This window comes from Dermacentor andersoni, chromosome 11 (assembly GCF_023375885.2).
Source record: "Dermacentor andersoni chromosome 11, qqDerAnde1_hic_scaffold, whole genome shotgun sequence".
Taxonomy (NCBI): Eukaryota; Metazoa; Arthropoda; class Arachnida; order Ixodida; family Ixodidae; genus Dermacentor; species Dermacentor andersoni.
The window spans coordinates 48,497,066-48,641,244 of NC_092824.1; positions in this window are offsets into that span (position 1 = coordinate 48,497,066).

Below are 144,179 nucleotides of genomic sequence, written 5' to 3' on the forward strand. Positions count from 1 at the left end.
TACCAAAATGATGCACTGAAACACCACACACATCATGATTAAATAAATGCCTATTTCCAGAAAGTGTGGAGGCATATTTTACTCAAACATTTGAGAGAGAGAGAGACATAAAAAATGTTTGAACGCTACCTACGTATTTTTCAGGGTATGCCTTTAGCAGTGCTGTGCTGCCGAGCGGTAAAAAATACCAGAAATTTGCAAATTAGTATTATATTCCAATTCCGTATGCACTGCATCAATTTTTTCGAATTTAGACTTATCATTTGCAATTTACGGAAATACCCTGTCGTTTTATATCTATGTTACAGGGAAATCAATCAGGTCTGAGTTTTTTTTTTTTCACGTTTAGCGGTTTTCAATAATATTTGTGAAAACACTTCACCATCTAAAGAAAACGTTGACTACTACATTAACTACATTTTAACTTTTCTAAGGCAGCAAGCCTCATTGGAATAGCCGGAGTGGTTGCTCAGAAAAACGACTTTTCTATCCACACGTATTTATCTAGTGAGAGTCCCGAGCCATTGCTCCCTCCTAATTGTGCTGTTCCTGTCGTATGTCTGTCTGCATGCAACTCTCCAAAACATTCTTCCCTCGACAATGTGCTTTCTCCCGAACTGCTGAATACATTTCGTCATACCCTGCGAACGGTGTCGTTCATAAGCATAACCAGCATAGGACAATAAAGTTGCGAACTGTGCGCACTATAACTATAAATATATCATGAAATCCCAAATTCCTTAGGATGAAAGTAGATGAATTGCCAGCACTGAGTTTAATTTCATAACATTTATTTAAGCGTGCAACCAAAACGTCCCGTTGGTCCAACATGCACACTCTACATACAGAAGTTTCATTTCAAGTCATACGCGAGGCTTACCAATCACGAAACACCTGATATAAACCCAAGAACACTTTGCGCTAATATTCAAGACGCATTAAAAACAGGGTATCGTTTGAATTTTACATTTACAGTCGCCCATGTTACCCTAGAGAGCGCACGGATTTGCACGTTGTTTACGACCTAGGCAGCGCAACTGTTTAGACGATTTTCGCTGTACCACATTCGCAAGTATCAGGGATCCAGTTTAGCGATACTGCAAATTTGCGCGGCAAAAATACATTTGCTGGAATCTCTATGTGGAACTGTGTACTCTAGTTTGCGAGGTCGTTTCTAGCAGAAGTTCTGCCCTCAGAATTTATGAATAATCAACCATAGCCTTCAATGCCACTCATCGATCCTGAAAAGCAAGCAATCTTTATTACGACTGCCTGATCAAGTGTGGCTTAAACATTGATTTGGAATATGAATGAATATGAAAGATTGCGTAATGCAACGTTATGCTCGAAGGTAGTCCCAAATGGCACGCTGCCGACACAGTGATCTGGTAGTTAGTTCGAGGTTGTCCTACATATATATATATATATATATATATATATATATATATATATATATATATATATAAAGTACGGCAACATCACACAAGTTCTCCAATTTCTTAACAGTTTCCATAGAGCAACTTATTCATGTGCAAAAACCAAAGAAGAAACAGACAAGGTGAACTAAAATTCCCGAGAAGAGTACATTCTAATTCTGAACTATTCAACCCACTCGAACAAAATAAGAGGTATCATAACCCTTGGGCCAGACAATTGCGGATAAAGTGTTCCAAAATGCATTAAATTCCAAGTAAATTATAGGCGGGTAAGTTGGACATGGTGAGTGTGAGAGCGCCAGTCTGTTCATGCTGGTATTCCGAACTTCACATGACCTAATATGTCATGTTGAGAAAGTTGGCTATGTCATAAATGATAGTCCCATCGCGTTTATTCATTCCACACTTTGATTCATAGTTGTCGTTTATATACTTAGCATCATTGAATAACTTTTTAAATTCCTAATTACTTTGTTAGTACACTATTCTACGATCTCACGGCCCCGACAATCAACCATTAAGTACCCGCTGACTCCTTGTTAAGTTCCTCGTGTTGGGCGCCATTACTGTGTCAGGAAATAGCAGACAAAGAAAAATGAAATGACGTTGGGAGAATCGTGCTGTCGCAAAAAATGAGTTGAGAGCTGGAGCAATCAAGAAATCAATCTCCTTTTTGTTTTGTCATGTGTAAACGTGCTACAACTTGCCCAAGTTTTCCTTTCCTCCTACCGCACACACCTTTAACTTATTTGACACAAGACCACACCCTTACTGTCAGCTCTATCCCCAAAATATAAACACGGGGACGCATTCAAGGACGACATCACGTGGTCGCCCTGTATAAACAATAAATGTACGCAAGATTCGAGGGTTCCGTAATTACTTGCAACCATAATATAAGCGACAAACAATAATCTATCCCCAAACCTTGCTCATAACGATGCTCCTATTTCTACATAATGTGAACTTTCTGTCACATATACTTGTTCTTTTAGTGATGCTGGGCAAGAATGAAGGTAATGGAGGTAGAAAGTTCTAAAACACTTGCTAATCACCTTAAAGGCTGCACTTTCTACAAACGCAGTAAACTTCTGCTTCACAATAGCAAATGTGATGTACATAATTTTGATTTATTGGATCTCGATGACACTCGTAGTTTTCTCAGGATAGAGGGGCTGAATTTGGCATTGTTCGTAGAAGGCATTTAAAATAATGCAGACCGCTTGCAGCGGTAATACAACGCTCTAATTACCTCAAACACTTTAAAATTTCCCGTCCACATAACCGATAAGGTTCCTCTGACTTCTACGAAATAGACTCAGCCTCACTTCTTCACATACTAAAGCACGGGCGCCTCGTTTATTGCATAAAAAAAGGTTGAAAGCAAAAGTTCGGTAAACATTTCTAATGCACAGACTTGTCTCAGAAGCGTTAAAATTCTCGTACACATTATACATACCATGTCCTCAATTTTCACCAGATACAATAGAATGTCGGTAAGTGGAAATCGTTTAAAGAAATATAGCCGTTGAAGAGTAATACGAGCTTATAGAAGGTTGCTGTTAATTTAGGGAACTCATAAGAAAGGTTCCTTACACAGGAGCACGTTTTTCTTCATCTTCAGGCAAAGGGAACAACATCTACGACCGAAAACGAAGATTCGCATTGGATCCCTGTGGCATCGCAGTACGCATCACTGTTAGTGGCTTTCCCGCCATTCTTTCTGAGGCTTTCCCGATAGTTTATCACATTCTTGCCCAAAGTGTGAAAGGTACATTTCCTGTCTCTTTCGTGGTGCTATGCTTATTTTGTGACCTTGCAGTGGTAGAAGTTGGCGCTGTGGTTACTTTCGGCTCCCAATGTAAATGAGTTGCGAGTTTCCTTAGCAATTCCCATAGCGGCGATGAAACGCCCGCACAATTCCCTTAAGCAAACGCTGCAGTTATAGAGGGTTCCCAAATTGGTTGCTTTAAGAAAACAGGTACTCTTTGTTTAAAAATTGCTCTCTTTATTTCTTTTCTTAATAAGATTATGTGCTAACTGTTGTAGTCACCGGCTCCGTACACGCAGAAACGGCTCCGTGCAGTTGAACGCATACGCTGGCCGCGCTGTATCTCGGATGTAATCTGTCACGGGGGCGTAGTTTATAGGCGAGCCGAGATGGCGGTTCGGTACATGTGCGCGGTTGTCTCGCGTGCCTAGGCATGGAGATCGCCTAATCTCATTTGTCGCAAGGGGGTTGAAGCGAGATGCAGTCCCCAGCCTCTTCCTTCTGACATGTACGTTCCTTATCATTTCATTTCGTTATCCTAAAAACCACATTCAGGGTATTGCATCAGGTGTGGTTAACATGTATACGCAAGAAAAGGCAGGTGTTACGGTCAAATACAAGTTAGAACAGTTTCCAGAAATTCAGAGTGGCATGTGATGGCAGCGACATTGAAGCGTACGTCGTTGCAGTATTTTGCAGCCCGAGGAAATGTTGAAGCTCTAAAAGTGGCACTTCGTGTTCGAGGACGAGAAACTTGGAGTTGATGGCTGGTGTGCTGTGGCATGCATGAAGATGATGGCGTGATGTAAGGTGACCGGCTTGGCGAGCTGCAAAAAATTTGTGGTAATCAGAGAACGTGCGTTACGTTGACGAAAAGCAAGCGATGTTAATCTATATTCTGCCTTTAGGAGTGAAATTCTGACGTTATATAAATATAAACAATGGACGAATCTACTCACCCGATTCTGAACTGATTGGAGTTCATTGACGGTATATGTTTGGTGAGGGTTCCAGACAGTGGCGGTATATTGCAGATGTGGTCCGACAAACGATTTTTATGCGAGTAGTTTAACGTGTTGTGGAGCCTGACGAAGGTGACGTTTCATGAATTCAAGGGTCTTCTCCGCAAACAATAGTACATTAGTGCGATGCGCATTCCAGGTGAAGTCGTGATACAGGGTTATGCCCATAAAGTTTACTACAACATACTAGAGAGAACTCTAGCGCTCACGTTATTACCCACCATGGGAATGATGGGAAGTACATGGATTTGTATGGTCTTCGTGCTTGTGGATTCAGATGTTCTTGTGGCTTTCTATAATTAAGGCTTTTTATGCCTTCATTGTCGTAAATTTCACAGCAATCTATCCTCTTCGAAGTGCAGAAGACACTCAGAACACCCACAATCACAACGACTGAGCTCGTCTAGGTGGCGAATTCGAAACACGCTAGGCGCCTCAAGACACCGGCATGCCCGCGATAAATTGAAAAGGGTGCTTCACGTCGCTTGCCGATGCATGCGTCTGTGGCCGAATGGCTTCAATGTAAGGCGCCTCTGTGCTAGAGGTCCTATGAATCCTGTCGTCGGGCAATTTTTCACAATGTTTAATAATTTATTATGCAGCACACTGTGTGAAATGACGAGTTTTCAAAGTCGCAAAGCCGTTTGAAGCCAGAAGGAAGAAGCTTAGGCAAATTCATCTGCCTCCCATAATTTCCATGCTGGTAAACCGCTCGCATTACAGGTCCCACGGGCACTAACGCCAGAGTTCCCGCACGTAATTATTGTATGAGATTGTACGGTTATGCCTAATCACCTATATGACACAACGGATTCCAATTGGACGCCTGCGCTTGCGTAAGTAGAATAATAAGGATTACGAGTGCGGGAAATTGAAATAAATTTGCGTTTGTTAGGGCTCAGTGCTACTTGCCAATGGTCGCACCTGTTTCGCAAGTTAGTAAAATAATTCTGAAGAGATGCTTGCTCATGGATGTTTGTCCCAGTACGATAAACCACAGAATCGTCGGCGAACCTGTCAACAACACAAGGTATCATGCAGCGTAAGATCGCAAATGTATATTACGAAAAGATGCGGTCCCAAGACTAAGCCTCTAGGGACGTCTGAACTGATAACGGGGGATTTGGAATAGATGCTACCGACAAGGACGAACGGGGGGAATGATTAGTAAGGAATTCCTTTATCCATTGTAGTAGGTGAGGATCTCAATTCAATTTGGGCATTTCCATTGTAATAGGTTGTGAGGCACTGAGTCAAAAGCTTTTGACTAGTCTAAATAGATGGCATCGGTTTAAACGTTATCAAAATTAAAGTGCATAACATGAAAGGCGGTAGCTAGTTGTTTTTCACATTAAAGCCCCTTACGAAAACCATGTTGAGAAACTCGAAAGAAGTTTACCGAGTCTAAAAAGTTCATGATATGCGAGTATATGACATTTTCCGTGATTGGGCAAGGGACACTACTTAATGAAATGGGGCGGTAATATAATGGGGAGTCCTTGTTATCTGCTTTTATTAGTGGGAACATTTTTCGCACTTTGCAACCATGCAGTAAGGCACATGCAGAATATGACTGCGAGAGCAACAGAGTGAAACATGCCAGAGATATAGGCTTAGTATGCACTAGGATCTTTGAGTTAAGTTAGTCTACACCAGAATGTGTACATATTTTCGTTTTTTTTTCTTCGCTGATTGACACTATACTATCTATCGAAAGCACAATGCGTGGGGTAGGCGATATTATGTTAATAGGTAGCGAAATGTTTATAGTTGTAGTGTCTTTCGTAAACACAGCAAAAAATGCGGTATTGGAATATCAGTGCACTCGGCGTCTGTGGTGTTGTCACCTGCTGCATTCGTCACGCTTATAGCATGACGTTCTGAAGCATTTAAAATGCACCTGAATTATCGAGGATTTCCAGCAAGTGCTGGGGTAGGTGACTTTATAAAAAAATTTTTTTATCAGGGCAAACGCCACTCAGGCAGGCGTTCTCCGCCACGTAGTAGTTCTCATCAGTGTGAGCGTTCTTCACGTTTGCGTTTGCCGGCACGACATTGTGCTTGCTAATATAGTAAATCAATAATTACTACAACTTATGCGGCCAATAAAGCTGCGAACGATATCTGTGTAATTGTTTAATATTTCCTCATAACAATGAAATACTTCGCCTTGTCTAGGAAACTTCGACTTTTTTTCACAAATATTGCTATTTAAACACGCACAATGGAATTCGCATGCACAGAGGCTATAGTATTACCTCTCGTTTCAGGAATCGTAATTTCGGCGGTTATATTAGTTGTGCAAGGAGAAAGTACTGAATTCCGTAGCCCCTGTTTATGAAACACGTTTAAAACGCTCCATTGCTGCTTAAGTACATAATTTATTGTAGTTCACTGCGACGTTTTCACTCATTTAGTTCTTTACCCACAACATATGCCCCTTACTTTCAAGGGAAGTAATCAAAGTGGTTTTGTTTAGTTCACTAATGAATATGGTAACTCGTACGATCCGTGCATAAAAAAGAAAATAGAGAAAATACGCGGCCCCAGTATTCTTTCCCAATCTGAAGACATAAACAAACGTTAAATTTTCACCATGTCGTTCAAATGAGACGCGCCCTATTTTTGCGACATGTAAACTCGAAGTGACGTAGATACTTTTCAAGATACTGGGAAAATGGCTGATAAACACCGGATAACAAGCTAGAGAACATTTTCATTCAATTTTTGTAATGACTGAAACTGACACTCTTGCAATATTGTTAGTGCATCACGCTAGAACTGGAACTGTGGGGTTTAGGTACTGAAAGCGCGATTTGATTATGAGGCACGCGATAATCGTGGATTGTGGAGTAACTTTAACCATTTGGGGTAATTACCGTGAATAAAAATAATTACGAGTGCACGAGTGCTTTATTTATTTTCTTTCAGTTCGCTCCCCTCGAAATTTGACTGCTGTGGCTGCAGCTGAATGGGTGACCTTGAGCTTAGCAGTGCAACGCGTTAGCCACTAAGCTACTGCGGTGATTATCACACTAGCAAGTCGGAAATGCTTAACCATAGAGTTAATATAACCAACTAGAGAGGAGAACCTCCTCATGGCGCCCATGCATTGGAAGTGGCAACTGCAAGGGCGCCGCCATGTTTCTTCTCTGTGCAGGCGCACAGGCACACACGATGAGATGGGATTCACACGAGACGCGCAATCAACGCGATACTATGCCTCCCTCTGTATGCTATAGCAATGTAGTTGAAGCGCCCGTAAACGCATTATTTCAGGAGCCGTAAACAGATCGACACTGAAAACACGTGGAATGGTTCGCGACAGCTATCTAAATGGCATGGAACAAACCTGCACCAGCCACAGGTGGACCAACTGCTTCCACCCTGGGATGATATAAAGATTACGGAACCGAGACCCATACTCACGAACATCAAAGGCGAAAGCAGGGAACACCGACAACAAAGAGCATTATAGACGCGCAAGAAAATCACCAAGGAGCAAAAATGTACGCTGACGCTGCCTTACAATACTATGAATGTTGCGGAAAAATGTATTCTGTTAACGCTGACTATACAGAAAACGGGAAAGCACGCGTTGTGACCCACAACGACTATGCTCACAGGAAGGCCACCGAACTTGAACTACAAGCCATCGAACAAGCCATTAAACTCTGCGACGGGCACACAGAAGCCCCTGTTCACATGTGCACTGATAGTCAAGAGGTTCTCAAGCAGCTGAACACCTGATCCTTCAGCACTGCCATAGCGCACCGCATAAAACAAGCCCGTCGCCACCAGCGGCATATTAACGTGTTGGCTTCCTCATATATTCAACACCAGGTAGCAGCATGAGAGGAGCGAGGAATAGGGCAGCCCATGATACTGCAGGTGAGGAAATTAGAGAGGACTGCCTTCGCAGTATTGAAGTGAGCCCACCATAGCTGGAACATGCTTATAGCTTTCCGTCATCCGTGATTGTGCCAGACCTCAACTGAACCACGATAGTAAGGCTCTACTGTGCTAGTCCACTTCTAGCATGATTCCTCCCATTCGCGCTCGCCTTGGCAGAGGAGCCCGGGTTCTCTTCCTGAAGGCAAGAGATAAAGCATTCATAGCACCGGATGTTCTGAGCAAGTGGAGAGGAACACAGGTGAAATGCCCCAAAGCCTTGCAATCAACATCGACATGAAACATCTGATCTGTTGTTGTCCTGCTATAGCCAGCTTCAGTGACAAGCACAACCGACCTCCAAGGGTGGAGTCGTACGAAGGCGTGGTCTCTCCGCAAGAAGACGCCAACACAAGAATTACCGCGGTGATGTCTTTCGATAAGGAGGCCCACATGCTTCCTTTCACCAGATCCCTTACCCTCCTCCCATCTTAGGCAGCAGGCCATCCTTTTATTATTTCATCATCGATCAGTCGTAAATATCAATCAATTGTAAATACTACGTGACAATTCTATAAATGAGAATCTAATCTTTCATAAAAATAGACGCTTTTTACACATTCTCCACACGTACCTGTTGTAATTCAATGTTCGTTTAATAGTGCTTTGAATTTTTGGAGCCTTACAATATCGAATCGTTGAAACAAAGCGGTGCCTTCGCGGTTGCGGCTTTTTAGTCCAGCTGTTCCTATAATGCGTTTAGCAGTGAAAACTACTACGGAGTCATGTCTTAGTGCTTAATCAGCTACATAGCAGATTAGCCAATGAGTATTGCAAAAAAAAAAAAAAAAAAAAGAATACTAGCATTCTGCAACTGCAGAGAGCAAACTTGAAAATAAGAACGTCTGCTGCCGATATTTTTTTCTTAGTAGTATTTGATCGGCTTCTGCAAATGCCCAGTTACCTTTAGTAAATTAAGAGAAAATTATGAACGATCCTTGACTCTCTACGAAGGTTTTTTTACACAGCAAGGGTGGAGCTTTCGTTAGGCTATTGGCTCCATCGACGTCCACCTGGTGAATCGTGCAAGTTGATATCACTTATTGTTCAGTTCAAAACATGTACACAAATTTATCCATATGTACGGGAAGTGAGATGCGGCTGCTTATAGCATTTTATTCGCACTGCTTTCAGAAGTAAATGTTTAAATTAAAGAATGGTGTCGCGAAGCTATCCATAAATGAACAGGACGTCAACTATCTGTGCTACGGCTGTGTCCTAACACCGATCCTTGCCTCCTTTTTAGTTTGTTTTTTATCAAGAAACAGCGTTAGGATGCACAGCGAATTTTTCTGACACTTAGTGGAAAAAAGTAAAGCTTGCGCAGACATACGTATGTTTGTAAACTTGCTCAAACTGACTTGAACTAATAAATTATTGAGTTTTCTAGCAACAATATTCAGCAAATAATCTAACAGAAAGTAAGCAGGTCTGTTCTTTCACGCTCACCAAAGTACACGGTAGCTGAAATCTGCAAAGTATTCAATATGCGGCTTCTGCTGCAAGTGAATAAAGTAGAGATAGAACATTGGTGTTATTTGGCGCCATAATATTATAGCTACGTTCCTCTATATTCTAAATTTTCAAGCCAAAAGAAATAAATTTTTTTTGAGACAACGCTGTGCAGATAATATATTTTCTTGCGGAAATGTGGTGGTGGAGCGGGCTATGGCAATATGTCCCACGTGCTCCCCCACCAAGTCGGAAATTCTTGTTCTTCACTCCCCGAAGAGTCGCACAGACCCAACTCCAACCCCCAGCATCCGTATCCACATGAGGACGTACTCCATTCCAGAGGTCACACAGCTACGAGTGCTTGGCATGGTCATGCAGAACAACGGCAGGCATACGGCGACCTTGAACAAACTCACCACCACAGTACATCACACTCTGCGCCTGATTAGGCGGATAGCCAATAGGCTCAATGGGATGAGAGAGCACGACTTGAGAAAGTTAGTGCAGGCCTTTATCATAAGCAGAGTCGTATACTCGCTCCCACAACTATATCTCAACCGGGCGGAAACAGAAAAAGTGGATGCCCTTATACGTCAAGCGTATAAGACAGCACTTAACCTCCCCAGGCACACGCCAAACGAGCGCCTCCTTCGCATGGGGGTACATAACACATTTGATGAGCTCACGGAAGCCCACCGCACAGCCCAAATTGAGAAGCTGTCCTCTACCACCACAGGTCGGCACATCCTGGACAAACTAGGACTAATCCCGACTTCCAAGGCCCATCACACATGTCCTTTACCATCGGACATACAAAACTGCATCACTATTCTCCCCCTGCCTAAAAACATGCACCCCGTGCATCACGAGGCACGCAGGCAAACCAGGCCAAAAGCCGTCTACAAACAACACCAACACGACTACCTCACTGTGTGTTGACGCCGCTAGCTACCCACAGAAACCAGCCTATGCCGTAAGTGCAGTGTCACATCAACTTGGTTACATCACAGCTGCCACAATACAGGCGCGCACGTCCATAGAGGCGGAGGAGGCTGCCATAGCGCTGGCCATCTCAACCACCGCTGCCGAGGTTATCCTTAGCGACTCCGAAACTGCAATCCGCAACTACTCGAAAGGCCGAGTTCATGAACCGGCACTGAAAATTCTCAATCATCAGACCCCCCTCAGACCAATTAAGCTCATCTGGGTGCCCGCGCAATCAGGCCATCCAGGCATTGAGATGGCCCAATCTATCGCCCGAGTAGCCGTCAACCGAGCCACGCCGTCCGATGACCTGAATAACGCCAGAGACCGATTGGTCGAATATAACGAGATCACCCTCCACTACCGCGAAACGCGGTTGAGATATCCTCCCCCAGATAAATCCTTAACAAAATTCCAACAAAGTGCACGGCGCCAGCTTCAGGCACAAACTTTTCTTTCTCCAGCTTTTCTCGCCCTGGTTCATCCAGGCCTATATTGACAGGAATATACGCTCTGCGGCGCGCCTAGAGCCAACTTCCATCACATAATGTTCTTATGCCTTGAGCTCCAGCCACCCTCTGAGTGGTAACTTACCGAGGTCGAGGGAGGGGAGACCGCGGTGTCTAGCTCCCTAGCTCCCAGGTGACGAAATACGGCTGGTGGACTGGGCTCAGAGGGTCGCCGAGGGCCACAAACTCCCGGAAACCCTACGCGCTCCTGAGCGCCCTCACAAGTAAAGTTGTAAAAAGGCTCAAGTAATAAATGTTTACCACCACCACCACCCACCACCACGCTCCGACGCGCCAGGCGTCTGACAAGGCTCGCCCGCGCGCACATAGCGTCGGGCAATAAAAGCGCGTTTAGCGGCGCCCGAGCCATCAGTCCGACAGCAACGAGACGAAGATACCGAGGTGAGGGAGCGGGAGGCCGAAGCAATCCAGCACCTTTACCAGATGCCGGAAAGGGTGGCTTGATGAGTTGGCAGCTGCGCAGGCACCGGAGCGTCCAGTCAAAGCCGTTTCCCTTGCGCCGGGGTGGCAAAGGGTAGAAAAGGGTTTCGCGCAGGCTACGCCGGTTTCCTTTCCGATAAGTTAATTCTCGAAAATTGGATGGCAGGGCCACGCGTTGTGCGTTCTCCCGAGTATCTGGCAGCGTTCGACGAGCAGCGGCGACAGCTCGCCTGTGAAAGGGCTCCCATCGGCGCGCTGGTGCACCCGTTTAGGTGTGACGTAGCGTGAACGCGCGCACACGCTACGTCACGATGTGAGAACAACAGCGTCTATAGTTCGACCAGTAATTCGACGCACTGTCGCGGCCAACGCAACCAGACGCGACCACCGCGCTCCGACGCGCCCGGCGTCTGACGAGGCTCGCCCGCGCGCACATAGCGTCGGGCTATAAAAGCGCGTTTAGCGGCGCCCGAGCCAAGTCTGACAGCAACGAGACGAAGATACCGAGGTGAGGGAGCGGGAGGCCGAAGCAATCCGGCACCGTTACCTGTCGGTTACTAAACCGTGACCAAGGTCATGTGCACGCGGTGCAAGCTTCGCTTACCCTCATTTTCCGGCAGAGAAAATGTTCTTAACGTTGGTTTTCAGAAAATCTAACTCAGTGCATGTAACTGATGACTGAAAAAAGTAACTGAATTGCCGTGAGCGTTACCTAGTAAACAAAATAATCGTTAAATTACACAATTAACCAAAGCGCAATTGTTTGGAAGTAATTGATTTGATGTGATTGACTATGTACAAGTCTAACTCAAAGTGCCCGATATCGGAGGTCGGCCCACGAAAGAAGTTTGAAACAAACATACCCCATATGGATAAGTGGCGGTAGCCGCCAAGAAGGCCTCCGCTTGAAAAATAAAAAAAGAATTGCCAATGCGAACTACTACATGTGTTTCTAGTCGGAATGTAAGAAAGTTAGCATTTCGATTTACCTTTCAAGTGGTGTAGTGCGTAAAATTAAAACGCTGCATTCCATTTTGACACGTAGTTTCGGAATCAATAATAGAACTGTAGATGTCGTATTTACTTATAGAGCATATAACTAGTGAAATCACACATATCGTATGTCGTGCGTCGGAAGTCTGCCATTTTGTCGGTCTGATATGTCTTATTTTAGCAAAATCATTGCATTTATTCTCAACCCATGAATGCTTCGCGCAGCGAAACTATTATGCTGCTATGAGCATTTAGCGAGGTCCCAGAGAAACAAACTGAGCTGCGCAGACACACACAGCATCACATGAGTTGGAACCTTGTTTTGTATTTTGCATTTGTTGCATTGCGTCTCAAAGTTTACTTTGTTCGTAACCCTGTGTTAATAGTTTGCTTGTGCTTTCGTTGTAACAACTAAACCCCCCTTACTGAATGGTCTTTGGGCCTCTAAGCAATTTTTATGTAAATAAACAAATAAATAATTAGGACGGCAAATTGGCCAGTGTAGGACATAGTAGAAACAGTCACCGAATATAGTTTGGAATTTGGCGGCGCCCTGTGACAGGTGCAACACGTCAGCGTACACTTTTGCTCCAACGTCAACGCACTCTCATTTTCATTCCCTTGTATCATTTCATTGCCTGGATGACATTGGCTTGCATTTGCATTATTTTCTCGCTTCGGGACGGTAAGACGAAATGTTAGTAACCGGATCCAACGGTTGACATTTCACTTACTACGACATAGTGGCAAGCACCACTCGCCAGGGACAAGAGCATCGCATTTTGTTGTTATGGACAGCACAATACGAGTACAGCCAGCACATTCCCAAATCGTGATGAATTCACAAAACGGACTTGTTCACCAAGGGATTGCCGCAAAATGTCACTTTTTGTTCCATCCGTACGACACGCTATTCCTGAATTGCCTAGGATGGGCTCAGTCGTCACTCAATGTCTAGAACTGGTGTGGAAGGCAGATTTAATTATGTATGATAGGAGCCTTCTAAGCAGGTATGCCAGGCATAAATTGCACAATCAACATTATACTTTACATTTCAGTCATACCACACATGGTTAGCAGTCACCTCCCCCCTCTTCCGCTTCGGTATTAGCCTAAAACACGCATAAACTACGCTGCGTTCAAATGGCGTCCACTTAACAATATCCAAACAAAACTGCAGGCGCTGGCTTTGGCACGACGTGGAGTTCTTGAAGACTATGAAGTTGTATGATGGCCTCTTCTTATGCAGAAAACAGTGATTGTCGCAAGGGGGTTATAGTGAAATTCGCCAAGGCGGGAAAGAAGGAAGCCAACTTTACTGAAAGGAAAACAAGATCACGAAAAATGAACAAAAGATGAAGCCGTGAGACATACCTGAACAAGAACATTACCATGGGTGCGAAATGAAAAAGCACGAATGCCCACACTGAACTGTCGGGAAGGCAGATTTCATTTTAAATGATAGGCGGTTATTTAACAGACACCTATATCTAGCGCCTAGAGTATACTTATGTGTCTGGTATCACTGCAAACCTTTCAGCAAAGTAATTTACTGCGCTAAATAATCCTCAGACATCATTTACATTATTCTACCTCAATTACAGCACTCTTGGCAGATGCAAAGGCTTTTTCCACAGGAATAATTGCCGCGTCGAAGTAGTGGGTTAGCTAATAGTGGTGGTAAACTTCATAAAAATGATATGCAATACTAGAAGGACTTAAAATATTTGCCGGGCAAGTCTGCGTTGCTAATCTCAGACCTGCAGCACCAACTCTGTGCCATCCAGTTAGCCGAGGAAGCCGCCAAGGGCCAACAACCATGGCCAGAACCTAGGCGGGGTCAAGTCCACCCCACCATATCACCTGGCACTGATTCAAGTTATTTGAATAAATGAAAATCTACGCAAAACTAACTGTTATACTCAGAAATTAAAACCTGGGTGATTGTGAAACAGATCTAAGCGGCCAATCAAACACGAGACTGCTACTTTATTCAGACAGTTTAATGCCGATTAAGTAGAAATATTCAGTTACTGATGTTCAATTAGAAAAGAAAGACATACACACAGAAACTACCCCTATATTTCGCGCATGTGCGCAACAAGCAGCTTTCTCCTTCGCTGAGCTCAATGGGACGGTAAAAGAGCACTATGTTTATTCACATCTGCACGAAATGCAGAAATGAATAGCTACGGGTTGCCATTGAAGACTGCTAACTTGTCTTGGATTGCCTTCACTCAGTGAGAGGAAATTCTCACTGCATTGCTCTGTGGTTCCCGGATATTAGGTATAACTAGCTGAAGCTCGGCACGGCTGGGCTGACGGACTAATGTCTACTAGAATACTTTACATTGTATTCTAGTACACTGCATAGGGGTGTAGAATACTTTCTTTAGTACTGTAGTACACTGTGCAAGGGTCTACATTCTAGGCCGACCCAGTTTGCCTGTGGGCTCTCTGCAAAGCGCAAGTAAACTCACAGCCAGACAGACCGGACTCCGGCCGTGGTAAAGTTTCACCGATTTCGCTCCGGTTGCATCGCATACCTGCATGGCTTGCCGCCGGATTTACACCGTGGGCTCCATGTCGTGTTCCCCTTACTGACATATGCAGCATGCGCTTCCCGCTGAAAGCATTGTGAGGAAGGCTTTCGTTCGTCTACTTCGACGCGACCGATGTAGACACGCACGAAATGCCTCGAACGTGGTGCAGCGCCGAAAATAAGTGCCCGAGAATATCGCCCATGAATGCAGCATGCTCTTGCTTTTAGAGCTCCATTGCATATTTAGTTGGTATAGGGATTGCGAGAAAGCATTTGGCATGCAGATCTTACATGGTTAAATCATTGTGGCCGTCAAAGATAGCTTCAGTAACTACGTCAAGTGCAGTTTACGCACGTAGTGCGAGTTGGCTGGATTGCCTGCTGCGGCGCGTTGCACGTATGCGATCTGACAGCTTGGAGAGGAAAGTTGCGTTCGTGCTTCCTCTGCGCAGCGTTGTGAACTGCACCGTCATCTCTCGGGTTCGAGTACGCGTTCGAGAACACGACGTACACGGAACGCGTCGGCATTCTTGCAACAGCTCAAATCACCTGCGGAACGAGAAAGCATGCCAAGAGAAACACCCGTCACCTTCCAAATGATGAGATAGCGACATACCTGGGCGCCCAGGCGCTACTGAGAGATCAGCAGTCCCGTACGGTGCTGCAACTATCGCCATACTCACCGCGGCGACCGCATTTCGACGTGGCAGAAATGCAAAAAGATCCATCATTCGTGCATTGCGGGCACGTTGAAAAACCCTAGGTGGTCAAAATTATTCAGGGATCCATGAATACGGCGTGCGTCATAATGAGATGCTGGGGTTGGCACCTAAAAACTCAAAACCTAAATTCATTTACCTTCCGTCATATGGGCAACTCTAGCGCTTATCGCCAGGTAGTTATATCAGTCGCTATTTAAAGGCTTCTAATACGAAAATTAGACTATTACCAACCCCACAGCTTTCCGTACATTACATTGATAGCACGCGCAAAGGATTGATAGACAATTTAGCGCAAGTGACATTTCATTGCAGTTGCACTTTAGCCATTTCCCTACTTTGCTCATAGCTGTGAATTTTTGTCCAGTAAACGCCCACTACGTAAATATTATTTTAAGCAAGAATATCATTAACTGGCAATGCCTTATTCACGCGCCTAGTCCTCGCACGTTCAACGTCGCGACACAACCACCACCCGTAAGATTACCTGGAAATTGAAGAAAATAGAGGGAGAGAAAAAGTTAGAACGGAGGAAGAAAAGGCAGGAAGGCTAACCAGACTGAGTCCAGTTTGCTACCTTACACGTCCGGAATGGGGAAGGGGAATGAAAGACAGAGAAAGAGAAAACATGAGTCTATATTGCACTTTCACATGCACTAAGTTAGGTGCAGTATGTCTACAGTAGGGCACTCAAGTCTGTTGTCTTCAGCTAGTAAAGAAGCACTCGAATGGCTTTATGGGCTAATGAACTGTGAAACTGGGCTCCCAAGATCTTCGCTTCTGTGAATGTCCTAACGTCCCGTTTATTCAAGGCACACGAGTCTGGTGTTGGTCATCAAAGCGAGAACAATGAAAATAAAGAGAGAAGTGAAACCTGTTATTGCATATCGTCCGATTCACACCTCCTGGTTAGTTGACTTTGTGGCTTACTCTGGTGGACTATGGTTTACTGGACTTCGACAAGGAATAATATCAATTTATATAGTGGGAAACCAAGTACCAATGGCAACATTACCATCATTTTGGTAGCACTAACAAGAGAACTGAATATCTCATCGCTCACTGCTCACTGTTTTGATGCAGCTCATTGGCTTACAGCTAGGGAAGGAAAGACACCGTCCATAATCCTCAAATTTACTTCCAGAGCACAATTCCGCACATGGTTTTGCAAGCGTAGAGTCTTGATAAAGAAAAGCATTGCCGTCCTCTAGAATTTGATGACCGAAACAAGGAGACTACTCAGGCACGCAAAGGAACTTACGGAGGGTAAATTATTCAAGTTCTTGTGGAGAAATGATGGAATGGTCTTCGTGAAGAACACGGAAAGATGTGGCGTGAAGAATATTGTTAGCAAGGCTGATCTGTTGCAACTGATTTAGGCTTGCCCATTGTGCTGAATTCATTGTTGGAATAGGTAGAATGAAAGTAACACTTAAACGACACCTGTGCCGTGCCATTTCTTGAGCTTGTACATTATAATATCAGGAACATTAGAAGCACTGGGCACTTGGCGACGTATTGGAATACTTAGGCATCCTCGTAATGGCACAAATAAGGATAACACAGTCGGAATCTGTAAAGCATGTTCGCAAAGGCTTTCTCTCACATTCAATCCACAGTAACGTGTGTAAGGGCCCAGACATTTATGTTTTTGATAGGAACCAGTGGATACGGAAATTAATACATTAAGATCACTTAAGAGGAAATCGTTGCGTTTATATTATTCAAGCATAAGCCCACTTTGCTGGTATTTGCAATGTACAGGGTCTTAAATCATATTTAAATTGACTTTATTTGAATTTCGATTCGTCGCCAGTCATGCTTGTCATAACATGATTACCACGGCTCACACAAACATTATTGTTGTTGGAAAACCTGCACATAAAAGTACATGATAGCTTGCCGAAGACATCTGCGCCTATAAAGTCATTATACATTGCTAACTTCTTTACATACGTCTTTGAACAAACGCGGATAAAAATAAAACAGCGTTCTTTTTAAAACAGCGTTACAGAGGTTACACGATTCAAAATTTCTCTATTCTACCAGCGGTTATTGCAATGAGCTGTAGGTGTTGTTTAACGCAATTCCACTTATCAAACCCGCGCGTTATTACATAATAAGAGCGCAAGACAAAAGCCACGATTTCTTTATCCTAAAAAACATTTCAATGGATTCATTTGGATGGATTTATTTTCAATGGATGTTCACAAACAGCACAAATTGCGAATGGGTGAAAGATCTGAGTAATAAGGTCAGTAAGCTAACATTAGGTTAGGAAACTAGAAAAAATAAAAATAAACCAATTGCTTAATGAACGTGTTATTGCAAAGAGTGAAGAAATTGCTTTACACTTGCATGATATTCTTCTGCGGGAAATTTGATATCACAGGTTCCCAATAAGGTTTTTTTAACGTAAAGAACAATAGAACCACACGAAGAATGTAACTATTACGTATGCATAAAAAATATATATGATTGTGCTTGGGATTTTTTAAGATTGGATTAGAACTTTATATATTGTAAAAGACGTAATGTTTTAGAAATTAGAAAGTATATCGCTTTGCGAAGTCCTAATCGTGTTTTTAATGCAAAGATTTTCCATACCATTTTAAGGTATTCTTCATAGAGAATACATACAGTGCTTCAACGTCATTTAGATATCATGTACTTCAAAGATCGTTTCTGGGACAGCTATATTTGCCATGTACGTCTATCGCATTGCTAACACACAATTGAATGCGGCAATATTTGAATATGCTGTTTACACTGCCCCACTTATATTTTATGAATCCCATTCCAGAGCCGAAAAAGTACTTCAAAAAGAAGCGAAACCAATTGGTTGCTTGGTAAATTGCTTATCAAGTGTATTCAAGCGAAGAAAAGAAGAACTCCCATAATGTGTTTTACAATTCCCCAAAGGACTGCTACCTGGAAGTGACTATTAATTTACATAGTTGTTGGTGCTTAGTGTTGGTGCATATCTCTACCGCTAACAGCTCTGTTATGTGACTTGGACATTATTTTGGCAACCGCATCATGCTGAATGTGTACACTGACTGCGTAAAAGAAACGGTTATGAACGGCAGCAGACCAGTTATGTAGGTTTGAATTTATTACCCTGCTCAAGTTGTGTAGGTTAGTTTTTTAAGTCTCTACGCCAGTATCTGCTCGGATATGGTATTTCAGTCTGCAGTTCATGGCGCACAAACGAAACTAGATCTTGTGGATAAGCCATTTAATAAAATATATTGAGCTTACCGTAAGCTGCTGCTTATGATTGGCAAGGCAATAGTGCAAGAAATAATAGTGCAGTTGAATTCATTTAGACGCTTTCTATCTATAGAAATGACAGCAAGTTGTTATCACTTGACCTATTAACCGAAAGCGTTAATAGGTCACTGTATAAGGTACTATATATATATATATGTGCGTGCGTGTGTGTGTGTGTGTGTGTGTGTGTGTGTGTGTTTGTGTGTTTGTGTGTTTGTGTGTGTGTGTTTGTGTGTGTGTGTTTGTGTGTGTGTGTTTGTGTGTGCGTGTGTGTGTGTGTGTCGCATCCCAACAAGCGTTAGCCAAGCCGTACAACGAAAAGAAAAGAGGGTAGAATGTACGGTGCAAAACCCGATTTTAAGACGCACGGTGTTGGGTCCTAAGAACTCTGCCAACTCTATACCGTACGTTGTAAAATTATATCTAGAACCGTCTTCTTTAAATGTTCTTCATTTATTGAAAAGCTCGGCTGACCATTCGCTGCGGCACACGGTCTACGAACTATGGTAAAAGCTAAAATAACTAATTGGATAACATTCCCAAAATGAGGCCTAACAACACATTATATGGTGGGTGCGTTCTCGTTACCGTATTCGTTATGAGTAGTGTTGTTTTCGAACTGTTCGTGTGATTACATTTCCACAAGTGTCTTATGAGATATTGTTGGTTTTTATGCATTTGTATAATTTTGTATTTTTATGAGATCCTCGAAAAAATAACCGGGCAGCACTCAAGCGAAAAGATAAATCAAGATTGTTCTTTTTCCGTCACCAACGCAGTACATTATTTTTGAATGGTGTTCCTTTGAAGCTGTTGCTATGCGCATATCATATATTGTACTACTGTCTTGTAAGTAACGAACACGGCCGGCCGCAAGAGCCTTGCGCTTATACGGCATCAATTGGTACAATGTCCCCTGAGAAGCTCAAATACAAGTGTATGTATGTATGTGTGTGCATGCATGTGTGTGTGCGCGTGTGTGTGTGTGTGTGTGAGGAGGTGGTACGGCGGAGATGGGAGAGGAGTATGGAAGCGGGCAACCATAGCTGTGTGTTGTCCTTTGCGGGGTGTAGCGCATACTCTGGCCGTGCCTTGTATATTGCAGGTGTAATCCTGCGTCTACATCTATAGGCGAGCCGCGATGGCTTGTCGCTTCACGCGCACTGTCCTCCCGCGTGCCTAGTGTTTGATATCGCGTAATGTCACGTGTCCGACAGGCGTTGAAGCGAGAGGCAGCCCCAAGCGTTCCTGAGGCCAGCATTTGTCATCATGCTGGCGTTGTACATGTTTGCCATCGCGGTCATGACATCCTGCTTGATAGTTTTAGTAATAAGGGAGTGTTTACTTCGACTTATGCTGCCTATATAACTACGAACACGTTACTACGTGTAGTTGTCTAATACTTTGCTATCACAGTGAAATTGTTCGCCTTTTCGGCCAAAATGCGACGCTTTCTTTTTTTACAAAACGCTGCCATTTAGGTAGGCTACTTAAGTTAGCGAATGCAAGGGCTACCCCTGGTTTTTAAGTAAAATTCGTGTCGGCAGCGGTAATAGTTGTCCCAGGAAAGCGTACTAAATACTTGCTTTCCCCGTCCGTGACGCACACCTCAAATGTTCTCGCGCTACTCAAATACATAAATTATTACAAAAACTTTGTTTACCACAAACGCATTTTACTTCGCCTACGCATTACCCACAATATACCCCGTAGTTTCATGCAATCTAATCAAAGGGCCTTGTTTAGTTCAGCAATTATTATGGGTGATGGTACAAACTGGGCATAACAAATAAAAATTGGGGGAATGCGTGAGGCCAGTTTTATTTGCAAATATAATCATGGCTACAAACATTATAATTTTCACTATGGATTAAAATTATCATGAGCCCCATTTTGTTACAAGGAAACGCGAAGTGACGTAGCAATTTCCTTAGACACAGGAAAACGTGGCTGAGAAATGCCGTGTAGCGAGTTCGAACGCTTGCTCAAGAAATATTTATAGTGACTGAAATTGGCGCCTCTGAAGATTCGCTCACCCATCACGCTAGAAATTCAATTATGGGGTTTTACATACCGAAAGACCACTTTGATAATTAGGTACGATACAATGGGGGATTCTCCAGTATCTTTATCAATTTGGGGGTATTCAACGTGGACCTAAATCCAACTACAGGAGTGATTTATTTTTGTCCCTTCAGTCCCACCAAAATTTGGCCGCCGTGGCGGCGATATAATGGACGACCTTGAGCTCAGTGGTGGGACGCCTGAGGCACTAAACTACCTCGGCGGCTTTCACTAGAAAGTCTGCGAGGTTTAGCGATTGAGTAAATACAACCAACTCCATGGGAAAAACTCCATTATGTCCATGCTGTGAAATCGCCAACTGCAACGGCGCGGCCATGTTCCTTCTCTGCGCCGGTGTGCAGGGGCCAACGACCAGATGCAACTCAGACGAGACGCGCAATAAATGCCATACGGAGTCTTCTCCAGTATGGTGATGCGATTAGGTTCAGGCGCCTAAAAACGCATCCTTAAATGATCCCTAAAAATTAGCTAAAATTGTTATAAATGGCCGTCCGTATCATGCTAAAAAAGATACGGAATGACCTTTACACATTTGTCATACATACGTACTACTTTAAAAGCTAACTTTCCCATCATTTTTTGAATATTTTTAGCCGAAAACAAAGTTGAGGTTGAAACTTTGCCGCGCCTATGCGGTTGCGCTCGCACATATTTGCTGCAATTTGTTTAGCGGTCAAATCAATACTATGTCGTACGTTAGTGCTCCATCAAGCTCCATTTTAGACAGTTAATAGTACTTTACAAACAAAAAACTGAGGACTAGCGCTTTTTAATTGCAGAAAACAAAATGTCTATATAAAGACGTATGTTGCGGATATATACAGTACATTTTATTTGATGTTTGTTTGTATTTGCTCAGTACCCTTTGGGAAGTGCAAAGGAATTGATTTTAAGATCCCAGGGACCCCATGCAGTTTCTGTAACATAGCAAGAGCACGCTTATCATGAAACTTTGGCTCGAGCAGCACTGTGCAAACAATCTCACGCATGTTCAAACTCGGTGACACCGAGTTTCTTCGCCGCTGGTCTACGCGGTACATAACCGTCTCCCGAGGCAAAGTCTTTCTACAGCCAGAATAAGGCTCCATGCTGTTGCCTGATACTGTATCTGTATGTGCCCCGAGTACCTTTCATAAATTCGAGGCCGACAATAATGCTTTTGCGTGGATGCAGTAATGAGTTTTGTTGTTGTTGTAGTGTGTGGCAAAGCCAGTGTCAAGCAGACATCATTTATTATTTCATTTGTTAACCTGTTTTGTTTACATCAAGTATGATATATAACATGTGATGTACCTTATATTGTACTTTTCGTTCATACCACAGTTGTAAGCGGGCCTGCGGCCGAATAAATTTCCTTGTCAGCGAAAACTTGCACGAAAAGTTTGGTACATAGGAACGTAACTTTACGCAACATCACTTTCAATACGCGCTTATTGACAGCGCAAAACCGGAAGAACTGATTGGCGGCATCAGCGCTGCCTGGACGACAGAATAGTCAAATACCACCTCTCACGCGAAAGCATGCACGAAAGGTTTGGCACACAGGAACGTAACTTTACGCAACATCACTTTCAATACGCGCTTTTTGGCTGAGCAAAACCGGATGAACTGATTGGTGCGTTTAGCGCTGCTGCACGCAAGCGCGATAGTATGACGGTAAGTGATTGTCCGTGCATACATGCCCGGTACGGGATGCAACCGGATGAACTGATTGGCTGCTTTATCACTGCTTCCCACAAATAGGATAGCTGCGCCGTGAGCAATCGTGCCAGAATATGTCCCCACCACGGAAAGCCGGCTGCTTCTGCTTAAACTCTTTGACTTGCACTACTTCCAAAAGCAAAGCATTCAATTACAGAGTGGGTTCCGGAAACTTATGGATTAATGAATGGGACTTGAACTACCTATGCTATGGCTGTCTCCTGGCAACTAACCCAGAATGATTTCTAGTGTCTTTAAGACAATAATTACCGTAGGGCGGACTAAGCATTGTGGCGAAACGGCGGGCCGAGTTCCCATGATACACAATCATCTTGAAAGATCATTTGATAGAGTTGTCCATGATGTCATATTGTTGCTATTAGAAGAAGTTTACGCCGGTGGAGTGATAACAGATGGAGTAAGAATGTTGTGCGAAGATTACACTCCGGACTTTATAATTATTCGGGAATTAAGCGCGAGTACAAACGTTGGGGCAGCATTAAAACTAAGATGGTGTTTGTCACCTCTTTTGTTTGCCCTTTATTTTCACCTACTTTGTTCAAGAGCAGTCAAAAGTCCATCTATTTGTGGATTAATCTATTCAGGAATAGTGACTATGGTCGTGGCTTATGCTCATGACCTAGTAAAATTTTTATAGATAGAGACTGCATAATACTATGAAAAAGGTTGTTCCTTCTAGTCTGCAACTGGAAGTGCTGCCAGCTGTACTAGTTGCCTAGGTCTGTGGCAAAGCAGCTGGCCAGGGAAACCCGAGTATTTCGATAACATGAACTGGAGCGCTATCCATAGAAAATACCTTGTGGTGCCAGTGCAGAGTATTCAATGAAAGAAACCAAAACAGTTGAAGATCAGACAGAGAAGTGGGGGCGAGCATAATTTTTTGTTGTTGCTTTAATGCTTGTGTATATATATATGTATATATATATGTATAAGTAAGTGATGTGCAAGGATACATACCATGTCTCTGGCGTGTGGTGTATGGTAAGCGATGATGGCATTTCTACTGCGGTTACGAAATGCTTTAACGTGATCAAGCTAGGTCTATCATGAATGTGGTAAAACGTGGTTTACTTTTGACGCAGTGTGGAATACTACGCGGAAATTACTGGGGCAGGTTGGCCGATCGGGAACATATTCCACTCTAACAGAGCGCCTCAAATAGCAAGCTGCAACGACGAATCAAGACGAGACACATGGGAGGGAAGTATGCGAGATACGTTTAGAAGAAACTAAATTATGCGTGCGATTCTGACCCAATCGATAGAGCATCGGGCTGCACAGACCGACGGGAAAGATTCCTTTTTCCACCACAGGTAACACGTTGTTATTTCACGGTAAAGCTGTTATCCTCTAGTCGGTTGGGATTTTGCGAGTTCGCGTGCGTCACATTTGCTCACACAATAATGTGGGCCGATTCCGAAAGCTGTGCAGAGTAGCGAGAAGCACACATTCTGCTGCTTCTCCAAGCGACATCACATGACGTGATCAGGTCACATCGTCACTTGATGATGATGCCATCGCGTGACGTCACTTTATGATTGTTGCAGGCTTCGTGGTAGCTACAGTAATTGTTAGCTAGCAAACTAGACAGCGTCGTTAATCACCATACTGTTTTTATAGAATTCTCTTCCTAACAAAATCATAGCAACATAATCATTCCGTAGTCTAAACAAAAATTTGTTGCCCGCGTTATCACTTGCTTCAATGTGCTTCTCACAAAAAGAAACATGGGGCGCTATAACGTAAAACGATTCCAAACTTTTCTATTCCAATTCTGCAATCAGCCCCATGCGATTAGACAAAACATTTTTTGGAACACACCCACACCACCTCTTCATCACGCGACGTCACGAAAGCCGCGATAGCTCCCCACCTGATATGAAGCACACACAAGATTATGAGTGGTTTCACCAAACAAAAGAAAAACAGTTTTTTCTGATTCGACGCCTTTTCAACATTAGCCCTCGGCAATTGGTCAAAAGTTTTCGGGCCGCACCCACTTCACCTGCCTGTCACGGAACGTCACAAACCGCAATAACTCGCCGCATCAAAGTGACGTGTACGTGGTAAAGATGCATTAATATGCCGAAAAGAACTGAATTTTCATCTGAATAGCCGCAGGCTGCCCAGTTCCTCAAGGAATAAACGATGGCTGCCACCGATCGCTAATGCACCGGCCACTCGTACCTGCCTGTTATCATGGGTTTATTTGCATATAACCAAGCTTCTTGCGTGGCCGTGTAAAGTTTTCGAGCACTTTCGGCAGGTTTACGACCTCGTTCTGCCAACTCTCCTTTGCGGAGGATCTATTTTAGCGTAATTCTTAAGCTTCCGTTGCATGCAACAGCGATTGTCGAAGAGCCACCGCAAGCTAAGTAAAGGAAAGCGGACCAATCGCATACGCCGTCCCCACCCTCTTCATCCGGTTATCGATTTTCAGTGCAGTCGCTCGGTCCCATCGAATCCCTCTCCACTTGAGCGTGCCAATTAGATAAAACAAGCCGCTCAGTGTAGGCAATGTTATTCGTTTTTCAAGAAAACAAAAGTAACCTCCTATGAACGAGGAGAGCGTTTGATTGGTCTGTTTAGACAACCCCGCGGGTGACCGCCCGATGCTTGCGTCGGCGGTTACGCAAATCTGACATCAGGAGATTGGAATAAAAACTTATTGGAATAGTTTTACGTTATAGGGCCCATGGAGTAGCAAATCAAACACTGTCGTTAACTGCGTCTGTGCCTTGATTCCCTTTGTAACAACATAATCATAGGAACATAGTCACTCTCCACTAACAACAAAAGGTTGCTGCCCGCGTTATCCCTAGCTTCACTTCACTTCACTTCACTTTATTTCCTTAAAGACCCCACAAGGGGGTGTTACATAAGGGGTGGGTTGTACAGAGGTGTTACAAATGCCACAGGTATTTAACAAGACAGGTATATGGATACACTTTGAATAAAACGTGATGGACAGGTGATTGAAACAATGTCGTGGGCAAGGCCATTCCATTCTGAAGCTGCGCGGCAAAAAAATGATGCAGAAAAAGTAGTGGTGCCAGGACGGGGTCGGGTGACTTGAAATGGATGGCCCGTGCGGGGGGATGTGCGAGCGGCGGGAGCGATGTAAGGTGGATGGCTGAAAGAACTGTGATAAAACTTGTGGTAAAGTGATAGTGTGGCGATCCTGCGGCGAGACGAAAGAGTGGGCAGACCAGAGTCATTCTTAAGGGATGACACGCTGATATCATATGAATAAGAAGAATGAATGAAGCGAGCAGCACGATTTTGCACTGCTTCGATAGCATTAATCAAATAAACTTGGTGAGCGCTCCAGATTGGTGATGCGTACTCAAGTTTGGGCCGAATTAGCGATTGGTAAGCCAAAAGTCTTATGTGGTAGGGTGAGTGACGCAGATGACGTTTTAGAAATCCTAACAATCGGTTAGCCGATGAAATGATATTCGTGACATGGGTGCGCCAGGAAAGATCAGGGGTTAGTGTTACACCAAGGTATTTATAGGATTCACTTGTTTCAACTGGTATGTTAGCGATTTTATAGGGAAATTGGAGCGGGTTTTTGCCGCAGTGGAAGGAAACTAATTTACAGTTGTTAGGATTAAGGGTCATTAGCCAGCGGTTACACCAGTCGAACACTTTATTAAGATCATTTTGTAGGGCTGTTTCGTCAGATATGTTAGTTATTTTGCGGTAGATAACACAGTCGTCAGCGAACATGCGGATGTTACATGATAAATTATTAGGCAAGTCGTTGATATATATTAGAAATAAAAGTGGGCCGAGGACAGATCCCTGCGGCACGCCGGGCGTTACAGGGAGCGAGTCAGACTTGACATTGTTCAGGGAGGCAAACTGAGAGCGGTTAGTCAGAAATTGGGCGATCCAGTTTAGAACGTCGTGTGGCAGATTTAGTTGAGAGAGCTTCATTAGTAGACGCTTGTGTGGTACTTTATCAAAAGCCTTGGTGAAGTCAAGAAAAATAGCATCTGTTTGTAGGTTAGTGTCGAGGTTAGCATTCAGGTGGTGAAGAAAAAGGGCTAGTTGGGATTCGCATGAGAGGCCTTTTCGAAATCCGTGTTGAGAGCGATTAAAAAAGCTGTTAGAATCAAGGAAATGCATGACCTGAGAGTATATGATATTTTCCATGAGTTTGCAGCACACACTGGTTAGAGATATGGGGCGGTAATTTAACGGACAGTCTCTGTTGCCTGCTTTGTGAACTGGAATGACCTTCCCACACTTCCAGTCGTAAGGGAGAATTCCCGAGGAGAGTGACTGGGAAAACAGTAACAGTAAAAATTCGGCAGATATCTGCTTAGTGTTTTTTAAGAGCTTGGAATTTATTTCGTCCGTACCAGTAGAAGATGACAATTTAATTTTTTCTATTAAGGACAGGATACCAGAGAAACTAATGCTTATGGGTGGCATTTCTGGTAGACTAGCGGAAAACAGTTCTGTTTCAGTAGGGTGAGGTTCATTTGTAAAGACAGACGAAAAGGCTACATTAAATATATTGGCACTTTCTGAACAACTTGCTTCTTGACCAGATTGATTAGTAAGGATAACAGGAGGGGTGTCATGTGGGCTTAGAATTTGCCAGAAACGTTTGGGTGAATCAGCAAGGATTTTTGGCAGGTCAGTGTTAAAGAATGAGTATTTAGCGTTGCGCACTTCTGTTAAGTATGCTTTTTCTGCAATGTTGTATTTGTCCCGTGCGCAAACACTGTTTCTAGTCTTGGCGACACGAAAAAGACGTTTCTTCTTGTTTTCAAGCGATTTTAATGACTTCGTAAAACAAGGTTTTTGGCGGGTGGGACGGAAAGTTACCTTAGAGATGAAGTCATCAGCTAATCGGTTCATTTTGTTTTTGAAGAGTGACCAGTTTTCGTTAATAGGTCGTTCCCAAAAACCATCTTGAAACGATGGAAAAAAGGCATTAAGTTCACTAATGATGGCCCCATAGTTCCCCTTGTCATATAGTCGAATTGTTTTCCTGCAAGCTTGGCGTATTTCGGGAACAAAGGCAAAATTAGCATGAATTACTTTGTGGTCACTTATTTCTTTTAGAAATGTTATAGAAGACAGGCTCCCTGGATCTGTTGTTAAGATTATGTCAAGAATATTGGCGGTATCGGAAGTGACTCGTGCAGGTTGTGATATCAGCTGAGTAAGATTAAAGTTTAGGCAAACGTCAGGAAATTCGTTAGCTTCTTTCGCATTGGGTGCTGGCGAGGTTAGGGTCATCCAATCGATATTCGGAAAGTCTCCAAAGAGAACGACGCGACAATTAGGGTATTTAGTCGAAAGTTTGGTTAAAATATTAATAAGTTCGCGTGAAAAATCAGGAGTGTGTCTAGGAGACCTGTAGCAAACTCCTAAGAGCACGACTGTGGTGCGGAACGACAGATTAACCATAATATTTCAAGGTCGGAGGATATTTTGATAACAGAACACGAAAGCTATTTGTTTGCAGCAATGAGGTCGCCCCCGCCGCGTATGCCGAGACGATCCTTTCTAAAAAGATTAAAGTTGGGCAAGTCGTATAAAACTTCGCCATCGGTGACGTCAGAGGTCAACCACGTTTCAGTTAGAATAAGTAAATTGCTACTGGATGAAGATACAAGGCTTGACACGTGGTGGCGTTTAGAAAGAAAGCTGCGAATGTTTGTGAAAATAATCGAAAAAGAGAGATTAGCTTTGTGACCAGGAGCGGAACCATTTAATGATTTGGGGTGGGGAGGGGGTAGCTATGATTTTTCTTCGACAGTTTCGGTTGCATCGTCGAAAACGTAGCGTTTGGAGCCCATAAATAATGTGTTATATCGTAAAAGAAAAGGACCAGATTTTTCTTTAGCAAAAGCGAGAAGGTGCTTCCGTGCGTTCCGAACGTGAGGCGAGAAATCTTCCCCAATGCTAAAACGTGTATTTTTGAGTTGAGAACCATTAGAGAGAACAGTTTCCTTGGTTTTAAAAGAGGTTAATTTTACAATTATGGGGCGGCACCGGTCTCGCAAGTGGCGACCAAGACGGTGGGCACGCTCTATTTCCTTAGATTCAATGGCTACATTGAAATGGTCCCTGCAAAACGCAGTGACTAGCTCCTCAGACTGAGCGTTGGTCTCGGATGGCGAGTCGTCCGCTATGCCGTAAAACAACAAGTTGTTTCGTCGGGAGCGGTTTTCCATGTCGTCAGGCCGAGTCTCCAATACCGAGACCTGTCGAGTCGTCTGAGAGGTGGTGGTTGCAACGGTGTCTAATTCCGTTCGGAGCGTTTGAAGCTGGTGGTAGTGCGATTCTAAACTGTCAATTCTTTTGCCTAGTTCGCAAATGGTTTTATCGGTGCTTCAATGTGCTTCCCACAATAACAAGTATAGAGTAGCCAACTGAATAGCGTCACTAACTCCCTCGCTGCCGTTTCTGCTATCTCCCTTTCTCTCTTCCGCATAGCAAATAATTGTAGAGCGGCAAGTAAATGCGAGTCAACATAGACGTCTTCCATCTGAAACGCAGCCGTTACTATGGAAAATACTTTTACTGCACGACAAGCTGTTTCTCAAGGTCTTTTTTCGTTTTTCTATACTGAACCGCCTTAAACGTAGTAGTATGTTTGTTATAGTAATTGCGCTAGTATGGTTGTAACAAAATGTTGTTCGAGGCAGACGTAGTAGAGTTAGTGTTGAACAAATGCGATTTATTCAAGGAATCAGCTGCTATGGTACAGTTTATAGTGAAAGCAAGAATTCCCAAGTGATATTTGAACAAATTTCACATTCATAATACTCCATAGTGTTGAAGTAAGGAAGATGCACTGGTGGATGGTGGGATGAATGTCATGATACCAATGGCGTGACATTGAAGGCGAAGGAATTGACGTGTGTGTGCTGTATTGGTATTTGCCCATGACGTAAGACAGCTCGTAAAATGACGCTGAATGAACGTGTAGTGCATCTCAAACAAAATAGGTAAATTAAAGGATGGCAGTACTTTAATAATATTCACATACCATGGCCTATCCTACATTTTATATCTGAAATGTGAAGTGAATACTTGAGATTTCCATCACGAAGAACACCAAGAAATGTGCACTGAGGAGTGCAAAGGAGGCGGCAGAAGTTGATACTCATTATGAATAGATGAAAGCGGGTTGTAGTTCGAGTGGAACAAACTGTGTTTTATTAGGGTTAATTTTTGTGCCAATAGCGTTGAACTGGTCGTGAATATTCCTGAGTTCAATGGTCAGCTTGCTATTTAATGTATCGATGCGCCTGCCACTTGCAGCTGTAGTTGTATGAGCTGCATACAAGTACAGCTGACTGTATGTTAAGTTTGCAGTCATTTGGTTATTATAACTTCTATATATATTGTTATTAGACTGGGTGAGGGAACAAACGCGAGTCAATGACATCTTAGTTGACATCGCGAAAAAGAAACGGGCATGGGCAGGCCATTTGATGAGGAAGGAAGATAACCGATAGTTATTAAAGGTTACGGACTGGATTCCAAGGGAAGGGAAGCGTAGCAGGGGGCGGCAGAAAGTTAGGTGGGCGGATGAGATTAAGAAGTTTCCAGGGACGACATGGCCACAATTAATACATGACCGGGGTAGTTGGAGAAGTATGGGAGAGGCCTTTGTCCTGCAGTGGGTGTAACCATACTGATTATTATTATTATTATTATTATTATTATTATTATTATTATAGATACGAAGACAAGGGGACCGAGTATTATACCTTGAGAAAAGCTTTTTCGGTCAAATCGTCCGCCTCGAAATGCGGCAGCTCTGACCGGGACCCGATCCCGCAACGTCGTGCTTGAAATGTGGCGGTAGAAACATGCCGTTATTTTGAGGCGAAGCAACGTTTTTTCACGACATTCGTTCATGCGTAATTCTTAAATTCTTAAATTAGATCTATTGTAGTTTACGTCCAAACCGCATAGGGAAGCACTAATATAGTCAAATTTATCGTTCAAGAATATCATGCAATATTATTGCAATTGGTCGATCATCATATTTTTGTAGCTTACTACATGAAAAAAAAATTGGTTGAATTACTGAGATCTTCAGCCGTTCTGGATTTTGACTGTTTGGAAACATACTTTGAACATAAACATACGCACATTTTGCAGAATAAAAAAATTGGGCTTCATGTTTCGTGCTCTTTTTATGTGATAACCTTCGGCTTTGCTGAGTGGAATTGCTTTAATAAACTTCCAAAGGTCGCTTTCCGTAGCATATCACTGAAAAGAGGAGTTTAAATTGCGCAACCTGTTTAATGTACCAGTGTGTTCAATGCTGCTGGTTGCTTCATCTTTAGAATAAAAAACAGAAACAGCGCGACACTGGACAAGCTGTTTCAGCAGTCTTCGGTGACGCTACGTTTACATTCAAGTTTTTGTGGAGCTCAAATTGAATCGTCTTCGTGAGGAAGACGATCCCATTATTGCTTCAGAAAAACTTGAATGACTTTGCCTCTAATTTGTTTGCTTGCCAAAGTGGTCTTCTCTATGCAGTCGGGAAATTCCCATTGAGGAAAATGTTTTGCTTTATCAAGATATCGCACTTGCTAAATCATGTGCCCCATTGAGTTCTGAAAGTAGGTTTGGTAATTATGGGCGGTGTCCTTCCTTCCCTAGCTTCAAACCTATGTGCTGCATCAATACAATCTGCCCTCAGCGAAGTGATATCGAGCTTATTCTAAATCTGAGTCTAAATACACGGGTGTTCTCGTATTTCGCCCCCTCACCGAAGAAGTAACGGGACAGGATTCAGGCTAAAAAAATTAATCAACGTTGTTCTTTCCCAGTCACTAACACAGGAAAATATTTATGTTGAGTGTTCGTTTGAAGCTACTTCTCTATGCATAATATATATTGTACTTTTTTCTATTATGTATCTAACTATCATTTCATGGCTGCTGCTCACAAGCGCCCTGCGCTTATGCGGACACGAAATGAGCAATATATTGTGAGCAGCTCAAATAAAGGTGAGTGTATGTGCGTATGTATGTATGTATGTATGTATGTATGTATGTATGTATGTATGTATGTATGTATGTATGTATGTATGTATGTATGTATGTATGTATGTATGTATGTATGTATGTATGTATGTATGTATGTATGTATGTATGTATGTATGTATGTGCGTGCGTGCGTGCGTGCGTGCGTGCGTGCGTGCGTGCGTGCGGAGATGGTACGGTGGGGATAGGAGAGGAGTGTGGAGGCGGGTGACCATGGCTACGCATGGTTCTTTGCGGAGTGTAGCGCATACGCTGACCGCGCTCTGTATCTTGGATGTATACTTCGGGGAGCACATATGCAGGCGAGCCGCAAAGGCTTGTGGCTTCGGTTGCACTGTTTTCCCGCGTGCCTATTGTTACATATAACGTAATGTCACGTGGCGTACAACCGATGAAGCGAGAGCCAGCCCCAAGAGTTTGATTCCAGATGCCGACGTTCTTCATCACACCAACTTTGTCCATGTTCGCCTTGGCTGACGTGACATCGTGCTTGCGAACTTCAATAATAAGTGAACGCTGATTGCAACGCATGCTGTCGATACATCTACAAACCTTACTATGTGCAGCTGTCTAATACATTGCTGTCACAATAAAATTCTTCTTCTTTTCGGCGAAAGTGCGGCGTTGTTTTTACAATCACTGCTTATTAAGCACGCACAGTTAAATGAGCTTACATAAGGGCTATTGTATTCAACCAACAAGCTTTATCTCGGTGACTGTGGTATTTGTTCAAGAACTGAGCACTAAATTCTGTAGTTCCACATTCTTGAAGCACGCTTAAAACGCGGCGGCACTACTCGAATACCTAGAGAGAGAGAGAGAGAAAGGAAGAAGGCAGGGAGGTTAACCAGACTGAGTCCAGTTTGCTACCCTACACATGGGGAGGGGAATGGGGAATGCCTGAGTCTATACTCAGGCACTCAAGTCTGTTGTCTTCAGGTAGTGAAAAAGTGGTCGAACTGCTTTCTGGGCTAATGAAATGTGAGGCCAGGCTCCCAATTACTTCGCTTCCGTAAATGGCCTGTCATTCAGTCTATTCAAGAAATACTGGAGAGTCTCACGTTTATTATCGAAGTGAAAACAGTGGCACAGAAGATGACTGATGGTGTCTTCACACTTGCCCTTAGCGCACAGTAGTGAATCCGCTATTCCAATACGATAGCTGTAGGTGTTGGTGAACGCTACTCCTACCACAGCCGACACAGCAGTGTTGCGTCACGTTGTGAAACGTTCGCTGGTACTTTCAGTTGCAGTGATGGGTCGAGGCTGTATAAAGGACACATTGAGTTCTTTGGTGTATGCCACTAACTTAACGTAATGGTACGAGCGAGGCTGCGAAGCTCTGTTGCAGCGTTGATCTTGCAGCGTTGACTATCGATAAAGGTATAAGGAGTGTCGGTGATTCAGCCTAGGCACATCGGGCAGCGTCATCGGCGAGGTGATTACCAACGACGCCACACTGTCCTGGCAGCCACTGAAATATGATATCATGTCCTCGTTCAGAAGCGCAATATCAGGTTTAGTTGATTTATGACACAAGCTTTTCATAATTGCCACGTCGTAAACTTCGCAAGCACTGGAGGGCTGCTTTCGAATAAAAAAATATTGTCCATTTGTTGGGCGGTTCTTTTTCAATGTATTCGACAGCAGCGCGAAGAGCGGCCAGTTCCGAACCTGTAGATGTCGTTACGTGTGAAGTCTTAAACTTGATGGCGAACGATTGAGATGGGAGAACAATGGCACCCGTAGAATTTTCCGAGGCGTAACCATCCGTGTAAACATGGATTCGGTTAGCGTATCAACAATGCAAAAGTTCCAATGTGATCTGCTTGAGAGCCGTGGTGGTCAGGCTAGCTTTCTTCACTATTCCTTGAACAGCAAGGAAAACAGGAGGCTTTTTCAAGCACCACATAGGGGATGGCATTCTTGTTGCGGATGAGTGCCTCAAAGACAAAGAGTGCCGGTTAGCCGCAATCGATCTGGAGAACGCTGCCTTGGGTCTTTTCTCAGGCATGCGAGCGAGATGGTGGTTAGGGACTCTGGATATAGGGTGAACAGGCGCCTGGAGTGCGTAGATAGCTATATAGGTCATTATTGTCTGGTCTCTCGCGGTGGTAATTGTTGCCACGGTTGAAGCATTTTGAGGTAGCCCCAGACATGTTCGAACAGCTTGGCCTTGAATGCTCTGTAGGACATGGAAGTTGGTTTTGTTAGCATTGGACAGTGCTCGTGAGCTATATCGCATGTATCCTAGGAAGAGTGTCCTGTACAGTAGAAGCATAGATGCCACGGTTGTGCCCCACGTTTTATCGGCAAGAAACCTTAGTATATGGGAGATAGAAGTAAGCCTCTTCTTCAAGTATGAGAAGTGGGGGCTCCGTGAAACGTCTCTGTCGATAATAACGCCTAGGAATCAGTGAATGTTTGCGTAGAATATTGGTTGGTGGTCAATAGAAATGGGGTACCAGGTCACGGGCTTGTGGGTATAAGCGACAAAGGCGCATTTTTCGGTCGAAATGCTGAGGCCTTAAGCACGCCGGTACGATGATGTTAGGGTCACTGCTTTTTGGAGCCGTGCACGCACCTGGACCGATGTAACTGCCGAGGCCCATTTGCATATGTCGTCAGCATATGTGAAAGGGTTACTGTATGTGGTAGAACGTCGGCAAGTCCAAGGATTGCAAGGTTGAACAAAGTGGGACTAAGAACCCCACCCTGAAGGACGCCATGGCAGGTGTAATGGTCAGTGGTTCGGCCATCTGCACTGTGCACAAAGAAGGATCTTTTGAATGGACAGCTCCGAATCCACCAAAACATGCGTCCTCCAGTTCCATTATTTACATCATTACATTATCATAGGCGCTTTTGACATCGAGGAAAAGTGCAACCGATATACGCTTGTGGTGTTTGTCTTGTACAGACGTGACGAGGTCGATGACGTTGTCAATAGAGGAACGGCCTCGTCTAAACCCAGCCATGGCCTCGGAATATACGTTGTGGAGCTCAAGATACCACTCTAGGCGGGTAAGAATCATTCTTTCCATGATCTTCCCAACACAGCTGGACAGCGCAATGGGTCGGTAGGACGCTAGGTCAAGTGGCGACTTTCCAGGCTTCAGGAGTGGTATCAAGCGGTTGGACTTCTACCGCTCAGGAACGACTCCGTCATTCCATGACTGGTTATAACATTCCAGATGTCTGCTTCGGCCATCTTCACCTAGGTCGCATAAAGCAGCGTATGTGATGCCGCCCGGTCCTGGCGACGATGAGCGCCTGCATGTGGCCAGAGCAGCGTCCAATTCATCAAATGGCAAGGACTCATTCAATTCTGGGAAGCGTGTCCCAGGAACCTCACCCAGAATTTCCATAATGATGGTGACCACACTGCCCTTAATCTTCACGCAGAAATCTTCGGCTGTATCGACCTTTGAGCGGCCTTGATGGAGGGCTAGGGCTGAGAGTGGGTGTTGTTGCTGTGGAGACGAGCCAAGGCCGCGCACCGTTCCCCATATGATAGACAGTGGCTTGCGGGGGTCAAGTGGCTCGCAGAACGTCTTTCACCGTTGTTCCTCCAGCCTGTCCATACGACGCTGAATTTTCCTTCTGTATGCGTCAAGCGACTCTAAGGTCATGAATTGACTTGGTGCGCCTGTATCGCCTCTCGGCCCTTCTGCGAATCGTTCGAAGTCGCTCAAGTTCCATGTCCAAATCCATACGTTTTTAGTGGATGTAAATTTCTACTTAGACGATTCCAGTACACTTGTAATAAGGTTCTCAACGGTAAATCCTTCTTTGCATGCCTCTTCCACCTTTGTCGTATATGTTCACAACCTTATATATACTTGTCGGGAAGTAGAAAAGGAGGAGCTTCCAAATCCAGTGATTCTTAAGTAGGTGGGAATATGGTCACTGCTATGAGTCTCGATGCCAAAGAACCATCGAACATTTTGACCAAGTTGCTGTGGCACAAAAGTCAAATCTAAGCAACTGCTATAGTTCGAACCACGCAAGTACATCGGACTGCCATCGTTCATAATGCTGAGATCATGGTCGGAAGCAAATTCCATAAGTTTCCGGCCCTTCGAATCTATTCTGGAGGTTTCTCGAGCCAAGTGATGAGCATTAAAGTTTCCCCTGATAATCCAGGGTCCTGAAGTCGCCGTCAGGATGTCTCGCAGTTGGTCGCCGTCGAACCGACTATATGGGGAGATGTAGGTGCCGATAAGGGTAAAAGGCCACTTTATTCTTTGTAATGCGGAGACACACGTATTGGTTTCCATCATGAGGCTGCACCGAGGAGGGAATGTAAGTTAGTTCGGTGAGGATGTAAACAATTACTTTGCTGGATTACCCGCACGTCCACGCCATAAAGGCTTCGTATCCAGAGAGTCTTGGCGCTTTTGACACGTTTGGTTCACATATTATCACTACACGAAATCGATTCGTAAAAACGTATTGGCGGAAACATGAAATCGGTGATTTAAGTCCTAAGGCATTCCACTAGAAAATCGTCGCTACGCACTTGAGCACGGAGTGAAGGCAGTGGAAGAGCTATTGTGCTTACGCAAGATTTCCAAGCACTGGGCTCAAGGCATCCAACACTTGCACGGCGCTTCGAGCTGTGGGCGTATTCGAGTTGCCCACAAACATGCGAATCGCATTTATCAAAGACTTGAGCATAGTTACAATTCGGAGATCAAGCTCTTTCAGCTCATCTGTATGAGGGGTGTAGCATTGTGGTGCCTCTCCTTGTTGGGGTTTTTTCCACAGGGCTTATCCTTGGCAGTGGTGGCCACTCCTCATCCACGGCATTCTTTTCAGCTGCTCCGTTATCTATACGCGGTTTAAACACATTATGCACTGGGATTGGAGCAGATTCACCAGCAAGAGGCTTTTCGGGACGCGTATACTTTGTGCGGAGAGCAGAATTCCTTGATGAGCGTCTGCGACGAGAACGACGTCGCCTGACGTCAGCAGCTGTTTCACGATGAGTCGACTGGTCTCTCACCCTTTTCTTCAAGATGGAGAGCTTTCGCTTAACTCTAGGACATTCCTTTGATGAGGCACCATGGGGCCCTTGACAGTTCGGACACTTATTAGTTTTTGCCTGGCAGTTGCCTGCAGAGTTTTGTGCTGCACAGCGGACATATAGCAGACTTTCCACAGACGGCGCTCACGTGACGACTTTCTCGCAGTTTCTGCACTGAAGCGGCTTGGGAACAAAGGCCCGGACAGCATGTCGGAAATCACCCACATTCACATGCGATGGAAGGCAGTCACCTTTAAAGACAATTTTCACGCCTCTGAAATTTTCGAGGTGGGCCACCTACAGTATGTGAGTCCCATGATTGGCAGCCTTTATCAAAAGTGGTAAATCCTTGCCTGAGATGGCCGCATCAATGTCATATATAACGCCTGTAGTAGCCTATTTTCCCATCGGGAAGCTGGTACGGACGTTCGTGCCACCGAGGACAGTGACAGCTCGCAGAGAATCTAACGCCGACGCTTGGGCGACGTCTACCGCGACAACATTCTTCCGAGGGTTGACTCGGATGTCCTCAATGCCATTTGGCAATAGCCTCTCGAGTTTCGCCGGTGCAACTTACCTGTTCAGGAACCTCATGTTATCGGAGGGTAGCACAGATAAGAAAATGATGGTGTACTTCGGCGAACTCTGCGGAGTCCTCATAGTAGATTTGTCCACAGAGGCCCTAAGCATCCGCCACTTTGCTTTCTGACTCAGGACAGTCACTCAGTCATCGTCGGAGCTGTCGTCGCTCTCGGTCAAGTATATCAGGGGAGCCTCATTGTCGCTCGAGAGGCTGTTGCGCTTCCTTGAGACTGCCGATGCGGGCGCCGCTTCATCACGTGGGAGTGCGGTTGGGTCCACTTCCATTCCCGTTGAGCAGGGAACAGTGTTCAACGGAAGAAAGCGAGAATTACCAGAAAATACTGGTGACGGAGAACAGCCTTTGTAGTAAACTCGAATACCTAATTTACTACCAAGGCTGTGGTTAACTCAGACGCTTTTTACTTCGTCTACGCTTTACCCTCAAGATGCACCTTTGAGCAATGTAATCAAAGTACCTTGTTTATTCCCCAAATTGGTGATGCTACAAACCGTGCAAACAATATATAAAAGGGACAATGCGTGGGCCCACTTTTCTTTGCTAATGTAAGCATGGCTGCAAAAGTTATAATTCTTGCTATGCATTAACAATAATATCAGCACCATTTTCGTTACATGCAAACTGGAATGTCGTAGCAATTTCCCAAGACGCTGAGAAACGCGGCTGCTAAATGCGTATAACTAGACCGATCACTTTCTCGCGCAATTTTTATAGCGATTGGAACTTGCGCTTTTGAAGCTTCGCTCGTTCCTCGTGTTGAGCAATTTATTATGGGCGTGTGCCTGCAGAAATGCTAGAATGAATAAATCTGGATAAACAATTAACAATTTCGAAGTGTTTAACGTGCACCTAAATCCATTTACTCAAGTGCTTCCTTTTTCTTTTTCACCCCTGTCAAAAATGGCGCGCCGTGGCTGCAATTGACTGGACGACTTTGAGCTGAGCAATGGAACGCCTTAGGCACTGAGCTATCGCGGTGGGTATCACACTAGCAAGTCTGCGAGGTTTAGCCACTTAGTTAATAGAGAGTTTTAGAAAAGGGGCCCCGAATGTTTTGGGGCGCCAAAGAAATAGCGTCAAAGCCACGGCGCATGCGCGAGAACAAGCTGCGTTTGGGTTTTGCGTTGTGCGCGCCATTTCACTGACTTGGTGGGAGCCCCAAAAGTTGCCCCAAAAGTTGCCCCAAAAGATTTCCGGAAACAAACATAGCGGCACCCATCGAAGCGACTGCTCTCACCTAGCAACAAACTGGGTTCGATTCATGGTAACGCGTTAAGATTGCAAGCTAGGAGAAGTGACCGTGCTTATCGCTTTCTCTCAACTAGCGTGCGTTATGAAGATTGATTCATTAGACCCCGCCGATTCCGAATTCCATTGTGGATTTCATGTTTCGTAGGCCTAACACGGATAAGCGTGGCTGGTGAAGGCACGTAAACTTGGTTTACTCAAAACTAAGAGCAACTAATTGTTTGCTGCTTAAACAATAACCTCGAAATTGTAAATAAACGTGAATACGCACAAGTCCATATAACTATCCCTGTAATAAAATGGTACATTTTATTTATTTATTCCTAATAGCTTTTCTTTGACGCCGTGGTGGCGCTGTCAGCGCAAGACGCTATCCACAAACTCAGAGCCCTATCCTAAACCTCTTCGCTCCTCCGTGCCCCAACGCTAACACCCGCAAAGCTCTTGTGGTGCCCCAATCTATTGGGGCCCCTATTCTAAATCTCTCTAATATAACCAACTCTAGGGGAAAACTCCCTAGAGTCGGTTATATTAGAGAGTCAATATGTCAATATGACAACAGATCAATCTTCTGGCGGCACGCATCCCGCAGCCAATACCTATCGAGTGGATCCCACGCGACCTTCTAAGCTTCCAAAGCCATGTGGATTCTGCGACTTGTCTAGCGACCTCTCCATCGTCACTGCCTCAGCTCTTTCACCTAGGTGATGCCACCCTCCTTTTAACAAGAAAGGATACCTCCGTGTGCGGTAAACCTCCCCCGCGGTCTTGCCCCTGCAGATAAGGTCGCGCTTCGGAGGATCCGGGTCGGGGTTGCCTTTACTCCTGCCGTGACTCAGAAGTGGCCGCACTTTCGTCCGTTATATCCTCGCCCTGAGTGTCCAGTCTGCAAGTCGCGAAATGCTGAATACGACATCCACCACCTGCGCTGGGTTTGCCCTGCACTGAAACCGACGATGCTCCCGTACCTCGCAGCAGCGGAACTTTCGCCGCATAATCCGAGCGATTACACTGCTTGGACGCAGGGACCACATTAGCGATCCCTCCCGGACTTCATTAGATCAGCAAATCTTTTTTCATTCATTTAATCATCCTTATTCACCCCCATGCCATACCCATGTATGCCCTGAGGCATCTACCACCACATTAAAAAGAAAATCCCCATACCACCCATTCAGTGACATCGGCGACTGCAAGGACCGTGCCATGTTGTTACTTCGCACCGGCGCGCAGGCGCAGACGACAAGATGCAATTCAGACGAGACGCGCAGTCAGCGCCATACAGGAGAGGAGGAGGGGACAAAGGGGAGGAAAGACGAGGAAGTTAGCCAATGTAAGTACCGGCTGGCTACCCTGTGCTGGGGAAAACGGTAAAGGGAATAAAAGGAGAAAGAAGAAGAGGGAAAAAATGTGGAAACCAGAAAAATCCTACAGTAACGCGATACTACGCGCTACAACATTCAAAGGCGGTCGCACAATTCGCATGTCCTTAAAAACTTCAGCAAAGCCCTTAAGGGCTTGAGTGCCGAAGCCCGTCTGGACCAGTGTCCTAGAGCTTTTTCCTCTGTAAAGGGGCGATTGTCCAGTCTTTTAAGCGCGGTTACGAGCACTTTTCTTGGCACTTTGTAACGGGGACAGTAACAAAGGAGATGCTCAATCGTCTCCTCGCTGCCGCAGGTGTCACAAGTAGGGCTGTCGGCCATTCTAATGCGGAATGAATATGAGTTCGTGAATGCCACGCCGAGCCACAGGCGGCACAGAAGTGTTGCTTGCGCTCGTGGTAACCCTGGTGATAGGCGGAGTAGCAGATGTGGATCCAATCTGTAGAGACGTGCGTTCGTGAATTCACTGGTGTTCCACAGATTCTGCGTAAGCTCGCGGGCGAGGGAGCGAAGACTTGTGGCTGCGTCTGTTCTTGACAGCGGTATGGGTATAATCTGGGCACCATCATGGGCCGACCGGGCAGCGTCATCCGCACTGTCATTTCCCGAAACTCCGCAGTGACCCGGTATCCACTGGTAGATGATGTTGTGTCCCTTCTTGATTGCGTGATGGTGGAGTAGTCGGATGTCTGCAACTAGTTGCACAGAGTGTTTCACACTATGATGGTGCGTTCGAGTGAGGCCTGCAAACGCATCCTTTAACGCAACTTTAAGATAATCTAAAGCTTTAAGAAATGGGCATCCCATCTTTTATAAAAGATATAACAAATGAGCTTCAGACATTTTTCATACGTACGCGCTTGTGTGATAGCTTTTGATGCATATTTTAAATATATTTAGCCTGACAGAAATGAGAGCTAGCAACTTGGCGGCGGCTTTGCGGTTGCCTGTTTCTTTTTAAATAGATATACTTTGATGCATTTAAACGTAAAATCATTACGACGCCGTAACCTTTGCGCGCTATCGAACTATGCGTCGATAACGAAACATACATTGCCAACATAAAAGAGGACTAGCATTTTTTTATCGCAGAAAAAAAATGCCTACATAAAAACATACGATGCGGATATTTTACGGAAGTATAATTTATTCCCCGTTTCCGTTTGTCGAATACCCTTAGCGATATCAAGAGACACTTACGCGGGGCTCCCAACGCACCCATGTAGTTTGTTTAACATATCAGGAGTGCGCTTTTCGTTAGGCTTCTGGCTCCATTGACAGTCGCAATAGCTCAATGTGCATAAATATTAAGCAAACACTGGATTCACCCATTCCTCAATATGACTATCAGCGTGTGCTGAATGACTGTTCAAAACCTTATGAAATGGTTGGCTGGTTAGCTCTGCTTCACGTGCAGTAGCATTGCAGTAAGTGATTGTACGTAATTGCGTGCCCACTTCAGGAAGCAACCGGATGAACTGATTGGCTGCTTTACCACTGCCCCACACAAATGCGATACTTTCGCTCGGAGTGATCGTCCCAGAATAAGTCGCGAATACAGGAGGCCGGATGCTTCTGCTTTATACACTTTCAGTTGAACTACTCACAAAAGCAAATCATTCAACTACAGAGATTGTGCCGCAAAGCATCGATTATTGAATCAGGCGTCAACAACATATGCTATGGCAGGCTCCTAGAAACGTACCCAGCCTGATCTATAGTTTGTCTCTTAAGACGGAAAATGCGTTAGGACGAGCAAAGCAATGTGACGAAAAGGAGGGCTGAGTTGTATTGATTGAAATTGATTCAATAAAATCTTTTAATATAGTTGACCATTATGTCGTATTCTTGCTATTATAGCATGCTGAGGCAGGTGCAGTGATAATAGATGCATTAATAATGCTGTAGACAAATTTTACTACATTGTTTATATATACTTTTGAAATTAGGCGGCAGTATAAAAGTTGAGTCATCAGAAAAAGAAACATGGTGTTAGTCGCCTCTTTTGTTTGTTCTGTATTTAGAGCCACTTTGCACGAAACCAATCAAAAGTCAATGTATTCGTGGATTTAGATATTATTACGATATCATCGTGCGATGCTCGAGAGACGAGCCGCCGCAAGAACGACTATGAAGTTGGTCGGTGCCCTTGGCGCGAGCGAGTGTCAGCCTGGCTGCCAGGCTCCCCCCGTCCTCACCACGGAACTCCGAAGTAGTCGGCACACTGAGCTTGTCACCATGCCTCCCGGTGACGAGCCCGCCTGTGCAACGGCTTCTGCTTGTCCGGCTGCTCCAATCGTCACGAGGCCACCTGTTCGCCAGCTTTCTCCACGACGCCTCCCGATCCGCCAGCAACCACCATTGTGATGATTCAGGCCGTCTTCAGAAAGGAATTTGAAAACATGGGTTTGAACACCGTGTGTTCCACCTCTCGACCCAGCGTTCCCCAGTTCTCTAGCGGCCCTCCTCATTCCCGGCAGTCCTTTACCGCCACATCTCGCCGCAACCCGTCCGAAAGCCGTACTCCTGATGACAGGCCGATCTGCTTCTACTGCTGTCGCATCGGCCACGTCGCCCGTCACTGCCGCAACCGATGGCCACCACCTGCTCAGACTTACGCCGCCACTTAACCCCACACCTTTGGACCTTCTGTTCTCTATTCCACCCGCCATTAACCCACTGCCGCTCATACCACTGCTCCGGCCCTTCGCTACAGCCACGCGCCCTCACCTCGACGCCATCAGTCTCGTTCGCCCCAACCCCGCCGCTTCTCTTCGCCGCCCATCGCCTCCCGGACCCAGCCGGAAAACTAGGCATGCACTGCAGCTTCTGGAGGTGAAGCTGCGTTGTCGATCGTGCCCTGAAATCCTCTGCACACGTTACCTACCAACAGAAACCTTCTTGACGTTGACGTTGACGGCTATCCTGTCACGGCACTCATCGATACAGGAGCCAGGTTTGGGCACGCGCTAGTTGGTATTCCATGGTATCAATCGTCACTTACAGCGCATTGGTTGTTGCTTTGTAGGGAGCGCTTTTGTCTCGGTGTCCCTTGATATATGTGTATGTTTCTCACAATAAAAATCAGTTGGAAGTCAGCGCTTGTCATCGTCGTCCTTTTTTGTCCCTCGTCATTGTATGCGCTGCAAGTGACGATTGATACAGGAGCACATCTTTCTATCATTAGTCCTGCCTTCCGACGTCGACTGAACAAGCTCCTCACCCCAGCGTCGGCACGCGTCGTCCGCGTTGCGGATGGCGGTACTGTGCCTATCATCGGCATGTGTACGGCACGTGTTAGCATCGCGGGCCGCCACACTCCTGTCCTCTTCACCGTAATTGCTCATTGCCCCCGCGACCTCATTCTCGGCCTCGATTTTCTGTCAGCACATTCTGCTCTTATTGACTGCTCTTCCAGTACCCTTCGCCTAGAGTTGCCGATGCTCGCAGAACCTTCTGACGCACCCCGGTGCCGCTTACGCCCCACCATCTTTCTTCGCCTGCCGCCAAAGTCAATAGCCTAGATTGAACTGTTGTCTTATCCATCAGTTCCTGATGGCGAGTACCAAGTCGCTTCGCTGCCCGACATTCCAATATAGTATGACGTCACCCTGCCTCACAGTATACTTACTATTACTGCGAACCGCACTCGCATGCCTGTCTGTAACTTTTGATTGGCAAAGCAAATTCTACCGCAAGGTATTTGCCTTGCCACCATTGATTGTCTCGGCGTTCAATGCGTGGCAGCGTTATCGACCGATGGTTCACGCAAACTTAGCGTGCCCCTCGCGCCAGCCTCGGGCGCCGATCCCAACATAGAGAAAATGGTTGCGACGGACCTGTCCTCTACGCAGGCTGAAGACCTTTGCGAAGTATTATCGTCCTGCCGCGATATTTTCGACTTCGACGATCGTCCTTTAGGCCAGACGCTCGCGCTCAAGCATCGAATTCTTACTGGCGATGCTGCGCCTATTCGCCGAAGACCGTATCGGGTTTCTGCGTCGGAACGCCGAGTTATACAAAATGAAGTGAACAAAATGCTAGATAAAGGTGAAGGAATAGTTGCGCTCCGAGGGTGAAAGGAGCCTGCTGGCGCAAGCGATAACACTGTCGTTGCCACGCTGGCGTTGGGCCAGTACTGCGCCGATTCTGTGACCGCTGGCATCAGCACGGACTTCGGTAGGTGCACAAAGATCGAAATGAGCCAGAACGGGAGGCGTTGTGAGAAGGTCGATTAGATGTGAGAATGCAGAAGCCTCGTTATCGCCCCACTGGAAAGGGGCGTCTTTTTTTAAAAGCTTGGTTGGTGGTCGTGCTATGGCGGCGAAATTTTTCCCGAAATGGCGGAAGTACGAACAAAGACCGCTAAAGCTGCGCACATCCTTGACACACTTCGGAACAGGGAAGTGCGTAACAGCATGGATCTTGCCTGGGTCCGAGTGCACTCCGTTCGCGTTCCGTTCAAAAGTGCCAAGAGTGTTACATAGACCAAACAGCATCACTTTCGATTGATAAAGACCGTCTGGTGTTACAAACGCAGTCTTCTCGCGGTCGAGATCGTCCACGGCAACCTGCCAGTAGCCGGAGCAAAGGTCAATAGAGGAGAAGTAGCGAGCACCGTGGAGGCAGTCAAGGGCATCATCAATCCGAGGTAGGGGATACACGTCCTTATTGGTAACCCTATTGAGGTGTCGATAATACACGCAAAAGCGCCATGAGCCGTCCTTCTTTTTACCACTACAACAGGTGACGCCCATGGATTGCATGACGGTTAAATAATGTTCTTAGCAAGCATTTTGCGAACTTCTGCGTGAGTAACTTGACGCTCAGTCAGTGACAGTCGATAAAGGCGGCGATAAATAGGAGGGGCATCGCCGGTATTAATGCGATGTTTAACAGCTCTAGTTTGGGCCAAAGGACGATCGTTAAAGTAAAAAATATCGCGGTAGTAAAACAGAACGCGGTAGAGCTCACGAGCGTGCTCGGACGGCATGTCGGACGCAATCATTTTCTGTAAGTCGGCGATGCTATAACTACGATTTTAATGAAAGGAAAGAAAATTTCCATATAAAGGCAAACGATGCGGATATTTTTATATAAATTTCTTGACTATCGTTTCCATTTGCTCAGCGTGCTTCGAGAACTCGAGAGATATATCGCGAAGAAACGCCGGAGATTTATGGAGATTCTGTAACATAGCATAAGTGCGCTTTCCATTGGCTTTCTGGCTCCATTGGCATTGACGTTCACCGATATCATGACAACATTACATACCACAGTTGTAAGCGTGCCTACGGGTCAATAAATTTCCTTGTCAGACAACATTGATCATATGCGAAAGCTTGTACGGAAAAATTTAGCAAACAGGGGCGTCATCGCTTTACGCACCAACACTTTTAGTGCGCGCTTTTTGACTGAGCAAAGACGAACTGATTGGCAGTTCGTTGTCGTGACCAACCTCAAATACCACATGGCAAAGAAGCCAGCAGGCAAAGGCGGCAGTATCGTAATCTGGCCTATAGAAGAGTACAAGAATGAGACCTCCAAACAAGTGAGCAACCACACGCAGACAAGAAAACTGGAATCTGACCCAACTTCGTACTGCAGTAGTCTTCTGCAAAGTAGGATAGCGGAGCTCGTATTCAGGGACCTAATCACGCAGTCTAAATATCGCTCCATGAGGCCCAAGAACAAAGAAGCAGGCCGCCTTTAGCTCCTTCCTAAAATACTTTTTACCGTAGCAGAAATCCCAGGTCAGCCTCTCGTGTCGAAAAACAACACACCTACCTATTGAGTATATAAATTCTCTAGTCCCCTCCTGTGAAAAATCCCCACCACACTTCTATCTTTTGTTCAAGACGCGCCCCACTTCCTTGATATTATTGAAGACATTAACACCAGCCAAATCCTTTGTGACCGCGCTATTCTAGTCACTTTAGATGTTCCTGCCCTTCACACTCAAATAACCATGAATGTAGGAATTGAAATCGAATCGAAATCCCTCACAGTCCCCAAACGCATGCTCGTGAAGTTTACCTGTCACGCCTTAGGTTTCTTCTCTCGCTAAATTATTTCGATTTTGATTCCATTCCCTAGCTGTAAACTTTGGACACCAGCATGGGAAGACTATTTGCTCCCACATGTGCCAACATTTTCATGGGACAGCTTTAATCAAATCTTACAAAATCGTAGCCTATAATATTTCAAACCTATCTACGTTACATTGACAACGTATCTATAATTTGAGAACACGGTACAAGCAAATTAACAAACCTAATTAGCCATTTCAGCCGCTTTCACGTGAGTATTAAATTCACTTCTCACCAGTGTCACAGTGAATCAAACTCATGGGAACAGCGGTCAACATATGAAAGGGAAAACTGAGAAGACACTTTGCGGGAAGCGTAAAGACAGCCAGCAACATTTAGGCTACAACAGTCATCACCCGCGACACCGCAAGCAAGGAATTTTTCTCGGACGAGTGAAAGGAATAAGGAGAATCAGTAACGAAGACAAACGTCATATCCACCACCTAAATGTCCATGAAGCAACGCAAGCAGAAAGAAACTATCGAAAACTTGTCTCGACAGAATTTATGACGACGCCACAAGATTGGAGAGGCAGTCGGAGTCTGTTAAAAAACAGGCTACACTCTAATTTACGAGACCCCCAGCCTTTAGAACAAAATATTGTGATGCCCGATAAACCATGAACATCCCGCAAAAAAATTACACAATATTATAAAGTACCGAGCGTCTCAGAAAATCGTTCTCGCTAGTATCAAGGGTTATCTATCGGCACAACAGAAATTTTAAAAGCATGTTAATGCACACAAAACTCAGCCAACATCATTACCCCGGAATGAAGCGTGTTGTCGCCCCAGGTGTAACACCTGCAGGCACCTTCAAAGCGACATTAAAAGTAAAAGCACCGAAACTGGTTACACACACGAAGTAAAAACGAGCTTTACTTGCACTAGTTCTGGTATTTCGTATGCCTCACAAGCTCAAAAGAAGCCACACGAGCATGGTGCACCGGATTCGCCTTGGTGTCGCATTTGCCAACCGTTATGGAGATATGACAGGTGCCAATGATACTAGCCGAAACTGTGAATGCTGTGAGGTGCCAGAAACACTTGAACATATAATTTGTGTTTGTCCCGCCTACGCGCAAGAACGACAGCAACTTGTCTCTTCCATTGCAAAGATCCATGAGAGACCGCTATCGGAGGAGTTTCTTTCAAGTCCTTGGCCTAATGCAAACAGCGCGGCCCTGGTAACAAGACACGCTATAGCTTTTCTCCAAGCCACTGGGCTGGACGCACGGCTTTAGAGAGGCCACAACTCTGTGAATTTGTATATACGAATAATCTTCATTATACCATCATCATTCATCAGCAATTTCCCTCCCCGTCCCTCTTCCCCAGTGTAGAGTAGCAGGCCAGAGCAAGTTAAAGCTCAGGCCGACCTCTCTGCCTTTCTCTAGATAAATTTCTCACTATATATGTTTTTCTGTTCCTTTTGTCAGAAACAACATATTGGTGAAGCTGGACAATCAATGATCGTCCGGTTAAACGGACATCCCGCGGACACAGATAAAAAGGTTCCCAAAGCTGTCGCGACCACTTCTAACAATCAGGTCATAACTTTGATTAACTCAAACTCTACATCCTACAGTAAAATTTCCGTTCTGCGTGACACAGAAAATACTTAAAATCATACCTAATCCTTAAGTTCAAAGTATTTATCTATTCTTATTTATTTCAATACCGTAATAAAATCATAGAGTACAACATGGTTACAGATAGCAAGGCAAATAACAAATTATAGTAGGTACAATATGGAGCATTTACAAAGAAAAGCAGAAGAGCACTTCAGATGTCATCTCACGATCAAGAGGTATACCATAAAAAATGTTGATTTCATGCATATTGATGGAACTAGGATTACTGAATGTTGACTCAATCCAGATGCCTCAGCAGCTCGTTCTAAATATATGACACGTCAGTAAGATTAACTGTTTGTTACGTCAGATCATTTCACTCTTATACTGACATGTCAAATGCCGAGTTATAATGGTTCAGTATTCTTGCGAGAATTGGCTGTACTTTGAGGCGACGATCTCTGCGTCAAGAGATATGATGCGCCGGCAGAATATTCCTTGATGCAAAATCAGTATTCCTGTAGCACAAAGAGTGACACAATGACAAAATATATATCCTGCTTCGTGTGTCAAGATTCGAGAGTAAAGTCTTCGCTTCAATTCCGTTGCACTTGGATAAGTTAAAAATGCTAATAAAATAAACCTGGCTGTCCTGTTCTGCACAGATTCAAGTTGACTTGCAAGATCACGCTATTTGGGTGCTATACTACGGAAACATATTCTAATGTTGACCTAATTAGTGCTGAGCAGGCATATAGCTTCGTTTCGGCATTGGTCGCCGGCAAACGACGTTTTAAAAGACCTAATTTTTAAAAACTTTATTTGTAATATTCTATATGAGAACTTTTCACGTTAGGTTAGTCTAGAGGTGCACACCCTGATACTTAAATGACTGAGTGTTTGCAAATATTCCGGCATTCGCAGAAGTATTAGTGAACATGGGAAACGTCATCTGCTTTGTCTTCTAGATGTTGATCTCCACTTTACACAATTTGCACGACAAATATAAGCAGGTTATATGATCCTGCAGGAGCATTACTTCAAGCGGGTTAGTTATTTGACTGTATATCACACAGCTAGTTAAGCCTGTTGCAACCGATATGCATACACGTTTCAAGGGGAGCTTTAGAATATATCCGCTATGCTAAATTTGAAGCTATAGGCAACAGCACAGTTATTTTTCATTGGCTACGTTGCTTACTGTTTCTTTTTCCTTTTCTTTCCTTGCTTTTTTATTTTAATGATAATATTATTCCATTTTAATAATTTTTCACGAGCACCATTTTTTGCCGTTTCTTTTAATCTCTCTGTCAAAAAGACCATAGATCACTGGCCTCTGCTCTTCCTGCTCCTACTTGCACCCCCCTGCTCTCCATTCAGGTACCTTCGACGGAGAAGCACACGGCCGGCTCACACACGGCCGTGTCTCATACACTCTCGGCGGTTGTCTCGCCCACCCGCCTTGCCCTCTCTCCCCTTTAGTAGAACGCTACCTATCGACCGTCTTTTAATGGGTGCCGCCATATTGCATACGCAGTGCCGCCATCTATGGGCATTCGGCATATTGGCTTGGGCGAGCGCTTCGTCTTGTATTTCTGGTGTTTGTTTTAATGCTCGGATGGTACCTTTGGTATCACTTGGCGTCTTGTGGAAAACGGTTTTGCGAGACGTACTGAAATGGTTTAAGTCGGCATGGCTGGACTTTCTGCAGGTGTTGAGGCGGATGGAGGACGCAGCGCGATGTGGGCGCGTGTGTTTGAACCTACAGTCAGCCTCGGAGATCAATGGTGCATTTCAGAAAATTTCATTCAATAATGTGACCTTAGAGCAGCATTCTTCTTTAGTTCTATGATGCGGTTTAGGAGATACGAAACATATACTATGATCGTAACAGCGTGGGTATCGTTCTGCTAGGGTAGAAGTTGTGCTGTTATACTTTGAGGAGCGTTCAAATGGTTAGATGTACATTGCATTGCGTGACTACTTGGTCCTCATCCATGAATAAAATAGTTTTGGTTAGTAATAATAGCATACCTTACAGTGTGGATTACACTTGTCCATCAAAGCGACCATTTACGAACTGCGCTAGCGTCCGAAGCAGTGGTAGGTGGATTATAGATAACTATGCTCTATATAATGCATGGTCCAAGCATGCGACATCAACATTTATAGATCTGTAAACGCTGTGCGGTGCCACCATGCGAGGTCTTATTGCGGCGTTAGTCCATTTTCGCTCTCGCTCTCTCTTTTGAGAAAGAGGTTGATAACGTAATTTTCTTTTCTGTTTTGTTTGTCCCATTCTTTACAACGCACTAACACGTATTACGGGAATGCTGTCCTCACAAACAATGTCGCATTATTTTTATGCGATCGCTCTCGGATATTGCGGCTTTACAGGGAAAAAAGGCAATGCCGAAGCAGTAAGCTTAAATAATTTATCATGCTGGTTCACCAACCACAGGGATTGCTGTGCTAAACAGCGCCATCGGCCTCATACTGGAGGCTAGCGTAAACTTATCATAGTGACTTCAAGTCTACTATACTTAATATGCGCGAGAATGATGCCGCTGTATCACAAATATTTGATAGCGTCCACACGAGCATGCGTTCGTTTACCATTGGTAACCCTCATTCTAATTCAGTTACTTCTTTTAGTCATCAAATAAACGTACCTTGTTACATTATCTGACAAACAAGCTTGACATACCAGGCAGCCGTGAGCAGTTGCATTATGCGGGAACTAAAGCGTATACAGGGATAAACATACGTGCATATGTTACCATATTCCATGAGTAAGCATCCTGCAGCATTCCTATCGTTTTATTTTATCTCTTTCTCCCTTCAGGTACACCTCGATCACCGGAGCCTGGAAGGGTTGCGGATTTGCTTACCTCTCCTGTAAGTCCTGCCTCAGCTTTTCTAATACAATAAATTTCACATTCTTTCTCCTGGACGCGCTTTCAAGGGGCCTTCATTGATGCTAAAAGCTGCTACTCAGCTGCTCTATTAGGGCAGTCTATGACGACTCTGACATAGAGAGCTAGAGAGACGCGCATTTTGTATATCTTTTTAGATATACGGGTAACATAAACGCCTATTTTGGCGATTGTGACATACAAACGCCTATTTTGGCGATTGTGACATACAAACAGTATTTAGGGCTTAATATGATGCAGTTTTATACTGAATAACATTGCAGGTTTGCCCGCTTTTTCGCGTAACGTGAATGTCTCGTGGCGTCTGTTACAACTAGTCGTTTAAGTTTAAATGGTTAAACGGGTAAGGGAAACTGGTACGACGGGCATCAGATGTACCCCGATAAATTAAAACTTAGCCTCTACATAGCGATGACCACCTCTGACGCTAATGCCAGGGAGTCACGCATGGGTAAATTTTCAGTTTCCCTCTGGCCGAATCGGGTCCGCCTTGCCTTATCACCACTAACAATGGAATAATTCGTTTTGCAGAACACCCATATCTGGCCATGACAGGATTGAGTAAGCACAATCTTGTAAGCAAGGTGCTCGTATTTTAAAACACAGCCCTTCGCCCCAGCGCGCACATTGAGTGAGTTTTAAGTGTCGCTGCAGATGCCCTCACGAAAAAAACGAGGCAAGGTTCTCGTAGAAAGTTTCACAAAAATTTTAAGATAAAGGTAAACAACGTGTCGGGCGAGCTGATTCTGCGTAGTGAATTTGTGCAATGATGGATGAGAAATGAGGTTATGAACTAACGTTAAATTATTTTTTTTATTTTAAGGCAGTTGCTTAATTATTTTCGTGGGGCAGCGATGGAGCGTTTGGTAACTGTAATCAAAGCGATTTTTTTTCAAAGGAAGTCGCACTGATCTGTCGCATTATTTTTTTAGCGTGTAGAACTCTGGAGACCGGACACCTTCAAAAACAGGGAGCAGCAGGCCGTACGAAGTGCAGAATATTTTTCCTTTTTCGTGCAATTTCAATGCGCACAGCTCACTCGCTTCACAGAGTGGTATAAGGTTTGTAAACAGGGATGAAGTGCCTCAGGCAGGCTGGCCAACGTTTCGATAGGAGGACCTATCTTCGTCAAAGGCGGCCTCGTCATCCTCGGCGTGTTAGTTTTAAAGGGTTAGTGCAGTGACGTCACGTGCGGGTGTTGTCGCTGGCGGCTAGTTTTAAAGAGAGAGATTACAAGAGGAAACAAGCGCTGTCGTCCGACGTCTGTGAGCTTCATTCTCAAGACGAGGGGACAAGAGCGTGACAGTGGGCACGCGGGGAGAAAAGAAAAGAAATAGAAGCAGAAAAAATACAGACAGTGGAATGTGAAGCAAGCCACTGCACAAGTGAAACAGTCAACACAAGAACAGTTGGAACACAGACAGTGGAATGTGAAAAGAACCAGAAGACACACACAGCAACAAAAATGACATCAACCACCGTGCAAACAGACACAATGGCAACAGACAACAGAAAACCCACCACCGAAGTCTACACACAGACCCCCACACGCCTGCCTGCACACACACAAACTCAAACAGAGACCGAGATCGAATTAAGCCAGGCATACGATAATAAACCGGCAGAACAGAAAAACACCCCACGCAAATCTGCCCGCAAGAAGACAAGTAAATGACAGACATCGCAAATCAATAACTCTTCAATGCCACGAAGCACCAAATTCCTACAGGCTAGAAAACTTACGAAAAAACATGTGAGCTACACCTCCCATCTGAAAACCTACACAAGCTGCACAGAGAAAAATATAATTCCTAAAGGCCTAACACTCAAGGCTGTACCAGCTCTAGGAACACTCCCACCACACCATCGCGCAAACTGGCAAACAACATTACATAATGCCTCACTTTCACTTTTGAATATCCTCAAAGAACACTGCGAAGAGCAAATCGAAACTTTTAACCACAGACTTAGGAACATAACCCTGACACCAGATGAGAAGAGAGATTTAGAACATTACGGCGAAAAACAATCTAGAAAATTGGTTCAAAAACAAAGGAAAAAAGCAAATTTTAATCAAAAAACAACCTTCCAGCCAAACAGCCACCACACACAGACAAGAGGGACCTCGAGCTTAGAAGTACCAGACAGGAAGGAAATTTCCACAGAACTAAACCGCTCCAATGATATAGACATTTCTAAAACATTAAGTCAAAAAGAAATAGCCGTACTCAGCAAGGGCTTAAACTTTTGCCCCACGAACAACACAATAAATGAATTCGAGCTTCACGAGGACCTCTCAGAATTCTCCCGATGAATGCGTATCCGACACTTTTTTGCAGACACACCAGACACCGGGACGACACCACTTAGAGCCCAATCCACTTAGACTCCCGAACCAGAACAAGCCATAGAACTTGACATATACCTTAAAACTATCACTAAAGAAATTATAAGCCAATCCAAGACATCTAAGCGACCTAAAAACATAACTGCGTCGGAGAGTCATATCATTTCAAATCTGAGCTGCCGGAATGACATTGTTATTAAGGAAGCAGATAAGAGTGGAAGTATAGTTATTTGGCCAATAGAAAAATACAAGCACGATGCTTACAGACAACTAAACAACCCAGAACATTACCGCAAACTAGATAACGATCCGACATTGTCCTACACCGTGACAATTACCAACAGGCTGAAATCACTTTTGGCTGATGAATTGATAACACCATCAGAATACACATTTCTTAAACCAAGCAACAAAACTGCCGGACGTTTTTACCTCCTTCCGAAAATTCATAAAATTTCATCCACTGAACTATACACTGCTATTATCCCAGGCCGTCCGATAGTATTAAACAACAACACCCCGACAGAGAGCATCTCCACATTCCTTAACCACTACCTTGGTGACTTGCCAAAAGCACTTCCGTCATTTGTACAAGATACGCCCCACCTTCTGAGAATTGTAGAAGACATTAATACTAAAGGCACACTACCGCACAACACAATTCTCGCAACACTAGACGTCACGGCGCTGTACACCAACATTCCAATCCCTGATGGTTTATCTTCGATAAAACAAACGCTGTCTAAACACAGTGCACAACACTCTACTGAAGTCTACCTGTCTCTCCTTGAATTAGTTCTCACACATAACTACTTCGAATTTGAAGAGAGTTACTACCTACAGATACATGGTACAAGCATGGGTACGCCTTTTGCACCAACCTACGCGAACATATTTATGGGGATTCTAGAAACAGATTTCCTATCGCGCTGCACTTCCGAGCCCCACACATACCTACGATACATAGACGACATACTCATAATCTGGGGACATGGTCAAGACAGTCTAGATAAATATGTAGCCTTTCTAAATTCTGTTCACCCAACAATAAAATTAACATCAGAATCCTCAACTGAGCGCATAAACTTTCTGGACACAACAATATACATTGACAATGGTGAACTAAAGACAACGCTGTATAGGAAACCTTTCGACAAACAACAGTACCTAGAATGTACCAGCCACCATCCCAGACATTGCAAACAAGGCATCTTTAAAGGCCAAGCCACACGACTACGTCGCATTTGCGTTGAAATCCAAGACTACATAGATAGACTCGATCACCTTAAAGAAACGCTATCAAACAGGAACCACCCAAACAGTGACCTTCAAACAGCTTACATCGCTGCAACCAAACTTGATCGAGCCGAGCTCCTCAAGCCCCGCCCGAGGATCACAAGAACAACAACGCCTCTTCTTACTACTAAATTCTCAAACACACTCCCAAACGTGAATAACATCCTAAGTAAATACTACCCGATTCTCACCAGCAACCAGAAACTTAAGAAAATTTTTCTCGACCCTCCCAGTGTGGCCCACAGACGCAACACTAATTTTAAAGATGTTCTTGTGCACGCCAAACTACAGAAAAAGAAGAAGTTGGGAACCAATCCCTGTGGCCGCCCCAGGTGCTCTACATGCAAACACATTCAATCTACTACTACAGTAAAAAGTACAGCGTCGAATTACACATACAAGGTAACTTCGGCTTTCACCTGCACATCAAGCAACGTAGTCTACTGCCTAGAATGCGCCGCTTGTAGCAAACAATACATAGGTGAGACTGGACAACAAATTAATACAAGACTCAATGGTCACTGCGCGGACACAAAACACAATTTACCCAAAGCAGTAGCCAGCCACTTTAATGAACATGGACATATCTTTGACAAAGCAAGGCTCTATATACTACAAACAAATTTCCGTTCCCCTCGCGAAATGAAGTATACGGAATCATACCTCATACACAAGTTTAATTGCCTACACCCGACAGGAATTAATTTGGCACGCGGCAACTTAGAATCTTTAAAAGCTGTAACTTAAATCTGAAACTCTCATATCATCAACCAATACACAAAACACATTAGGCCACCAGCCAACTTTAATTCTTAACCTCACCTACTCTTCCACTTCGGGAAAAAAAATTAATTTTTTTCCTGCCTACTACTCAATTTAATGTACTCTTTTAGGTTTTTAGTCTATACCAACTGTACGATCCCCTTCTTCCATGTACACTTGCCCCCTTCTGCGCGCGTCACCCTCCTGTTTGTTATACCGGTTTCGGCCTCCCTCCCCCTCTCCCTTCCCTCCCCCCCTTTTTTTTTAATCTTCTTTTTTTTTTCTTTCTTGAAATCCCCTCGACAACACATTCCGAAGTCAATATACCTTTTTCGGCGCCTCAACCCAGAGTATCGCCATCTCTGGATGCCGCCGTAACGACACCTACGTTAAGCGCGTGGGGCAGTGCGCCTTGAAAGACCATGCCGCTGCCTTTCAGTCACCCCATACATTGCACCGCAGACAACTCGTCGCCACCTTAACTATTTCAAGATTACTCGCCGTATTACTACTATGCTACTCAAGTCACTTTCAACTCATGTTTTTTTTTGTGTGTGTGTGTGTGTCTGGGTTTTCTCCTTTCTCTTTTTTTTTTGTCTTTTGTGTTACTCGCGCGCTGACCGCTTGACCGGCAGTTTTAATGCCTCAAAAACATGCCGCCAACGACTCCCCCTGAATACCTCCTAACCTTTCGCATCCCCAACACGCTCCCAAGCCCCCGTATTTCTTAAAGATTTCACTTTTCTCTTTCTTTTTCTTTCACTCCCCCCTTTTTTGTCTGTCTTGGTGCCGCCCTGGTTTTCCCCAACCCCCCCTCGCTTTTTTTTCTTTTTTTTTTCTTTTTTTCTGCTTCTATTTCTTTTCTTTTCTCCCCGCGTGCCCACTGTCACGCTCTTGTCCCCTCGTCTTGCGAATGAAGCTCACAGACGTCGGACGACAGCGCTTGTTTCCTCTTGTAATCTCTCTCTTTAAAACCAGCCGCCAGCGACAACACCCGCACGTGACGTCACTGCACTAACCCTTTATAACTAACACGCCGAGGATGACGAGGCCGCCTTTGACGAAGATAGGTCCTCCTATCGAAACGTTGGCCAGCCTGTCTGAGGCACTTCATCCCTGTTTACAAACTTTATACCACAGTGTGCTATTCCATCTGTCAGCCCCTTTCTTGTTTTCGTTTCACAGAAGGTTTTTATTAGGTTAGAACTTTGGGAAAATTATCTCTCATTTACGGAACGCATAAGATCCCTGCAGGATGTTACTCAACCTAGGTATTTTACAGACATCGCCGACGTGCATGTGAAGAAGAACATCTGCAATGTAATGATGTCGAACTCAAAAAATTTTCGTAGTTGAAATTTAGAATTATATGGTTAAGTCGAGACGAATCAGCGAAATTCAATACGGAGCAGTCGTGGCATACATAATATTTAATGGTGCCATGCACAATTTTTAACAAAGCGGCAGAAGTAAGAGCAACGTGTCACGAAACTTCGGACATCATTTGCGGCCCGTGGATCAGGGAACTCTTTCACGGCACAAATTTTCTCTGGGTCCAGTCGGATGCCAGTCGCGTTGACGACACGTCCAAGAACAGTAATCTCACGATGGCTGAAGTTACATTTCTCGGAGTTGAGCTGTAGACTACCCTTGCGAAAAAAGGCAAGTATATCTGAAAGGCGCTCAATCTGTGTGCTGAAAGAGGGCGAGAACACAACATCTTCTAGATAGCAGAGACAAGTCGACCACATGAATCCTTGGAGTAATGAGTCTACCATACGTTCAAAGGTAGCCGGAGCGTTGCATAGCCCTAAAGACATAACTTTGAAGTGGTAAAGACCATGAGGCGTTATAAACGCGGTCTTTTCACGATCTAGGTCATCGACAGCGATTTGCCAATGTCCACACTACAGGTCAATGGACGAAAAATACTGTGTCCCGTAGGCATTCGAGGGCGTCATCGATACGAGGTAGTGGGTAGACGTCCTTCTTCCCGATGCGGTTGAGGTGGCGGTAATCGACGCATAATCCCCATGAGCCGTCCTTCTTTTTGACCAGCACGACTGGCGACGCCCAGGGACTTGACGATGGCTCTATGATGTATTTCGCTAGCATCTTGTCTACTTCCGTTCTGATGAGGATTTGAAGCTGAGACTCGGTAGGGTCGCTGATAGATGGGTGGATTATCGCCTGTACGTATACGATGCTTGACAAGTGACGTCTGGCCTAAGAGTCGGTTGTTCAGGTCGAATGTATCCTTTTAGGGAAGCAATAGACTGCACAGCTGTTCAGTATCCGCGGGAGTGAGATCGGGTCGATCCTTTTCCAAATGTCGTAATCAGTACATTTGGCAGACCAGAACGGTTCACAGGAAGGGTCGACGACAAAAGTCTCAAGGCAACTAACTTCTAAAGCAGTGATTCTAGCCAGGGTGATATCTTTAGGCAGAATTCGCTTAGCGAGCCCGAAATTCACCACAGGGAGGTATGTGCGATTGTCTAAGACCCTCAGAATTGTATGCGGGATAGTAACGTTGTGGGTGAGAACGATGGCAGTAATGGGAGAGGAGATGTAATCACAATCGGGAACTGGCGCAGAAGGCGACATTTCGATGTATTTCAAGATCTGTGGTGGAACGTGAACAAAATCGGTCGGTCTTAGGCGAATTTCGTGTGGTATTTGAGGAAGTCTAGCAGAGGCAGGTCAAGACGCACAGTAGTTGAGGAACAATCTATGAGCTCTGAATGCGTGGAGAGGAAGTCTAGGCCTAGCACGAGGTCATGGGGGCATTGGTCAAGCACAGTGAAAAGGACGACAGTATGGCGGCCGTAAATGCTCACACGTGCAGTACACATTTCGACCACGGTCACCGTACTACCGTTGGCGATTCGTACAAACCGAGTAACGGCAGGCGTAACAATTTTCTTTAATTGGCAGCATAGGCGGCTGGTCATAATCAATATGTGTGCTGCGGTATCTATGAGGGCAGTGACGGGTGTGCCATCAACTTAGACATCAAGAAGGTTATGTCTCGTAAACAGCGTCAAACGAGAATTTTGCGGCGAATACGACATTGCAGCACCACTTAGAGGTGCCCCATTGCCTAGTTTTCCTGCTGGGACGGTCCGGGTAGGTCGGCGACGGCGAGCGGTGAAGCTGGGGCGGACGTGGCTGGTGACGTTGAGGCGAGGGCGAGCGACATAGCAGCGAGTCGACGTAGTGGCGTCGGAAGCGTCGTAGAAGCGACGGGGTGAGGAACTTCGGGGCGAAATCAAATTCTGGAAGGAGTTTCGAGGAGAGGACGGCCAACGGCTCTAGCAGTGATGGGAAACGTGACCGATTCAGCCGCAGCAGAAACAGATCGGCATGTCGTCAGGTGCACGCCACTGCGATGGATTCATGGTTGTGTAGGGATAATAGACACTGTGAGGTGCACTGCGATAGGAACGAGTCATAGGAGCAGAACAGGGGTTAGGGCGACTCAAGGAGCAGGCGCTGGGAAGACCCTATCAGCGATTTCTTGGCGAGCCACGGACTGGATGAGCGATGTCGTTTCAGCGGTGTTGTTCCACGACGTCGGTTGAGGCAAGGCAGGAAACGCTGCTTCGAGTTCGCAGCGCACAATTCGGGTCACGTATTCGTTTGGTGATTGCGAGCAAGATTGGTCGGTGGGGTCGGTACAGGAAGAGGTCGCTGCAGTATTTTGAAGCCGTGTAAACTGATTGTATATACGACGACTCTTCGCCTGGTCGAAACGGCGGCATTCCTTCATGATGGCGTCGAGAGTCGACAATTTTCTAAATACCAGGAGGTTGAAGGCGTCGTCCGCGATGCCTTTGATAATGTGTCCAACAATTTCCGCCTCTGGCATGGACGTGTCGAATTTATGACAGAGAGTTAGGACATCCAGAATGTGGGAGACATACGTCTCGGTAGCAGTTTGGGCAGGCGCCGCGAGTTGTTGCTTGGCGGCTAGTTGTCGACTGGTCGGATTGCCAAAAATGTCGAACAGCTTTTCTTTGAACAAGTCTCACCTGGTTAGCTCTTCCTCGTGTGTGTAAAAACACGTTCGCGGTGTTCCGTCGAGGTAGAACACGACACGGGCCAGCATTATGGTCGGATCCCACCTGCTCACTTTGCTGACGTGCTCATATACATCATCAACCATTCTTCTACGTCAACACCATCCAGGCCGGTGAACTTACCGGCGTCTTGTGGCAGAGGTAGAGCGACGTACTGGGTTTGCGTAGTCCGCATTGAAGCTGCAGACGCGGTGCCTTCCACAGGAAGCATGGTCCCAGGTTGGGTGAGACGTCCGCTGCCGAGCTCCGGGACGAAGACGCGTACCCCGCACGTCCAACAAAATGTCACGGGTATAAAACTATTTACAAGATGTATTTACGAGGCATATATAAACAGCAGCCGAGAATCCCGAGAGGCTGTTGCCACTACGTCGTCTTCACCCTCGACGGCCTTATGCTCTTTTCCCACCGTAACAATACATAGCAAATTTAGCATAATGATAACTTCCTGTTCTTTTTCTTCTCTAACATTTTGCATCGCCTATTCCAAAATAGACTGAAAACACAGGATGCACAAAGTTTGCTGTGAGAGAAGTAAACAGCCTGAAGCATTGCATACCATTTTTTTCTATCGCATATACACGCTAAATATACTCACATCCTTAAGGGTGCCTTCTTCTCGCAAGGGTGACACCCTAAACTTAGTGTCTTACGGAAACCTATAGAGGACGACAACAGATATCTAGCTAGACTTGAGATAACAAAACAAATATTTGAAAACAATGTGATCATTCTGGCAGTCTTGGGACACGGAATTATCCCAGAAGAGAATTTCAAAGGGATGGATATGAAACTGTTCTTCAGAATATTTCTGAGCGCAAAGGCTGGCTGAAAGATTACAGTGTTTTCAATTAGGCCTGTTGTCTTTGCACGTCTAGGTAAAGCGCCGTTGTCCTCCTATGAATTTTTAAGGCACTAAAGTACGGGTGTTACCCGTGCGACAAGAAACTCTCTTATGGATGCGAAAGTTTTGACAGTGTACGTAACGACATGCAGGTGCCTTGTATAGGAAATATGAATAAATATGTGGTAAATACTCAATACTTTATTAGAAATGCCTGTCAAATAGCTTCCTTATCACACAATTGGGGTGCTTGTCGCGACAATAAAGTTGAACCAGTGAGTAGCCGCATTACGCGGTGTCCTATACCAAACTTTGCTGAGAAATAGTTGCACGTAAGAATGCTCGAAAAAGCCTGCGTCTAGCAATGCATAGCAAAGTGGAGCATCTGTGTAGCTTGTGAGAGATTCTGAAGAAGAATACACCAGCAGTAGCGCTATTCTCACAATTCCCGCTAAGGGGACGCGCATTGGCGCTGACCACGTAAACTTCTGCAATTTAGGCACGAGCCTAAAAGCGAATAAGCAAGAAGTAATTTCTGCATATTTGTTATTTGTCTAGCTCATACGAAATGACTAATAGTACATTCCTGCGGCAAAAGCTATTATTCACTTATGGCAGAAACAGCATATTGATCACATTGGAAAATTTTTGCAACCGTGGCTAGCGCGAAAACGTAAAAAATTTGCGAAACAGAGTACGTAATCACTTTCGCCTAATGACATTCAGTGCGCGTAAATTTGTCTGCATGAGCAAAACCGGATGAAGTGATTGGCTGGTTGAGCACTCTTTCACGCAAAGGCCATAGGATCGCGGAAACAGATCCTCCCAAAATACGCCCCAAGAACGGTAAGCCAGATGCTTCTGCTTGTACTCTTTCGCTTGCACTACTTACAAAAGCAATTCATTAAATTTCAGAGTGGGTGCCGCAAAGCTATTCGTAAATTAAAAGTAAATGAAATATCTATGCTCTGGTTGTCTCCTAGCACCCAGTCCGCCCTCATTTGTAGTTTATGTTATAAGGAAAAAGCGTTAGGTCGCACAGCGCGTCATTTTTTCACACACGTCGTGGACCAAAGGAGAGCTTGCGCAAAGATATTCATGTGTGTACACCCACTCAAATTGACCTACACGAACATATTCTTGGGTTTTCTAGTAACGAGATTTCGCAAAGCATATCGTAGCAACACCAATGTAGTGAGGTCTGTTTTTTCACTCTCGCAATGAATCTTCCAGCATTGCAGCACTGCGAATGGAGCCGTAGTGTAATGACAAGCGCACTCTCGCTATGGGTCATAGACTCTATGGGTGCCCTGGGAACATTACATCAGTTTTTCTTCATATCCTGAAAGGTACGAGGGACGTGCAAAGGATGATCTAATAGTACTAACTTGAAATAGGCGCAACGTATATCTTTATATTAAACATTTTCTTTTCCTCTATTAAAAACAATGCTGGTCGTCTCTTTTTCTTTGCAAAGCATATTTTCCTATCTACTATTTCTAGCTTTATTCCGCGCTAAGCTATGAGATCTTAAATATTTGACAGCTTAATGCATTAGAGTAAATATGGGCTAAAAACGGCAGCTCTGAAGCCACCGGCATATTTCTGACTCAATTTCGGAACCTTAAATATTCCCAGGTGTCCTTAGCTGTCCTCTAAAAGAGTCGAAGCCAAAGCCTTGTAAACCCTATTTTCCTAAGCCTTAATCTACCTCAATCCTCCTTCGTCCACTTTAGTCATCCTGAATCCACATTAATCTTCAATAATACACCCTGATCCACCTTAATTCATCCTAATCCACTTAAATCCACGTCAATCCTCCTTCATCCACCTTGATCCCCTTTAATGCACCATAATAGACCCGAATCCGCCTTAATCTGCTTTAAACCATCGTAATCCAGCTCAATACATTCACTAATCAATCCTTAATTAACTTTGATAATCATTAATTTCTACACCGCTGGAGATACGTTGGTGCGCTTCCGGCCTTTCTTAAGTCACGTGATACTTTCTGTGCCTCAGCACATGACCTTGAAACAAATCTAACAATTTCTCCCAAAAATATGATTCAAAAACAGTCAATTACGAGTAACGCTTACGATGGACAATGGGCAAAGCTCATTGCCTGCATTAACGAGATATTGGCAGGGCCCCATGTCGCGGAAAATCGGGCTTCACCGTCCCGCATTCCCGCTTACACGATCGTTTCGGCAAAAAAACATTCCGAACCGTGCAAACGAAACCATGTATACCCAACTGCGCAGGCTCTGCGTCTAGAACAAAGTTACTGAAATGATTGAATTTCTCAGAGTAAACTACGGCAGAACAGTTGTAAAGTGCGACTTACACAGAACCTACAGACATGATAGCGTCGAATTGTAATTTGAATGCAGGAGAAAACATAATTTTGCTATGCGACCCTCTCTTCCACCATTTCTACTAATTATAAATGGTACACGGCGTCCGAAATTTCCGTGCGCCGCGGGCGCAAATCTCCGAGGCGACGAAATGACGCGCGGGCTTTTTTGCAACACCTCCAGGTGGCGCTCGACTACACCTTATCTGAAAGAAACAGTGTATGTAACTCAAAGGAAAGCTCATTAATTTTCGAAGCGAGATCAGGATGCCTTAGAACACGCACCTATAACGTGAGATATAAGAAAGAAGCATGTGCTTGCTGCGGTAAAGCTAGGGAAACGATGGGGCACGTTTTATTAGGGATGTGAAGATATCTGCCCAGCGGTCGATTTATGCACCACTTGCCTCCTTGAAGCCCTTGGGTACAGCGAGAGCAGGGGAAAAGCGAACATGTCCGCAACAGAGATTAGTAAAAGGCGATTGGAAGATTGGTAAAAGAAAAGTAACGAAACGACAAAACCCGGAGACGCACAAAAGCAAAGTTCGCAATAGGGGGTCAGAAGATGTGGTTATGGGAGTTCATAGTGTTTTTTCTTTCTTTTTAACTTGGGTAGGACATTAGGCAGTATAACAGCAAGAGCTCAGTGGCGCAACCCATCACCCCGTTCCAAAGGGGACGCTCGTAACGCCCATCCATCCAACCATCCATTGCAGCCCACGCAAGAGGCCGCGATTCTACACAAAGCTCGCCTGCATGCATAGAACGCACCACCAGCGTTTCCTGGTAAACGTCACAGTTCCAAAAGCAGCAGCTCCCAGAAAGCGTGAGAAGCAGTCGGGGTCTTTGAATGCTATCGCGCTCCACTATTAAAGGCGAAGCTTAAGCGCTCACCAATTTTTTTAGGAAGGTCGGATGGCCTTTATATAGACTTTTCAGATATTTTTATAGTGCGTTCAAGGATGCGATTGCAGGCGCCTTAACTAGATGGCGCCAACGTACTGACGGAAACACCCTGTCACGTTGATTGCTCGCCTCGTCCAAATTGTGTCTCGTCGTCGGGGCCTGCGCGCCGGTGCAACGTAGCAATGGCGCCGCTTTTGCAGCTGCCGATTTCAATGCATGGGCTATATGAGAAGCTTTTTCCTCTAGTGTTTGTCATAATAGATATACGGCTAATTCTTGCAAAGTTTCCAGCGTGATATCCTCCACGGTAGTTTAGTGCCTAAGGCGTTCCTTTGATGAGCTCAAGGTCAGCCATTAAACCGTGGCCACGGCGGGCTACTTTTCATAGGATCGAAATGCAAAAAAAAAAGGAACACTCGTATACTTGGGTTTAGGTGCGCGTTAAACTATCCGAAATTTTTAGAGTTACTTCAGAATCCGCATTACAGCGTCCCTAGTAATCAAAGGGGGTTTTCGGCGCTTAAAATCCCAAATTCAGGGCTCTATGGCGTAAGACTATTCCAATGTGTTTTTATTCCAATCTCCTGACGTCTGGGCCAATCTCTAAGCCGGAATACATCAGCAATAAAAAGATGTCCGCCCACATATTCTTTCTACTTTTAGTTTTTACGCGGGGTTTTTACCATCACCCATATTAACTGGTGAACTCAACAAGGCAATTTGATTATCTTGCTTCGAAATATGGGGTATGTTGTGTATAATGCGTAGACGAAGTCAATGACGCCTTATTTAACCAATGCCTGTGCAGAAAATCGCGTATTCTAGAATTCTAGCATTTTATGTGTGCTTCCCGAACATGAACACTACTATACCATGAACATGAACTGCTATAAGAACATGACTCTTATAGCACTTCTTTCGCTGGTTCATTCACTGTACGCGGGTGCATTGACTGTACAACGTGGGTCGTGTACAAATATAGTGAACAGCACACGCTCGAAAACTTTGAGGCCTTTTGCATATTCACAACTGGCGACTCTGCGTTCCCCACGCTGTGAACAAAATAACCGGGTTCTCTCCATGGCTAAAGCCTATCCTTCTTTTCCTTTGTTTTATGTCACCATCAATTATGTTTTCATCGGCTTTTTCTGCAAATAAAGCATTTGGTTATTAGTCGGTGCTCTATGATGTGCTCTTGACTCGTTCGTCCTGTGTCACCTGTTTCTATTTTATTTCAATGATGAACCAAACCTTTGAACCCGCTGCTAATTATTGGGGAGCACATATATAATCAAATTTCTCGCAGAATAATTTCACGCAAGTGTAAAGAAATTTCTATGGTATTTGGGTTAGGATAGGATAGGAATAAGCTTTATTTGTCCAACGGTTATTGATGCTGGTGCCAACTTTCCTTACTTAAGTTAGAGTATCCTGATTTGGTTCTTTTATACTACATTCCTTTAAAAAAAGTTGGTTCAGTTATGGAAATATTTAACCCTTCGGCCGTGCGGCTGTGAGGAAACGTACATTCAACATAAGCAAGAGCGCATTTTGTAGATTAAAGAAGTTGTGCTTCCCATCTCACCCTCTAATTACGTGATAACGGCGGGTATCCTGAATGCAATTGTCTAAATCAACATCCACTGCTCACTTGCAATTATAGATGATAGAACAGAAGAATTTTGAATCGTATAACCTATTTAGTGTAAACACAGCTTCTCAAAACACTGCTATTTTGGTTGCGTTAATGTTTTTTCAAAGGCATAATGAAGATAAAGAATTTGCACTTCCCAATGACTCTACTGACACAAACGCGTTCAGCTATCTATCATCTAAGGTTTTACGTTCAACCTTTGTAGCCAAATCATTCGGTAAGTCCCAGGTCTTTCTTATGTTACCGCAAGTGTGAAAATCTAACAGCGTAGTATCGCCATTTACATATCCGAAACTGTGCCATGACTTTTTACCTTCGGTGTTATATTTTCCTTGAAGATCTAGATTTGTCGGGCAAATTTAGGGAACCTTCATAACAACACTCTTGAAAAGATAGCACGAAATCATGCAGTCATCGTTTCTGTTTTGGATGCCTACGTTTCAATTGCACTTTTTAAACTGATTTGCCGATTGATTTCATGCGGTCAAATGTATTGTAGTATTTCATTTCGTCCGGTCACAGTTTCTAATTACCTTTTCTACCTTTCTGCAGTCTATGAAGCATCCCGCATAATTCGCGTCATCTTCAGAAGAAATAACTTCTGTCATAGGTAAGACCGTAAAATAATTATGCACCGCTTTTTTTGTTTCTGTGTGCAAATACAGCATTTCTTTCGAAACGTGATCATCTCAACGCTATTTGATCAATACACGATCTCGTGAGCAGTGAAGTTACTAGTTCTTCATCGAATAATTCGTCTGTTAGATGTACCAAACCATGAGCACAAATTTAATCTACGCAATCAGCGACTTCCCGTTTTATTGGTTTCGAAATATCACTGTTTATGCCTCAAGCTATATTTACGTTATGACGAGCATATTTGGTGAAGAATATAGACCATTAGGATAAAAACAATTTTAGATATGAATTAGGACCCCTCTACCCTGCGAATAGCAAGACAGTCGCTCTAGGCTTGAATAATGTAAAGGCGATTAATTCCGCGGCAGGGAACTCAGCATAGATTACTTCTAATTTGCATTCGTTCCGAACAAATATAGAAACGCCACTGCCCTTCACGGCACTTTGAATGTCACTGAACATGTTCGAGAACATACATTGCAGATTTAGACTGAGTTATACTTATCTGCGTCATGATCGAGGATAGCTAATTATTTCAATACATCGCTAAAGTACCCAGTGCTTCTGATACTTATGGTGCTTTAGTGTTCAAGGTTTATAAATGGTGCGGCACAGGTGTCATTTAGGCGTAACCTTATTTCTGCCCCTTTCGCGAATAAATTCAGCACAGTGGACTCGCCACAGTCATTCTTAACAGATCAGCTTGGCTAAAAATTTTCTTCATGCCAGATTATTCGGTGATCCTCACGAAGACCATTGCATTATAGCTCCATAAGAACTTTAATGCCTTAGCCTCAGCTACTTCCTTTGTTTGCCAAAGTAGTTTCCTCATTTCAGTCTTCAAAATACCATTGACGAAAATGTTTCCGTGATAAAGAATTTTAGATAGCTAAACCATGTGCATCTTTGTGTTCTGGAAGTAAATTTGATAATTTTGGGTGGTAGCTTTCCTTCCCTTGCTGGGAGCCTATTAGCTGCATCAATACAATCAGCAGTCAGCGATGGGGTATCGAGTTTTCCTGACAGTGATCTCAAAACTAACATTAACGTCTTCATTCGCACTTGCTTTCCCATTATGAATATCGATATCGTTTTTTTCTCGTCGTCCAGAAAACCATGGCCTTCCTTAATAAGCTCCCAAATCAACTGTGCAGGGGATGTGAATGGAATGATGTGGGTTAACTGGTTTAGATTCTCTTTTATTTAAATACCAGCTTAGCTTGCGAATGGTATTTGTGTCGCGCTGTTGAACGTGCGTGGACTTGTCGCCCATATAGGCATTGGCATGGTCAAACTTTTGTTCAAAATAATATTGACGTATTGGCCGTTCAAGGGCATAGAAGAAATGGTTAAAGGCATACCGCAACGAAACTTCACTTGGGCCAAATTGCCAATAATTGGTTAGCATATACTACCGTGGAATCTTTCCAAAGTCGTAGGGCTGGTAATTTTCTCATTTTCTTATTAGTAGCCTTTAATTAGCGCTTAAGCAGTCGACCTTCACACGTCGTGATGAGCGGTGGCAATGCGGATACGGTGAAAGTTTCAGAACACTACACGACTGTCGATCTCCGAGTTGGGCCTTTGCGACCAGGCGGGTTTCTCGAACAAGCTGAGCAACTTGAAGGCAGTTTCTCTTGGCGTGCTTTCCCATTGCGCACTTGATTTCAGGTCTTGCAAGGCTGCTGGGCGCTCGAGCGTGCACATGAGCACGAGCGATGGCAGTGCAGTAGACCACACTGCATAGAGGAAGGGCGAACAAAGTTTTCCTGTACCCTTTCTCAGTGCGCAAGGGTGAAACATGCTGCAACAGGCAAGCACGAAGCACACCGGCGAGCATGCACAAAGCGTGTAAACTGCACTTGACGGAGAAGCGCAAGCTACGTTTTACGAGTACAGTCACTTACCCATGCAAAGTCTATTTGCCAAGCGCTTTCTTGGAATGCCTATACCTACTAAGGCCCTGATGGGGCACATAAAACAAAGGTAAATCGTGTGCAGGGGCGATATTTCCGCGTATTTTCACAGTCTACTAGAGGGCCTTAGTTATAGGACCCAGCGTATCACCACCCTGTCCATTCCTTGTCGAGATGTGTTCACTGCGCTGCTGTGGGATTAAATCCTACTACACATTCTAATCCGAAGTTAATGTCAGGTGACCGAAATAAAAACACCGGCCGTGACTTCAACATTTTAGCCGTTTCAGTATTTCGCCTCTAAAGTTCCCGAAATTTGAGAAAAAACATTCTTTATTTCCGTAAACAAGGCCTAAAATCCCTAGTTGTAGACGAATTTTCCTAGAATTCGTAGCGCTGCGCATCCCACTTCTCCGCCCGCTGCCTGCCATGCTGGAAACGCCGGACTTATGGAACGATGAGATCACTGCCATCGACTGTAGTAAAGTGTGATAACTAGCTGAAGCTTGGCTCGGCAGGGCTACAGGGAATAATGTGCCCTAGAATACGTTCCGTAGTTTTCTAGTACACTGTACAGGGGCCTAGAATACTTTCGATTATAATTTAGTAAGCTGTGCAGGTGTCTAGGCCAGCCCAGTTTGCCTGTAGACTTCCTGTAAAGTGAAAGTAAACTCACAGCCAGACAGGCCGGACTCCGGCCGTGGTAAAGTTTCACCGATTTGGCTCTGGTGGCATCTCATTCCTGCATGACTTGCCACCGGATTTACACCGTGGCATCCGCGCCGCGTTCTCCTTCCTGCCAAACGCAGCATGCGCTTCCCGCTGAAAGCATTTGCGACGCTGTGTGAGGAAGGCTTTCGTTCGTCCACTTCGACGCAACCGACGTGGAGACGCACGAAATGCCTTGAACGTGGTGCAGCGCCGGAAATAACTGCTCGAGAATATCGCCCATGAATACAACTTACCTTTCCTCTTGGAGCTACATTGCAGAATTAGTGGGTGTAGGGAAGCCGGGGAAGCATTTAGCAAGCGTATCGTGCATGCGTAAGTCACCGTGGTCGTGAAGTGTAGCTTGCGCAACTACGTCCAGTGCAGTTTACGCACGTAGTGTGCGTTGGCTGGTTTGCGTGACACTTGCCTGCGGCGGTGCGGTGCACGTATGCGATCTGAAAGCTGAGACAGGAAAAATGTGTTCGCGCTCCCTCGGCCCAGTGTTGTGAACTAACTGCACAGTCATCGCTCGGGTTCGAGTGCGCGTTCGAGCACACGACGGCCACGGAACGCGTCGACATTCTTCCAACAGCTCAAATCACGTGCGGAACGAAAAACATGCCAAGAGAGACACCTTTTACCTTCCAACTGATGAGCTAGCAAGATATCAGCATTGAGATTGCTACTGAGAGATCATCAGTCGTGTACGGTACTGAAACTTTCGCCATTCCCGCCACGGTGGCCGGATTTCGACGCAGCCGAAATGCAAAAGCACAATGATTGGTTGCAGGCGGGCACGTTCATGAACCCCAAGTTAGTCAACATTATTCAAGAATCCCCTAATACGGCGTGCGTCTTAATGAGATCGCGGTGTGTTCGCGTGAACCCCAGAATTTATTTTGTTTACCTTCCGTCATATGCTCAACGTTACCGCTTACGGCCAAGTGCAGACGAAGTATGATCAGTCACTATTGAAAGGATTGTAATAAGAACAAGAGACAATTATCAACTCCATAGTTTTGCAAAGATTACTTTGGTAGCATGTGCTAAGCATTGATAGACAATTTAGTGCAAGTGAAATTCTCTTGCAGTTGACCTTTAACGATTTCCTCTGGTTATTCATAGCTGTCAATTTCTGTTCCATGAACGGCCAATACGTCAACATTATTTTAAAGAACGCGATTATTCTGGCAATGCCTAATACGCGCGCCTAATCCACGCACGTTCAACGTCGCGTCACAACCACCACTTGTAAAATTAGCTGTCATTTACAGAAAACAGACACAGACAGAGTGAGAACGGAGGAAGGAAAGGCAGAGAGGCTAACCAGACTGTGTCCAGCTTGCTAGCCTACACGTGCGGAATGGGCAGGGGTTGGGAAAGACAGAGAGATAGAGAAAAAAGATGAGTCAATATTGATGTTTCACATGCAATAAGTTAGGTACAAGTTGTCTGCAGTCATGCACGCAAGTCTGTTGTCGTCAGGTACTGAAGAAGCACTCGAATGGCTTTATGGGCTAAGGAACTGTGAAGCCGGGCTCCCAAGATGTTTTTTCTGCGTATGTCCTATCGTCCAGACTGTCCAAGACACACTGGAGAGTGGTGTTGGTTATCAAAGCGAGAACAATGGAAAACAAAAGATAATCTAAACCAGTTACCGCTGATCGTCCCATTCCCGTCTCCTGCTTAGTTGACTTGGTGCCTTAGTCTGGTAGACTATTGTTTACTCGACTTCGAGAAGGAATAATATCAATATTCATGGTGGGAAAGCAAGTGGAAATGAAGACTGTAACATTATTTTGACATCACTAGCAGGAAAACTCGATATCACATCGTTGACTACTGACGGTTTTGATGCAGCTCATATGCTTCCAGCTAAGAAAGGAAAGACACCGCCAATACTCATAAAATTTAGGTCTTAAACACTATTCTTCACATGGATCTGCAGCATAGAATCTTGATAAAGGAAAAAATTTTCGTCGTTGAGAATTTGACGACTGAAACGAGAAGACTACTGAGGCACGCAAAGGAATTTACTGAGGCTAACTCATTCAAGTATTTGTGGAGCAATCATGTAATGGTCTTCATGAGGAACACAGAAAGACCTGGCGCGAAGAATACTGTTAGCAAGGCTGATATTTTAAGACTGGCTTAGGCTGGCTCACTATGCTGAACTCATTCGTGGAATGGGTAGACACACTTAAATGACCCCTGTGCCGCACCGTTTCCAGGCCTGGCACATTATAATATCAAAAACATCAGAAAGCGCTGCGCACTTTAGCGACGTATTGTAATACTAAGGCATCCTCGTAATGACATAGATAAGGATAACACAGTCTGAATCTGTAGCGTATGTTCGCAGAGGCTTTCCCTCAGATTCAATCTACACTAACGTGGGTAAGGACCCTTACATTTATGTTTTTGATAGGAAGCAGTGGATACTGGAATAAATACATACTGAGGTCACTTAAGCGGAAATCATAGGGTTTATATTATTCAAGCCTAAACTTACTCTGCTTGTATTTGCAACGTACAGGGTTCTTAATTTATATTTAAATTGCTTTTATTTGAACCGTCTATTCCTCACCAGTGATGCGCGTCGCAACATGATTACCACAGCAGTCATTAACGTAATTAGCGCTGTAAAACTTGCACGTAAAAGTGTGCATGGTAGCTTGGCGAGCACAGTTGCGCCTATAAAGTTATTCCATATTGATAACTTCTTTATATACGTCCCTGAACAAACACCGATGAAAATAAAAGAGCCGCCTTCTGGGATGCTGAGTTCGCTTTGCATAGGTTGCACATTTCAAAACTCTACTCTACCATTAGGTATTGAAAGTGAGCTGTGGGTGTTATTAACGCAATTCCACTTACAAAGCACGCTATCACATAATAAGAGCGCAAGAAAAAAGTCACAATCCCTTTATCCTGCAAAATGACCTTCTTTAGTGAATCGACGTTCCCAAATTACCATAATCGCGAAGGGTTGACAGATCTCAGTAATTAGGTAAAGAAGCTAAGATTAGGTTAGGAAACTACACAAAAAATAAAGATCGACCAACTGCCTTATGAATGTGTTAGTGCATGTCGTGGATAAATGTCTTTACACTTGCAAGGTATTCTCCTGCGGGAAACTTGATATAAGACCTTCCCAGTAAGGTTTTCAACCAAAGTAAAATAGAACCACATGACGAATCAAACTAGTATGCATGCAGAAAAACTGATAAATATATTATTGTGCTTGGGCCTTTTTGACATTTGATTAGAACTTTGGAGCCTGTAGAAGAGATAATGTTGCGGAAACAAGAAAGTAGAGTTTTTCAAGGTCCTTAATCGAATTTGCCATTTTCAAATAGTGTTCATAGATAATACATACAGTGCTTTATGTCACTCAGATTTTGTGTACTGCAAAGATCGTTTGTGGGACCTCTTTATTTGCCATTTACGTCAATGACATTTCCAACATTCAATTGAATGCTGCATCATTTTAATATGCTGTTTCCACTGCACCACTTATATTTCGCGAATCATATTCGAGAGCCAAAATACTACTTCAAAAAGAAGCGAAACGAGTGGTTGCTTGGTAAAATGCTAACCAAAATATTCAAACATAGAAAAGAAATTCCCATGATGCGTTTTAAAAATCAACATATGACTGTTAGCCTCGAAGTGACCATTAAATTATATAGTTGTCGGTGCTAAGTGTGGTCTTGCATATTTCTACTGTTAACACCTTCTATCATGTAACTTGGACATTATCTTGAAGCCGTATCAAGCTGAATTTGCACGCTGACAACGAAAAGGAAACGCTTACGAATGGTAGCAGCACACTTATGCAGGCTTCAATTTATTACACTGCTTAAGGTGGGAAGGTAAGTTTTTAAGGCTCTACGCCAGTCTGTGCTTGGATATAGCATTTCAGTTCTCAGTTCTTGGCACAAAAACGAAAACTGTAAGCTACTGCTTATGATTGCTGAGATTATAACGGAAGAAATAATATTGCAGTTTTTTTTTTTTAGAATCTTATTACGCGAGTGAAACTTCGCAAGTTGTTCTCGAATCGCCGCAACGCAACATAGAGCTAACTTAAAGCGTTAAGAAAGAGATCACTGAATAGGCTACTATATATACATATATATATAGGGTATCCAAGCCAAGGTTAGCCATGTTGTTTAAGGAAACAAAAAAATGGTTAGAATATGCGGTGCAGGTTGCGATTTCGAGACGTGTGGTGTTGCGTCTTATGAACGCTGGCAACTGTTATAATGTAGAATTATGTCTAGAACCATCGTTTTTAAATGTTATTTGTTTAATTGAAAACTCGGCTGACCGTTCGATACGGCACACGGTGTGCGAACTAGCGAAAAAGCGGCGGAGAATAATCTGATATTTTATTTTAAGCAATCGCCAAAAGAACTAATCGGACAACATTCCCAAAATGAAGCCAAACAACACATTATAGGGTCGGTGCGTCCTGCTTACCGTATTCGTTAGGAGTAGTGTTGTTTTCTAACTGTTGGTATGAATATTTTTTTACTCTTGCCCTGTAAAGAACAAATATGGTTCGTTCTTTTATATACGTGTTTATTTTTATAGTTTTATGACTTCCTCGTAGAAATAACGAGGCAGGGTTCAAGCCAAAAGACAAATCAAGAATGTTCTTTTTCTTTCACTAATGCAGTAAGATATTTTTATGTAGGGATCATTTGAAGCTGTTGCTATATTCATATTATATGTTGTACTTCTTTCTTGTGAGTAACGAACTAGGACCTCACGTCTGCCTCCCGCAGTCGCCTTGTTCTTCTTATGCGGGCACGAATAGCGTAATATCTTGAGGTGCTGAAATATGTATGTATGTGTATGTATGTATGTATGTATGTATGTATGTATGTATGTATGTATGTATGTATGTATGTATGTATGTATGTAATGAGATGCACGGTGGAGATAGGAGAAGAGTGTGGAGGCGGGTGTCCATGGCTGCGCGTTGTTCTTTGCGTACTTGAGTGCATACGCTGGCCGGGCCACGTAACTTGGATGTGTACTTCGGCGGGCGCATCGCTTGGCGAGCCGCGATGGCTTGCGGCTTCACGCGCACTGTTTACCCGCGCCCCTAATGTTCAGTATCGCGTAATGTCACGTGTACGACAGGCGTTGAAGGGAGGGGCAACCCCAAAGGGGTTTCATTCCTAATGCTAACGTTCTTCATCATGGCAGCGTTGTTCATGTTCACATTCGCGCACGTGACATCGTGCTTGATAGTTTTAGTAAAAAGGGGGTGTTTACTTCGACTTATGCTGTCAATAGAACTACGAACGTTAGTATGTGTAGTTGTCTAATACCTTGATATCACAATGAATTTGTATGCCTTTTCGGTGAAAACGCGACCTTTTTTTTTAGAAGAAACTGCCATTTAAGAAGCTTACTTAAGTTGGCCTGTACAAGGGCTACGCTATCCCCTATTCTTAAGGAAAATTTCTGTCGGCGGCAGCAATAGTTCTCCCAGGAAAACGTACTAAAATTTGCAGGTCTCCGTTCGTGGAGCACACCTAAAATGCTCCCGCGCAGCTCGAATACATAATTTACTACAAATGCTGCGTTTTTCTCAGACGCTTTTTAGTTCGTCTACGCATTACCCACAACATTGCCCTTAGTTTCACGCAATGTAATCAAAGTGCCTTGTTTACTTCAGCAATTAATTGTTATGGGCGATGCTGCAAACGGTGCATCATAAAAATAAGGGGAATGCGTCGGCCCAGTATTATTTCTTAATATAATCACAGATACACGGGTTATAATTTTCGCGATGCATAAAAATTATTCTGAGCCCCATTTTGCTTACACGCAAACTCGTAGTGACCTAGCAATTTCCTTGGACACAAGGAAATTGCGTTAAAACTAGCAGCAGTATTAAAACGTCTGTTCGCTCATATAAGTTGCCCGTCTCACCCTGGATGACGGAGCAGATTCTAGCAGTATTGCAGCAGAAGGACTTTTGGTATCATAAATAGAAACAGCATAAGGACAGCAGCTATTACTTGAGTCAGTACAAAAAAGTACGCAATAAATCTGTGGCAGTTATGCGTACACGAAAAAAAGAATACTATACAGGTTTATTCGAACAGAGCTCCGGTAACTCTAAAAAACTGTGGGAAATCATGAATAGCGTTATAGGCAAGCCACACGAACAAACGTTTCCGGACGTGGTTGATCAGAATGTTGTAAACAGCTTTAATTCATATTTCACTACTGCTGGAATCTGTTCAGGTACCAATGTAAATAATACAGATATAAACGCTTTATTACCAAGCCCACTCCCAAACTTCTTTCGCATGGATGACATTGAACTTAACGAGATACACTCAACATTAGCAACCATGGATAGTAATAAGGCTGCAGGTATACATAAAATTTCACTACGTATGTTAAAAGAAGATATTGATATTCTGGGTCCCATATTATGCCACGTCTTCAAACACTCACTTGAAACCGCCACGTACCCAACGTCATTAAAAACCGCCCGAGTTGTCCCAATACACAAGGACGACGATCGCTCAAGCCCTCCTAGTTACCGACCAATATCCGTGCTCAGTGCCATTAATGAACTTTTCGAAAAAATCCTTGCGAATCGAATCAATAGCTTCATACACAAATACAACATAATTTGCCCACAGCAACATGCTTTTCGGCCAAACCGTTCAACCTCTTCAGCGGTGCAGTCTTTAACCCACATTATAAACAGTGTTTTAAATGACAACAAACTTGTAGCTGTCGTCTTTCTAGATTTAAAGAAGGCTTTCGATACGCTCAACCATTCCATCCTTTTGTACAAGCTAAAGCATTACGGTTTTCGGGAACGGATTTTCGATATGTTTTCTAGTTACTTCAATGAACGTCATCAGATAGTTGTCATAAATAATGTCTCATCGTCACCACGACGCATTCATGCAGGCGTGCCCCAAGGGTCTGTTTTGGGACCCATGCTTTTTTCTATATATGTTTCCGACCTTCCACGTGTCTTAAAATTCGGAGAAATGCTGATGTATGCAGATGACACTGCTATAATAATTACAGGCAATAGCATCGCGGAAATACAGTCCAAAGCAAACGTAGATTTGGCAAACGTCTCTAAATGGTTTACAGCCAACAAGCTTACTGTTATACTTAAACAAATTATACTATATTTCACTCCCGCAGAAAACAAGTAGATGCCAACTCTGTAAAAATTAGTATTGACAACTCTCTACTAGAATATACCCCGTGTTTTAAATATCTTGGTGTAATCTTTCATAGAAACCTGCACTGGCAAGACCGTTTATTAGCAGTTGGGGCGAAGGTGGCATCGGGACGCTATAAACTGCTTCAAGCACGTGACTTTTTTGACACAAGCACATTACGTATTTTATATTTCTCCTTTAGCCACAGTCATCTATCATACTGCCTGGAATCATGGGGATGGACCTACAATAGTTATCTCCAGCCAATCAGAAAATTGCAGAAACGATCATTACGAATCGCAATGCAATCTAAGCAGGATCACCACAGCAACCCATTATTCCACGATCTACGGATATTACCCTTCGATTCACTACGCCTCCTAAAAACAGCAACTGTCGTAAACAGTATCGTCAGAAACGACCACCCCTTCCATATGTCCCTCTTCCATACATCATCGCGTACTACCAGAAATGTATTATTAGGCAACTTTAATCTACCTCCCACGCGCAACGTTTATGGAGAACGACGGATCTCTTTCATTGGTGTTCAGATATGGAACACTGCTCCGCAAGAAAATAAAATACGCTCAAAATTTTGCACTTACAGCTAAAAAATTATTTTAGCGCATGCATTAAACATGTTAAAAGACATCTATCTGCTGTTTACATCTCATTTATTATAATAATATAACATGCACGATGTTTTTGAATTGAATCAACTGTTTCTTGTTATGCTTTCTTTTTGTCGTATGTATTATGTATATAATCCCCTCTCTCCTTTTCCAAGTTTTTAGTTTGTGACGAAGTGTCTGCATTATGTAATTTCATTTCTTGGACCCATAACTAACCTACGGCTACGGGTGCAAACAGTGCTGCACACACTTTTATTGTATTTTCATGGAAAAAATAAAGAATTTGAATTTGAAACGTGGTTGAGAAATGCCGTGCAATTATTTCGAGAACTTGCTCAAGCAATTTTTTTAGTGATTGAAACTGATGGTGGTAGTAACAACTTTATTGAGACTCTGCTCAGTTATGATCGGGCAGGCCCGAGTCCTAGGATGGCCCCAACTGATGCTTCTGATAATTCACTCGCCCACCACGCTACAAATTTAATGATGGGGATTTACCGGCCGAAAGACCACTTTGATAATTAGGTACGATACAATGGGGGATTCTGGAGTAACATTATCAATTGAGGGTATTTTAATTGGTCCATAAATCCTATAAAACGACAGATCTTTTTTTTTGTCATTTCGCTTACACCGAAATTCGGCCGACATGTTAGCGATTGAATGGACGACCTTGAGCTCAGCCTTAGGCACTAAGCTACCTCGGCAGGTATCGGACTAGAAAGTCTCCGAGGTTTAGCCATTAAGGGAATGTAGCCAATACCATTAGAAAAAAACTCCCCACCGTGCCCGTGTAGTGAAATCGGCAACTGCTAGGACGCCGCCATGTTCCTTCTTTGCGCCAGTGACCAGGCGCGAACGAGCAGATGCAATTCAGACGAGACGCGCAATCAACGCTATAAGGAGTCTTCTCCAGTTGGTGGTGCGATTTAGCTGAGGTGCCTCCAAACGCATCCTTTAAGGATGCGCTTAAAGATTAGCTAAAAATTAGCTAAAGCTTTTAAATATGGCCATCCGATCACTCTTAAAAAGGTACGGAACGACCACTACACATTTTGATACGTACCTGCTACTTGTACATGCTAGTTGTCGCATCGTTTTTGGAATATTTTTAGCCTGACAGAACCTAAAAGTTGCAACTTGGTGGCGGCTTAGCAGTTGCCGCTTTTTTTCGCCCATATTTATTGTGATTTGCTTAGCGCTAAAATCATTACGGTGTTGTACCTTGTTCTGTCAAGCTAGTTATTGGATAGGGGAGTATACTTCGCAAAAAAAAGTGAGGACTATCATATTTTTATAGGAGAAAACAAAATCTCTGTATAAAGACATACGTTCTGGATATTTCACCTAAATAATATTTCATCAACGTTACTATATGCTCAGCAACCTTTGGGAACTGTAGTGAAACTGATGTAAATATCTCAGGGCAGTTATGGAGTTTCTGTAATATAGCAATAGTGCGCTTTTCCTTTTGCTTTTGGCTCCATTGACAGGCAGCTGTTGCTCCGTAGGGGAAACGCCACATTTATCTGACGTGAAAACTTTTACGAAAATTTGGCTAAACAAGGTCGTAATTTCTGTAGTGCGCGCTTATAGACTGAGCAAAATCGAATGAACTGTCTGGCTGGGTTATCACTGCTAGACGGACACGTGATAGTATCGTGTAGAGTGAGTGTCTGTGAATGCATGCTCGGGACGGGAAACAACCAGATTAACTGATTGGCTGGTTTAGCGCTGCTGCACGCAAACGTGATAGTTGCAACGTGAGTGATCGTGCCAGAATACGTCCCCAGTAGGGGGAATCCGGATGCTTATGCTTAAACTATTCGATTTGCACTACTTACAGAAGCACATCAATAAATTACACAGTGGGTGGCCGTACAGCTCTTGCTTCCTGAACGGAACGTGAACTACCTATGCTACGGTTGTCTCCTAGCAATGAAGCGAGCCTGATTTCTATTTTGTTTAAGACGGGAAATGCGGTTGGGCGCACAAAGCATTGTGACGAAACGAGGAGCCAAGTTGCCATGATATAAATTGATCTTGAAAAAGGTTTTGATAGAGTTGTCGATGATGTCATATTGTTGCTACTAGAACATGTTGACGCCAAGCAATGAAAAGTGAACCATTTCGTGGATTTATCTATTTAGGAATCGAAACTACTGTCCTGGCTTATGCGCATCACGTGGTACTTTTTTTTTTCAGAGATGCAGATACTGCGCACAAAACTATGAAAGGGTTGTTTCTTTTTTGCCGCAACTTGAAGTGCTGCCAGCATTAGTAACTGCCTTGGATTTTGGCAAGAAAGTTGACGACGGAAACCCGAGTATTTCTGTAGCTTGAGCTGGCGAGCAATCCCTAGAAGATATCTTGTGGTGCCAGTACAAGATTGAAGTGATAGTGCAGAGTATTGAATCAAAGAAACGAACAGAGTTAGAGATCAGACAGAAAAGTGGGGCGAAAATAATTTTTCGACATATTTAGAAGTGTGTGTTGACTAGTTGCTTTTAGTTACTAAAGTGTATCATACACTACAAGTGGTATACTCGTGACGAGAATAAAGGGGCCTAACCGAGGGGCCCGATTTTTATTAATTATATCATAAGAAGTCAACAAAAAAGACACCAAGGACAACACAGGGGAACGTACGAGTAATTTTCCCTGTGATGTCCTCGGTATCGTTGTTTGTTGGCTTCTTATGAAGTGGTAAGCTAGAAGTGTTGTGCATGGCATACATTTCGGTGCGCAGATTTCATACATTGTTTGTGGTACATATGCGGGTATCTACTTGGGAAAGACGGAACTTTATTATTGCAGAAACCGTTTCGCGGTTTATTCCTGGGTGTTTCCCTCTGACAGGGCTCCACTGGCGATCGCCGCTCGCCAGGCCTGGTCGAGGGTCGCCAGGTGGCTTCCCAGATGAAGTTCGGAGAGTCTCGCCTCCCGAGACCATGTAGTCAGTGTGTGTGTTGTGCCTCGTGGGGAAATTGAGTCGCCCGGATGGTCGGTACATTCGTGTGTTATGTGCGCGAGTGTCGCTGTGTGGTTGCTGCACCATGGACATGTCCGGGACGTATATCTGTCTGGGGAGATTGCGTGTAGACGAGACAAGTGTGGGTATGTGTTCGTTTACAGGCGGCGCCAGTCCCTTGCCTGGAGTTTATTGAGAGATTTGTGTGTTCTTTCGAGGTGTTGGTCCTGTAGTATTTGTTGACTTGTGGTTAACTCGTGGGTCGCTCGTCGGTCTGTCGGGGGCTGAAGAACGGTGTGGTCTGCCGCTCGGCTACTGAGACCTCGAACTGCGCAGTCCGCCTCTTCGTGGCCCGCAGGCCTTCGTACCCGGGGCACCAGTCGATACCGTGGGTCCATTCAAGTGTGCAGCCCAAGATTGGAATGGCTTGTATAGGGAGTGTTCCATTCATGTATAAACGACAAGCCGCTTGTGAGTCCGTAAGGACGCGGGTTGACCTTCCCTTGCTATCGGCGTCGCGAAGCGCGAGAGCGATTGCTGCTGCTTCTGCTGCTGCGCTGCATGTGGCGCGGATGGAGGCAGAGGCTACCAGGTTCCCCTGATTGACGATGGCGAGCGTGTATTTGGGCCCACGACGTGGTAACGAAGGATCTGGACAAGCGTCCGTGTAGTATGTATCTGGGTCTCTGAAACAGCGTTTCTGCAACATGCGGGCACGCGCTCCTCTTCTCTCTTGATTGTGGGTGGGGTGCATGTTCTTGGGGATAAGGTGTAGTACAATGTTCTCTCTAATGTGGTTAGGCAGGAGTTTGCAGTACTGGGGTGTCAGTGGGTACCCCAGCCGTTGAAGAAGGCGTCTTCCCTGTTGTGTCTTGTTGAGTCACTCCCTCTGCGCTGTGAGCGTGGCACTTGCTAGCTCCTCAAAGGTGTTGTATACCCCTAGCGCTAGTAATTTCTTTCTGCTTGTGATTTACGGTAGCTGTAAAACCGTTTTGTGTGCTGTTCTTATGAAATTGTCCATGCGCTCTGTCTCGCTTTTGCGCTTGACTTGTACAAGAGTGCGTACGTGACACGGCTGATGACGAGGGCTTGTACCAGTCTTAAGGTTTCGTCCTCTGTGAAACCATCTTTGCTGCGCGCTACTCTGGCGATGAGTGTTACGATGCTTCTTATAATGTGATTTAATTTCTTTACGCCGTTGCCCTCCTGGACGTGCATACCTAGTAAGCGTGCTGTCGGGACTTGCTTTATAGGTTGCCTGGCAGTCTCGAGATGCATTGGCAGGGCTCGATGTTTCCTTGTTTGCTTGGGCCGGACTTGAAGCTACGGCGACTTGTGTAGGGCACACCTCGTTCCTACTATGGTTAGGTATGACTCGATGTGTCCGATAGCTGTGAGTAATGTGTTTTCTCTGTCGCCGTATGAACGCTTGGTTGCCCATAGGATGACATCGTCGGCATAGAAGGTACATCCGAGTTTTGGGATGCTTTCTAGTTGTAAAGCAAGTTTTCTAAGTCCAATGTTAAAGGGGAAAGGAGATATTATTGATCCTTGCGGAGTACCCTTCTGCGGTAGATCATATATGTCTGATTGTATGCCTGCTATGCCGATGCGGGCTTTGCAGTTAGTGAGAAAAGGCAAGGTATACTGATATACTCGCTCTCCGCATCCTATGGCGGCGAGACCATCTAGGATGATTTGGTGTTTTATATTATCAAAGGCTATTTCCACGTCGAGCGCTAGGAGTATGTTGTTGTTGCTGCCCGGTTGTGGGCTGAGGACTTCTTCCTTCAGAAGGAGCAATACATCCAGTGCTGACATGCCTTTCCGGAATCCGTACGTGCAATTGGGCTGTAGTCCACGTTCTTCGAGGTGTTGTTCTACTCGAGTGAGTACAATTCGTTCCAAAAGTTTGCCTAGGCGAGACGTCAGCGAGATCGGTCGGGATTGATCAAGCCTGCGCGGCTTTCCCGGTTTGGGGATGAGGGCTATGTTAGCGGTCGTCCATTCCTCGGGTAATGTTCAGCTCGGTGTCCATATTTCTTCGTTCAGCTGCTGTGTAAAGGCTCGGAGGGTTTGTTCGCTCAGGTTTCTCAAGATGGCGTTGGTGATGCCGTCGGGGCCCGGTGCCGTTTTTCTTGAAACTCTGTGCTGCCACGTATACTTCCGCATAGGTGACGGGTGCATGAAGTCTCTCGTTTGGAGGTCCCGTATATTGAGGGTATGGTTTCGGATGCCCGGTCGGGATTGCCGTGTATGTTTGCTGGAGTTCCTGCATGAGTTCATCCTGGGTTCCCGGATATTCTGCAACAAGTTTTTGTAGGGTTCTGTTTGTTTCTGTTTTGGTACTTGAAGGATTGATGATGCTGCGGAGTATGTTCCACGTCTTTTTGGTGCTTAGCGTGCCTTTAAGCGAATCACAGAACGTGCGCCTATTGTCCCTGTGAACATTCAGGGCAGAATTGCTGGACTGTTTAATGATGTTTAAAATGCTAAGTTTAGGTTTGCGATTGAGCTTCTGTTCGCGCCCTCTTTTTGTGAGGCCTCTGCATGCTTCCCATAGGTGTATTAGATGATTGTCGGTTGCCGGCGTGTCGGTGTCGGTTTGATACATTTTAGTGTTGGCGTCATATAGTTCATGATGCGTTGGGCCCATTCCTTGATCCTGGTTAAGCGGCCTTGATGTTCCGGGAAGGGCGGACTTGTATCTAAGCATGAATGTTGCCTCTCCCTAAACTTAGGCCAATTTGTAATTTTGGCCTTCCCTAGGGGTGAGCCTAGTTTGTCCGAGGCACTGATGATTTCGAGCGAGTCTACTAGGACCCTCCAGCTTGTCGTTGGTGATAGTGAGATCAGGGGTCGTGTCCCTGCTGGCGCTGTTTCCTATTTGAGTAGGTGTACCTGGTACAGTAATTAGTGTGTATTGGTGGAGTTTTTTGGTTTCTAGGAGCTTGGAGCCCTTCGTGTCGGCTTTCGAGTAACCCCACGCGCTGTCCTTTGCATTGAAGTGCCTGGTTATAATTAGGCGATCGCGGCGTTTCAGCATTCCTTGTAGGTGCCGGAACAATGAAGTCAGTCTTTCTTTATGCAAAAATAACCGGTGAGGCATGCAGACAGGATACAAGAGTAGAGAAGTGGACAACACGAACGCCGACTATCAACTGAAGGGAGCACCAAGGCGAAAAAAGAAGGAAGTCCCAAAACACATCTCCCCAAGCTCAGGAATGGTATCACCACGTGTCCGTCGGGTACATGGGCCAGTCTACGGGAGAGCTAACTGTTAAGGCACTTAGTCTCTTCCTTATGTAAAGCAATCGAACGCTGACTCATGCACGCACTTCCACCATTATAGATATGCCAATTTGTCTTCGTTGTCCTTTTCCGGTGATCAGGCGAGACTTGGTTGCATTACCCCTTGCACGATTCTTGTAAATTTGCATGTTGTAAAAACTCATATGTACCCATTTCCAAACCGATGCATATATATATATATATATATATATATATATATATATATATATATATATATATATATATATATATATATGTGTGTGTGTGTGTGTTACTTTATTTATTTATTTATTTATTAGTTCACGTGTTCCCTTACTTATTCAATTATTTGTTGTGGGTACGTTTCCGAAAGTATTAACCAACATTACCCGGAGGAGCGGTCAATTCTGATACAACTCGTGACGAGACACCGCCACGTGCTAGAAAACAAGCCTGCTGATGCAGTGTCTCTAAGGGAGAAGAAAAAATGAAGATAAGCTGACCGAAGGACAGTTCAAATGTAAAAACGGAGTCCGCCCGAGCGCCAAGCAGCAGCTATGCAAGATTTGGGACAACTTGAAAAGAGAAATGGCGCAGGTGGACAGCCACCGACCCAAATGAAGTGCCCTGGACGGGTGGGTTAGATTACTTGTCGTCTGCCGCTTCCCAAAACACAAAATAAAACGAAAGAAAAAAACGTTAGAGAGTGCCGGCCCCACCGGGCGTCGTCGCTAAATTCGTTAGCGCCACGGCTTGCATTCAGCCCGAATGGCTGAATGGCCGCCGTTGTTGTGTCCCCCGTCTTAGGTTGCCGCGGCCCAGTACGACCAAGGTTGCGGAACACTCATCAGGAAGGAGAAAGAAAAGTCAGTGCGTCGCCTGCTTTTCTCAATCCCTTTATTCGGGAAGCGATATATTGTAAGGAACCACTTTTTTTTTAGCAGAGCTCGTGCTGCTACCAGGAGGGTCAAGCTGTGCAGCTGGGGATCATATATACAAAATTAAATTATGGGGTTTACTTGCCAACACCACTTTCTGATTATGAGGCACGCCGTAGTGGAGGACTCTGGAAATTTCGACCACCTGGGGTTTTTTAACGTACGCCTAAATCTTAAGTGCACGGGTGCTTTGTCATTTCGCCCCCATCGAAATGCGGGCGCCGTGCCCGGGATACGATCCCTCATAATATACAGAGATGATGAAGTTGAAAGTTAGGCATCTCTTGCCGTCGCACTAATTCCCTCTCGCTGTGGAAGCGGCCGCCTAGCCGCGCGGCAATATTATGAAATGTGTCGAGTATATGGCTTTAAACGACAGACATGCGTTATCTCTGTTCCACGGCATCGCTGAACGGGCGGCGTTCTAAGGGGCGAGACGCGGTAACTCACCGGTGATGTCTACAATATGACCTCGTAAGGTCCAATAAAACGCGCAAGATATTTATCGCAGAACCCGGGAACGCTCAGAGGAGTGCGAAGAACTTCGTCGCGAGGAGAAAATGTCACAGCGCGGTGACTCGAGTCGCAACGACACTTTCGAGCGTCCTGGGCGATGCCGGTGTTAAAGTGGGCGAGGTGACGGCAGTCCGCGACACGAGACAGAAACTGTTCCGATAAAGGAGCACTTGTGACTACAGGAGTCGAAAGCAATGATGCATCAAGAACGAAACTTGGTGAGCGGCCATAGACGAGAAAAAAGGTGGAAAGCCAGTGGTGCATTGCGTAGGGGTGTTAGGCGAATGTCACGAACCGTAGGATTGCATCGCGGTTCTTGTGGTCGGGGCGGATGTACATCGCAATCATGCCGGAGAGGGTACGAAGAAAACGTTCTGCAACGCACTGTTTGCGTATTGTAACTGGAAGTCGTCTTGTGAACTGCGTTTGAGGCGCGCAGAACTTCGGTTAGGACGGAAGAGAGGAAGACTTTGCCGCGGTCGCTGAGGAGAACACGCGAAGCGCCACAGCGTAAGAAAATGTTGCGCAGAAAGAAATCGGAGACCTCAGCAGCAGTCCACGATGGTAGAAAGGCTGTCTCCTTGTGGCGTGTTAGATGGTTACAGCCGTCACAACGATTGCAATGTGAGGTCGTGGGAAGCGGTCCGTACAAGGCTCTTCCAACTACTTCTAAAAGCAAAGCGGGACAAGGCAGAGGTCGTAAAGAGCCAGAATGAGCCGTTGTCGGTAGTAGGCGGCTTTGACAATAAACGCAGGATGCAACATATTTCGCAACGGCTAAAGAGAGGCCAGGCCCGGAGCAGCGACCTCGCACACTGTCGTAAGCCTTGCCGTTGGATGATTGTGAAAGGCTTCGAGCACCTTATGTTGCAGAGAGCCTGGTATGACCGGGACCCATTTGTTTCCATCGACGTGATAAAGGTAGCGACGTAAAACTCTATTGTACAGATTGAATTGATTGGGCTGTTGACGATGTACGGCGTTCGGAGGTGACGAAGAACTTTCCACGCGTTGGAGAATAGCGCGGCAGTATGGGTCGACACGTTGGTGGGGCTGTCGGGTTTTTGCCAATCGAGGGTTGCGATGGGTAAAGCCGATGAAGAGGACATGGGGCGTTCGCTAATACGCCACGGTCACGCCAGCATGTGAAATCAGGGCGCTTCCCTTGGTTCACTTCCAAGGCCTGACCACAGAGTTGATGGTGAATGCACTTCGCTTGGTAGTGTTAAGAGCCACCCACCGTAGTGGAGTAGTGGCTATGGCTTTGCGCTGGTAAAACCGAGGGCGCGGTAGCATATCCAGCCGTGGCGTCTGCATTACGATTGGGACAAATTTCAGAAACGACCATGTACAATGCATTGGGCGCAAGATAAATAATCCAAGGTAGTCACAGTTTATTCGCAGCCCTCTACTATGGTGTGCCTCATAATCATATCGTGGTTTTGGCAGACAACGCACAAGAGGCACGACATTGGCATACAACTTTGTACAATACGTGGAGTGAGAATTTGAACGCTACAGTTGCATCATCAGCCAAATCAAATGTAAAAACATGCATATACCGGAGGGCCAAGCGCGTTCGTGCGAATCTAAATGGCCCGCTGACAGTTCTCTAAGTTTTTGGAAAAACCATTACAGAGCGAGGCTCCCACATAAATCAAAATAAAGGGGCCGAGACCGAGTATTTGGCCTTTATAAATATGACGGAATCGTCACCACCGAATTAGAATTAAACGAGCAACCGCTTGTCCAAGAAATTTGTTCTTCTTTCACAAGCGTCTGGAGAAAGTAAATTTGAAGGGATAATCTGGTGGAGGTGCCTAATGTTTTGGGGTAAGAAAATCACACCACCCACGTTTCTTTCTATCCTTCTAAATTTAGCAACTTACAATCTGAAAGTAAACTCCAAATTTCAGCTTGCGTCATTCATTGACAGGTAGATATTAAAGTAAATGAAAACGCCTATACACATTACAAGTTATATACCGTTTATTCCTCACCTGCCCATACCCCAGGGAAATACAAATCGCTTCTGTAGCTAACTTGCACAATATTAGCTTATTGAATTTGCCTCGACAGTGATAATGACAACTTATTAGAAGTTCGGGGACTTTTATGTCACAGTTTAGGGAAACCTTGAATTTGAAATACCGTGACGTCAACTGACATGGCATTCTCATAAAAGAAAACCAAGTGTTAGCCATACCAAAATGATGCACTGAAACAGCACACACATCATGATTAAATAAATGCCTATTTCCAGAAAGTGTGGAGGCATATTTTACTGGAACATCTGAGAAAGAGAGAGAGAGAGAGAGAGCAAAAATTTTTCAATGCTGCCTACGTATTTTTCAGGGTATGCCTTTAGCAGTGCTGTGCTGCCGAGCAGTAAAAAATACCACAAATTTGCAAATTAGTATTATATTCCAATTCCGTATGCACTGCATCAATTTTGTCGACTTTAAGCTTATCATTTGCAATTTACGGAAATACCCTGTCGTTTTATATCTGTGTTACAGGGAAATCAATCAGGTCTGAGTTTTTTTTTTTCACTTTTAGCGGTTTTCAATAGTAGTTGTGAAAACACTTCACCATCTAAACAAAACGTCGACCACTACATTAACTACATTTTAATTTTTTCTAAGGCAACAACCTTCATTCGAATAGCCGGAGTGGTTGCTCAGAAAAACGACTTTTCTATCCACAAGTATTTATCGAGTGAGAGTCCCGAGCTATTGCTTCCTCCTAATTATGCCGTTCCTGGCGTACGTCTTTCTGCATGCAACTCTCCAAACTATTCTTGCCTCGACAGTGTGCTTTTTCATGAACTCCAGATTTAATTCCGCCATACCCTGCGAACGGTGTCGTTCATAAGCATAGCCCGCATACGACATTAAAGTTCTGAACTTTGCGGAGCATAATTTTAAATATATCATTATATCGCACAATCCTTAGGATGAAAGTAAATGAATGGTTAGTACTGAGCTTAATTTCATAACATTTATTTAGGCGTGCAACCAAAACTTCTCGTTGATCCAACATGCACAGTCTACATGCAGAATTTTCATTTCGAAACACACGCGAGGCTTACCTACCATGAAACGCCTGATATAACCCCAAGAATATTTTGCGCTAATATTCAAGACGCATTTAAAACACGGTACCGTTTGAATTTTACATTTACAATCGCCCATGTTACCATAGAGAACCCACGGATGAACACGTTGTTTACGACCTAGGCAGCGCCACTGATTAGACGATTTTCGCTGTACCGCATTCGCAAATATCAGGGGTCCGGTATAACGATACTGCAAATTTAAGCGGAAAAATACATTGCTGAAATCTCAATGTCGAACTTCGCAATCTAGCATGTGAGGTCGTTTCTAGCAGAAGTTCTGCCCTCGAATTTATCAATCCCCAACCGTAGCCTTCAATGCCACTCAGCGATCCTGAAAAGCAAGCAGTCTTTATTACAGATGCCTGACCAAGTGTGGCCTAAACATTGATTCAGAATACGATTGAATATGAAAAATTGCGTTACGAAACTTTACGCTCGAAGGATGTCACAAATGCCACGTTGCCAACACTTTGGTCTGGTAGTTAGTTCGAGGTTGTCCTATGTATATATATATACACATAGAAATAGCAAATAGGCCAACATTACATTGGAATATGAACCTGGCAACGTTCAACGCTAGAACGGTATCTAGTGAGGCGAGTCTAGCAGTGCTATTGGAGGCATTAGAGGGCAGTAAATGGCGTATAATAGGGCTCAGTGAAGTTAGGAGGCCAAAAGAAGCATATACAGTGCTAAAAAACGGCCACGTCCTGTGCTACCGGGGCTTAGCAGAGAGACGAGAACTAGGAGTCGGATTCCTGATTAATAAGAACATAGCTGGTAACACACAGGAATTCTATACCATTAACGTGAGGGTGGCATGTCTTGTTGTGAAACTTAATAAGAGGTACAAAATGAAGGTTGTACAGGTCTACGCCCCTACATCTAGTCATGATGACCAGGAAGTCGAAAGCTTCTATGAAGACGTGGAATCGGCGATGGGTAAAGTCAAAACAAAATACAGTATACTGATGGGCGATTTCAATGCCACGGTAGGCAAGAAGCAGGCCGGAGACAAGTCAGTGGGGGAATATGGCATAGGCTCTAGGTACAGCAGAGGAGAGTTATTAGTAGAGTTTGCAGAACAGAATAATATGCGGATAATGAATACCTTTTTCCGCAAGCGGGTTAGCCGAAAGTGGACGTGGAGGAGCCCGAATGGTGAGACTAGAAATGAAATCGACTTCATACTCTGCGCGAACCCTGGCATCATAGAAGATGTAGACGTGCCCGGCAAGGTGCGCTGCAGTGACCATAGGATGGTAAGAACTCGAATTTGCCTTGACTTGAGGAGGGAACGGAAGAAACTGGTACATAAGAAGCCAATCAATGAGTTAGCGGTAAGAGGGAAACTAGAGGAATTCCGGATCAAGCTACAAAACATGTATTCGGCTTTAACCCAGGAAGAGGACCATAGTATTGAAGCAATGAACGACAATCTTATGGGCATCATTAAGGAGTGCGCAATAGAAGTCGGCGGTAACGCCTTTAAACAGGAAACCAGCAAGCTATCGCAGGAGACGAAAGATCTGATCAAGAAACGCCAATGTATGAAAGCCTCTAACCCTACAGCTAGAATAGAACTGGCAGAACTTTCTAAGTTAATCAACAAGCGTAAGACAGTGGACATAAGGAACTATTATATGGATAGAATTGAACAGGCTCTCAGGAACGGAGGAAGCCTAAAAGCAGTGAAGAAGAAACTAGGAATAGGCAGGAATCAGATGTGTGCGTTAAGAGACAAAGCCGGCAACATCGTTACTAATATGGATGAGATAGTTCAAGTGGCTGAAGAGTTTTATAGAGAAGTACCAGTAACACCCACGACGATAAGGTGAGAGAGAATAGTCTAGAGGAACTTGAAATCCCACAAGTAACACCGGAAGAGGTATGCAAAGCAAAGGGGGAAGGCAGCTGGGGAGGATCAGGTAACAGCAGATTTGTTGAAGGATGATGGGAACACTGTCCTAGAAAGATTGGCCGCCCTATATAGACAATGCCTCATGACCTCGAACGTACCGGAATCTTGGAAGAACGCTAACATAATCATAATCCATAAGAAAGGAGACGCCAAAGACTTAAAAAATTATAGACCGAACAGCTTACTCTCCGTTGCCTACAAAGTATTTACTAAGGTAATCGCAAATAGAATCAGGAATACCTTAGACTTCTGTCAACCAAAGGACCAGGCGTGGCTAAGCGTGGCTGGTGAAGGCACGTAAACTTGGTTTACTCAAAACTAAGAGCAACTAATTGTTTGCTGCTTAAACAATAACCTCTAAATTGTAAGTAAACGCGAATGCGCACAAGTCCAGATAACTATCCCTATAATAAAATGGTACATATTATTTATTTATTCCTAATAGCGTTTCTTTGACGCCGTGGTGGCGCTGTCAGCGCAAGGCGCTATCCGCAAACTGAAAGCCCTATTCTAAACCTCTTCTCTCCTCCGTGCCCCAACGCTAACACCCGCAAAGCTCTTGTGGTGCCCCAATCTATTGGGGCCCCTATTCTAAAACTCTCTAATATAACCAACTCTAAGGGAAAACTCCCTAGAGTCGGTTATATTAGAGAGTCAATATGTCAATATGTCAACAGATCCATCTTCTGGCGGCACGCATCCCGCAGCCAATACCTATCGAGTGGATCCCACGCGACCTTCTAAGCCTCCAAAGCCGTGCGGATTCTGCGACTTGTCTAGCGACCTCTCCATCGTCACTGCCTCAGCTCTTTCACCTAGGTGATGCCACCCTCCTTTTAACAAGAAAGGATACCTCCGTGTGCGGTAAACCTCCCCCGCGGTCTTGCCCCTGCAGAGGAGGTCGCGCTTCGGAGGATCCGGGTCGGGGTTGCCTTCACTCCTGCCGTGACTCAGAAGTGGCCGCACTTTCGCGCATTATATCCTCGCCCTGAGTGTCCAGTCTGCAAGTCGCGAAATGCTGAATACGACATCCACCACCTGCGCTGGGTTTCCCCTGCACTGAAACCGACGATGCTCCGGCACCTCGCAGCAGCGGGACTTTCGCCGCATAATCCGGGCGATTACACTGCTTGGATGGAGGGACAACATTAACGATCCCTTTTGGACTCCATTAGATCAGAAAATCTGTTTTAATTGATTCATTCATCCTTATTCACCCCCATCCCATATCCCTGTATGCCCTGAGACGTTTACCCTCCCATCAAAAAAAAAAAAAAGAAAGCTCTAATAGCGCCCATTAAGTGACATCAACGACTGCAAGGACGGCGCCATGTTGCTTTGCACCGGCGTGCAGGCGCAGACTACGAGATGCAATTCAGACGACACAGTATGATGGTGGGTTCTAGTTAGGCCTGCAAACGCATCCTTTAACGCAACTTAAATATAAGCTAAACCTTTAAGAAATGGTCATCCCATCTTTCATAAAAAAATATAACAAATGAGCTTCAGACATTTTTCATACGTACGCACTCGTGTAAGTGATAGCTTTTTATTTATATTTTAAAGATATTTAGCCTGACAGAAATGAGAGCTAGAAACTTGGCGGCGCCTTTGCTGTTGCCTGTTTTTTTTTCGCATAGATATACTTTGATGCCTTTAAACGTAAGATCATTACGACATAGTAACCTTAGTGCGCTATCGAGCTTTGTGTTGATAACGAACCATACATTGCAAACATAAAAGAGGACTAACATTTTTTAATCGCAGAAAAGAAAATGCCTACATAAAGACATACGATGCGGATATTTTACGGATGTATAATTTATTCCTTGTTTCCATTTGCCGAGCACCCTTCGTGATATCAAGAGAAACATATACGGAGCTCCCAAGGCACCCATGGAGTTTCTTCAACATGTCAGGAGTGCACTTTTCGTTAGGTTCCCTGCTCCCCCGTTAGGCTCCCTGCTCCAGTCACAGGACGGCGTAACTGTGCATGAAAATTTAGCAAGCACTGGATGTAAACCCATTCCTCAATATGACTATCAGCGTGTGCTGAATGACTGTTCAAAGCCTTATGAAATAGTTGAATGGTTAGCTCTGCTTCACGTGCGATAGTATTGCGGTAAGTGATCGAACGAAAATGCGTGCCCAGTTCGAGAAGCAACCGGATGAACTGATTGGCTGCTTTAGCATCGCCTCGCACAAACGCGATACTTGTGCGGGGAGTGATCATCCCAGAATAGGTCGCCAACACGAGAGGCCGGATGCTTCTGCTTTATACACTTTCAGTTGCACTACTCACTAAAGCAAATCTTTCAACTACAGAGATTGTGCCGCAAAACAATCGATTGTTGAATCAGGCGTGAACAAAATATGCTATGGCAGGCTCCTAGAAACAAACCCAGCGTGATTTATAGTTTGTTTCTTAAGACGGGAAATGCGTTAGGACGCGCAAGGCAATGTGACAAAAAGGAGGGCTGAGTTTCATTGATTGAAATTGATCGTGAAAAATATTTTGATATATTTGACCATTATGTCGTATTCTTGCCATTAGAGCATGCTGAGGCCGGTGCAGTGATAATAGATGCATTAATAATGTTGTAGACAAATTGTACTGCATACTTTATACATACTTTTCAAATTAAGCGGCAGTATAAAAGTCGAGTCATCAGAAAAAGAAACATGCTGTTTGTCGCCTTTTTTTGTTTGCCCTGTATTTGGAGCCACTTTGCTCCAAACCAATCAAAAGCCAATGTATTCGTGGATTTAGATATTATTAAGATATCATAGAGCGATACTGAAGAGACGAGCCGCCGCCAGAAGGACTATGAAGTTGGTCGGTGCCCTTGGCGCGAGCGAGTGTCAGCCTGGCTGCCAGGCTCCAGTGTAAATAGCGTGTAAATAGCCTCTTTCGTCTGCGTCTTTCCACACGTAACATTCTGGTGGACGTCAGCCATCCCCCTCCTCACCACGGAACTCCGAAGTGGTCGGCACACTGAGCTTGTCACCATGCCTCCCGGTGACGAGCCCGCCTGTGCAACGGCTTCTGCGTGTCCGACTGCTCCAACCGTCACGAGGCCACCTGTTCGCCAGCTTTCTCCACGACGCCTCCCGAACCGCCAGCAACCACCATTGTGATGATTCAGGCCGTCTTCAGAAAGGAATTTGAAAACATGGGTTTGAACACCGTGTGTTCCACGTCTCAACCCAGCGTTCCCCAGTTCTCTAGCGGCCCTCCTCATCCCCGGCAGTCCTTTACCGCCACATCTCGCCGCAACACGTCCGAAAGCCGTACCCCTGATGACAGGCCGGTCTGCTTCTACTGCTGTCGCATCGGCCAAGTCGCCCGTCACTGCCGCAACCGACGGCCACCACCTGCTCAGACTTACGCCGCCACTTAACCCCGCACCTTTGGACCTTCTGTTCTCTATTCCACCCGCCATTAACCCACTGCCGCTCATACCCCTGCTCCGACCCTTCGCTACAGCCGCGCGCCCTCACCTCGACGCCATCAGTCTCGTTCGCCCCAACCCCGCCGCTTCTCTTCGCCGCCTATCGCTTCCCGGACCCAGCCGGAAAACTAGGCATACACTGCAGCTTCTGGAGGTGAAGCTGCGTTGTCGATCGTGCCCTGAAATCCTCTGCACCCGTTACCTACTAACAGAAACCTTCTTGACGTTGACGTTGACGGCTATCCTGTCACGGCACTCATCGATACAGGAGCCAGGTTTGGGCACGGGCTAGTTGGTATTCCATGGTATCAATTGTCACTTACAGCGCATTGGTTGTTGCTTTGTAGGGAGCGCTTTTGTCTCGGTGTCCCAGGATATACGTGTATGTTTCTCACAATAAAAATCAGTTGGAAGTCAGCGCTTGTCTTCGTCGTCCTTTTTTGTGCCTCGTCATTGTATGCGCTGCAAGCGACGATTGATACAGGAGCACATCTTTCTATCATTAGTCCTGCCTTCCGACGTCGACTGAACAAGCTCCTCACCCCAGCGTCGGCACGCGTCGTCCGCGTTGCGGATGGCGGTACTGTGCCTATCATCGGCATGTGTACGGCACGTGTTAGCATCGCGGGCCGCGACACTCCTGTCCTCTTCGCCGTAATTGCTCATTGCCCCCCCGACTTCATTCTCGGCCTCGATTTTCTCTCAGCACATTCTGCTCTTATTGACTGCTCTTCCAGTACCCTTCGCCTTGAGTTGCCGATGCTCGCAGAACCTTCTGACGCACCCTGGTGCCGCTTACGCCCCACCAGCTTTCTTCGCCTGCCGCCAAAGTCAATAGCCTAGATTGAACTGTTGTCTTACCCACCAGTTCCTGATGGCGAGTACCTAGTCACTTCGCTGCCCGACATTCCAATATAGTATGACGTCACCCGGCCTCACAGTATACTTACTATTACTGCGAACCGCACTCGCATGCCTGTCTGTAACTTTTGATTGGCAAAGCAAATTCTACCGCAAGGTATTTGCCTTGCCACCATTGATTGTCTCGGCGACCAATACGTGGCAGCGTTATCGGCCGACGGTTAACGCAAACTTAGCGTGCCCCTCGGGCCAGCCTCGGGCGCCGATCCCAACATAGAGAAAATGGCTGCGACGGACCTGTCCTCTACGCAGGCTGAAGACCTTTGCGAAGTATTATCGTCCTGCCGCGATATTTTCGACTTCGACGATCGTCCTTTAGGCCAGACGCTTGCGGTCAAGCATCGAATTCTTACTGGCGATGCTGCGCCTATTCGCCGAAGACCGTATCGGGTTTCTGCGTCGGAACGCCGAGTTATACAAAATGAAGTGAACAAAATGCTAGATAAAAGTGATGGAATAGTTGCGCTCCGAGGGTGAAAGGAGCCTGCTGGCGCAAGCGATAACACTGTCGTTGCCACGCTGGCGTTGGGCCAGTACTGCGCCGATTCTGTGACCGCTGGCATCAGTACGGACTTCGGTAGGTGCACAAAGATCGAAATGAGCCAGAACGGGAGGCGTTGTGAGAGGGTCGATTAGATGTGAGAATGCAGAAGCCTCGTTATCGCCCCACTGGAAAGGGGCGTCTTTTTTCAAAAGCTTGGTTGGTGGTCGTGCTATGGCGGCGAAATTTTTCCCGAAATGGCGGAAGTACGAACAAAGACCGCTAAAGCTGCGCACATCCTTGACACACTTCGTAACAGGGAAGTGCGTAACAGCATGGATCTTGCCTGGGTCCGAGTGCACTCCGTTCACGTTCCGTTCAAAAGTGCCAGGAGTGTTACATAGACCAAACAGCATCACTTTCAACTGATAAAGACCGTCTGGTGTTACAAACGCAGTCTTCTCGCGGTCGAGATCGTCCACGGCAACCTGCCAGTAGCCGGAGCAAAGGTCAATAGAGGAGAAGTAGCGAGCACCGTGGAGGCAGTCAAGGGCGTCATCAAACCGAGGTAGGGGATACACGTCCTTTTTGGTAACCCTATTGAGGTGTCGATAATCCACGCAAAAGCGCCATGAGCCGTCCTTCTTTTTACCACTACAACAGGTGACGCCCATGGATTGCATGACGGGTAAATAATGTTCTTGGCAAGCATTTTGCGAACTTCTGCGTGAGTAACTTGACGCTCAGCCAGTGACAGTCGATACAGGCGGCGATAAATAGGAGGGGCATCGCCGGTATTAATGCGATGTTTAACAGCTCTAGTTTGGGCCAAAGGAAGATCGTTAAAATAAAAAATATCGTGGTAGGAAAACAGAACGCGGTAGAGCTCACGAGCGTGCTCGGACGGCATGTCGGGCGCAATCATTTTCTGTAAGTCGGCGATGGTATAACTACGATTTAATTGAAAGGAAAGAAAATTTCTATATAAAGACAAACGTTGCGGATATTTTTTATATAAATTTCTTGACTATCGTTTCCATTTGCTCAGCGTGCTTCGCGAACTGGAGAGATATATTGCGAAGAAACGCCGGAGATTTATGGAGATTCTGTAACATAGCATACGTGCGCTTTCCATTGGCTTTCTGGCTCCATTGGCAGTTTGTATTGCAGATGTCATGACAACATTGATCATATCCGAAAGCTTTTACGGAAAAATTTAGCAAACAGGGGCGTCATCGCTTTACGCACGAACACTTTTAGTGCGCGCTTTTTGACTGAGCAAAGACGAACTGATTGGCAGTTCGTTGTCGTGACCAACCTCAAATACCACATGGCAAAGAAGCCAGCAGGCAAAGGCGGCAGTATCATAATCTGGCCTATAGAAGAGTACAAGAATGAGACCTCCAAACAAGTGAGCAACCACACGCAGACAAGAAAACTTGAATCTGACCCAACTTCGGACTACAGTAATCTTCTGCAAAGTAGGATAGCGGAGCTCGTATTCAGGGACCTAATCACGCAGTCTAAATATCGCTCCATGAGGCCCAAGAACAAAGAAGCAGGCCGCCTTTAGCTCCTTCCTAAAATACTTTTTTACCGTAGCAGAAATACCAGGTCAGCCTCTCGTGTTTCAAAACAACACACCTACCTATTGAGTATCTAAGTTCTCTAGTCACCACCTGTGAAAAATCCCCACCACACTTCTATCTTTTGTTCAAGACGCGCCCCACTTCCTTGATATTATTGAAGACATTAACGCCAGCCAAATCCTTTGTGACCGCGCTATTCTAGTCACTCTAGATGTTCCTGCCCTTCACAGTCAAATAACCATGAATGTAGGAATTGAAATCGAATCGAAATCCCTCACAGTCCCCAAACGCATGCTCGTGAAGTTTACCTGTCACGCCTTAGGTTACTTCTCTCGCTAAATTATTTCGATTTTGATTCCATTCCCTAGCTGTAAACTTTGGACACGAGCATGGGAACACCATTTGCTCCCACATGTGCCAACATTTTCATGGGACAGCTTTAATCAAATCTTACAAAATCGTAGCCTATAATATTTCAAACCTATCTACGTTACATTGACAACGTATCTATAATTTGAGAACACGGTACAAGCATATTAACAAACCTAATTAGCCATTTCAGCCGCTTTCATGTGAGTAATAAATTCACTTCTCACCAGTGTCACATTGAAATCAAAGTCATGGGAACAGCGGTCAACATATGAAATGGAAAACTGAGAAGACACTTTTCGGGAAGCGTAGAGACAGCCAGCAACATTTAGGCTACAACAGTCATCACCCGCGACACTGCAAGCAAGGAATTTTTCTCGGACGAGTGAAAGGAATAAGGAAAATCAGTAACGAAGAGAAACATCATATCCACCACCTAAATGACCATGAAGCAACGCAAGCAGAAAGAAACTATCGAAAACTTGTCTCGACAGAATTTATGACGACGCCACAAGATTGGAGAGGCAGTCGGAATCAGTTAAAAAACAGCCTACGCTCTAATTTACGAGACCCCCAGCCTTTAGAACAAAATATTGTGATGCCCAATGAACCATGAACATCCCGCAAAAAAATTACACAATATTATAAAAGAACGAGCGTCTCAGAAAATCGTTCTCGCTAGTATCAAGGGTTATCTATCGGCACAACAGAAATTTTAAAGGCATGTTAATGCACACAAAAGTCAGCCAATATCATCACCCCGGAATAGAAGCGTGTTGTCGCCCGAGGTGTAACACCTGCAGGCACCTTCAAAGCGACATTAAAAGTAAAAGCACCGCAGCTGCTTACACACACGAAGTAAAAACGAGCTTTACTTCCACTAGTTCTGGTATTTCGTATGCCTCACAAGCTCAAAAGAAGCCACACGAGCATGGCGCACAGGATTCGCCTTGGTGTCGCATTTGCCAACCGTTATAGAAATATGATAGGTGCTAGTGATACTAGCCCAAACTGTGAATGCTGTGAGGTGCCAAAACACTTGAACATATATTTTGTGTGTGTCCCGCCTACGCGCAAGAACGACAGCAACTTGTCTCTTCCATTGCAAAGATCCATGAGAGACCGCTATCGGAGGAGTTTCTTTCAGGTCGTTGGCGTAATGCAAACAGCGCGGCCCTGGTAACAAGAGCCGCTATAGCTTTTCTCCAAGCCACTGGGCTGGACGCACGGCTTTAGAGAGGCCACAACTCTGTGAATTTGTATTTACGCATCTCTTCATTAAACCATCATCATTCATCAGCCCTTTCCCTCCCCGTCCCTCTTCCCCAGTGTAGAGTAGCAGGCCAGAGTAAGTTATAGCTCAGGCCAACCTCTCTGCCTTTCTGTATATAAATTTCTCTATATGTGTTTGTCTGTTCCTTTTGTAAGGAACAATATATTGGTGAAGCTGGACAATCAATGATCGTCCGGTTAAACGGACATCCCGCGGACACAGATAAAAAGGTTCCCAAAGCTGTCGCGACCATTTCTGACAATCAGGTCATAACATTGATTAACTCAAGCTCTACATCCTACAGTAAAATTTCCGTTCTGCGTGACACAGAAAATACTTAAAATCATACCTAATCCTTAAGTTCAAAATATTTATCTATTCTTATTTATTTCAATACCGTAATAAAATCATAGAGTACAACATCTATGGGCATTCGGCATATTGGCTTGGGCGAGCGCTTCGTCTTGTATTTCTGGTGTTTGTTTTAATGCTCGGATGGTCTCTTTAGTATCACGTGGCGTCTTGTGCAAAACGATTTTGCGAGACGTACTGAAATGGTTTAAGTCGGCATGGCCGGACTTTCTGCTGGCGTTGAGGCGGATGGAGGACGCAGCGCTATGTAGGCGCGTGTGTTTGAGCCTAGAGTCAGCCTCGGAGATCAATGGTGCATTTCTGAAAATTTCATTCAATAATGTAACCTTAGAGCGGCATTCTTCTTTAGTTCTGTGATGCCGTTTAGGAGATACGAAACATATACTATGATCGTAACAGCGTGGGTACCGTGCTGCTAGGGTAGAAGTGGTTAGCTGTATAATGCATTGCCTGACTACTTGGTCCCCATTCATGAATAAAATAGTTTTGGTTAGTAATAACAGCATACCTTACAGTGTGGATTAAACTTGTCCATCAAAGCGACAATTTACGAACTGCGCTAGCGTCCGGAGCAGTGGTTGGTGGATTATAGATAAATATGCTCTATATAATGCATGGTCCAAGCATGCGACATCAACATTTATAGATCTGTAAACGCTGTGCGGTGTGGCCATGCGAGGTCTTATTGCGGTGTTAGTCCATTTTCTCTCTCGCTCTCTCTTTTGGGAAAGAGGTTGATAACCCAATTTTCGTTTCTGTTTTGTTTGTCCAATTCGTTACAACGCACTCACACGGATTACGGGACTGCTGTCGTCACAAACAATGTCGCATTATTTTTATGCGATCCCTGTAGGATATTACAGCTTTACAGGGAAAAGAGGCAATGCCGAAGCACTAAGCTTAAATAATTGTATCATGCTGGTTCACCAACCGCCGGGATTGCTGTGCTGAGCAGCGCCATTGGCCTCATACGGGAGGCTAGCGTAAACATATCATAGTGATTTCAAGTCTATTAGACTTGAAATGCGCGAGAATGATGCCGCTGTATCACAAATATTTGACAGCGTGCACACGAGCATGCGTTTGTTTACCATTGGTAACCCTCATTCTAATTCAGTTATTTTTTTAGTCATCCAATAAACCTACCTTGTTAAATTAACTGACAAACTAGCTTGACAGACCAGGCAGCCGTGAGCAGTTGCATTATGCGGGAACTAAAGCGTATACAGGGATAAACACACGTGCATATTTTACCCTATTCTCTGAGTAAGCATCCTGCAGCTTTCCTATCGTTTTATTTTATCTCTTTCTCCCTTCAGGTACTCCTCGATCACCGGATCCTGGAAGGGTTGCGGATTTGCTTACCTCTCTTGTAAGTCCTACCTCAGCCTTTCTCATACAATAAATTTCACATTCTTTCTCCTGCACGCGCTTTCAAGCGGCCTTCATTTATGCTAAAAGCTGCTACTCAGCCGCTCTATTAGGGCAGTCTATGACGACTCTGACATAGAAAGATAGAGAGACATGCATTTTTTATATCTTTCTATATATACGGGTAACATAAACGCCTATTATGGCGATTGTGACATACAAACAGTATTTAGGGCTTAATATGATGCAGTTTTATAATGAATTACATTGCGGGTTTGCCCGCTTTTTCACGTAACGCGAATGTCTCGTGGCGTCGGTTACAACTAGTCGTTTAAGTTTAAATGGTTAAACAGGTAAGGGGAACAGGTACGACGGGCATCAGATGTACCCCGATAAATTAAAACTTCGCTTCTACATAGCGATGACCACCTCTGACGCTTATGCCAGGGAGTCACGCACGGGTAAATTTTCAGTTTCCCTCTGGCCGAATCGGGTCCGCCTTGCCTTATCACCACTAACATTGGAATAATTCGTTTTGCAGAACACCCATATCTGCCCATGACAGGATTAAGTAAGCCCAATCTTGTAAGCAAGGTGCTCGTGTTTTAAAACACAGCCCTTCGCCCCAGCGCGCACATTGAGTGAGTTTTAAGTGTCGCTGCAGATGCCTTCACGAAAAAGACGAGGCAAGGTTCTCGTAGAAAGTTTCACAGAAATTTTAAGATAAAGGTAAACAACGTGTCGGGCGTGCTGATTCTACGTAGTGAATTTGTGCAATGATGGATGAGAAATGAGGTTATGAACTAACGTTAAATTATTTTTTTATTTTAAGGCAGTTGCTTAATTATTTTCGTGGGGCAGCGATGGAGCGTTTGGTATTTGTAATCAAAGGGATTTTTTTCAAAGGAAGTCGCACTGATCTGTCGCATTATTTTTTGATGTAGAACTCCGGAGACCGGACACCTTCAAAAACAGGGAGCAGGAGGCCGTACGAACTGCAGAATATTTTTACTTTTTCGTGCAATTTCAATGCGCATAGCTCACTCGTTTCACAGAAGGTTTTTATTAGGTTAGGACTTTGGGAAAATTATCTCTCATTTACGGAAGGCATAAGATGCCTGCAGGATGTTACTCAACCTAGGTGTTTTACAGACATCGCCGACGTGCACGTGAAGAAGAACATCTGCAATGTAATGATGTCGAACTCGAAAAATTGTCGTAGTTGAAATTTAGAATTATATGGTTAAGTCGAGACGAATCAGAGAAATTCAATACGGAGCCGTCGTGGCATACATAATATTTAATGGTGCCATGCACAATCTTTAACAAAGCGGCGGAAGTAAGAGCAAAGTGCCACGAAACTTCTGACATCTTTTGCGGCCCGTGGATCAGGGAACTCTTTCACGGCACGAATTTTCTCTGGGTCCAGTCGGATGCCAGTCGCGTTGACGAATCCTCCAAAAACAGTAATCTCACGATGGCTGAAGTTACATTTCTCGGAGTGGAGCTGTAGACCACCGTTGCGAAAAAAGGCAAGTATATCTGAAAGGCTTTCAATCTGTGTGCTGAATGAGGGCGAGAACACATCTTCTAGATAGCAGAGACAAGTCGACCACTTGAATCCTTGGAGTAATGAGTCTACCATACGTTCAAAGGTAGCCGGAGTGTTGCATAGCCCAAAAGGCATAACTTTGAAGTGGTAAAGACCATGAGGCGTTATAAACGCGGTCTTTTCACGATCTAGGTCATCGACAGCGGTTTGCCAATGTCAAAACCATAGGTCGATGGACGAAAAATACTGTGTCCCGTAGGAAATCAAAGGCGTCATGGATATGAGGTAGTGGGTAGACGTCCTTCTTCGCTATGCGGTTGAGGTGGCGGTAATCGACGCATAATCCCCATGAGCCGTCCTTCTTTTTGACCAGCATGACAGGTGACGCCCAGGGACTTGACGATGGCTCTATGATGTATTTCGCTAACATCTTGCCTAATTCCGTTTTGATGAGGATTTGAAGCTGAGGCTCGGCAGGGTCGGCGAAGGATGGGGTGGATTACCACCTGTATGTATACGATGCTTGACAAGTGACATCTGGCCTAAGGGTCGGTTGTTCAGGTCGAATGTATCCTTGTAGGGAAGCAATAGACTGCACAGCTGTTCAGTCTCCGCGGGAGTGAGATCGGGTCGATCATTTTCCAAATGTCGTTATCAGTGCATTTGGCAGACCAGAAAGGTTCACAGGAAGGCTCGATGGCAAAAGTCTCAAGGCAACTAACTTCTAAAGCAATGATTCTAGACCGGGTGATATCTTTAGGCAGAATTTGCTTAGCGAGCCCGAAATTCACCACAGGGATGTATGTGCGATTGTCTAAGGCCCTCAGAATTGTATGCGGGATAGTAACGTTGTGGGTGAGAACGATGGCAGTTATGGGAGCGGAGATGTAATCGCAATCGGGAACTGGCGCAGAAGGCGACATTTCGATGTATTTCAAGATCTGTGGTGGAACGTGAGCAAAATCAGTCGGTCTTAGGCGAATTTCGTGTGGTGTTTGAGGAAGTCTAGCAGAGGCAGGTCAAGACGCACAGTAGTTGAGGAGCAATCGATGAGCGCTGAATGTGTGGAGAGGAAGTCTAGGCCTAGCATGAGGTCATGGGGGCATTGGTCAAGCACAGTGAAAAGGACGACAGTATGGCGGCCGTAAATGCTCACACGTGTAGTACACATTCCGACCACGGTCACCGTACTACCATCGGCGATTCGTACAAACCGAGTAACGGCAGGCGTAACAATTTTCTTTAAATGGCGGCATAGGGGGCTGGTCATAATCAATATGTGTGCTGCGGTATCTATGAGGGCTGTGACGGGTGTGCCATCAACTTTGACATCAAGAAGGTTATATCTCGTAAACAGCGTCAAAGGAGAATTTTGCGGCGAATCCGACATTGCAGCACCACTTAGAGGTGCCCCATTGCCTAGTCTTCCTGCTGGGACGGTCCGGGGTAGGTCGGCGAAGGCGAGCGGTGAAGCTGGGGCGGACGTGGCCGGTGACGTTGAGGCGAGGGCGAGCGACATAGCAGCGAGTCGACATAGTGGCGTCGGAAGCGTCGTAGAAGCGACGGGGTGAGGAACTTCCTTCGGGGCGAAATTGAATTCTGGAAGGAGTTTCGAGGAGAGGATGGCCGACGGCTCCGGCAGTGATGGGAAACATGACCGATTCAGCCGCAGCAGAAACAGATCGGCCTGTGGTCAGGTGCACGCCAGTCCGATGGATTCATGGTTGTGTAGGGATAATAGACACTGTGAGGTGGACTGCGATAGGAACGAGCCATAGGAGCAGAACAGGGATTAGGGCGACTCAGGGCGCAGGCGCTGCGATGACCCATATTAGCGATTTCCTGGCGAGCCACGGACTGGATGAGCGATGTCATTTCAGCGGTGTTGTTCCATGACGTCGGTTGAGGCAAGGCAGGAAACACTGCTTCGAGTTCGCAGCGCAGAATTCGGGTCACGTATTCGTTTGGTGATAGCGCGCAAGATTGGTCGGTGGGGTCGGTACCGGAAGAGGTCGCTGCAGTATTTTGAAGCCGTGTAAACTGATTGTATTGACACGTGTACTTATATTTATCGGGCGACCACGTTTCGCCGCCTAACAAATCTTATCGCGCAGCGCGGGACGCGCCTGCATGTATCCGAAGTTTCTGGAAAGTTATCGATGCTTCTATCCGCTGTATGTTGTCGCCGAACCTTGTGTTATCTGATTTCATCGCGTGACGCGAATGGTGTAGAACTTTGTGGAAGGCACGCGGGTCCCAACGATTAGTCTGGAACATTCGATGACTGCTGTATAAAAGCTGACGCGCTGGACCCGCCGATCAGATTTTCGACGATCGCCGACTGTGTTCGCCGCTCTCGTTGTGCTTTAAGTGTAGCCTGTTTTGTGGGCACAGGTTCGCCCAATAAAAGCTAGTTTACCCTTTCACAGTATTGCTACTGTGTTCTTTGCCGTCACGACCACGTGACAGTATATACGACGACTCTTCGCCTGGTCGAAACGGCGGCATTCCTTCATGATGGCGTCGAGAGTCGACAAGTTTCTAAATACCAGAATGTTGAAGGCGTCGTCCGCAATGCCTTTGATAATGTGTCCAACAATTTCCGCCTCTGGCATGGACGTGTCGAATTTATGACAGAGAGTTAGGACATCCTGAATGTGGGAGACATACGTCTCGGTAGCAGTTTGGGCAGGCGTGGCGAGTTGTTGCTTGGCGGCTAGTTGTCGACTGGTCGGATTGCCAAAAATGTCGAACAGCTTTTCTTTGAACAAGTCTCAGCTGGTTAGCTCTTCCTGGTGTGTGTAAAAACACGTTCGCGGTGTTCCGTCGAGGTAGAACACGACACGGGCCAGCGTTATGGTCGGATCACACCTGGTCACTTTGCTGACCTGCTCATATCCATCATCAACCATTCTTCTACGTCAACACTATCCAGGCCGGTGAACATACCGCGGTCTTGTGGCTGAGGTAGAGCGACGTACTGGGTATGCGTAGTCCGCATTGAAGCTGCAGACGCGGTGCCTTCTACTGGAAGCATGGCCCCAGGCTGGGTGAGACGTCCGCTGCGGAGCTCCGGGACGAAGACGCTTACCCCGCACGTCCACCAAAATGTCACGGGTATAAAACTATTTACTAGATGTATTTACGAGGCATATATAAACAGCAGCCGAGAATCCCGGGAGGCTGTTGCCACTACGTCGTCTTCACCCTCGACGGCCTTATGCTCTTTTCCCACCGTAACAATACATAGCGAATATATCATAATGATAACTTTCTTTTCATTTTCTTCTCTAACATTTTGCATCGCCTATTCCAATATAGACTGAAAATACAGGATGCACAAAGTTCGCTGTGAGAGAAGTAAACAGCCTGAAGCATTGCATATCATTTTTTTCAATCGCATATACACGCTAAATATACTCACATCCTTAAGGGTGTCTTCTTGTCGCATGGGTGACACCCTACAGTTAGTGTCCTACGAAAACCTATAGAGGACGACAACAGATAACTAGCTAGACTTGAGATAACAAAATAAATATTTGAAAACAATGTGATCATTCTGACAGTCTTGGGACACGGAATTATCCCAGAAGAGAATTTCAAAGGGACGGATATGAAACTGTTCTTTAGAATATTTCTGTGCGCAAACGCTGGCCGAACGATTACATAGTTTTCAATTTGGCCTGTTGTCTTTGCACATTTAGTTAAAGCGCCATTGTCCTTCAATGAATTTTTAAGTCCCTAAAGTACGGGTGTTACCCGTGCGACAAGAAAACTCTTTTATGGGTGCAAAAGGTTTGACAGTGTACGTAAAGACATGCAGGTGCCTCCTATAGGAAATATGAATAAATATGTGGTAAATACTGAATACTTTGTTCGGTATGCCTGTCAAATAGCTTCCTTATCAGACAATTGGGGTGCTTGTCGCGAAAATAAAGTTGAACCAGTGAGTAGCCGCATTACGCGGTGTCCTATACCAAACTTTGCTGAGAAATAGTTGCACGTAAGAATGCTCGAAAAAGCCTGCGTCTAGCAATGCATAGCAAAGTGGAACATCTGTGTAGCTTGTGACACATTCTGAAGAAGAATACACCAGAAGTAGCGCTATTCTCACAATTCCCGCTAAGGGGACCCCCATTGGCGCTCACCGCATAAACTTTCTGCACATTTGTTATTTGTCGAGCTCATACGAAATGACTAATAGTACACTCCTGCGGCAAAAGCTATTATTCACTTGTGGCAGAAACAGCATATTGATCACACTGGAAATTTTTTGCAACCGTGGCTAGCGCTTTCACGTAAAAAAATTGCAAAACAGAGCACGTAATCTCTTTCGCCTAATGACATTCAGTGCGCGCAAATTTGTCTGCATGAGCAAAACCGGATGAAGTGATTGGCTGGTTGAGCAGAACTCTTTCACGCAAAGGCAATGTAATCGCGGAAACAGATCGTCCTAAAGTACGTCCCAAGAACGGAAAGCCAGATGCTTCTGCTTGTACTGTTTCCCTTGCACTACTTACAAAAGCAATTCATCAAATTACAGAGTGGGTGCCGCAAAGCTATTCGTAAATTAATAATAAGTGAAATATCTGTGCTCTGGTTGTCTCCTAGCACCCAATCCGCCCTCATTTGTAGTTTATGTTATAAGGAAAAAGCGTTAGGTCGCACAGCGCGTCATTTTTTCACACACGTCGGGGACCAAAGGACAGCTTGCGCAAAGTTATTCATGTGTGTACACCCACTCAAATTGACCTACACTAACATATTCTTGGGTTTCCTAGTAACGAGATTTCGCAAAGCATATCGTAGCAACACCAATGCAGCGAGGTCTGTTCTTTCACTCTCGCAATGGATGTTCCACATCCGTGGCACTGCGAATGGAGCCGGTAGTCTAATGACAAGCGCCTTCTCGCTATTGGACATAGACTCTATGGGTGCCCTGGGAACATTACATCAGTGTTTCTTCATATCCTGAAAGGTACGAGGGAAGTGCGAAGGTGATCTAATAATACTAACTTGAAATAGGCGCTACGTATATTTTTATATTAAACATTTTCTTTTCTCTATTAAAAACAATACTGGTCGTCTCTTTTTCTTTGCAAAGCATATTTCCCTATCTACTATTTCTAGCTTTATTCCGCACTAAGCTATGAGATCTTAAATATTTGACAGGCTTAATGCATTAGAGTAAATCTGGGCTAAAAACGGCAGCTCTAAAGCCACCGCTATATTTCTGACTCAATTTTCGAACACCATATATTCCCAGGTGTCCTTAGCTGTCCTCTGAAAGAACCGAAGGCAAAAGCCTTGTAAACCCTATTCTCCTAAGCCTTAATCTACCTCTATCCTCCTTCGTCCACTTTAATCATTCTGAATCAATCTTCATTAATACACCCTAATTCACCTTAATTCATCCTAATCCACTCAAATCCACGTCAATCCTCCTTCATCCACCTTGATCCCCTTTAATACACCATAATAGACCCGAATCCGCCTTAATCTGCTTTAAACCATCGTAATCAAGCTCAATACTGTCACTAATCAATCCTTAATTAACATTGATAATCATTAATTTCTACACCGCTGGATTAATATGGATTCAGGATGATTAGGGTGGACGAAGGAGGATTGAGCGCTTCTGACCTTTCTTAAGTCAAGTGATACTTTCTGTACCTCACCACACGACATTGAAACAAGTCTAAGGATTTGTCTTTAAAAATATGATTCAAAAACAGTCATTTACCACTACCACTTACGTATGGCCAATGTGCAAAGCTCATTGCCTTATTAACGCGATATTGGTAGGGCCCCATGTCGCGGAAAATCCGACTTTACCGGCCCCCGTCCCGCGTCCACCATCGTTTCGACAAAAAGCATTCCGCACCGTGCAAGCCAAACCACGCATACCCAACTACGCAGGCCCTGCGTCTAGCACAAGGTTACTGAAATAATTGAATTTCTCAGAGTAAAATACGACAAAAAAATTGTGAAGTACGGCCTACACGCTACCTACAGACATGATGGCGTCGAATTGTGATTTGAATGTACGAGAAAACATAATTTTGCTCTGCAACCCTCTCTTCTACGATTTCTACTAATCATAATTGGGCCACGGCATCCGAAATTTCCGTGCGCCGTGGGCGCACATCTCGGAGGCGACGGAATGGCGCGCGTGCTTTTTTGCAACACCTCCAGATGGCGCTCGACTCCACTGCATCGGAAAGAAACAGTTTCTGGTAACTCAAAGGAAAACTTATTATTTTTCGAAGCGAGATCAGGATGCCTTACAACACGCACCTATAAAGTGAGATGTAAGAAGGAAGAAGAAGCATGTGCTTGCGGCGGTAAAGCTAGGGAAACAATGGAGCATGTTTTATTAGAATGTGAAGACATCTGTCCAGTGGTCGATTTAGGCACCCCTGGCCTCTCTGAAACCCTTGGGTTCAGCGAGAGCAGGAAAAAGGTAACATGTCCGCAATATTGAATTGAATTGAATTGAATATCTTTATTTCCAACGGATTGGGGGAGACAGGGAAGAAAAGGTGCATGTGCAGCTTGAAAAAACACCCTGCCCCCTATGACCACAAGACATGGTCAGCGCGGAGCTGCCGCGTGTTTTTAACAATACAAAAATACACAGTTCTGCAAGAATGCATGAGAAGCGCTAAGTGAAAAGTGAGTGGTTGCGCGTAATGAAATTACAAAACGTTTCACATATTACAGACGAAAAAAAAACATATATACATATATATATGTAATATAAATGTGAACAAGAAGCTGTAAACTCATCTAAGCTGCACTTCTGAAATAGCTGGCCATATAAACATTAATATTAGTCACACTGAATTAGTCGAGAAAATTCTGATGGGGTAAGGGCATATATATCAATGCCAGATTTGTTGTAAGCATTTAAAAGCCTTGGTAAGTTGTTTTTTAGCATTTGTGAGCTGTAATTAGTCCTAAAATGGTGCACAATCCAGGGTTCTGTGTTTCTTGTGAAACGTGAGGGGACACGTTCTTCTAAACATGATAATTTAACAAGGGATTGGTTGTTTTTCCTGTTCATGTAATAAAACTTCTCCAAAGTCGACGCCTATAGATTTCGTGAGCCGTGATAATTTTAAACTTGTCAAATAAATGCTCGGTGTGTGAATCGTACGGAACATTTGCTAGGACGCGTACTATCCTTTTCTGTAATAAAAATTATTTGTTTAAATTCGTATCAGTTGTAGTGCCCCATACGAGGTGACAATAATTGAGATCAGAGGCGAATAAGGCGTTGTATAATAGTACTTTAACTGATGTAGGAAGAAGGTAACGGTTACGGCTTATTATACCTGTTATCTGACTCAGTTTTTGCGTGACAAAGTTTACATGATCATTCCGTAGCAGCGATGAAGAAAAATACACGCCTAGAATTTTGATGCGTTCTACAAATTCAATCGGCGCCTTATTATAGGCTATGCCATGTAGTAAAGGGATTAGTAATAGAGATTAGTAAGAGGCGATTGGAAGATTGGTAAAAGAAAAGTAAGGAAACGACAAAACACGGAGACGTACAAAAGCAAAGTTTGCAATAAGGGGTCAGAAGATGTGGTTGTGGGAATTCATAGTGTTTTTTTTTTCTGCTTTTCTTTTTAACTTGGGTAGGACATTTGGCAGCATAACAGCAAGAGCTCGGTGGCGCAACCCACCGCCCGTTCCAAAGGGGACGCTCATAACGTCCATCAATCGAACCATCCATCGAACCATCCATTGCAGCCCAGGCAATAGGCCGCGTTTCTACAGAAAACTCGCCTGCATGCATAGAATGCGCCGCCAGCGTTTCCCGGTAAAGGTCATGGTTGCAAAAGCAGCAGCTGCCGGAAAGCGTGAGAAGCAGTCGAGGGTGTTTGAATGCTATCGCGCTCCACTCTTAAAGGCGAAGCTTAAGCTCTCACCAACATTTTTTGGAAGGTCGGATGGCCTTTATATAGAATTTTCAGATATCTTTTATAGTGCGTTCAAGGATGCGATTGCAGGCGCCTGGACTAGATGGCGCCATCGTACTGACGGAGACACCCTGTCACGTTGATTGCGCGCCTCGTCTGACTTGTGTCTCGTCGTCGGCGCCTGCGCGCCGGTGCAACGTGGCAATATGGCGCAGCCTTTGCAGCTGCCAGTTTCAATGCATGGGCGATATGAGAAGCTCTTTTCCTCTAGAGTTGGTCATATTAAATCTATGGCTAATTGTTGCAGCAAAGTTTGAAGCGTGATACCCTCCACGACAGCTTAGTGCCTAAGGCGTTCCTTTGCTGAGCTCAAGGTCAGCCATTAAATCGTGGCCACGGCGGGCAATTTTCGATAGAATCGAAATACAAAAAAGGAACACTCGTGTACTTCTGTTTAGGTGCGCGTTAAACAATCCGAATTTTTTAGAGTTACTTCAGATTCCGCCATCATAGCGTGCCGAGAATTCAAAGGGGGTTTTTGGCGCTTAATATCCCAAATTTAATTTCTAGCCTGGTCAGCGAGCAACGTTTCAAAAGCGTGAGCCTCAGTCACTATAAACAAGGCGGGAGCAAGTGCTCTAATTTCTTATGCGTCGATTATCGCCCACCTTTCCCCGTATCCTGAGAAACGTCTACCTCCCTCCGAGTTTACATGAGGCGAAAATGAGTCTACTGTTATTGTAATGCAATGCGAAAATTTTGCGTTTCTAGGCCTGAATACATCGGCAATAAAAAGATGTCAGCCTACATATTCTTTCTACTTTTAGTTCTTACGCAAGGTTTTTACCATCACCCATAATAACTGGTGAACTCAACGAGGCAATTTGATTATCTTGCTTCGAAATATGGGGTATGTTGTGCATAATGCGTAGACGAAGTCAATGACGCCTTATTTAACAAAAGCCTTTTCAGAAAATTGCGTATTCTAACAGCGCAAGAACATTTTAAGTGTGCTTCACGAACATTAACATTGCTATAACAAGCACATGAACTGCTACAAGAACATGATTCTTATAGCACTTCTTTCGCAGTTCATTCACTGTACGCAGGTTCATTGACTGTGCAACGTGGGTCGTCTATAATATCCCACTCGGTTGTAAACTTTGCTAATCGGGAAAACGGGGAGGGGAATTAATGATAGTCTGCGCCATCATGGCGCTTCACTAAAAGAGTACCCGTACAGTCATCTAACTGCCCACTCTAACACGTGCGGTTGCACCCCGATCTTCGAGAACTACGAAATGATTGGAAGATGTAGTGAACAGCACGGGCAGGAAAATTTTGAGGCCTTTTGCATATTGACAACTGGCGACCCATGCGTCAGTTCTTCGTTCCTCACGCTGTGAACAAAACAACCGGGTTGTCTCCGTCGCTAACCCCTGTCCTTCTTTTTCTTTCATTTATGTCACCTTCAATGATGTTTTTATCTGCTTCTTCTCCAAATAAAGCATTTCGTTGCTGGTCGGCGCTGTAATGTGCTCTTGAATTGTTCGTCCTGGGTCGTGCTGTTTCTGTTTTATTTCAATGATTAACCAACCAGCCCCTTTGAACCCACTGATAAATATTGGGGAGCACCTATATAATGAAATTGCGCGCAGAATAATATCACGCAACTGTGCAGACATTTCTCCGGTATTCGGGTTAAACTTTCGTTATTTAAATTAGAATTTCTTCATTTTGTTCTTTTATACTACCTTTCTTTAAGAAAAGTTGGCTCAATTATGGAGATGTTGAACGCTTCGGCAGTGTGCCGCTTTGGAAACATACATTCAACATAGACAAGAACACATTTTGCAGATTAAAGAAATCGTGCTTTCCGTCTCGCCCTCTAATTACGCGATAACTGCAGGCTTGCTGAATGGAATTGCCTAAATCAACATCCACTGCTCACTTGCAATTATAGATGATAGAACAGAGGAGTTTTGAATCGTATAACCATTTTAATATAAACACAGCTTCTCATAACACTGCTATTTTGGTTGCGTTAATGTTTTTTCAAAGGTAAAATAAATAAGTTTGCATTTCTCAATGACTCTGCGGACACAAATATGCTCAGCAATCTATCAACTAGGGTTTCCGTTCAATCTTTGTAGCCAAATTTTCCTGCAAGCCGGAGGTCTTTCTTATGCTACTGCAAGTGTGAAAATCTAACAGCGTAGTAGCGCCAATTACATATCCGAAACTGTGCTATGACTTTCTACCTTCGGTTTCGTGTTTTTCTTGCAGGTCTAGATTTGTCGGCCAACATTTCGGACACCCTCATAACAACACTCTTGAAAAGATAGCTCTAAAAGGGATGCAATCATCGTTTTCTGTGTGGGATGTTTGCGTTTCGATTGCACTTTTTAAACTGATTTACCAATTCATTTCATGTGATCAAATGTATTGTAGTATTTCATTTCGTGCGGTCACAGTTTCTAATTACCCTATCTACCTTTCTGCAGTCTATAAAGTATCCCGCATAATTCATGTCATCTTCAGAATGACATAACATCTGTCATTGATAAGACTGTGAAATAATTATGTGGAGTTTTTTTTCTTTGTCTCTGTGAAAATGCAGCATTCCTTTCGAAACGTGATCATTCCAACGCTATTTGATCAATACACGACCTCGAGAGCAGTGAAGTTACAAGTTCTTTATTGGTTAATTCGTCTGTTAGATGTACAAAACCATAAGCAGAAATTTACTTTACAAAATCAGCAACTTCCCATTTTATTGGTTTCGAAATATCGCTGTTTATGCATCAAGCTATAATTATGTTTTGACAAGCATATTTGGCGAAGAATATAGATCATAAGGATAAAAACATCTTCAGATATGAATTAGGACCCCTCTACCCTGCGAATAAGACAGTGGCTCTAGGCTTGGGTACTGTAAAGGCAACTACTTCCGCTTCAGTGAACTCAGTATATATTACTTCTAATTTGCATTCGTTCCGAACAAATATGCAAATGCCACTGCCCTTCACAGCACTGTGAATGTCACTGAACACGTTCGAGAACATGCATTACAGATTGAGCTTGCGTTATATTTATCTGTATCATTATCGAGGATATCGCTAAACTACCCAGTTCTTCTGATACTTATGGTGTTTTAGTGTTCAAGGTTTATAAATGGTGCGGCACAGCTGTCATTTAAGCGTAACCTTATTTCTGCCCCTTTCGCGAATGAATTCACCACAGTGGACTCGCCAAAGTTATTCTTAACAGATCAGCTTGGCTAAAAATTTTCTTCATGCCGATTGTTCGGTGATCCTCACGATGACCATTGCATTTAGCTCCATAAGAACTTTAATGCCTTAGCCTCAGCTACTTCCTTTGTTTGCCAATGTAGTCTGCTCATTTTAGTCTTCAAAATCTCATTGACGAAAATGTTTTCGTGCATCAAGAATCTTAGATAGCTAAACCATGTGCATCATTGTGTTCTGGAAGTAAATTTGATAATTATGGGTAGTATCTTTCCTTCCCTAGCTGGGAGCTTATTAGATGCATCAATACAATCAGCAGTCAGCGATCGGGTATCTAGTTTTCCTGCCAATGATCTCAAAACTAACGTTAACGTCTTTATTCGCACTTGCTTCCCCATTATGAGTATCGATATCCTTCATTCTCGTAGTCCAGAAAACCATCGCCTTCCTTAATAGGACACCAAATCAACTATGCAGGGGATGTGAATGGAACAATGTGCGGTAACTGGTTTACATTCCTTTTTATTTAAATGCTAGCTTAGCTTTCAAATGGTATTTGTGTCGCGCCGTTTAACATGCGTGGACTTGTAGCGCATATAAAGCATTGCCATGGTCAAAGTTTTGTTCAAAATAATATTGAAGTATTGGCCGTTCAAGGGCATAGAACAAAGGGTTAAGGCATACTGCAACCAAACTTCACTTGGGCCAAATTGCCTATAATTTCTTGGCATATACTACCGTGGAATCATTGCGAAGCCGCAGGGCTGGTAATTTTCTAATTTTCTTATTAGTAGCCTTTAATTAGAGCTTAAGCAGTCGACCTTCGCACGTAGACGTGAGCGGTGGCAATGCGGATATGGCGAAAGTTTCAGAACCGTACACTACTGCTGATCTCTGAGTTGGGCCTAGGCGACCAGGCGGGTCGCTCGATCAAGCTGAGCAACCTGAAGGGTGTCTCTCTTGGCGTGCTTTCCCGTTGCACACGTGATTTCAGGTGTTGCAAGCACACCGACGGGTTCCGTGGCCGCTGGGCGCTCGAACGTGCACTTGAGCACGAGCGATGGTTGTGCAGTAGACAACACGGCATAGAGGAAGGCCAAACACATCTTTCCTGTACCCTTTCTCAGTGCGCAAGGGTGTAACACGCTGCAACAGGCAAGCGCGAAGCACACCGGCCAGCGTGCACAAAGTGTTTAAACTGCACTTGACAAAGAAGGACGAGCTACATATTACGAGTACAGTCACTTACCCATGCAGTCTAATTGCCAAGCGCTTTCTCGGAATGCCTATAACAACTAAGGCCGCGATGGGGCACACAAAACAAAGGTAAATTGCATGCATGGGCGATATTTCCGCATATTTCCAAAGTCTACTTGCGGGCCTTAGTTATAGGACCCCAGCATATCATTACCCTCTGCATTCTTTGGCGAGATGCGTTCAATGCGCTGTTGTACGATCAAATCTTACTACACATTCTAATGCAAAGTTAATGTGAGGTGACCGAAATAAAAACGCGGGCCGTTACTTCAGAATTTTAGCCATTTCAATAGCTCGGCTCTAAAGTTCCCGATATTTGAGAAAAATTTCTTCAATTCCCTAAGCAAGGCTTAAAATCGCTAGTTGTAGAGAAATTTCCCTAGAGTTGGTATCGCTGCGTATCCCACTTCTCCAACCGCTGCCTGCCATGCTTGAAACGCCGTACTTATCGAACGATCAGATCACTGCCATCGACTGTGGTAAATTGTGATAAGTAGCTGAAGCTCGGCCCAGCCCAGCTAGAGGGAATAATGTTTACTAAAATACGCTCCACGGTGTTCCATAGACACTCTGTACAGGGGTGTATAATACTTTCTATAATACTTTAGTAAGCTGCGCAGGGTTCTAGACAGGCCCAGTTTGCCTGTGGACTACCTGTAAAGCGCAAGTAAACTCACAGCCAGACAGGCTGGACTCCGGGCATGGTAACGTTTCACCGATTTCGCTCTGGTGGCATCGCATTCCTGCATGGCTTACCGCGGGATTTACATCGTGGGTTCCGCGTCGTTTTCTGCTCCCTAACAAACGCAGCGTGCGCTTCCCGCTGAAAGCATTTGAGACGCTGTGGGAGGAAGGCCTTCGTTCGTCTGCTTCGACGCGACCGATGTAGAGACGCACGAAATGCCTCGAACGTTGTGCAGCGCTGGAAATCACTGCTCGAGAATATTGCCCATAAATAGAACTTACCTTTGCTCTTAAAGCTCGATTGCGGAATTAATTAGTATAGGGATCTCGGGAAAGCATTAGGCATGCAAATCATGCATTGGTAAGTCACTGTGGTCATCAAATGTAGCTTGCGCAACTACGTCCAGTGCAGTTTACGCACGTATTGCGCATTGGCTGGCTTGCGTCACTCTTGCCTGCGGCGGTGCGGTGCACGTATGCGATCTGAAAGCTGCGACAGGAAAAATGTGTACGTGCTCCCTCGGCGCAGAGTTGTGAACTAACTGCTCAGTCATCGCTCGTGTTTAGTCCGCGTTCGAGCACACGACGGCCACGGAACGCGTCGACATTCTGCCAACAGCTCAAATCACGTGCGGAAGGAAAAACATGCCAAGAGAGACACCTTTTACCTTCCAACTGATGAGCTAACAAGATATCAGCACTGAGGTTGCTACTGAGAGATCATCAGTCGTGTACGGTACTGAAACTTTCGCCATTCCCGCCGCGGTGGCCGGATTTCGACGCAGCCGAAATGCAAAAAATGGCTGTGGCTTAGCTAAGGTTAAGCCCAGGATGCGAAGCATACTAGCCTTTATTTTAGTTGTTGAACCACTGTTTAGCCTGGTGAACTGCTGTTGCTTGGCTATATTTGGTTCGGCTAGACGAAGAAACAACTCATGCGTTACTCTTCTTCGCCTTCAAGAGTGGAACGCGACAGCGTTCCCGTCGGCCCGCCAGCGTATTTTCATCTGCTAGCAGCTACAACGGGGCGTGGCACTATAGGCCACAGCAGGTCACGTGACTTCCGCTGCATTGAAAAAAGTCAACTAAAAGCTAAGTTTACTGTGGCGTATGTATTGTTAAACAAGATTGCGTAAATCACAAAAATACTGTACGCGACGCCCATTGCTTAAAATAACGCCTGTTGGAAGCTACGACACTTACGGCACCGCAACCTCGCCCTGGCAAATGGCGACGTCCTAGGATGAGCACTGCTGATCGAGCTACCGAGTGTCGGAGGAGCGCCCCAGCCTGCAGAAAGCGAAATGTGAGTAAACTTTTACATCATTAGCTGTGCTGTCTCAATCGGTGCGCTTGACTGTGCTACTAGAAAGGGTGATGAGTGGGCTTGTTGGTATGTTACTTATGTCGCGTTCGTAGCATTTGCTGTGTTGACGCCAGGTACGCTTCAGCACGAGTTGGAATTGTTGGTCGCTGACACGGTCGTGGTCGCTGCGAGCGCGTGAGGTCCAAGAAATGAAGATGCAGTGTTTATAATAACAATAATAACTAGAGAGAGTCAATGTATGCAGCTGCTCATTTAGATAGTCGCTCTCTCTTAGCCGTGGGAAAGTGCAAGTAGAATGCTGGGCAAGTTTTGCACTTTTCTGTTCGCGCTTTTCGAGTGTGCAAAGAGGACAAAACGCGGATAATGGGACACATGCATGCAACGTTACGAACTATTTAAATGAACCTTAAACAAAGCTTTTATGGTGACGCTTTCTGTTACCTCCTTTCTGCGTTATCCGCATCATGCTTATTGCAGCTTCGGTGGATACTTCAAAAAGAAAACGAGAAACCCTCGGTTGCAGAGGCAAGAATCTTTATTTGCTGCATAAAGGTACTCTGAATTAACTTCGATAATACCATTCACAATAACACTGACAAATTTAATTACTGCAGGTCACTTGTTACTCAGCCAGCTGCATTGGCTGTTTCAGAGTTCCAAGAAATATGAAAGGATGTTAAAGACACAATTAAGCTTCTACGGAAAAGATTTGCTGACAGCCAGCTAAATGAGCAATATCAGCTGTTAAGCCTGCTTGAATAGCAGGCTTTACTGCCAGTGTACCCTTTGGCTGATAAGTATCGCCTGTGTGGGCACATCAGAAGGTTAAAAGCCATTGTTACAAGTCTCGCCACATACTGCTTGATGTTGTGCCGTGTTCAAATTCTGCAAACGAATGTAGTCCTTCGATTTCATGAAGCACATTATTCATCATGAGCAGGCAGCAAGGATTCTCAAAGGAATCAATGAGTCTGCCTCAACGAAATCTGCAGTCTCTTCTGATGTTCTTCTGCGCACAACCTTTGGTGCAGGTAGGCTCTCGGTGAGACCAAGGTGCATGTTGCTCAGAACAGTGATAAGTCATTGACATTAAAAAAAGTGCTTCATTTCATAAAAAACAGCTACCTTTAAAAGCTCAGTATAGGCAGATGCACCCTCTTCTTTTTGCGACTCTGCTAAACCTAGTGCATCAAGCAAAACAATAAAAAGAAGACTGCTCAACAAAGCTGGGAGATGTTTTGATCGCCTCAAGCAAGGGCCTCTGTCAAGGAAATGAAGAGACATGTGAAACGCAGTTTATGTTAAAACACTGATGGCATTAGTACTGCAGCAAATAAATGTTACAGCATGGTCAACCAAGGTTGATCTTGAAGGTGGTACAATGTCATACAGTTTCTATATAACGATAGCTGGTATGAGGAAAGTACAAGCGAATTTGAGCCAATCCTAAAGACAGTGCCTCAAAGCACGAGCTCCCGAGAAACTACCGTATGACACACTCGCCACACATCTCAAAGGGCTAGTGGGCTTCGGCACATTAGGAGTCTCCGTCCGATCATAGCTTAGTGATTAGAGCATTTGGCTGCTGTGCTCAAAGGCAGAGGTTCGATTCCATTGTTGGTCAGGCATTTCTTCTTGTTACAGAGGTTCAAGTTGAGTAGAGTCATTGCAACAAGGCTAGTGCATCTATGCAAAGAGCAATGTTTATGTCATGTGCCTCCAACAAACTTCCTTGAAAGGCAACGCGCGGATCTCGCACGCTCAGTTAATCGCAGCACATTCAATGATGCAAGGGTCAGACCTGTCGATGAGTGGAGCGGGAGAAACAGAAGAGCTCTGAAGCACAGACAGCATAGGTCTCATCCAGCGAGGAACCCGAATAACAAACTATATAAGTGAAATTCTTTGTTATCATGTTAAACGAACCAACACTTGTTTTTCCAGCATGTAATCATTCAAGTAATGCAGTTTTGTCATCATTTTAAACGAACCAATACTTGTTTTCACTGTTGGCATGCGGCATCAAGAGAGTGCTCAATGAGCTGAAGCTGGATATTGGAGTTATACAATGAAGCACGTCCAGCAAGCAACTAAGGGGAGCAATTCACAAGCGCAGACAAGGGTGCTTGACAACTCTAAAGTTGAAAAAAAAAGACAACTTGAAGTGGGTGTCACCGAGCAGTGTCATGTTGAACGGGGCCCAACTTATGGAGCAAGGGCCTTTGACTAATCACTACCCTCCTAAAAGCTGCATGTTCCGCTATTTTTAAATTTATTCTCCTTTGCAAAAAGCTGCTCTGCTTTCAAGGTCGTTTCTTGAGTGAAATTTTCAGAAACAGGACGAGGTACTTCTCACGTAAATTTCTGCTAAATTTCTGCTAACAGAATGAAAATATCAGGTATTGTACATATGGCGACAACACAAAAAATAAACTTGGTTTTCAAGTGATGGGATACTTACAGTTTTTACACTTCCTAAAAAAGAAGTGGCTGATCGCGCTGTCACCACAGCAGCTGGTGCGCGCAGCGGCTATTCTGGCAAACAACGCACCTTGGCTTTGCTATAAGAGCCCTGTCTGGATGGAGCCAGCATCACTTCAGAGCGATCCAGGCAGCAAGTAGCACCTGCCATGTACTAAACCCGGACCTTGCATCTTTGCAGGTATGTAAGCATTCAAACGTTCATCTCGAGTTCAAATTATAGCTGCTGGATCGCTCTGCATTGTTGCTCTGTTGTAGGAAAATTGTAATGGGCGAAAATACGCTGAAATCATTTGGACAGGTTCTTGCGGACAAACCGCCGGGTACCATTAAAGAACTAGCTAACGTCTTGGTTGACATAACCTCAAAGCTGGAAAGTATCACAACAAGCATCAGAGTTGACATAAAAAGCTTAGTAGCAGACAACAAACAGTCCCAGAGGGACATGCAGGACATCAAGACATCCATGGATGTCATCAATAGGACATTTGAGCAACTAAGGACTGACGTGCACAACGTGCACCGCGAACTATCAGAAGTGAAACACCAGCAGGCTAGCATTATTGGCGATGTACGCCAGTTGCAGGGGGAAGTGAGAGAAATGCGACAGGAAATAATCGAGCTCAAGCAATACAGTCGTCGGAACAACTTGGAAATAAGAAATATTCCATTGTCGGCAGACGAATCGCTGCCAGACATTATGCAAAACATAGCGGCTTGCTTGAAGATGGAACTTCGTACCGAAGATATCGATGTAGTGCATCGAGTTCCGACCAAAAACAAGGCTCAACAGAATATTTTGCTAAGGTTTACCTCCATTGCAGTCCAAGACAAAATGATAAAGAATGCCAAGAAAGAGAGATTGTCTACATCCGCCCTTGGCTTCCAAAAGAATGACCCCATATTTATTAATGAACACCTCTGCCAAGAGAATAAGATTCTTCTTGCAAAAGCTCGCCAAGCGAGAAGAGAGAAAAATTGGAAGTATGTATGGGTATCGCAGGCCAAAATTCTAATGCGGAAAACCGAGAATTCTCGTGTATTGCACATCATTTCTGAAGACAACCTGAAAAAGGTAGTTTAGAGCCTCTAGAGCTAAGTCTTGTTTGCCACACCAATCATGGCGTTCTTTAGAGCCTCTAGAGCTAAGTCTTGTTTGCCACACTAATCATGGCGTTCTCAATCCGTGATGTTGAATGGGAATTCCACAAAACCCAGGGTATATCGATACTTCACTGTAACATTCGAAGTTTTTGAAGAAACAAAGCTACATTGTGTTCCTTTTTGGCACAGCATAATTTTACCTTTGATGTAATTGGCTTAACGGAAACCTGGTTAAAAGAAGGTGAGCACATCTCCATTCCGGGATACAGTCTTGTAAGCAATCCCAGGAATGCTGTATCGCGCGGTGGTGGAGTGGCTCTACTAATCAAGCAGACGGTACCCTTTAGGATAATCACCGATACTGAGATTAGTAACAGTACGGTTGAATCTCTCTTTGTTCTTTTAGATTCACGTTTAGTTGTTGGTACAATATACCGGCCACCAAACTCGAGTCTGCCCGTTTTTTATCAATCGTTGGAATCTATCCTTTCCACCCTAAGCAGTAAGAGCTATGGTACCATCACTATTGTTGGCGACTTTAACATTGATATCAGCAAAGACACGAATTGTGAATACACGCACCTACTGGAGTCATACAACTTTAAGAATACAATCCAAGAACCTACTAGATTGTCACCAAGTGCATCTACAACTATAGACCATGTATTGTGTAACAGTGATAACATACATTCTGGCGTATACGATACGAGTCTCACTGACCACTGCCCTATTTTTGTGTTATTACACAGCGCAAATAATACCATTGCAAAAAAGACCATCTTGGCAAATCGCAGGATAAATTACAAAATACTGCGGCAAAAAATTAAGGAAAAGGAATTTGAAGATGAATTTAGCAGTGACGCTCATATCGAATGCACAAACTTTACAAATGCATTAGCCCACATGATATCTCAGTGTACCACATATAAACAAAACAAATACGAGGAACCTTTGTGCCCATGGATGAATAACGCCATACTTACAGCAATAAAAGAAAAGGACTGGTGGTACCAAAAATGGAAAAAACATAGAGATAACACCTATTATTTGCAATATTATCGAATATCTCGTAACCATGTAGTAGCTGTTATCCGGAGGCGGAAAAAAGAATGCAACGCTTTCTTAATAAAACAAGCACAAGGCAATACCAAAAAATGTGGGAAATTATAAAAGCAGTAATTGATAAACCAAATAAAAAACCGATCACTCTTGAACATGTTGCCAAATGCGCCGACACTTTTAATGCGTATTTTACTAGCATTGGCGCAAAGCTAGCGGAGCGTATTCCAGTTACTGAAAGCAATGTCGATTGCCCCATCATCCATGCATGTTTTTCCTTGGATCAAGTGGACGAGCATGCCATAACCTCAATAATATCAGGCATGCCTTGCTACAAAGCTACTGGCCACGATGGCATTACCGTAAAAGTATTGAAAGACAATATGGATATTCTTGTGCCAGTACTCACTAAAATAATTAACTGTATAAGCCAAGGCACATACCCTGACATATTAAAGATAGCAAGAGTTCCTCCTATATATAAAAATGGCGACGTCAATGACCCTGGAAGCTATCGGCCTATCTCTGTGCTTAGCATAATAAATACTGTATTTGAAAAGGTCATCGCGGCTCAACTGAAGCACTACCTAAACGAAAACAAGCTTCTAACAGATTCCCAACATGGATTTAGAGCCAATCGATCAACGTCATCAGCAATGTTAGAACTAACCCAGAGTATATACACAGCTCTACACAAAAACGAGATTGCCGTAGGATTATTTTTAGATTTAAAGAAAGCATTTGACACGGTCTGTCATTCCATACTTTTAGAAAAATTACGAACTTATGGTTTTAGCGAAATTACAATGAACCTCTTTTCAAGCTACCTAAATTGTCGAAAACAATATGTAAAATTTGGCGCCTTTGTTTGCCAGTATACTACTACAGTCACAGGAGTTCCGCAAGGATCAGTTTTGGGGCCCATACTGTTCTCGCTATGTGTCAATGACCTCCCATAAATACTAAAGTCATGAAAATGTGTTATGTACGCTGACGATACCACGCTATTTTTTCAGATAAATCCTTTGGCGTATTGCAGAACACTATAAACAGCGAGTTATCAAACATATCAACTTGGTTTGCATGTAATAAATCCGCACTAAACAGAGATAAGCCAAAATACTTAGTATTCAACTCCCGTTATTTCAGGGGTGACACAACAGGCACGCAAATTCACCTTCTAGGTGGAACTATAAAGCAGCTTTACCACATAAAATATTTAGGGGTATTATTGGACTGGAACTTGAACTGGAGACCGCATATATCTAGTATATGCGCGAAATTAGCTTCGGCTTGCTATTTATTAATAAAATGCAGAGAATATCTTGACCTTAGCGTACTTAAAGTTGTTTACTTTTCCATATTTCACTGTCACATCACATACTGTTCTGAATTATGGTCTAGCACATATAAAACATACATCGATCCCATCTTTCGGTTACAGAAAAGGGCCTTGCGCATTATGACATACACAAGCCCACATGATAATACTGACATGCTGTTCTGTCGTCTCAGTATATTACCATTATCTCTGGCATGCGAAATGAAAGTCGCCATTTTGATTAACAATATTTTACGTGGGAATCACTCATTATCAGCAAGCCTGTTTATTACACCTAATCGCAATACAAGGGGCGCAACAAATATAAATTTTAACCTACTAATCACTCGTAACACGTATGGCCAACGACTACTTGAGTTCCATGGTGCTAAAATTTGGAATACAGTACCTCTTGAGGTAAAAATGGCCAACAATTTCGTGTCTGCTGTTAAAAAGCTTTACCTATCAAAAAGTACGTGATTTTTCATCAGTCTGGTTCTCCACTTGTTTCATACTGTGCAAGATTATTCCTCATGGATCTATTCAGAAAGCCTAAACACTTCAACACAGACCCTTGCAAATATGTCACTTCTACGTATAATATGCTATCTCGGTTTTTTTCATTGTGTATGTGCATGTATTCTCCTGACACTTCTGTTTTATTACCATTGATTGATATGCACTGTTTTTCTTTTTTAATGTTTTTAATTGTATGTATCCACCTAACTGTATTAGGTTGTATCATTAAAAACTAGATATGCGCATGACATTGTAGCTGCTACTACATATATAACTATGGGCCTACAGTAGCCTTTGGCTACAGGCCCAACAGTTCCTTTGTACAAAAATAAACTGAATTTAATTGAATTGAAATTGAAATCCTGCAATACAGGGTACCTAGAAGGTATCAAAGAATAATGAATATGTGCATTATTTTTTAAATGGTACTTTTGTAAGCCAATACACTCATGCTCAATACAATGATCATAACTTTCTGTTTGTACCAAATTGATGAAATTTATGCAAAGTTTTACTAAAATTGGTTAAATTGTTCAAAAGTTTACCTTTCAGCCTTGCATCCGTCGTTAAATACCATGCATGATTTTTAGCTGCGGCTCATTATTTTTTTTAACCCAGCCAGCAACAGCAACAGCATGTGTCTTGGATGTGCTTAACTTTTTTAGGAAGTGTCTACTCAGGGAGAACCCAGCCAGCTACTGATCAACCCACCCCAGAACACAGGATGGTGGACAAGAAAACTTTAAAAATATTCAACAAACGCTCCTCTTGGGTACAGGAAGGCAACATTATTGCAAAATGTGACGAGGTGTGCTTTTAGGACAGGGACAGAGTAAGGCGCAGATCAACAAACAAGAGCAGACAACGTTTAGCTATGTGCCTTACTCTGTCCCTGAGTTAAAAACGTACCTCACCACAGGATTCAATTTCAACTTGCCCAAGAAACAGCACTCTTAACTTTATTGCACTTCATTCAATGTTCTTCTCCTGTGATGCAATGTCAAACATTTCAACTGCCACTGTCCCAGTCATTGGCCTCTGGATTGCGGCTGGGTTCCACTTCATTGTTGCACTCAGGTGGACATGCAATTAGGCCAGCTTTCCTGAAGCCTGTAGTTATGGTATACATAGGCACTGTGGCCCAGGCTTTGTGGCTTTGTGGACCGATTTGGCCACTTTGTCAAATGAAGTGGGCTTCATGCGCCAAGAGAATCTGATGCTGTGCTCAGCATCTATCATTTGTAAATCCCACTGGCGCTGCAAAGCAGACATAGAGCTGTGTGGTAGCAGCAGTATCAAGTGGCTACAGCATTTTTGCCTTTCCACTGATAATAACCATGGATGTTCAATTTGTTGCCTTATTTGATTTCGGAGTTGCAGCTGTGATGCGCCCTTATACTGTACCTCAATAGAAGGCATTTTCTAAAACTGACAGAGAGAGAGAATAAGCTTTAGGGAACCAACTTTCTACCAGGGGGGGGGGCCTTATTCAAAGGTTCTTTTGGCCACTAAGCAGGCACGGGCCAACAGCTCACGCTGGTCTTTCAGGCTGGAGCTGAGCAGCACAGCCTCCCATTGGGATTGGTGAGGGATAGGAGGTATTGTGGAGTTCCGTTGGCATAATTGGCACAGAATGGGCATTATTTGCTGTTTTTCAGGGTACGAGTGGTGAAATAGGCTTAGGTGTCTTGAGTGCCAGTAGCCAATTGCCTTTTCAGTATCATTTTTTAAGTATAGTGGCAGCTTCATTCTGTCCACATCAGAGACATTGATGGTAGTGAAGTGGGGTCCTGTAAAGGGACTTTGTCCTTCTTGATGATGTGACTAGGGCAAACATTAGGATTGTCAATTCGTTCTTAAATTATTCGTTGAAGTTCTGCAACTGCTGCTCAGTTGTCTGGCAGCTTTTGGCACATGATTATGCAAGCTCGAATCGCCAAGTCGTGCCTCGTGAATGTTGAAGACATGAACCATGCTGGTCTACTGACAAAACTATCAGCATTCATATATTTCACCAATGTCCCTGTGTTCAGATGCAACTGCACTGTTGATTCCCCTGCCTTCAGCCCATTGCACTGCAACCTATGATCAATGATGAGCTCCCATTTCCGGCCATTCTGCCTTTTTACCCTTGTTCAGGACCCTTTTGCCCTTTGTGGAGCTTGTACTTTCTGAAGTTATCTGCCAGTCACAAATCATTATTTCGCTGACAGTGAAGTACTATCCTGGTGCATGGTTATCATTCTTGACTGCCAGGGCAATAGCAGACAATTTAAACTTGGTAGTATAATGTTTGTTTTCTTATCATTCATTGTGTTCGGCAGCTGATAACAGCAACAGCGTAGTGTGCCAGTGGCTGAGCCAATGATGAAGAAAATGAAAAATGAAATGTAGCTTCTGTAGAAACCTTTCATTTTTAAAAGCAGTTTCCTCCACTCTTACCAAATAAATTTTGATTTGAACACTTCTACTTCAGTTGTGTCGCTGGGCCTACACCGCCGCCAATGCCAGTGGATTAGCATGAAATAAAAACAACATGAGAAACAAGGACACACTCAGTGCTGACTTCCAACCTGTTTGTGCTTCTCTCTCGTGCAGTTCTTTTTTTTAAACATGAACTGCCAACATGCCCAAGTATGTACCCTTCATAGCCAGGATTGGCTTCCTAGTGGAGCAGGAACATGCTCACACTTCTCTTCTTTTCAGCTCTGTGAATGTTTTATCTTCAACTTTTAAAATTGAAATGACGTTACCTTTCGTAAATGCATATACTCCATTCCATACATAGCAGTCAACGTTGTGGAGGCTAAAGAGACTTCTTGCAGTGGCTTCATTTGCACTTCGAGCTAGTTTGATGCTTTCTGACCACAATTGTGCACAACTGTTTTATATATAGGCTCAGTATTGAATGAAACAAATTTTAATCCTTACACACAAACGTACTGTGGTATACGGTGGCTAATCGTTGTTTTAGATCATTTTTGTTTTTTGTTCTTGGTTCTTCTCGAATTTTTTTTATTTTCAACCCGTCGAGCAGCCTCGCGTACATGCTTGTGTGAGCGAAGGATAGATGGAACACACGGAGTGATAATTTTTCTTGACCGAACTCCTTGCTTAGCTTCCACAGTGTTGACTGCTACGTATGGAATGGAGTATAGTGAACGTATGTGCCATTTGTGCCATCAATTTAGCGGCAAGTGCATAAAAAAGCATAAAAATAAGTGGTAGGGCATCAGAGGTTGCACAATGCGGTGTGATGTTTCGCTACTGCTCCAAATCTGTCGCAGGCAGTTCTTCTACAATATGTTGCAGAAAGAGCACATTTTGCAAAGGTGTACTTATTTCTATAACTCAAACTTTTAATCTGTTCTTGAAATAGCTCGTTGCACCATTTCTGATACTTTCTTAGCATGCTTAGGATCCCTATTCTTTTACCAGTCATGCATAACATGCATGGGCCGAGTTATGGAATGTGTTGGCACAACAGCAAAGCCGTGGTTTTCTTTGTGTGGTAGCAATGCAGATGAATATGGATTGCTTTTTTTTTTTGCAGGCGCATGTCATGGTGGTGCTGCTGCGTCAAGTTTTGCCAGCAAATGACCTTCTGCAAGTGTCGCTGACAGAATGTTCATCTTGTTTTTTTATCTATATTGCAATAAATAGCTTTTGAGCAAGATCTTTATTTTGCTTATGGTATATTTATTTTTCTTCAAGGACACACTTCATCTGCTTTGTTGCAATGGAATTAAAATCATGACAGATACAGTTATTGTGCAGTGAAAACGTTCACTGCCATGTTGTGCTACGCTGAAATGACTTGACATGTGTTGAGCTGCATTGGCTGAGTAGGAGATTCATGTCTAAGTAATAATTTGAAATCTCTACAAACTACGAAAACACTGATGTGTGCATTGTGGTCTGCCTCTACAAACCTTTGTCGTGATTGACAGAAAAATTGGTACTAATTCAAGCAATTCTTAGAGTAAAATAATTCAGGGACTTCTTTTTTAATGGAACAACACGAAGATAGGACTGTGGACGAGACAAAATTAAGTGCCAACTCCAAAAAAAAATTATCAAAATAAGGTGTGAATATGTTTTCATTTGCTATGTGTTCTGAGATGGTGGACCAGGACAGATGCACAAGCTGGAATGGTTTGTATATATATTCACACCTTGCTTCAATTTTTTTGGAAATCAGCCTTGTCCACTTCATCCTCTGTTTGCCACATCAGTTCAGTATGGATTACTCACATGCCATTGCTTTAGTTACAGTGCATGTCATATTTAGGGCGTAGGGGGGCTCAGTGACATTGCGAAGAACATGGCTTTTTGGCGTGCTCGCCACTATCGTGCTAGCAAAGGCGCCACTGCAGTGTTTTGATTAACTGATGTCTGATATCCATTCTAAAATGGTTAGCCAAAGTTGCTGGTTCAATTGAAGTGGCAACTTATGAGTGTCTAGAGACTTTGGCATCCCACTTATATGCTTGTTTCATAAAGAAGAAATGCAAGCATATAAGTGAGCAGGCGATCGCTAACCTCAAACAGCGCTATACTTTGATGCCCTTTAGTGATGTCATCAATTCCAGTATTGCAACAACGTATTCCAAACACTCTTAAGTATTCAGCCATGGCTTGTACGTTCCACCACAGCAACAGTATCTCAATGAATCCGAGCCGCGCTTGCTGCATTTCGATAAGGATGAAATTAAACAAAGCCCATATACTGTGCATTGGGAGCACATTAATGAACCCTAGATCTTCCAAATTAATCTGGAGTCCCGCGCTATGATGTGCCTCATAATAAAATCGTGGTTTTGGCACAAGAAATGCCAGAATGAAAATTTTGATACAAGTGGTGAAAATTAACCGTATTCTCTCCACCACATGTGTTTCCGTGTAAAATTCTTGACTGCTCTTGGAAAGGATTGCATAGCATTTAAGTTAATGGCGCACTTCGTAAAGTGACAGTAAAAAGAACGATGCCATAAAAGAAACACACTCGGAAGCAAAAATTAGCACTGTTACTTAGAAAAATCTTTAAAGCCGAGACGTTAAGCCTATTAAGAGTCCTGTTTAGTAACTAGACTTGGGTCAGTAGGCCAATCCTCAAGTGTGTGAAATATTTTAGGTAGTTCACCGTACTTCTTTAGGAGCCACACAAACTTTAAAGGAGGACTTCAAAAGTCCCACCCGTACCCTGTCCACTCTTTCTCCTGGTGCCTTTTACCAGCATAGGACAGGAAGTCATGGGGGCTGCTGATACTATTTTCCTCTGAATTTCACTTTAATTTGCAAGACATTGTTTACTTGAGTGCATTTCGAAACGCTACATTTCCTGTGTAGTTCCTGCCCAGACAGAAAGCAATACAATATTGAACAGTATGTTGGGAACAACCAAGTCAAATATTACTGAGACAGAAAGTGCTGAGATCATCACTAAGCACAGCACTGTGCGAGGTTTTTGTGTATCTGAGGGTAGAATTAAGCTCGGCAGCAAAGACTGATTGCTGTGGTAACAAAAAATGTCTGCCATTCCTTTTTTGTTTCCAGGGTCTTTTTTCACTGGCACTTCATCTTACCCAATTCGGGAGGAATTTGTCTGCGGTACAAAGGTTTCTTGACGAGTCACTTGTATGCCAGATCGGCGAGCTCTATAAAAACGAATTCTGAAGTGAAAGTTGAGTGTTGAAATGTTACCTGTGGCAAGGATGTTATATAGCATGCTAAAAAAATTATTTTGAGAACTCCATCAGCATATAATAAGGAAACTTTATGCCTTTGAACTTCATATTTATGCTGAAATAAATTTCCTTTAGATTTCTGTGGCATTCTATATTTCTGTAGTTGCCATTATGTGGCAAGTTTTAATCGCATTTCACGTTTTTTTTATGTTGCAGATGCTACGTACACCTGCTTCAAACTGTGTTTCATGCTATGAAGGGTGCAAATAGGCTTTATTTTCTGAATTCCCTGCAATCACATGCTTCTTTTCTTGGGCAATGGAGGACTTGAGGAATGTATTTTCCAAATCTTTTATTACAGCTATTGTAATGAGTGAATGTGTAACACAAAAATGAAGCTTGCACCAAGTGGTCATATGGACGGATTGACTCCATTAAAATTGCTGGCTTTACTCCAATATTCTGAAGAAGACCTCCGAAGTCAATGTGCATTCTTGAGCAGCATCTGTAACGAGTGCAGAATTAGTCCAGCTTAAGACCACAGAGAACAAGGCACTCATGTAATGGAACATTTGTCACATTTCGCAAAATGGAGGGGAGGGAAATAACTTTCACCACCGTGATTAGTCAATTCTAATCAAAATAGAATGTAAACAGCATATATTCTCTTGGGAACTGAAGACAGCACAGAGCCTTTAAGCCGGTTGTTACTACTACCGCTCGATAGGCTTTGTGTATCTGCCAACTGTTACGATTTTATGGCAAGATGTCCGATTCATAGACCATGTAAAAATATTGCCGTCCATACGACAATCATAAACAACTTTTCATTTGCTTCCTATTTATGGCTCAACTGATTTCAGCAGAATGCAAATATATAGTCATCAAGATGTTTTTTCAGAGAGTTACTATTTGTACCCACTACACTATTCTAGATGGATGGAAGGTAGGAGCATCCCCTTTGAAACGGGGTGATGGCAGTCGCCACCATGCTCAGGTTTTTATTTTGCCTTCTATTTTTGTTTACCCGTGTTGTGTGTTATTAAATTCGTGATTTTCTTTAAATACATCTTCCTTATTAAATTCGTGATTTTCTTTAAATACGTCTTCCTAGCCTTCTAACCTTACGTCACCTGTGCTTTTGAGCCACCAATCCTCCAATCGCCTTTTGCTAATTTCCACCGCATATTTATTTACATGACTATCGTTATCTCTGAACCCTAGGCCTCGGGAAGCGTGACTGTGGCCGCATCGACATCGGGCTTGATACCATCACATTTTAGTATGAGGTGTTCCATTGTTTCGACATATTTACCACACACAGTACATGTGTCTTCTTCTTCGTTAAATTTCTTTTTATAGCTCCACATTCCAAGACATCCTGACCTAGTTTTAAGAGTAGGGCACTGTCTCTTGAGTTATCATAAAATGCTTCCTTCCTGATCTGCTGTTTCCAGTATCGATATAGTTCCACACTATGCTTCTTTTCCATTGAATTTATCCAATTTTTACCTTTCGCGTTTTTAACCTGTCGTTTAATGCGCCGTCTTTCTTCGTCCTCGTGTCTGGCATACTTACTGGTTAGCTTCCTAGTTCTTTTCCGCCATTGTGAGTCAACGCTCTTTCTGTATAGGTATTTAAATACCTTAGCTGCCCACCTGTTATCGTCCAATTCCCTCAGACATTTTTCATATAGGTTTTACTCTGAGGTTCCCGTGCTTCGAACGATGCCCAGCCCATATCCCCCTTTACTGCTTCGTTTGTGGTTTTCCCGTGGGCACCTAGTGCTAATCTTCCCACAGCTCTCCGATTTACTTCTTTTCTTGACTGAACCTCTGCCCTTAAACACAGGACCGCATTTCCGAAAGTGTGCCCCGGCATCATTACTCCCTTCCAAATACTTCTCAGTACCTCATACCTGTTGTACCCCCACAATGCCCTATGTTTCATTATCCCGGCATCTCTTCGCCCTTTTGCTAGGAGAGACTGTTCGTGCTTTTCCATCTACATCTGCCCTTTATTTACCCATACCCCGATATATTTTTATTTGGCCACTCGGGGTATTTCATGGCCTTGTAAGCTCCTGATCAGTTGTATCGTTGATTCTGACCTACCAGCGGCAGCGCCACCACTAAAGTGGCAGGTGAAATTTTGGCTATCATTATATGAATATTCCATGAATAAGCAATATGAACATTTGTTTTTCAGTGACGCAAATAATGTTTTGATGCCAATTTCTTATGCTGATATTTGGTGCATTTTTTTAAAGTGTCCCTACAGGTAATTCTTTAAGAATAATTTCTGTATGTCTTCACTAATGAAAGGACTAGTATCTTTCGAAAAAATTTAGTGTTTCTTGGCTTTAGCAGTAGTAGTAGTATGTTTTACATTCTAAAGTTGGCTGATCGGGCTTTTCATTAGAGACTCAAGATAACGAACTCAGCTGCACTGAATGAATCTCCGCGGAGATAGCGCATTGCGTTTTCTTCTACTCTACTAAATAATGAAGTCAGGCATGGTCTGTCTTCCTGGCTTTCAAGTTGTTCACCAATTCAGCATCAAGCAGCAGAAAGTCGCCACCTTTGTGGCACATCTCTCTTTACACATGTGGTTTTGAACAAATTAGACAAATTGTCAGTTATGCAGGCTCATTAATACTGGACTGACCAACACCTTTTGCATAATACTGCTATAGCAAGTACACTTGTTTCTGCAAAATTGCTGGAAGTTGCAAATGGTGCACATTGTCAAACAGTTACAAGAATGTGAATATTTGAGACAATGTTGGGGTCTTTTTAAAGATAATGTGGCAACGTAAGTTTGAAACATACTTGCTGCTGGTGTGTATTCACTGCATTTCCCAGTCAATCTCGTAACGAAGTTTGAACATCTCACGAATCCAAATATCAGAATCTTTATTCTATATGTCTGTAAGGAAGATATACATATATATATATATATATATATATATATATATATATATATATATATATATATATATATATATATATACAATTTGCCTTATGGCAGCTTTGAAAGAAAAAAAATATGTACAGCAATAATACTTCGTGCAGCGATCGATGCAGCTCGCGTGGTCATGAATAGAGCTAAGTACAATTATTCCTGGCGCTAGTACAGGGGCAGGTCGAATGTAAAGATGCGCTGTTTTGGTGCTCCTTTGTGCCATAGAAGTATCCAGCGAAAATTATTTTGCACAAGCTCCTTTGCACCAGCTTGCACCAGACGGGTAAACTTCGCGGGAAGCGTGTAGTTATTTCGTAGTGCGAAGAGCCCCGCGCTCAGGAGGAGCTGGGTGTATCGTTGCAGAGCCAAGCATAAGTCCCACGTCGCCAACATGCTTGCTAAGATAGTACACGTACAATGCAAAATTGTACTTACATTTCGTCCAGTGTAGTCCGACGCACGGTAATGTGGCCAACGGGCGTGCGCGGCTGTTCTGTCAGTTCGCATGAGCGCCGCCATTTGCACTCGGGAAGGTCGCAGCGTCTCCACCATTGCCATGACAGCAGGCGTTAATTTCAGCAATGGGCGTCGCGTAGAGTATTTTTGTGATTTACGAAATCTTGTTTAACAATACATACGCTACAGTAAACTTAGCTTTTAGCTGACTTTTTTCGAAGCAGCGGAAGTCACGTGACCTGCTTTGGCCTATAGTGCCACGCCACGTTGTAGCTGCTAACGGATGAAAATACGCGACCCGCCAAGGGGTGTAAGACAATGGGCTACGGCGCAGCGACTACGCGCCCCGCATTGGACGCGGTGAGCGTCGAGCAACGCAGCGTTCGGCGCGGCAACGAAATGTGCGCCTGAGCAAGCGACGCACGCCTGAGCCTTAGAAACAGCTCATTTCTAAGGCAACACCGCATTCACTAGAGGCGCTTTTGTACCGCTTTGAAGCATCGTACTCGTGGCTCAGTGGTAGCATCTCCGTCTCACACTCCGGAGACCCTGGTTCGATTCCCACCCAGCCCATCTTGCAAGAGTTGAGCCAAAGCCACCTAGAAACAAGCGCAGCTGCTTATATACCGCCGCGACGCCGCGAGCGACGGCGCGAGTTGGAGCCCCGATTCTTCTCTGTCGTGACGTCACAGTGTCACGTGCTATGGCATGGGGTCACTAAAGGTCATTGAAGGCAACACCTCCGCACCTGAAGAGCTGGGTTGAGCTCTAGTAATATGCTTCGCATAAAAGGCCAATGATTGGTTGCATGCGCGCCCGTTAATGAACCCCAAGTTAGTCAACGTTATTCAAGAATCCCCTAACACGGCATGCGTCTTAATGAGGTCGCGGTGTGTTCACGTTAACCCCAGAATTTATTTTGTTTACCTTCCTTCATATGCTCAACGTTACCGCTTACAGCCAAGTGCAGACGAAGTGTGATCAGTCACTATTGAAAGGATTCTAATAAGAACAAGAGGCGATTATCAACTCCATAGCTTTGCAAAAATTACATTTATAGCATGTCCTAAGCATTGATAGGCAATTTAGTGCAAGTGAAATTCTCTAGCAGTTGACCTTTAACCACTTCCTCTGTTTATTCATAGTTGTGAATTTGTTCGATGAACGGTCAATAGGTCAACATTATTATAAAGAATGCGAGTAATCTGGCACTGCCTCATACGCGCGCCTATTCCACGCATGTTCAACGTCACGTCACAACCACCATTTGTAAGGGTAGCTGCCATTTAAAGAAAAGAGAGAGACACAGAGTGAGAACGGAGGAAGGAAAGGCAGGGAGGCTAACCAGACTGAGTCCAGTTTGCTAGCCTACACGTGCGGAATGGGGAGAGGTTCGGAAAGACAGAGAGAGAGAAAAATATATGAGTCAATATTGCACTTTCCCATGCAATAAGTTAGGTGCAAGACGTCTACAGTCATGTACTCAAGCCTATTGTCTTCAGGTAGTGAAGAAGCACTCGAATGGCTTTATGGGCTAAGGAACTGTGAGGCCGGGCTGCCAAGATCTTTACTTCAGTGAATGTCCTATCGTCCAGACTACCCAAGGCACACTGGAGAGTGGTGTTGGTTATCAAAGCCTGAACAATCGCAAACAAAAGATAATCTAAACCAGTTACCGCTGATCGTCCCATTCCCGTCTTCTGCTTAGTTGACTTGGTGCCTTAGTCTGGTAGACTATTGTTTACTCGACTTCGAGAATGAATAATATCAATATTCATGGTGGGAAAGCAAGTGGATATGAAGACTGTAACATTATTTTGACATCACTAGCAGGAAAACTCGATATCACATCGTTGACTACTGACGGTTTTGATGCAGCTCATATGCTTCCAGCTAAGAAAGGAAAGACACCGCCCATACTCATCAAATTTAGGACTTAAATACCATTCTTCACATAGATCTGCAAGCATAGAATCTTGATAAAGGAAAACATTTTCGTCGTTGAGGAATTTGACGACTGAAACGAGAAGACTACTGAAGCACGCAAAGGAATTTACTGAGGCTAACTCATTCAAATATTTGTGGAGCAATCATGTAATGGTCTTCATGAGGAACACAGAAAGACCTGGCGTGAAGAATACTGTTAGCAAGGCTGATATCTTAAGACTGGCTTAGGCTGGCTCACTATGCTGAACTCATTCGTGGAATTGGTAGACACACTGAAATGACCCCTGTGCCGCACCGTTTCCAGGCCTGGCACATTATAATATCAAAAACATCAGAAAGCGCTGCGCCCTTTAGCGACGTATTTGAATACTGAGGCATCCTCGTAATGACATAGATAAGGATAAGGATAAGGAGTCTGAATCTGTAGCGCACGTTCGCAGAGGCTTTCTCTCAGATTCAATTTACACTAACGTGGGTAAGGGCCCTGACATTTATGTTTTTGATAGGAAGCAGTGGATACTGAAATAAATACATACTAAGGTCACTTAAGCGGAAATCATAGGGTTTATATTATTCAAGCCTAAACTTACTCTGCTTGTATTTGCAACGTACAGGGTTCTTAATTCATATTTAAATTGTTTTTATTTGAATTGTCTTTTCCTCACCAGTCATGCGCGTCGCAACATGATTACCACAGCAGTAATTACCGTAATTAGCGCTGTAAAACTTGCACGTAAACGTATGCATGGTAGCTTGGCGAGCACAGTTGCGCCTATAAAGTTATTCCATATTGATAACTTCTTTATATACGTCCCTGAACAAACACCGATGAAAATAAAAGAGCCGCCTTCTGGGATGCTGAGTTCGCTTTGCATAGGTTGCACATTTCAAAACTCTACTCTACCATTAGGTATTGAAAGTGAGCTGTGGGTGTTATTAACGCAATTCCACTTACAAAGCACGCTATCACATAATAAGAGCGCAAGAAAAAAGTCACAATCCCTTTATCCTGCAAAATGACCTTCTTTAGTGAATCGACGTTCCCAAACTACCATAATCGCGAAGGGTTGACAGATCTCAGTAATTAGGTAAAGAAGCTAAGATTAGGTTAGGAAACTACACAAAAAATAAAGATCGACCAACTGCCTAATGAATGTGTTAGTGCATGTCGTGGATAAATTTCTTTACACTTGCAAGGTATTCTCCTGCGGGAAATTTGATATAAGACCTTCCCAGTAAGGTTTTCAACCAAAGTAAAATAGAACCACATGACGAATCAAACTAGTATGTATGCAGAAAAACTGATAAATATATTATTGTGCTTGGGCCTTTTTGACATTTGATTAGAACTTTGGAGCCTGTAGAAGACATAATGTTGCGGAAACAAGAAAGTAGAGTTTTTCAAGGTCCTTAATCGAATTTGCCATTTTCAAATAGTGTTCATAGATAATACATACAGTGCTTTATGTCACTCAGATTTTGTGTACTGCAAAGATCGTTTGTGGGACCTCTTTATTTGCCATTTACGTCAATGACATTTCCAACATTCAATTGAATGCTGCATCATTTTAATATGCTGTTTCCACTGCACCACTTATATTTCGCGAATCATATTCGAGAGCCAAAATACTACTTCAAAAAGAAGCGAAACGAGTGGTTGCTTGGTAAAATGCTAACCAAAATATTCAAACATAGAAAAGAAATTCCCATGATGCGTTTTAAAAATCAACATAAGACTGTTAGCCTCGAAGTGACCATTAAATTATATAGTTGTCGGTGCTAAGTGTGGTCTTGCATATTTCTACTGTTAACACCTTCTATCATGTAACTTGGACATTATCTTGAAGCCGTATCAAGCTGAATTTGCACGCTGACAACGAAAAGGAAACGCTTACGAATGGTAGCAGCACACTTATGCAGGCTTCAATTTATTACGCTGCTTAAGGTGGGAAGGTAAGTTTTTAAGGCTCTACGCCAGTCTGTGCTTGGATATAGCATTTCAGTTCTCAGTTCTTGGCACAAAAACAAAAACTGTAAGCTACTGCTTATGATTGCTGAGATTATAACGGAAGAAATAATATTGCAGTTTTTTTTTTTAGAATCTTATTACGCGAGTGAAACTTCGCAAGTTGTTCTCGAATCGCCGCAACGCAACATAGAGCTAACTTAAAGCATTAAGAAAGAGATCACTGCATAGGCTACTGTATATGCATATATATAGGGCATCCAAGCCAAGGTTAGCCATGTTGTTTAAGGAAACAAAAAATTGGTTAGAATATACGGTGCAGGTTGCGATTTCGAGACGTGTGGTGTTGCGTCTTATGAACGCTGGCAACTGTTATAATGTAGAATTATGTCTAGAACCATCGTTTTTAAATGTTATTTGTTTAATTGAAAACTCGGCTGACCGTTCGATACGGCACACGGTGTGCGAACTAGCGAAAAAGCGGCTGAGAATAATCTGATATTTTATTTTAAGCAATCGCCAAAAGAACTAATCGGACAACATTCCGAAAATGAAGCCAAACAACAGATTATAGGGTCGGTGCGTCCTGCTTACCGTATTCGTTAGGAGTAGTGTTGTTTTCTAACTGTTGGTATGAATATTTTTTTACTCTTGCCCTGTAAAGAACAAATATGGTTCGTTCTTTTATATACGTGTTTATTTTTATAGTTTTATGACTTCCTCGTAGAAATAACGAGGCAGGGTTCAAGCCAAAAGACAAATCAAGAATGTTCTTTTTCTTTCACTAATGCAGTAAGATATCTTTATGTAGGGATCATTTGAAGCTGTTGCTATATTCATATTATATATTGTACTTCTTTCTTGTGAGTAACGAACTAGGACCTCACGTCTGCCTCCCGCAGTCGCCTTGTTCTTCTTATGCGGGCACGAATAGCGTAATATCTTGAGGTGCTGAAATATGTATGTATGTGTATGTATGTATGTATGTATGTATGTATGTATGTATGTATGTATGTATGTATGTATGTATGTATGTGTGTATGTATGTATGTATGTATGTATGTATGTATGTATGTATGTATGTATGTATGTATGTATGTATGTATGTATGTAATGAGATGCACGGTGGAGATAGAAGAGGAGTGTGGAGGCGGGTGTCCATGGCTGCGCGTTGTTCTTTGCGTACTTGAGTGCATACGCTGGCCGGGCCACGTAACTTGGATGTGTACTTCGGCGGGCGCATCGCTTGGCGAGCCGCGATGGCTTGCGGCTTCACGCGCACTGTTTACCCGCGCCCCTAATGTTCAGTATCGCGTAATGTCACGTGTACGACAGGCGTTGAAGGGAGGGGCAACCCCAAAGGGGTTTCATTCCTAATGCTAACGTTCTTCATCACGGCAGCGTTGTTCATGTTCACATTCGCGCGCGTGACATCGTGCTTGATAGTTTTAGTAAAAAGGGGGTGTTTACTTCGACTTATGCTGTCAATAGAACTACGAACGTTAGTATGTGTAGCTGTGTAATACCTTGATATCACAATGAATTTGTATGCCTTTTCGGTGAAAACGCGACCTTTTTTTTTAGAAGAAACTGCCATTTAAGAAGCTTACTTAAGTTGGCCTGTACAAGGGCTACGCTATCCCCTATTCTTAAGGAAAATTTCTGTCGGCGGCAGCAATAGTTCTCCCAGGAAAACGTACTAAAATTTGCAGGTCCCCGTTCGTGGAGCACACCTAAAATGCTCCCGCGCAGCTCGAATACATAATTTACTACAAATGCTGCGTTTTTCTCAGACGCTTTTTAGTTCGTCTACGCATTACCCACAACATTGCCCTTAGTTTCACGCAATGTAATCAAAGTGCCTTGTTTACTTCAGCAATTAATTGTTATGGGCGATGCTGCAAACGGTGCATCATAAAAATAAGGGGAATGCGTCGGCCCAGTATTATTTCTTAATATAATCACAGATACACGGGTTATAATTTTCGCGATGCATAAAAATTATTCTGAGCCCCATTTTGCTTACACGCAAACTCGTAGTGACCTAGCAATTTCCTTGGACACAAGGAAATTGCGTTAAAACTAGCAGCAGTATTAAAACGTCTGTTCGCTCATATAAGTTGCCCGTCTCACCCTGGATGACGGAGCAGATTCTAGCAGTATTGCAGCAGAAGGACTTTTGGTATCATAAATGGAAACAGCATAAGGACAGCAGCTATTACTTGAGTCAGTATAAAAAAGTACGCAATAAATCTGTGGCAGTTATGCGTACACGAAAAAAAGAATACTATACAGGTTTATTCGAACAGAGCTCCGGTAACTCTAAAAAACTGTGGGAAATCATGAATAGCGTTATAGGCAAGCCACACGAACAAACGTTTCCGGACGTGGTTGATCAGAATGTTGTAAACAGCTTTAATTCATATTTCACTACTGCTGGAATCTGTTCAGGTACCAATGTAAATAATACAGATATAAACGCTTTATTACCAAGCCCACTCCCAAACTTCTTTCGCATGGATGACATTGAACTTAACGAGATACACTCAACATTTGCAACCATGGATAGTAATAAGGCTGCAGGTATACATAAAATTTCACTACGTATGTTAAAAGAAGATATTGATATTCTGGGTCCCATATTATGCCACGTCTTCAAACACTCACTTGAAACCGCCACGTACCCAACGTCATTAAAAACCGCCCGAGTTGTCCCAATACACAAGGACGACGATCGCTCAAGCCCTCCTAGTTACCGACCAATATCCGTGCTCAGTGCCATTAATGAACTTTTCGAAAAAATCCTTGCGAATCGAATCAATAGCTTCATACACAAATACAACATAATTTGCCCACAGCAACATGCTTTTCGGCCAAACCGTTCAACCTCTTCAGCGGTGCAGTCTTTAACCCACATTATAAACAGTGTTTTAAATGACAACAAACTTGTAGCTGTCGTCTTTCTAGATTTAAAGAAGGCTTTCGATACGCTCAACCATTCCATCCTTTTGTACAAGCTAAAGCATTACGGTTTTCGGGAACGGATTTTCGATATGTTTTCTAGTTACTTCAATGAACGTCATCAGATAGTTGTCATAAATAATGTCTCATCGTCACCACGACGCATTCATGCAGGCGTGCCCCAAGGGTCTGTTTTGGGACCCATGCTTTTTTCTATATATGTTTCCGACCTTCCACGTGTCTTAAAATTCGGAGAAATGCTGATGTATGCAGATGACACTGCTATAATAATTACAGGCAATAGCATCGCGGAAATACAGTCCAAAGCAAACGTAGATTTGGCAAACGTCTCTAAATGGTTTACAGCCAACAAGCTTACTGTTATACTTAAACAAATTATACTATATTTCACTCCCGCAGAAAACAAGTAGATGCCAACTCTGTAAAAATTAGTATTGACAACTCTCTACTAGAAAATACCCCGTGTTTTAAATATCTTGGTGTAATCTTTCATAGAAACCTGCACTGGCAAGACCGTTTATTAGCAGTTGGGGCGAAGGTGGCATCGGGACGCTATAAACTGCTTCAAGCACGTGACTTTTTTGACACAAGCACATTACGTATTTTATATTTCTCCTTTAGCCACAGTCATCTATCATACTGCCTGGAATCATGGGGATGGACCTACAATAGTTATCTCCAGCCAATCAGAAAATTGCAGAAACGATCATTACGAATCGCAATGCAATCTAAGCAGGATCACCACAGCAACCCATTATTCCACGATCTACGGATATTACCCTTCGATTCACTACGCCTCCTAAAAACAGCAACTGTCGTAAACAGTATCGTCAGAAACGACCACCCCTTCCATATGTCCCTCTTCCATACATCATCGCGTACTACCAGAAATGTATTATTAGGCAACTTTAATCTACCTCCCACGCGCAACGTTTATGGAGAACGACGGATCTCTTTCATTGGTGTTCAGATATGGAACACTGCTCCGCAAGAAAATAAAATACGCTCAAAATTTTGCACTTACAGCTAAAAAATTATTTTAGCGCATGCATTAAACATGTTAAAACACATCTATCTGCTGTTTACATCTCATTTATTATAATAATATAACATGCACGATGTTTTTGAATTGAATCAACTGTTTCTTGTTATGCTTTCTTTTTGTCGTATGTATTATGTATATAATCCCCTCTCTCCTTTTCCAAGTTTTTAGTTTGTGACGAAGTGTCTGCATTATGTAATTTCATTTCTTGGACCCATAACTAACCTACGGCTACGGGTGCAAACAGTGCTGCACACACTTTTATTGTATTTTCATGGAAAAAATAAAGAATTTGAATTTGAAACGTGGTTGAGAAATGCCGTGCAATTATTTCGAGAACTTGCTCAAGCAATTTTTTTAGTGATTGAAACTGATGGTGGTAGTAACAACTTTATTGAGACTCTGCTCAGTTATGATCGGGCAGGCCCGAGTCCTAGGATGGCCCCAACTGATGCTTCTGATAATTCACTCGCCCACCACGCTACAAATTTAATGATGGGGATTTACCGGCCGAAAGACCACTTTGATAATTAGGTACGATACAATGGGGGATTCTGGAGTAACATTATCAATTGAGGGTATTTTAATTGGTCCATAAATCCTATAAAACGACAGATCTTTTTTTTTGTCATTTCGCTTACACCGAAATTCGGCCGACATGTTAGCGATTGAATGGACGACCTTGAGCTCAGCCTTAGGCACTAAGCTACCTCGGCAGGTATCGGACTAGAAAGTCTCCGAGGTTTAGCCATTAAGGGAATGTAGCCAATACCATTAGAAAAAAACTCCCCACCGTGCCCGTGTAGTGAAATCGGCAACTGCTAGGACGCCGCCATGTTCCTTCTTTGCGCCAGTGACCAGGCGCGAACGAGCAGATGCAATTCAGACGAGACGCGCAATCAACGCTACAAGGAGTCTTCTCCAGTTGGTGGTGCGATTTAGCTGAGGTGCCTCCAAACGCATCCTTTAAGGATGCGCTTAAAGATTAGCTAAAAATTAGCTAAAGCTTTTAAATATGGCCATCCGATCACTCTTAAAAAGGTACGGAACGACCACTACACATTTTGATACGTACCTGCTACTTGTACATGCTAGTTGTCGCATCGTTTTTGGAATATTTTTAGCCTGACAGAACCTAAAAGTTGCAACTTGGTGGCGGCTTAGCAGTTGCCGCTTTTTTTCGCCCATATTTATTGTGATTTGCTTAGCGCTAAAATCATTACGGTGTTGTACCTTGTTCTGTCAAGCTAGTTATTGGATAGGGGAGTATACTTCGCAAAAAAAAGTGAGGACTATCATATTTTTATAGGAGAAAACAAAATCTCTGTATAAAGACATACGTTCTGGATATTTCACCTAAATAATATTTCATCAACGTTACTATATGCTCAGCAACCTTTGGGAACTATAGTGAAACTGATGTAAATATCTCAGGGCAGCGATGGAGGTTCTCTAATATAGCAAGAGTGCGCTTTCCCTTTTGCTTTTGGCTCCATTGACAGGCAGCAGTTGCTCCGTAGGGGAAACGCCACATTTATCTGACGTGAAAACTTTTACGAAAATTTGGCTAAACAAGGTCGTAATTTCTGTAGTGCGCGCTTATAGACTGAGCAAAATCGAATGAACTGTCTGGCTGGGTTATCACTGCTAGACGGACACGTGATAGTATCGTGTAGAGTGAGTGTCTGTGAATGCATGCTCGGGACGGGAAACAACCAGATTAACTGATTGGCTGGTTTAGCGCTGCTGCACGCAAACGTGATAGTTGCAACGTGAGGGATCGTGCCAGAATACGTCCCCAGTAGGGGGAATCCGGATGCTTATGCTTAAACTATTCGATTTGCACTACTTACAGAAGCACATCAATAAATTACACAGTGGGTGGCCGTACAGCTCTTGCTTCCTGAACGGAACGTGAACTACCTATGCTACGGTTGTCTCCTAGCAATGAAGCGAGCCTGATTTCTATTTTGTTTAAGACGGGAAATGCGGTTGGGCGCACAAAGCATTGTGACGAAACGAGGAGCCAAGTTGCCATGATATAAATTGATCTTGAAAAAGGTTTTGATAGAGTTGTCGATGATGTCATATTGTTGCTACTAGAACATGTTGACGCCAAGCAATGAAAAGTGAACCATTTCGTGGATTTATCTATTTAGGAATCGAAACTACTGTCCTGGCTTATGCGCATCACGTGGTACTTTTTTTTTTCAGAGATGCAGATACTGCGCACAAAACTATGAAAGGGTTGTTTCTTTTTTGCCGCAACTTGAAGTGCTGCCAGCATTAGTAACTGCCTTGGATTTTGGCAAGAAAGTTGACGACGGAAACCCGAGTATTTCTGTAGCTTGAGCTGGCGAGCAATCCCTAGAAGATATCTTGTGGTGCCAGTACAAGATTGAAGTGATAGTGCAGAGTATTGAATCAAAGAAACGAACAGAGTTAGAGATCAGACAGAAAAGTGGGGCGAAAATAATTTTTCGACATATTTAGAAGTGTGTGTTGACTAGTTGCTTTTAGTTACTAAAGTGTATCATACACTACAAGTGGTATACTCGTGACGAGAATAAAGGGGCCTAACCGAGGGGCCCGATTTTTATTAATTATATCATAAGAAGTCAACAAAAAAGACACCAAGGACAACACAGGGGAACGTACGAGTAATTTTCCCTGTGATGTCCTCGGTATCGTTGTTTGTTGGCTTCTTATGAAGTGGTAAGCTAGAAGTGTTGTGCATGGCATACATTTCGGTGCGCAGATTTCATACATTGTTTGTGGTACATATGCGGGTATCTACTTGGGAAAGACGGAACTTTATTATTGCAGAAACCGTTTCGCGGTTTATTCCTGGGTGTTTCCCTCTGACAGGGCTCCACTGGCGATCGCCGCTCGCCAGGCCTGGTCGAGGGTCGCCAGGTGGCTTCCCAGATGAAGTTCGGAGAGTCTCGCCTCCCGAGACCATGTAGTCAGTGTGTGTGTTGTGCCTCGTGGGGAAATTGAGTCGCCCGGATGGTCGGTACATTCGTGTGTTATGTGCGCGAGTGTCGCTGTGTGGTTGCTGCACCATGGACATGTCCGGGACGTATATCTGTCTGGGGAGATTGCGTGTAGACGAGACAAGTGTGGGTATGTGTTCGTTTACAGGCGGCGCCAGTCCCTTGCCTGGAGTTTATTGAGAGATTTGTGTGTTCTTTCGAGGTGTTGGTCCTGTAGTATTTGTTGACTTGTGGTTAACTCGTGGGTCGCTCGTCGGTCTGTCGGGGGCTGAAGAACGGTGTGGTCTGCCGCTCGGCTACTGAGACCTCGAACTGCGCAGTCCGCCTCTTCGTGGCCCGCAGGCCTTCGTACCCGGGGCACCAGTCGATACCGTGGGTCCATTCAAGTGTGCAGCCCAAGATTGGAATGGCTTGTATAGGGAGTGTTCCATTCATGTATAAACGACAAGCCGCTTGTGAGTCCGTAAGGACGCGGGTTGACCTTCCCTTGCTATCGGCGTCGCGAAGCGCGAGAGCGATTGCTGCTGCTTCTGCTGCTGCGCTGCATGTGGCGCGGATGGAGGCAGAGGCTACCAGGTTCCCCTGATTGACGATGGCGAGCGTGTATTTGGGCCCACGACGTGGTAACGAAGGATCTGGACAAGCGTCCGTGTAGTATGTATCTGGGTCTCTGAAACAGCGTTTCTGCAACATGCGGGCACGCGCTCCTCTTCTCTCTTGATTGTGGGTGGGGTGCATGTTCTTGGGGATAAGGTGTAGTACAATGTTCTCTCTAATGTGGTTAGGCAGGAGTTTGCAGTACTGGGGTGTCAGTGGGTACCCCAGCCGTTGAAGAAGGCGTCTTCCCTGTTGTGTCTTGTTGAGTCACTCCCTCTGCGCTGTGAGCGTGGCACTTGCTAGCTCCTCAAAGGTGTTGTATACCCCTAGCGCTAGTAATTTCTTTCTGCTTGTGATTTACGGTAGCTGTAAAACCGTTTTGTGTGCTGTTCTTATGAAATTGTCCATGCGCTCTGTCTCGCTTTTGCGCTTGACTTGTACAAGAGTGCGTACGTGACACGGCTGATGACGAGGGCTTGTACCAGTCTTAAGGTTTCGTCCTCTGTGAAACCATCTTTGCTGCGCGCTACTCTGGCGATGAGTGTTACGATGCTTCTTATAATGTGATTTAATTTCTTTACGCCGTTGCCCTCCTGGACGTGCATACCTAGTAAGCGTGCTGTCGGGACTTGCTTTATAGGTTGCCTGGCAGTCTCGAGATGCATTGGCAGGGCTCGATGTTTCCTTGTTTGCTTGGGCCGGACTTGAAGCTACGGCGACTTGTGTAGGGCACACCTCGTTCCTACTATGGTTAGGTATGACTCGATGTGTCCGATAGCTGTGAGTAATGTGTTTTCTCTGTCGCCGTATGAACGCTTGGTTGCCCATAGGATGACATCGTCGGCATAGAAGGTACATCCGAGTTTTGGGATGCTTTCTAGTTGTAAAGCAAGTTTTCTAAGTCCAATGTTAAAGGGGAAAGGAGATATTATTGATCCTTGCGGAGTACCCTTCTGCGGTAGATCATATATGTCTGATTGTATGCCTGCTATGCCGATGCGGGCTTTGCATTTAGTGAGAAAAGGCAAGGTATACTGATATACTCGCTCTCCGCATCCTATGGCGGCGAGACCATCTAGGATGATTTGGTGTTTTATATTATCAAAGGCTATTTCCACGTCGAGCGCTAGGAGTATGTTGTTGTTGCTGCCCGGTTGTGGGCTGAGGACTTCTTCCTTCAGAAGGAGCAATACATCCAGTGCTGACATGCCTTTCCGGAATCCGTACGTGCAATTGGGCTGTAGTCCACGTTCTTCGAGGTGTTGTTCTACTCGAGTGAGTACAATTCGTTCCAAAAGTTTGCCTAGGCGAGACGTCAGCGAGATCGGTCGGGATTGATCAAGCCTGCGCGGCTTTCCCGGTTTGGGGATGAGGGCTATGTTAGCGGTCGTCCATTCCTCGGGTAATGTTCAGCTCGGTGTCCATATTTCTTCGTTCAGCTGCTGTGTAAAGGCTCGGAGGGTTTGTTCGCTCAGGTTTCTCAAGATGGCGTTGGTGATGCCGTCGGGGCCCGGTGCCGTTTTTCTTGAAACTCTGTGCTGCCACGTATACTTCCGCATAGGTGACGGGTGCATGAAGTCTCTCGTTTGGAGGTCCCGTATATTGAGGGTATGGTTTCGGATGCCCGGTCGGGATTGCCGTGTATGTTTGCTGGAGTTCCTGCATGAGTTCATCCTGGGTTCCCGGATATTCTGCAACAAGTTTTTGTAGGGTTCTGTTTGTTTCTGTTTTGGTACTTGAAGGATTGATGATGCTGCGGAGTATGTTCCACGTCTTTTTGGTGCTTAGCGTGCCTTTAAGCGAATCACAGAACGTGCGCCTATTGTCCCTGTGAACATTGAGGGCAGAATTGCTGGACTGTTTAATGATGTTTAAAATGCTAAGTTTAGGTTTGCGATTGAGCTTCTGTTCGCGCCCTCTTTTTGTGAGGCCTCTGCATGCTTCCCATAGGTGTATTAGATGATTGTCGGTTGCCGGCGTGTCGGTGTCGGTTTGATACATTTTAGTGTTGGCGTCATATAGTTCATGATGCGTTGGGCCCATTCCTTGATCCTGGTTAAGCGGCCTTGATGTTCCGGGAAGGGCGGACTTGTATCTAAGCATGAATGTTGCCTCTCCCTAAACTTAGGCCAATTTGTAATTTTGGCCTTCCCTAGGGGTGAGCCTAGTTTGTCCGAGGCACTGATGATTTCGAGCGAGTCTACTAGGACCCTCCAGCTTGTCGTTGGTGATAGTGAGATCAGGGGTCGTGTCCCTGCTGGCGCTGTTTCCTATTTGAGTAGGTGTACCTGGTACAGTAATTAGTGTGTATTGGTGGAGTTTTTTGGTTTCTAGGA